This window comes from Myxine glutinosa, chromosome 5, assembly GCF_964187855.1.
Source record: "Myxine glutinosa chromosome 5, kmMyxGlut1.1, whole genome shotgun sequence".
Classification (NCBI taxonomy): domain Eukaryota; kingdom Metazoa; phylum Chordata; class Myxini; order Myxiniformes; family Myxinidae; genus Myxine; species Myxine glutinosa.
In genome coordinates, this window is record NC_136265.1 from 201693648 (window position 1) to 201837826 (window position 144179).

General features: G+C 42.4%; 1 protein-coding gene and 1 long non-coding RNA gene across 2 annotated transcripts; one reads left to right on the forward strand and one right to left on the reverse strand.

Moving 5' to 3' along the window:
- Positions 1-41827: 41827 nt before the first annotated feature.
- On the reverse strand, positions 41828-66926 carry LOC137426511 (uncharacterized). The gene is made up of 3 exons (XR_010984329.2): positions 66877-66926; positions 66516-66703; positions 41828-41931 (listed from the first exon to the last, which is right to left on the reverse strand). It is a non-coding gene; the product is annotated as an uncharacterized LOC137426511 (long non-coding RNA).
- On the forward strand, positions 66885-118667 carry LOC137426510 (adenosine receptor A2a). Its single transcript, XM_078779371.1, has 3 exons — positions 66885-67134; positions 89171-89452; positions 118277-118667. Exons 1-3 carry the CDS (start codon positions 67078-67080, stop codon positions 118559-118561), a joined length of 624 nt encoding a protein of 207 aa, XP_078635497.1. The 5' UTR covers positions 66885-67077; the 3' UTR covers positions 118562-118667.
- Positions 118668-144179: the final 25512 nt, after the last annotated feature.

Here is a 144179-nt window from a genome sequence, read left to right on the forward strand (position 1 = left end):
CGGGCTCCTCGCGCCTCACCACCCGTCGTTTCAGAGGTGTAGGCATATTTGACCATTTCGGTGTCTTTTGAGTCTCCAGGGCCATTTGGGTCTTCAGGGTCTTTTGGATCCTCTGGGCCTTTAATGGTATTTTGGGTCTTTGAGGTGTTTTGGGTCTTCAGGGTCTTTTGGGTCTAAAGGGTCTTTGGGTCTTCAGGGGCTTTTGGGTCTGAAGGGTCTTTTGGTTATTTTTGGTCTTTAAGGGTCTTTTTTTTTTTTTTGAGTCTTTGGGGTATTTTTGGTCTTTGGGGTTTTCAGGGTCTTTTTGGTCTTCAGGGTCTTCGGGGTGTTTTGGGTCTTCGGGGTGTTTTGGGTCTTCGGGTGTTTTGGGTCTTCGGGGTGTTTTGGGTCTTTGGGGTGTTTTGGGTCTTCGGGGTGTTTTGGGTCTTCGGGGTGTTTTGGGTCTTCGGGGTGTTTTGGGTCTTCGGGGTGTTTTGGGTCTTCGGGGTGTTTTGGGTCTTCGGGGTGTTTTGGGTCTTCGGGGTGTTTTGGGTCTTCGGGGTGTTTTGGGTCTTCGGGGTGTTTTGGGTCTTCGGGGTGTTTTGGGTCTTCGGGTGTTTTGGGTCTTCGGGGTGTTTTGGGTCTTCGGGGTGTTTTGGGTCTTCGGGGTGTTTTGGGTCTTCGGGGTGTTTTGGGTCTTCGGGGTGTTTTGGGTCTTCGGGGTGTTTTGGGTCTTCGGGGTGTTTTGGGTCTTCGGGGTGTTTTGGGTCTTCGGGGTGTTTTGGGTCTTCGGGGTGTTTTGGGTATTCGGGGTGTTTTGGGTATTCGGGGTGTTTTGGGTCTTCGGGGTGTTTTGGGTCTTCGGGGTGTTTTGGGTCTTCGGGTGTTTTGGGTCTGCGGGGGTCTTCGGGGTGTTTTGGGTCTTTGGGGTGTTTTGGGTCTTTGGGGTGTTTTGGGTCTTTGGGGTGTTTTGGGTCTTTGGGGTGTTTTGGGTCTTTGGGGTGTTTTGGGTCTTTGGGGTGTTTTGGGTCTTCGGGGTGTTTTGGGTCTTCGGGGTGTTTTGGGTCTTCGGGGTGTTTTGGGTATTCGGGGTGTTTTGGGTATTCGGGGTGTTTTGGGTCTTCGGGGTGTTTTGGGTCTTCAGGGTGTTTTGGGTCTTCGGGGTGTTTTGGGTCTTCGGGGTGTTTTGGGTCTTCGGGGTGTTTTGGGTATTCGGGGTGTTTTGGGTATTCGGGGTGTTTTGGGTCTTCGGGGTGTTTTGGGTCTTCAGGGTGTTTTGGGTCTTTGGGGTGTTTTGGGTCTTCGGGTGTTTTGGGTCTGCGGGGGTCTTCGGGGTGTTTTGGGTCTTTGGGGTGTTTTGGGTCTTTGGGGTGTTTTGTGTCTTTGGGGTGTTTTGGGTCTTTGGGGTGTTTTGGGTCTTTGGGGTGTTTTGGGTCTTTGGGGTGTTTTGGGTCTTTGGGGTGTTTTGGGTATTCGGGGTGTTTTAGGTCTTCAGGGTATTTTGGGTCTTCAGGGGTCTTGGTGGTCTGAAGGGTCTTGGGGGAATTAAAGGGTCGTCAAAGGTCTGACAGTACAGCGGGTAACAACAACAATTGTGCATTTTATGAGAAAAGCATGAAATTTCTAACATAGTTAGTGCATACCATAAGGTTTATTTTCAGATGTGGAGGGAAGTCAGATTTGACCTCTGAGGACCGTGAGAGGTCAAATCCAAAATGGCCGCCAGTCCACCGAGTCTAATGTTCAAACGCGCTTAATTTTGGAACCAAACAGTATAGAAAAACATTATAGGTGTCATTTCCAACTAAATTGGGGATGGTGATACTTTGGTATACATTCATTTGGTGATACTTTTGAGATCGCCAGAACTCAAGGACATGCATTTAGGTCAAGGTCAAGGTCAAATTACGTTAAATATCTATTTTTATGATACTGCCCCATCGAGTATCATGTTGACTAGAGACAAGAGGGATGGTGGCAGTTTGCCTGGAACGACCCATCAAAGGAGAAACTTGGGTCAAAGATCTCTTTGCGCACCACCTGTGCTGCTCGCATTAAGTGCATGGCATCACTGTCATGATAACAGGCCATCATGAGGGCTGGTCCAATGTCCTTCTCAAAACTCAGAAGTGTGTCTCTTCCCTGTGAATGTGCCCTCAGATCAGGAAGCGCAGAAAGCAGTCTGTTTTTCAGTCTGGTGGTGTGAATCCGTTTCTCTACAGTCAGACCAAGCTGCTCCAGTCTGACCTTGTACAACTGAGCGATGTCTATCAGTTTGAAGACAGGAGCACTTTCCTCATCAATATTCATGTCTTCCATGAATGCTACTAACTCAGCAAAGGCTATGCCATGCAGGCAAGAATCATCTCCATCAATGCCTTTGGGTGCAGCCTGCCTGGCTCTGTTGTACAGTGGACGCAGACAGTTGTGATGGTACTTGGCCTCAATGGCAATCATGTCTCCTGCTGCAAGCTTGGCCAACAGAGCAGTGTCCTCAACTTCAAGGGCACACCTCAGCACATTTGTGACAATGTTGTAGGTTGATGCTTTATGTAAGTCTGCAGAACCAGCAGGCTCATTGCAGAAGAAACACGTAGGCTCTGTGGACTGTTGATGGCTGTGAGCAGATCGTGTGTGCACAGTAGAGGCACTTGGTTGTTGTCCTGTAGTTAATTCTCCCTGACTTCACTCGTCAAACGCCTTTTTGTTGAATTTTAGCCGACATTTCTTGTGCCACTCAGCCCTGTGTGCCTTCAGAGTGGATTCTATGCCATCTCCGTCATCCAATCGCTCCAGGTTGAGGTCCATTGGCATGTGCTCAAGGGTCTGGAACCGGAGAAGGTCTTCTGCCAAGGATGCATAGCCACGATGAGCTGTTTCGTTTATCTGAGTGGACACTGTAAAGATTCATCTGTTGCTACTTGGCAGAGGACACAAATGTCCCAGTTAGTGCTTGGGGGTGGCTTGGATACCTTGGATGTAGAGGGCTGGGTTGGGTCCATCAGGATGTGACGCTTCAGCATGGTTGCGACAAAATCACCACGGCAGTAGAGGGGATTCTGAAACACACAAAACACAATGTTAGCACCAACCACCACATTTTACATCTCAGGTTTATATTCCGATCTGGCGATCTCAAAAGTATCACCAAATGAATGGGCATCCCCAATTTAGTTGGAAATGACACCTATAATGTTTTTCTATACTGTTTGGTTCCAAAATTAAGCGTGTTTGAACATTAGACCCGGTGGACTGGCGGCCATTTTGGATTTGACCTCTCACGGTCCTCAGAGGTAATCTGACTTCCCTCCACATCTGAAAATAAACCTTATGGTATGCACTAACGATGTTAGAAATTTCATGCTTTTCTCATAAAATGCACAATTGTTAATATGAGAGCCTATCCAACGTACTATGAGGGGTCTCAGCAGTCTTAACGCAATTAAGAAGGTTAAATAAGAGGGTGGTAATTTTATTTGGAGAAGAAGAAGAGGTTTTAGTCGCATATAAACATACATAACCATATACGTTTGCTCTATTATAATAAGATGTATTTTACTTGCAATACAAATTCACTTCTATAGTATAGATTGCACACTATGTTATAGGATGATGGGTTGCAGCCTCATATAAAACGGTTAAAACAAACATACTGTTACGGTTTTGCGTGACCCCGTTCCCTTACCAAGGGGAGATGAAGCCCCTTGTTCTCCTTGGGTATTCGCAACCGCGAGACTGAGTCACCACTTCCGGTCAGACGCGGGACAGGGTTTCGGGACAATTTTCGCACATACCTAAGTACCCACGCCGCCGCGTAAGTGGGGATCAAGTCTCGCACGAACCACGCGTAATTTGAGTACACCCGAGCGGATGGCGTACCACGTGGTCCGTGCTGTTACCTTGCTATTGGAACCCGATTAGAGCGGTATAATTCATACCATGCTAAGTCAATGAGGGAAAACACGAGACGGTCGAATCAAAGGAATAACAGGTTTAATTATTATTTACAATGATTGGTAGAAGAAGCAGAGACACAGGGCAGTCTTAAACAGTCTTACTTATCTACCCAGACAATGGGCCCACGCACACTCACAGCGAGATGAAGGAAGAATTGTTCATGCACTTGAACGCGCAGGCTTTGGTCGTCCAGGAACAGCTCACCCGGCGTGGCCATCTGGCGGTCGACGCACGTATCCCGACGAGGGCAGGCAGGCAGGCGGGAGAATCCTCGCAGCGCGTGTCTTGGCAAAGGCAGGCAGGCGGGAAAATATACGCGCGTCTCTGTAGCCCGGCACGGCTGTCTTTCACAGCGCGATTAATACAACTGTGCGCTTTCACTCTCGGAACTCAACGGAGGATCTGACTCAAGCTCAACCGAGAACTCCACTTGTAACTCATGCGCGTTTCACCCGAGCTCATAACTTGTAACACGTCTGCCTCCCTTCTCATAACTTGGCGCTCCGAACCGACTCTCATAACTTGTCACAGCGCGTCCCTCCTCATAACTCAACGAGCGCCTCTCTCCTCATAACTCAGGTGGGGGCTCCGGGCACAGGGTTATTATATTGGCCCCGCCCTAGACCGCATCGAATGTTCCAAACCACGCCTTTTGCCGCAGTGGTAAGCCACTCCCCTCGAGCCCTGATTGGCGGCTCGTGCTTACCGGTCACTCCCACTCTTCCTGTCCCGCCTTCCTTTGGCCTTGATCGACTTGTTCAGGCCGGCCTCGTGGGATTTGGCGCCAAATCCACAAACAATCAAGGCATCATAAGCATTGGAAGGAGACCTAATTCTCATTATTCTACTCAACGCAAACTAAACATAGGAAAGGTCTACGCTTACATTTACTATGAAATAACTGAGCTTAAACGAGGCTACCTGTTGTAGTGTAACTAAACTATGCGGGGAAATTAACCTTTTATTGTAAAAAACACAAAACTGCAACAATACATAATGAGAATCATGATTGCATGGTGATAAATTGATGTCTGTTCAAAAATTATTTCAAGTGTTGGTGCAATTGTTGACTTGTATTGTACAACCCTCAACTCTGGAAAAGAATACTTGGGGAAAATCACCAATAAGGATTTTTAAGGGAGGCCATAATTGTTGAGTTGAGGTCACTATCTTAATTTTTCTGAGAGCGTGAACTTTGGAGGGCAACGAATAGTTGGTTCACGAGTTATCAAGTGACCACTATATTCGTCATGTGTGTGCGTCTGTCTGTGTGTGTGTCTGTCTGTCCGCAGCATAACTACCCGATGATATCATCCGATCTTGATGAAACTTGGGTGGGAGGTTGATATCATGATCTAGTTGATCTAGTTGTGTCCTGCCTAGAGTGGGCGTATTGCGCCCATTGTGGGCGGAGCCACGCCCGAAAAAGATGTCTTTTTAGGGGGTAATCGAGTTCAAGCTACATCTTCTCCGAGGGGTTTGGTGGAATCTGACAGGGGTTTCATTATTTGGTTAGGCCAATGTCATGTGTCTAGCCCCATGGAGCTCGATTTTTTTTCTTTTCTTTTTTTTCTTCTTTTTAAATTTATTTATTTTTATTTCATTTTTCATCAAATTTTCGGTATTGTGTAGCTAACTGACCTCATAACTGATTATACATTATTTTCGATCTCATTTCAAGGTCAATAACCCTCGTTTTGACATTTCCGGGCCTGGCCTGTCCGGGCCTGTTTCGGTTATAGTCCGTCCTTTGTCATTGAATACCGCTCGATCGTGAACCATCGTCGTCACCTGACTTGTATTGTCTTTTTTTTTTCTTTTCTAAACGTGACTATTTGAGGAAAGCATACTATTTGATGAACCTGCCATTGTGAATGAGTCATTCAGTGAATAAGCACCTGCACCCTCAATAGATAGACAAGTGTCGGATGTCTACATTGGAAAAGTTTCAAACGCATGGTTAGATTGAAACACCGGACCGGGTCCTACAACACTGCAAAGTTAAACAGAACAAAGTACCGGGCAAGCTGCCTTGCCTGTAAAAAATGACCTCTGCTGCTAAAGGCACCAAATGACTCATTGTTACATCACTTCCGGTTTGTCCCTTATTTGTGAGGAAAATAGCTGCGATGTTATCCTTGATAATTTTGTCACAACGTTAATGAGGTTCAGTTTTCAGTTTGACCTTTAAATTTATGACCTCTGATGTGATCATCTTTACCATTTTCCATTGTACTAAATGTATTCATAGTACTTTTCATGGAAGACTTCCAACAATGAGGCATTGTCTCTCGTCCCACTGCCAACCTCCTTGACACAGGAAGAAGATCAATTACATCCCAGTAAGTGAATCATATGATGAAGATTTTTCACCCAAATACCACACTCACCTTCATGACTACACCCCGTACAATGTACTGAGACAGACTTACAGCAACACCACAAATTAATTAATCTCCTGTCCTAAAGTCAACTCGCTTCAGTTGAACTTCAGTTGTTCATATTTTATTCCAACTTGGTAGAAAAGAAAAAAACCCTTATTTGAAAATTTTACAAGGAACTTCCTTCTTGCAGCTTTGAAATTGCTGATTATGGTAAAGCGTTTGAAAGTTTTCTCACGAAATATTAAATTAACGGCAATGTCTCAAATCTCAAAACTTCCGTTTCTTGTATAAAGTAAGCAAAGTCGTTAGAATCGCTCCCACTACAGAAAAATGTCCGTTAAAAATGCACCTTCTAGATCGACAACGAGTTCATTAACCTTCTTGTATAACTCATGTTGATAAAACGTTTATTTTGAATTGAGTCAGAAGGCAGCAAGCATTTTGTACATTAGATTATCTTTACCGATTTGTTATCAGCACACTGCTGGAAATACACCTACAAATAGTAACCCTCACCAGGTGGAAGTTTAATTCATTTTCCAGGCACGATTTCCCACCGCATGGCCCAACGATGCTATCCCGAAGCCTGAATCACAGACCGCTGGTGATGCTTTAGCACCCTCACCGACAATGAGGTTTTCTTTACAGTAGCTCAGAGCAAGAAGGTATTTTCAACTCCTACTTCCATACAATGGGTTACGTTTATCAGCCGAGATGAGACGATTTGACAGCATACGCTAACTTAGCTCCTCTGGTTAAACATGTCTTGCATTACAGTGCCCTCAGAAAGTATTCACACCCCTTGACTTTTTCACATTGTGTTGTGACACAGCCTGAATTAAAAAAGCATTAACTTATTTTTTTAAATTGGCATCAATAAAATTGGTCCCGCCTGAGATTTCTCTTCTCTATCCATCTTGTCCACCCCATTCATCCTCTCCTGCCCCCCATTACTCCCCACACCCATTGTTTATCTGCATCTCCCTGTCTTGGCCTTAGGTTCTGCTGTTTCTTTTGTCCTATGGCAACTTCATCCATTCAGTGTACTAGTACCAGCTCTTCAACAAGCCTCGACTATGTATACAAAAACATAAAGGAAGTAGTATTTTGCTCATGTGTAAAATAGTAATAAAAATGCAACTATGTCATACAACTTATCCAGTGCTCAACGACGAACGAAACCCCCCCCCCCCCCAACTATATATATATATATATACACATAGTACATACATACATACATACATACATACAGTCGTGGCCAAAAATATTGGCACCCTTGCACTTTTTTCAAAAACTCACAATTTTCAAATTATTTCAAATTACTCAAAGACAAAAGTATTTGGTGTCCCCAATTCTTTATTTCACTCTTAATATAACAGAACCTTTGTTTTTGATTCAGAACTTAATATATCGTTTTAAATCTGAAAATAAAAATAAATGGCATTGACAAAATTAACACCCGAGACTTAATATTTGGTAGCACGGCTTTTGGACAAAATAACTGCAGTCAAGCGCTTCCTATAGGCATGAAAGAGCTTCCTACACCTCTCTACTGGTAGTCTGGCCTACTCTTCTTGTGCAAACTGCTCCAGTTCTCCCAGATTTGAAGGGTACCTTCTCCCAACTGCTGTTTTCAGACCCCCCCACATGTGTTCAATGGGATTTAGATCTGGACTCATTGCTGCCACTTCAGAACAGTCCAGCGTTTTGTCTTGAACCATTCCTGGGTGCTTTTTGAAGTTTGATTGGGGTCATTGTCCTGCTGCAAGACCCATGACCTTTGACGGAGACCCAGCTTTCTGACACTGGGTTGAATATTCCGCTCCAAAATATCTTGGTAATCTCCTTATTTAATGTTGTCATGCACACCTTCGAGGGACCCAGTGCCAGGGGCAGCACAGCAACCCTAAAACATCACTGAACCTCCTCCATGTTTCTTTGACTGTAGGGAAGGTGTTCTTTTCTCTGAAAGCTTCATTTTGTTTGCTGTAAATATAGAGATGATGTGCTTTACCAAAAAGCTCTAATTTGGGCTCATTTTTCCACAGGACATTCTCCCAGAAGGATTTTGGCTTTCTCAGGTGTGTTTTGGCAAACTCCAGTCGGGCTTTCTTTCTTATGTCTCTCTCTCAGAAGTGGGGTCCTCCTGGGTCTCCTACCATAGAACCCCCTTTCATTGAGTTGGCACCGGATGGTGCGAGTTGAAACTGCTGTACCTTGTGTCTGAAGGTCATCTTCAATCTGTTTGGCAGTTGGTCGAGGTGCTTTCTCCAGCAATCAAACAATCCTTTGCTGCAATCTTCGATCAAATTTTCTCTTGTGGCCACGTCCAGTGAGGTTAGCTACAGTGCCATGGGCCTTAAACGTCCTGATAACATTGCGTATGGTGGACACAGGAACATGAAGGTCTCTGGAGATGGACTTGTAGCCTTGAGATTGTCCATGCTTGGCTACAATCTTGTATCTGACCTCCTAAGACAATTCTCTGGTTTTATTTATTTTCTCAATGCTCATTGCGGTGCACACAGTGACACAAAACCGCAGAATGACTCCTTTGATCGATTCAAACTGGTTGAATGAGCTAAGATTTAGTGTTTTGTTTTGTTTTTAGCTTTTTTTGTTTTGTTCCACCGCAAACTAAAGAAATACATATGTGGATACCGAAAGATTTTTTAATTTCAACAATTTCCTGGAAGAAATGGTGCATTCTTTGAAAAAAGTGCAAGGGTGCCAATATTTTTGGCTACGACTGTATATGTAGGTTGGCATCATTAGGTGTTCAATGTTCATGCCAGTATCAATTCGAATAAAGTTCCTTAAGTTTAATCTTTATTCATAAATAAACTTGAGATGTGAAGAAAACACATTTAGCAGTCCAAACAACGGTGTCTAACACCTGACATCAATGGATAAAAAAAATAAAAAATAACCACCTTTAGAGGCCATTTTTCCCCGCAAAGCGGGGGTTGGCCTTTTTCGGGAACCATGGTTGTTGTTGTTTTTTTGGTCCCCTTTTGTTTGGTCCCCTGACATCAATGGATAATGTACCAAAAAGGATGTTGTTGTCAAAAATGATGTTTTGGCCAAATGAGGAAGAGGAAATGTATTTTTCATCCAAGTATTATATTCAAAGTATTTCAATGCTCGTTACACCTGGAGCAGCCCATAATCAACTTTGTGTTCATCACACTGTCTTCTGCAATGTTTCTGTCCACAACAAACTCTACCGGCCTCAAATTGGACAGAAGCTTTAGCTCTTCACAGACTATTTCAACACATGTTCTGGTGTCCACTTTGTCTCATGTTCATTTAAAGGTACCCTGCAGTTGTGCAAACGGTGTTCACATATGTCCAGAACAATTTACAGCAGGCCTCTTGGTTCTGTGGTTGCGACTGCAGAGTCGATTCCAGTGACCTTTGTTACAGCGACACCTAAATTATCATGGCAATTGCTTACCTTTCGAAATTCCAGTGACTGGAGACTGCCCAACTTGACAAATAAAACAGCATTCACAGACATGACAAACACCGTGTAAATAATTTATGAATGGTGAGGCGCTTATCGATGAACCACCCTCCTAAGTTGCAAATCCCTCATTCCCTGGCAAATTCTCAAAACACACCAAAACCGAAGTTCCATTTTCAACACAAACCAGAACACTTTGTGATGCAACAGCATGCCTGCGATCTGCGGAGCACCAATCCTACAGTTTGTAGTCTGGTCGGGAATTTAACCCAAACTGGAACGGCGCTCGGTAGAGCGCAAAACTCCGCCATGCTGAACACTTTAGTTTTGTATCCCACCGACAGGCCGGATCTGGATTCGGACCAGATCCAACATCGAATTGGCTTGTTCGTGTCAACTACCCAACTCATCCAGCAAGTTTTGTCATAATCCATCCGCAAATTTTTGAACTATCATCCTACATTTCCTTTTGGCCCCATCTTTCAATGGTGAAAAATCACTTGGAAAATTTTAAAAAATTCTCGGATCCAGATTCAGATCTTCACCAAAATTGAATAATTCCGTCCTTATCAGATACCCAATCTCTCCACAAAGTTTCGTTGGAATCCGTCCACAAGGTTTTTTTTTGTTGTTTGTTTGTTTTTGTATACAAGATCGAGGCTCGTGTAAGAGCTAACATTAATCACAAAAAAAAAAAAACGGACACATAAAACATATAATAAAGGGAGCGGGAGACAAGATGGGGAGAGAGAGGGAAGCACACAAGTACAACAGCAGAGAACAGGGACATCGGGAGATCTGTGGGAGGGAGAGGGGGGGGGGAGGTATAAAACACATGGACACTGCTAGAACTTTCCGGATAGAAGTCGGTATTTCAAAAAAGTGGATCTGGGGTGAATTAGCGGGGGTAAAAGAGATCAAGGTTTTGGATGGGGGAAGATAAGAGATGGTGGTGAACAGCTGTTTTAAAGACCTGGAGGGAGGACTGGGATTGAAGAGAGTGAGGGAGTTTGTTCCAGAGGCGGGATTAAAGAGGAATGAAGGAGTGAAGGTGGGCAGAGAGTCTTGATTTTGGCAATTTCACCAGGAGAGGGTTGCAGGCAGATCCTGTGCGACCTGTCTTATTGATATAAGATCATCACATGTCCACGTCATCCCATCATATCCAATGAGTTAAATACCACCAGCTCTGAAAGTTGTAGTTGCTCTATGATGAGCCATTCTCGAGGGTCTCTAATATCCATACTCTACTAAAACGTGCCACTTGGCTTGAGGATAACAAAGACATCACGGGGCTTTCCCCAAATAGTAAGCTATTGTGTGTGCGGATACCCTTGCCAAATTGCTATTCTGACTACACCAGGAAAGGTGATGGCAAACCATGGCGTATTCAGTAGCAAAAATAAATCCAGGACCGATGCTTCAGTCTCACAGTATGTTACAGGGTGGTCCACAAAATGACACATTCGGAAACTAGAACGGAATTTGGTAGAGAGCATACCTCCGCCAGGCTGAACAGTTTATGGTTTGTAACCCACTAATAGGCCGGATCTGGATCGGGACCTGGACAAATATCAGGACAGACAAACACACGGTGGTGAAAACACAATCTCCATCCACCTTTGGTGGCGGAGGTAACGAGACTGACGAGTTTTAATCCAGATAGAGCAATGTAGTCCATATCAAAAGTGCTGTTTGAAGAATTAATTTCCATGCACAAGAAGTTCTGTGTGACGACAATGTCATTCCTCCAACACATTAACTTGTTCACTCCTCTGCAACACAAGTCCCCATAAATTGAGTTGCACAATTCCTTAAACTCCACCGACAGCTCCACAAAGGTGTGTGCCCTTTGTGTATATAGACACTTGAATCCTCAAACAATCCCATAGGAAATAATGACGAGGATTTGATTCGGGGCTATTATCAGGGCATAGCCTGGTGTTGGCTTCGCGGTTAGGGTGCGGGCTTGGGATTCCTCGGATCCTGGGTTGGAATCCCGGTCGATCGCTGAATTAATGCCAGGGGGGTTGACTCAACCTGTCATCCTTCCGGGGTCGGCAAATTGAGTACCAGTTCACTGGTAATTCCCTGTGTGTCGCAAGAGGCGACTAACAGTGTTGGTGGCAGGAAGAGCCACAAAACTTTGCTTCAAAAAGGGGACCAGGGTGGCCGAAAAAGGCCAAACCCTGCTCTGCGGGGGGGAAATGGCCTCTAAAGGTGGTTCTTCTTCTTCTATTATCAGGCCATATATCATTCTACATTTGTGCTGAATAATAACACCGTCCAACTTATTTGCTCTGTTGTTGGAATGCCTTTTTTTTTTTTTTTTTTCTATACTGAAATCGAGGCTCGTGAAAGAGCTGACAATCGCGAGGGAAAGACAGCACAGGGGGATCACGAGGGAAAGACAAAGACAGCACATGGGGACCACGAGGGAAAGACAAAGACAGCACATGGGGACCGCGAGGGAAAGACAGTACTGGGGGACCACGAGGGAAAGACAGCACAGGGGGACCACGAGGGAAAGACAAAGACAGCACAGGGGGACCGCGAGGGAAAGACAGCACAGGGGGACCACGAGGGAAAGACAAAGACAGCACAGGGGGACCGCGAGGGAAAGACAAAGACAGCACATGGGGACCACGAGGGAAAGACAAAGACAGCACAGGGGGACCACGAGGGAAAGACAAAGACAGCACATGGGGACCACAAGGGAAAGACAAAGACAGCACAGGGGGACCACGAGGGAAAGACAAAGACAGCACATGGGGACCACGAGGGAAAGACAAAGACAGCACATGGGGACCACGAGGGAAAGACAAAGACAGCACATGGGGACCACGAGGGAAAGACAAAGACAGCACAGGGGGACCACGAGGGAAAGACAAAGACAGCACATGGGGACCACGAGGGAAAGACAAAGACAGCACATGGGGACCACGAGGGAAAGACAAAGACAGCACAGGGGGACCACGAGTGAAAGACAAAGACAGCACATGGGGACCACGAGGGAAAGACAAAGACAGCACAGGGGGGCCACGAGGGAAAGACAGCACATGGGACCACGAGGGAAAGACAAAGACAGCACAGGGGGACCACGAGGGAAAGACAAAGACAGCACATGGGGACCACGAGGGAAAGACAAAGACAGCACAGGGGGACCACGAGGGAAAGACAGCACAGGGGGACCACGAGGGAAAGACAGCACAGGGGACCACGAGGGAAAGACAGCACAGGGGACCACGAGGGAAAGACAAAGACAGCACATGGGGACCACGAGGGAAAGACAAAGACAGCACAGGGGACCACGAGGGAAAGACGAATACTCTGAATACGCCTTTAGGCACCATGTCGAAAAAATACATCTAAATATACTTCCACAAAATATTTCATGCGTTGTTCGGCGTTAGCAATCACTGCTCATCAACGTGCGAAGATTATAAACTGTCATCATTTCACAAACCACATCGTAATAACATCTTGTTATAACAATAACCACATCTTGTTATAACAAGATGACCTGTTTGTTTTATACTTTTCGGAAGTCTGTTTAACCCAACTCCAATTGACCCCATTAGGTTCAACATTAAAAATGGCGTCTTAAAATAGTTTCCTATGTACAGTACTTTCAAGTAGTTACACACAGTGCATTGCAAATAATGTTAAAAAATAACACCAACATGAAATAACCCTGAGAATTAGGTCAGAAGGCTAAAAAAAACAGTTTTTCCCTAATGGATTACCTTTGCCGATTTGTTATCAGCATTCTGTTGGAAACACACCTACATGTAGTAACCCTCAACAGGTGGGAGATTCATTCATTTTCCAGGCACGGTTTTCCACCACGAGGCCGTGCGATGCCATCCCAATCCCAAAGCCTGAATCGTTGACCGCCGGTGATGCTTCAGCGCCGCTCACCGGCAGCGACGGAATTTGCTCGTCGAATCGATCGTCGACGACTTCTCATGAGGTGGGACCCGGAGGAAATTGTTTGCGGTTTCACTGAAGCATAAACCCAAGTCTTGCTGAGGCAAACGCTATTATGACGAGAGTCGAAACCCGCAGCAACATTCTCAGTTTTGGGATACGTTTGCTACCGGATCGAACTCCAAAAGCGAATCTTGAAACGACAGCTGATTCGTGTCTCATTCAGTGACTGCTGGGCGAGATTCCTCACACTATGAATGCGTAAATAATGACAGAAGCCTTGGCTGGAATGGTCATGTGCTTATCAACTAAATGCTTCTTAAAAGTAAAACTCTCTGGAACATTATCATTCCACAGGGAAAGTTCAATGCAAACCAAAGACAAAACGTGACAAGTTTCTCATGGCTATAAAAGCTCCATCTTTACAAAGGTTCCTGTACTGTGCTACTTTTAGAAGAGAGATGAATACAAAAATTGCTTACTTTGCTTCTATATACGGCTTCAAAACAAAACAGAAAGTAGTAAGGAAGAATAAGAAGGTATTGAAAGAATAATTATAAAGTGTAACTATATCATAATAACCAGACACCACAATTGTAATCCTTTATTCCTTTTTTTAAACATCAAATTTCTATATGAAAAAATCCATTACTGTGATCAAAATATCCACTTCCTACATTAAAACATCCACTTCCTACATCAAAACATCCACGTCCTAGATCAAAACATCAAATTCCTAGTCACAACATCCACTTCCTTGATCACAACATCCACTTCCTAGATCAAAACATCCACTTCCTACATCAAAACATCCAATTCCTAGATCACAACAACCACTTCCTAGATCAAAACATTCACTTCCTAGATCAAAACATCCACTTCCTACATCAAAACATCAAATTCCTAGTCACAACATCCACTTCCTAGATCAAAACATTCACTTCCTAGATCAAAACATCCACTTCCTACATCAAAACATCAAATTCCTAGTCACAACATCCACTTCCTTGATCACAACATCCACTTCCTAGATCAAAACATCAAATTCCTAGTCACAACATCCACTTCCTTGATCACAACATCCACTTCCTACATCAAAACATCAAATTCCTACATCAAAACATCCAATTCCTAGATCACAACAACCACTTCCTAGATCAAAACATTCACTTCCTAGATCAAAACATCCACTTCCTACATCAAAACATCAAATTCCTAGATCACAACAACCACTTCCTAGATCAAAACATTCACTTCCTAGATCAAAACATCCACTTCCTACATCAAAACATCAAATTCCTAGTCACAACATCCACTTCCTAGATCAAAACATTCACTTCCTAGATCAAAACATCCACTTCCTACATCAAAACATCAAATTCCTAGTCACAACATCCACTTCCTTGATCACAACATCCACTTCCTAGATCAAAACATTCACTTCCTAGATCAAAACATCCAATTCCTACATCAAAACATCAAATTCCTAGTCACAACATCCACTTCCTTGATCACAACATCCACTTCCTAGATCAAAACATCCACTTCCTACATCAAAACATCCAATTCCTAGATCACAACAACCACTTCCTAGATCAAAACATTCACTTCCTAGATCAAAACATCCACTTCCTACATCAAAACATCAAATTCCTAGTCACAACATTCACTTCCTAGATCAAAACATCCACTTCCTACATCAAAACATCAAATTCCTAGTCACAACATCCACTTCCTTGATCACAACATCCACTTCCTAGATCAAAACATTCACTTCCTAGATCAAAACATCCAATTCCTACATCAAAACATCAAATTCCTAGTCACAACATCCACTTCCTTGATCACAACATCCACTTCCTAGATCAAAACATCCACTTCCTACATCAAAACATCCAATTCCTAGATCACAACAACCACTTCCTAGATCAAAACATTCACTTCCTAGATCAAAACATCCACTTCCTACATCAAAACATCAAATTCCTAGTCACAACAACCACTTCCTAGATCAAAACATCCACTTCCTACATCAAAACATCAAATTCCTAGTCACAACATCCACTTCCTTGATCACAACATCCACTTCCTAGATCAAAACATTCACTTCCTAGATCAAAACATCCACTTCCTACATCAAAACATCCAATTCCTAGATCACAACAACCACTTCCTAGATCAAAACATTCACTTCCTAGATCAAAACATCCACTTCCTACATCAAAACATCAAATTCCTACTCACAACATCCACTTCCTAGATCAAAACATTCACTTCCTAGATCAAAACATCCACTTCCTACATCAAAACATCAAATTCCTAGTCACAACATCCACTTCCTTGATCACAACATCCACTTCCTAGATCAAAACATTCACTTCCTAGATCAAAACATCCAATTCCTACATCAAAACATCAAATTCCTAGTCACAACATCCACTTCCTTGATCACAACATCCACTTCCTAGATCAAAACATCCACTTCCTACATCAAAACATCCAATTCCTAGATCACAACAACCACTTCCTAGATCAAAACATTCACTTCCTAGATCAAAACATCCACTTCCTACATCAAAACATCAAATTCCTAGTCACAACATCCACTTCCTTGATCACAACATCCACTTCCTAGATCAAAACATTCACTTCCTAGATCAAAACATCCACTTCCTACATCAAAACATCCAATTCCTAGATCACAACATCCACTTCCTAGATCAAAACATTCACTTCCTAGATCAAAACATCCACTTCCTACATCAAAACATCAAATTCCTAGTCACAACATCCACTTCCTTGATCACAACATCCACTTCCTAGATCAAAACATTCACTTCCTAGATCAAAACATCCAATTCCTACATCAAAACATCAAATTCCTAGTCACAACATCCACTTCCTTGATCACAACATCCACTTCCTAGATCACAACATCCACTTCCTAGATCAAAACATCAAATTCTAGATCACAACATCCACTTCCTAGATCAAAATATCCACTTCCAAGATTAAAACATCCACTTCCTACATCAAAACATCCACTTCCACTTCCACAAAACATCCACATCCACTTCCACAAACATCCACTTTAATCCGAGATTTTAAAAAACATCTTTTTTGTTTTCTTTTTTTTTTGTATACTGAATCGAGGCTCGTGAAAGAGCTAACATTTACTTCACAAACAAACCAACCAGACAAACAAAATATATAAAAAGAGGGAGCGGAAGACAAGATGGGGAGAGAAGGGGAAGCACACAAACACAACATTTGAGAGCAGGGAGATGTGTGGGACGGAGAGGGTTTGGGGGGAGGAGGCGTGGGAAGGGGGGGGGGGGGGGTGGGAGAAGTATAAAACACAAGGACACCAAGGACTTCCAGGACAGAAGTTGGTATTTCAAAAAAGTGGAATTGGGGTGAAATTAGCGGGGGTAGAAAAGATCAAGGTTTTGGATGGGGGAAGATAAGAGATGGTGGTGAACAGCTGTTTTAAAGACCTGGAGGGTGGTGTGGGATTGAAGAGAGTGAGGGAGTTTGTTCCAGAGGCGGCAGAAAAGAGGAATGAAGGAGTCAAGGTGAGCAGAGAGTCTTGATTTTGGCAGTTTAACCATAAGAGGGTTGCAGGTAGATCTTGTGCAACCTGTAGGAATATTTGCGGGACAGAGCCCAGAGAGAGCTGGGGGGGGGGGGGGGCAAGGCCAGAGAGGAGTCGGTAGAAGACGGAAAGACGACCATCTACTTCCTACATCAAAACATCAAATTCCTACATCAAAGCATCCACTTCCAAGATTAAAACATCCACTTCCTCAATCAAAACATCCACGTCCTACATTAAAACATCCACTTCCTACATCAAAACATCCACTTCCTACATCAAAACATCCACGTCCTAGATCAAAACATCAAATTCCTACATCAAAGCATCCACTTCCTCGATCACAACATCCACTTCCTAGATCACAGCATCCACTTCCTTGATCACAACATCCACTTCCTAGATCAAAATATCCACTTCCTAGATCAAAACATCTACTTCCTGGATCAAAACATCAAATTCCAAGATCAAACATCAAATTCCTACATCAAAGCATCCACTTCCTACATCAAAACATCCACTTCCTAGATAAAAACATCTACTTCCTACATCAAAACAGCAAATTCCTAGATCACAACATCAACTTCCTAGATAAAAAAATATCCACATCCTAGATCAAAACATCAAATTCCTAGATCAAACATCAAATTCCTACATCAAAACATCCACTCCCTTGATCAAAACAGCAAATTCCAAGATCAAAGCATCCACTTCCAAGATTAAAACATCCACTTCCAAGATTAAAACATCCACTTCCTCGATCAAAACATCCACTTCCAAGATTAAAACATATACTTCCTCGATCAAAACATCAAATTCCTACATTGAAACATCCACTTCCTACATCAAAACATGTACTTCCTATATCAAAACATCCACTTCCAAGATAAAAACATCTACTTCCTCCATCAAAACAGCAAATTCCTAGATCACAACATCAACTTCCTAGATCAAAATATCCACTTCCTACATCAAAACATCCACTTCCTAGATGAAAACATCCACTTCCTACATCAAAACAGCAAATTCCTAGATCACAACATGAACTTCCTAGATCAAAATATCCACTTCCTAGATCAAAACATCAAATTCCAAGATCAAACATGAAATTCCTACATCAAAGCATCCACTTCCAAGATTAAAACATCCACTTCCAAGATTAAAACATCCACTTCCAAGATTAAAACATCCACTTCCTCAATCAAAACATCCACTTCCTCAATAAAACATCCAATTCCTACATCAAAACATGTACTTCCTACATCAAAACAGCAAATTCCTAGATCACAACATCAACTTCCCAGATCAAAATATCCACTTCCTACATCAAAACATCCACTTCCTAGATAAAAACATCTACTTCCTCCATCAAAACAGCAAATTCCTAGATCACAACATGAACTTCCTAGATCAAAATATCCACTTCCTAGATCAAAACATCAAATTCCAAGATCAAACATGAAATTCCTACATCAAAACATCCACTTCCTAGATCAAAACAGCAAATTCCTAGATCAAAGCATCCACTTCCAAAATTAAAACATCCACTTCCAAGATTAAAACATCCACTTCCTCAATCAAAACATTCACTTCCTCAAGCAAAACATCCACTTCCTACATCAAAACATGTACTTCCTACATCAAAACATCCACTTCCGAGATAAAAACATCTACTTCCTACATCAAAACAGCAAATTCCTGGCTCACAACATCAACTTCCTAGATCAAAATATCCACTTCCTACATCAAAACATCCACTTCCTAGATAAAAACATCTACTTCTTACATCAAAACAGGAAATTCCTAGATCACAACATGAACTTCCTAGATCAAAATATCTACTTCGTAGATCAAAACATCAAATTCCAAGATCAAACATGAAATTCCTACATCAAAACATCCACTTCCTAGATCAAAACAGCAAATTCCTAGATCAAAGCATCCACTTCCAAGATTAAAACATCCATTTCCAAGATTAAAACATCCACTTCCAAGATTAAAACATCCACTTCCAAGATTAAAACATCCACTTCCAAGATTAAAACATCCACTTCCAAGATTAAAACATCTACTTCCTATATCAAAACATCCACTTCCTACATCAAAACATCCACTTCCTAGATAAAAACATCTACTTCCTACATCAAAACAGCAAATTCCTAGATCACAACATCAACTTCCTAGATAAAAAAATATCCACATCCTACATCAAAACATCAAATTCCTAGATCAAACATCAAATTCCTACATCAAAACATCCACTTCCTTAATCAAAACAGCAAATTCCAAGATCAAAACATCCACTTCCTTGATCAAAACAGCAAATTCCAAGATCAAAACATCCACTTCCTTGATCAAAACAGCAAATTCCAAGATCAAAGCATCCACTTCCAAGATTAAAACATCCACTTCCAAGATTAAAACATCCACTTCCAAGATTAAAACATCCACTTCCAAGATTAAAACATCTACTTCCTATATCAAAACATCCACTTCCGAGACCAAAACATCAAATTCCTAGATCAAAACATCCACTTTCTAGATTTCACTCCTTTCATCGTAGTTTTCATTCATCGTATCTTCGTTTTCGCTTCTTTTATCCCATAACACTCTTCACTCCGAAAAAAACCCCCAACAACAATCAAAAACATCAGAAAAACTCTCATCTCCTGTACTCTGTGCTTCGTCAATCATTTCCCTATACAGTAATTTCTTCTTTTCAATGTCCCCAAACACGATTGTTTTTTGGATACATAGTTGAGGCTCGTAGAAGAGTTAGTGAACAAAATGGCGGAGGGATTTGGGTGGGGTTAACGTGTGTAGAAAAGATCATGGTTTTGTATTGGGAATGAACTGAGATGGTGGTGAACAGTTGTATTGAAGACCTGGAGGGAAGAGCGAGATTGAAGAGGATGTGGAAGTCGATTCCACAGGTGGGAAAAAGAGGTATAAATGACTGAAGATGAGCAGTGATCCTGGATTTAGGTAGTTTAACCAGAAGGGGATTAATGGTGGACCATGTGATCCCTGAAGAAACATGGAGGAGGGGAGGGCACAAATTGCAGAAAGAGCAGAGGGTACAAGACCAGAAAGGAGGTGGTGGAAGACAGTAACCACCGACCTGTCTGCGATGGCAAAGTGATAGACCCATAGACTCAGATACATCATGAGAGATTCCAATAATCTAATTGCCATGGTAACAAGCTGAGAAAGATGCGAGGCAGGGGAGCCAGCAGAGTACAGTACTCCATCAAGCTGTGAATGACGGCCTTGTAGGTGGATAGGAGTTCAGATGTGTGAAGGAAGGACTTAGCATGACAGAGGATGCGCTGTCGGCGGCTGGCTTTGGAGGCCAAATTTGAAATATTTTTCCCAAACAAAGATCATGGCTGATTCTGAGAGTATGAAATTTGTCAGGATTGAAATAAATATTCCAAGTGTTTGACTAGCTTGTTCTAAAGGGAGGGAAGAGGCTGCAATGAGGAGTGAGTGCATACCTCTGAAGGATGAAGGTTGTCTGAAGGAGGAGGGATGTCATGGCAGAGGGTGGAGTCATCAGTAAATAGATAAAGAGGCTTTTCTGGACAGTCGGAGAGATCATTGATGAATATCAAGAATAGGACTGGGCCCGGGACGCTGCCTTGGGACACTCCACCTTTGATAGGGAGAGGAGATGAGAGGATTCAGTTTAGAGTCATGCGTTGGCTACGAGAGTAAAGTAAGTCAGAAAGTCATGTGTGGAGTTGGCCTTGGATGCCATAGGCAGATAGCTTGGAGAGTAAGGCAGGATGTCAGACTATATCAAAAGCACAAGATACAGTATGTCCAGAGAGACGTCCCCGATCATTACTGACATTGAGGGCCTCCATCCATTGTTGGGTGCATAGAAGCAGCATGTCCAAGGTGGAGTAACCTGGTCTGAATCCAAATTGGGGATCTGAGATGAGGTTGCTGGAGAAAAGAAAGGATTTCATAACAGCTGTGATGATGGATTGCATGGCCCTGCTGGTGATTGGAAGTAGGCTGGTAAGTCTAGAGTTGAGGGGATCAGTTTTTGCATCTTTTTTACTTCTGCCACCAGAGGTGGATGGAGGTTATGTTTCACCCCTGTCTGTATGTTTGTTTGTGAACAAGATATCTCCAAAAGTTGTCCGGATTCAGATGAAATTTGGTGGAGATGTTAGGTGTGTGACAAGCATGAAATGATTAGATGTTGGTGAATATCTGGATCCTGAAACTATAATTTTAAGTGATTCTTCACCATTGAGAGATGGGGCCAAAAACGATATATTTAAAGATTGGGCCAAAAACCATATATAGCATAATATTTCAAAAAATTATGGATGGGTTATGATAAAATGAGGTTGTTGAGTTGGTTGTCTTGGAGAATTATTAACAATTTCTGGTGTTATGTTACTAAAACTTCAAGAGACTCGGTTTAGCAAAATCAATGTTTTATTCACTTTTCAGAATTTGTTGTATACTTGAGAATTGTTGTATACTAAGCCGAGATCTTTAATGAGTCTTTGTTCGTCTTTGTTGAAGCTCGTTTGGTAGGTCTTGGTTGAAGCTCGGTCTGTAGGTCTTTTGAAGCTCGTTCAGTTGCTGACCAGTCTTCAGTTGTTCCCCGTCCACTCTCCTGCTGCTCACAACTTTCTCCTGGTTTTAAAGCCCCAAAACCCTTTGATGTTACAGAGCATGCAGGGTGTACCTTATCCAAAACCTTATTTGGCTCTCTCTTGGCCAGCTTGTACTTATTTCTGTTCAAGAGGTCAAATGCTCTGACCTGCTGAGGAAGAATTTGCAGCCTGTGTTCCATCTATGGAACACAGGCTAAATTGATAGACACAGATGGCAGTCCCAGTGCATTACACATTCTGTTTCCTTAAATTAACTCTCTTGTCCACCTGTTAGTTCTATGCACTTTACTCATTCGTAAAGTAAAACATATCCACTTTAAACAAGATTACATTGATATATATATATATTCTAGCAATATTGTCAATATGAATATTTATTCCCTGACAATCCCCAGTTTTTCTTTTATGTTTATATTAACCATTAATCTAAACATTACCACATTTAAATATTCATAACACTAATCTGGTAATTCAATTTCCTAAGGCATACACCGTCATTCTGGAAGAATTTTGATCACAATACATTTCCTTGTTCATTGACTCTTTCTATGTTGATAATTCAATTCAACTCATTTGCATAAAGATCACAAAACATTTCACCTTCACCAAAACGCAATAATTTCAGTTCATCAAAATAATAAAGCATCTGCAACATTTTGCAAAGTATTTGCCTTTAATCAAATATTGACTTTCTTTGTTTGAAAAAAGGGGCGGATCACTTGTGTTTGGAATTTCAGCATAAAACATTTTTTTCTCCTGTTGTCTTCATCCCACCTTCACTATTTGCATAGGATTTTCCGCTGTTGTGATAGCTGGGCAGAGTCAAAGACTGACCCTGCTCTCCATGCAGCATCCTTGCCACTCTTGCTGTGAGCCATAGTAGATTTGAACAAGGCCTCCATCCAGTTGTAGTCGACTTGCCTCCTCACTAACCGTGAGCATGGAGCAAGTATTGATGTGATGTTGATTTGTCAACAAGATGTGGAGCAGGGATGCCGGATGCATCCGCAATGATGATGTTGGGACCATGGTACTCAGTTGTCCATGGTCCATACCAGGAGCACACAGCAGAATCGTGCACAGCTGTTGTGAAGGAAAAAGCAGTCGTTCGCTTGCAGCTCCATGCTGGCTCCCCGGAAGTTGGTGAAGTAATGACACGCGTCACCGTATCCCGTAAACGTTGCAGGTAAAATATCGTCGTCCTGCAATTGCTGATGTGATGAATGTTCGAGGTATTTGAACACAAGTAAGTGATCGCCCTTTTCCATATGTTGCAGTGTGACCCAGACAAATGGTCACATAATTTTCCCTTGGTGAAGGTAAACATCCATCTTCCAAAGGAGTATTTCTTCATCATTCTTTGAGAAAGAGGGTGTATGCCAAGATTAACTTCATTTTCACAAATTTTCCTTTTTCAAACTTCTTCCCAGATGTCGTTATCACTCCATTTGGGATGTGGTCTTGTCTTTCCTTTACTTAGCCACATTTATATCTGCTCTCCACACAGATTGAATCAGATGGGGTACATTGTAACATGAAATCACTATATTTTATAACAACTTCACACGAATAATATTCAAATCAGACATGTGTTTTACACTACTAAAACTAAGAATAGCATCCACAATTGCTTTCAGGTTCATATAATTCAAAAAATTAAACACATGCAGGTGTTGTAACTCAACTCAAAGAAAATAAATGCATTAATAATGATTATATATGATTTAAATCACAAACAGGAATATCTAATTCCCAACAATTCTTGCAAACAAGCAAACTATGCCTAATGTGTTATTAGCATAGTCCTCCCCGCTTTTTTTTTTTTTTTTTCTTTAACAGCGTAACTCGTGGTGATATGAGTTCATCGATCGTGTAAAACAGACATAGTTCACAACAAGTTGTTATGCCCTCATTTATGTCAATGACATTCAACATTATATACCAAACTAACAACTTCTTAAAATGTGACTAAAGAAAATCCCTTAATATATAACATAAATCTGATTATTTCTCTTATTCTGATGCCCCTATCTCCCGGGGTCCATATTTATTTCTATTGTTATCAACTTCCTATGATCTGTGAATTCGTTCCAAAATACCACAACCATAGGTTTTAACAAAGCTCTACCAAACTATTTCCAATGTGAACTCAAAATACTAGTAAAACAATCAATTTCAAAGAATTAACTTCAAAGGGTCAGCAAATTCATTCTATAACCAGATCTAATTTTCCCATCCACTAGTGTGCCTTGACACATGTCATATTATAACATTTTAATAAACCTTCAGAAATGTTTCTCATCGCAACAACTTCCCTTTTACAAATAGCCATGTGTAAATTACGTATTGAACGACAATTTTCTCTCAATGTGTTTGGCCTAAATGGCCGCAAAAGTGGCTGCCAACATGCAGTACCATTTTTATCTACCAAGTAAGTGCTCATCGACATAAGACGTCTACCAAATGTTGTTTGTAAAAACAAATCTGGGATTTCTAATTACATGGATGCACACTCTCAGGACATTGCAGGCTGCTGTTATCAATCCATTACGATAAAATAATTTCTTTACCCACAATCAAATAAGTAACACAAATTGAGGATATTATCCCTATCACATTCATTTATAGATTCATTAGGTTCTAATTCACTCTTTTCCCACTGCTATAAGGAAGAACAGTAGCTCTTATAAGTCTTTGTAATATCTCATTAAATTTACCCAGCATTGAAGAATTTATTTACTATCCATTTCCCTTCTGTTTACCAGTAACTTTGTTTAAACTCCATAACTTAATTTGATAAATCCCATGTGTACAGCTACCACTCATTGAAACCCCTACTTTTGTAGAAAATATCCAAATACGTGGTTGTATACTCCCTTAAAAGTTGTTCCTCCATTTTCTATGCAACTTAGTGAATACTACTGACACCAGTATGCCAATATAGGTGTGGCAGAGTAACAAAATATGTTGCAGGTACACGTAACATCGTGTTCTGAGTGTAAAAAACATAACAGCGCGTTCACGTCTGCCCCTTGGTTTTAAGATTCACAATGCATTTCATTTTAAAACTCACAATAGTTCAATTCAACAAAATTGTCTTTACTATCTGCCCATATCATCTATGCCTAAGATACATCCATACATACAGCACAATTTATATGCTGATAAAGGTCAAGTTTATATATATGTGAAAATCCATGAGCAGAGTACTCTGGAAAGTCAGTGTAAGACCACTTCCAAATTTGGCTAATTTTGTACTCATTTTGTTTATGAAGCTCCTATTCATAAATAGCTGTTATTGTCATATAAATTCTATCAAAAATGGAATCCCAAAATTACTCACAATTTTACTATTAATTAATGGCTGCTCATAACCTAGCACATCAAATCCGTATATTCCATCGCCCTTGACAAAAGAGATAATGTACATAATCAAATTATATTCCTATTTTATTTTACGAATTTTCTGGATATTCTTGTAAGATTAACACACAAAACAAAAACATTGACACACAAACATACACAAACCCAAGCATTATGTATATTTGTTTGCATTTGAACCATCATTAACAGATCAAGATGGGTGTCAATTTTCATTTCAATTTCGTAAAATTTATCCTTTAATTTTAGACACGCTAATACACAAATAGACAAAAAGTTTATTTTTTTTTAGAAAACCCCTATAATGTCACATTGAAATTACCCTTTTTTTTTGTCCCACAATAATTTATCCCAATTTGACAATACATCTATTTACATGTCAGTCGACCACTGACCTATCAGCATGCAAAAAAATAGTCCAAAATGCCCACCTGCTGATCATGTGATGCTCATCACTTGGTTCCCAAAAAATTTTGCAAAGCAATGTTCCACACTTTGGTAATTGTTTTGTTGTAAAAAATTGTTTCGCCCATAATACTCCCTAAAACGACATTTATAATTGGCAAATATGAGGCTTCCAGAATGAACTCTAATTCTGGATCTTTTAATTCATGTTCCAAAAAATCCAATTTTGGCATTTAATCAACTAATTATTAATTCACTAATAAGCAAAAGTAAAATGCATTTCTTGCTCCGAAAAAATTTTGAGACAAGAAGCAGGAACAATTATTCATGTTGGTCTGTTGGCATTTGGGATCTGCAGCAATGAAGGCCTAATCGTTATCTGAGGTACCAGTAAGCACTGGTACCCTTGATCTTGGTTCGTCCTATGAACTAGTCTTCCTATTTGAATATGGACAACGTCGTTTCCCGTGTCCAATATTTCCACAATTAAAACATCGATGTCTGTCATTGGCTGGTTTGTCCACCTGTTCACTTGTATCGCTGGGCTGCCTTTCCAGATCCCTGAGTTGCCACCCCACTCCCTGGCTATCTCCTACTGCATTGTTGCGTTGTTGCCCAGAAAACCTATTGCGTTGATTCGTAGTCATCAGGGCTTGAGTCTGTAATTGCATCAATTTCTCGGCATTTACAGCACTATTTCTGGCTTGAATCCGCTGATGATGCAAGGCGTAATTCAATATTTCTTGCATTGGCTTGCCTTCCCAAGCAATACATTGTCTTTCCACTTCACTCTTCAATTTGGGCAATAGACCATTAATAAAAGGGGTTTTAAAGCATTGTCAATTTGTGCCCGGTCTATGCCTGAATAAAGTCGGAAAACATCTCGCAATCTGTCCAAATAATCGCTAGCATCTTCGCCTGTTTTCTGCTTGCATGTCACCACTTTGTTCCAATCCGTCACTGGTGGCAATTTTTTATGGCCTCTATCAATTTATTGATCTGTGCCGTTCTAGCCTCCGTGGGCATGTCTACCTGTCCATCTTCCGTATTTACCCAGTTGGCCTCACGCATTAAGTTCCTCAAAGTGGTGGTATGAGGAATTAACCATTTTAAAAGTATTTCCATGTCTCTTGCAGTGGGCAACTGAGTTTCCACAATTAACCGCAGTTCCTCCGCAAATTGAAGTGGATCTGTTTTGATAGATGGCATACTACTCTGCAATGCCTTCAATTGATGTACCTGCCATGGTCTATACATCAGATCTGGTTGTTGCTGATTTGCCCCTGGAAATTGCCGCTGAGGAAAATTCATAACACCACATTGCTCAAACCCTCCTTGTGAGAGAGTCAACTTTTGATCATTCATTAGCCAATCACATTGATCGTTAGATTGATTGGCATTTATCACCCGACCCTTACTCCTTGTATGGTGAAATGGAGAGCATGATAAAGGTATAGCAGCTGGTTGCATCGTTTGCCCACTTTGAGTCGGTTCCTGTGCCCCAATTGCACCCTCTTGGGTAGTTACCTCAAATGGGTCACGTCTTTCACCTGTCCTATGTTGACTAGAACCAATCGCTGCACTCTGTTCTGGTCTTTCGGCAGGTACAGGTACAGGCACTACCTGTGGCTGATATACAATATGTCTCCGATAAGGTGGAGGAGTTTCGTCTTCCAGTTCATTTGTCTCGTATGATCTCCCTGTGTGATCTCCCTGTCCCTAGATTCAGCGTCCCAGTAATAGAATGGTTGCCAATCCACTTTGAACTTCTGTCGCCCTCTTGCTTCCAATTCTTTTCTGAGTGTTGCCAATACGTTTCTATCAAAAGTGCCATCCTGTGGGAATTCCCTTATTCGTCCTTTTCTCCATTCATGCCAGGATTCCACATCTTTAAGTGATTCTGCCCCATATTTCTGATACACGGAGCTGATACAAGCACCTCTTTGACTCAAATCCAATTGACCTTGTTTAATCTTGCAGAATCCACTTCCCATTTTGCCTGTGTGTGAGTAACACTCTATACTTACTCAATGTACCAAATAACTACTAGGACTACACATCGGACTACACCTGTACCCACTATCAACTGTGTGTACTGCAAAAATCTCAGAAGTTTGTTCCACCTTATACAAAGTAGCGTTGAATGCGTTGTTGTCTAGCTTATTCCGATAAGCTCCACTCTGTGGTCTTCCAGGAAGTATCTCTCCACCTGTCCACTTGATGACTGCAGGTGATTTCCAGAGAGTCCCCCTGCCCTGTGGCTTTTCCCACACCCCAATCTCACTGATCAGTGTTGCAGATGAGTCTGGATCAGTAAGTCCTGTTAAGGGGGGTCAAACAAAAATAACCACATAATATAACAAATAACCACTAGACTCACCACCTCGCTCATCGTCCCAGGTTGTCTGCACATTGATGTTTTGCAAATGTCTCAAAGCGTCTTTCTTGAGACCGCACTTTTTATTCATCCATCAATTTACTTGTTTAAATTAAATTTAAATAAAATCAGATCAGATTAAATTAATCAGATCAAAATCAATCAGATCAATCGGATCAGAATCAGAATCAATTCAATTATGCAATTTCAATCAATTTATCAATATTCATCAATAAAATTCTAATAATAATATATAATAAAATATCATAAATGATAATATCAAATTCAAATTTATCAGTCTGATACCGAATTGAAACCCATGTCTGATACTGAACTATGATATGGGATCAACATTACTCTATACCTAAACCTTTTCCCAATGTTGCCAAACCAGTTCCGTCTACTGACGGGGAAATATGATCGTCGGTCCATGGTCACCGTTTGACCCATATCTGCCGTCAGTTGACAAATCACCGTTCTGCCTCTGGATCATATCTGACATATTTTTTCAATCCTGTGTGGTCATCATATCACAAATTAAAGTTTAACAACCACTGAAGGCAACTCAACCCTTCATTTGTGAGACAATCAACCAAATTGATCAGACAGATATGAACCAGTTCATTGGGCAATGTCGCACATGTCACACGTGTCACATGTCACACGTGTCACATGTCACACGTCATGTGATGTCACATGTCATGTCATGTGTCACCCACCATGTCTCACTTTGAAAGACACTCAAAGTTCTTGACAATTAAAATGGTGTAAGATACCTGAAATGTGTACCAATGAATGACAATTCATAATCATACCATAATCATCCATTGCAGAAGACAAGCATTACCTGTATCAATACATCCACGTGGTATAATCAACAACGAAACAGTTATCATTAACAAAATTTGAGAATGAACATCAATAATCAAAATATGACCAACATGAATCTCATCAACAATGAGAGAAAACAATGAGAACTATGAAAAGGGAAACAGGTAAAAGTGAAACAAAAGAGGAGGAAAGGAGGAGGAAAGAGGGGAGGAAAGAGGGGAGGAAAAGAGGAGGAAAGAGGGGAGGAAAGAGGGGAGGAAAAGGGTGGGGAAGGGAGGAGGAGAAGTGGCAGAATACTATGCGAAATACGACACTCATTGTATTTTTCTAAAAATAACTGTGTATGATTGGCTGCACTTATTCTCCCTTACAAGGCTGTGAAAGGTTATATGATGGATACTATTGTCCCTCTCGACCTTCGGTGCAAATCATACACTCATCTGTGTATTATTTTAACGATGTAAACTGTGTCGTACCATTTCACAAATTATTGTAGCAGTATTGGGGCCATGGTTGGAGGAGGGGGGGGAGAGGGGTGCAAAAACACATGCATACCCACACCCATACACACAAAAACACAGCAAGACCACATAATGAGGTGATATGCTAAATCAATATGGGATCCATATGGGATATGCAATCCCATTCAATCCCATACAATCAACGATCCTATACATGCCTCATACAATCAGTAATAGAACATGATTTGGAGGGGGTGGATAATGGTAGAATGAAGTTAGGGTTAGGATTGGGTTGGGGTCAACAAATTCATGTACATGTAAATTCATTCATGTATAAACAGATCACAATATATTTCATCATTGGTTTCCCTCCATTTAATTGCCTTGTCAAATGTCATAGTATCTTATATCAATAAATTCCCTTTTTAAAATCTTAAAAGACAGATGAAATATAAAATGATCAAAGGTACATTCGATGGTTCTATTTTTTTTTTTTTAGAGATTCCGGATCACAGTAGCATGGGATTGGCTCTCATTAAATTTCATCTTGATTGAAGGATTTTTAGCTGTGGTCCAAGATGGCCGCCGCCATAAAAAATCCTAAAAATATATATATTTTTCTCTAATCAGGATGTAAATATACAGGTAAAAAGTAAGTTTGGAGAGAAAAAAGGAAGGGGGGAAGGGATACAGAAGGGAAGAAAAAATGGGGGGTTTGGATAGGGGGGGGGACGGAAGGAGGGAGGGGGAAAGGGCAAGGGAAGGTTGGGGGGTGTAGGGCAAGAAAAGGTGAAAGAGGTTTTACATCTAAAAATCGCTTCTGATCCCATATGTAGAAGTGTGGGCTATGGCCCAGAACACAACACCAAACGGTTGCCATGGGCAACCTGCCTGCACGCATTCCACTGGCAGGATACAATTACTGGCATCAGTGTGTGCAAGTCTTACTTGGAGATGACATGGAAAACTTTATTTTATTTTTTTTTAAATTACGTTGCATTACAAACATTACATTAGAAATTAAAAATTACATTACTGTCCTACATGGGAAAAATGAATTGATGGTGCACTTCATCAAGTCATCCCTGTCAGAACATCATAATTAATAAGATTACAATTTCTTGTGTTCATAAGAGCACATTTGGCCAATCACACACATAAATGTGCATAAAATGCAGACGTGCGTCCAAACCGCTTTGAATTAACTCTTATGAAGGTACAAAAACCCATATTTGTGCCACAATGGAATTTTTTATGACTTAAAATCGAGCCAGTCGATTTTACCATTATTTGGCTTACTGTACAGATGCTGTATAAAATCGCTTTTTACTGTAAAATCGCTTTAAAAAATCGCTTTTAATCGCATTAAAAAATCGCTTGAAAAACGCTGTCCAACTCGTGCGAGAGCATATCGACTCGTCCCTCGTGACCACATCAAAAACGAGGCTCACCACAGGAAAAATATTATATAAGTCTCAACCGTAGGAACCCAGCAAATTTGAATCATCATACAAAAGGAATGGGGAGATATGTAACACAGACCATTGAACTGAAATAACGCATAAAATCAAATGAATACACAAAATATTTTCATGACTGGACGAATGCAGCACCCTTTTTCGCTAACGTCCCGGGATACGTTAGTGGCTCTTTGCACTCGTAGAATGTACCGAAAAAAAAAATTCAAATTACAGAGAAAAAAATTATTATTATTTATTTTTTAAAAATTTTTTTCGTCATGACTTCTGAAATTTAAAAAATCATACAATAATTATACAGTATATACGATATCAGTGGTTCTTCATGAAAGCACAGCACCTTTTCCAAAGACAAAAGGCTTTAGAGGATATTTGTGACGGTCCATGGCACCCTTCCTGAAAAATGCGTATACATAAATTTTGGAAGAAAAAGAGACAAAAAATTGTCATGATTTCTGAAACCTGTTAAAGGCCTCGTGTTTTTCCTTCCACACATCAACAAACACACAAAACTCAAACACTGAACTATTTGCGCAGATTAACATCAGACTACACAGATAACAAACAAAAGCTTACCTTGTTTACCTGGGCAGTTGAGTCCCTACGGGCCACCACTTCTTGGAGAATTATTAACAATTTCTGGTGTTATGTTACTAAAACTTCAAGAGACTCTGTTTAGCAAAATCAATGTTTTATTCACTTTTCAGAATTTGTTGTATACTTGAGAATTGTTGTATACTAAGCCGAGATCTTTAATGAGTCTTTGTTCGTCTTTGTTGAAGCTCGTTTGGTAGGTCTTGGTTGAAGCTCGGTCTGTAGGTCTTTTGAAGCTCGTTCAGTTGCTGACCAGTCTTCAGTTGTTCCCCGTCCACTCTGCCCTCTGCTCGCAACTTTCTCCTGGTTTTAAAGCCCCAAAACCCTTTGATGTTACAGAGCATGCAGGGTGTACCTTATCCAAAACCTTATTTGGCTCTCTCTTGGCCAGCTTGTACTTATTTCTGTTCAAGAGGTCAAATGCTCTGACCTGCTGAGGAAGAATTTGCAGCCTGTGTTCCATCTATGGAACACAGGCTAAATTGATAGACACAGATGGCAGTCCCAGTGCATTACACATTCTGTTTCCTTAAATTAACTCTCTTGTCCACCTGTTAGTTCTATGCACTTTACTCATTCGTAAAGTAAAACATATCCACTTTAAACAAGATTACATTGATATATATATATATTCTAGCAATATTGTCAATATGAATATTTATTCCCTGACAGTTGGATGACAAGAACAAGTCGATTAGATTTTACTTCATGTCCGGATCCAGATCCAGCCTATTCGTGGATTTCCCCTCCTCAAATAACCCCTCACTGTGCCTCATCCCATCAGCATCAAACCTTTCGTCCTCCTCATCCTTCCCTTTCTTGTAACTCTTCTGTAATCTCTGACACACTATCAACTGCTCTCCCTACCTCCCCCTCTCATCCTTCATCTTACCCTACTCCTCCCCTCCCCTGTCCTGTACCCGATGCTCCCCCTCTCTCTTCATTAACGGTATGCACCTCAAACATCCGGGGCCTTCGCTCAAACCTGACTGATCTCTCCATACAGGTTGCTTCTGACAATCCAGACTTGATCTGCTTAACAGAAACTTTACTCCTTCAAGATGTCTCTGATTCCTTAATATCTCTTCCTGGTTACTCCCTCCTCCGGTATGATATACCTGAGCCTCGTCCTGGTGGTGGGGTGGCTATCTTTATCAAAAACTCTCTTCCTCACTCTCCTTGTACTGCCCTCCCTCCACCCCACCCCCAGGAGTACCTCTGGCTTCCTCTCTGCTCCCACCTTTTGTTCATATGTGTTCTGTACCGTCCTCCAAACAGTGATGACTCCATTTACATTTCGCTGTCTGACAACATGGACCAACTTCTATCAAGTCATCCCAACTCTCTCTTCCTCATATGTGGCGACTTCAACTGTCATCATGCCAGCTGGCTGGGTGTGGGTTCCTCTCTCACCAGCCATGGCACCTCAGCAAAGGACTTCTGCGACTCATTGGGACTGACACAATCTGTCAATTTCCCGACCCGGATCTCAGTCAATGGGGTATCTTCTCTTCTGGACTTGGTTATGACTAACTTCCCTGCAAATGTCTGCTGCTCTTCTTCTGCTCCAATCGGTTCTTCTGATCATGTGCTTGTTAGAGTGGACATCTCTCTGGCCATTCTCGGAGAGCCTCCTCAGCGTTGATTAGTCTGGCATTTCACTCAGGCTGACTGGCACGGTGTGCAAGCAGCCATCAATCATCTGGACTGGTCTCCCATCTCCACTGTGTCTGACATCAACTCTTCATGGGAATTCTTCCAAAGCAAACTGCTCTCTCTCATGCACAGATTTATCCCATCTCGTCTTCAGTTGTCTTACCCTTCCTCCCGCCCATGGTACACTGAATCTTGTGGTGAGGCAGTTGCCCTGAAACAACTTGCCTTTGCCTCTTGGAAGGCAAATCCAACTGAAGGCAATCTCACAAATTCCTTCCACCAAGCTTGGAACAAGTGTGTGTCTACCCCCAGGAGTGCCAGGAAGCACTATCTCTCCACACTCAAGATTGAATTCTCAAACCTGTCTCCTTCCTCCAAATCCTGGTGGCGTCTGGCCAAATCCGTTTCTGGTGTTTGTTCCCCCTCCATACCCTCCCTTACCTCAAATGGCTACACAGTTGACACCACACGTGACAAAGCTGAATGCCTCAACTCTGTGTTTGCCTCAAAATCTTGTGTCCCAAACCCATCTATTTCTGTTCTCACCTCACCCAGTCGAACCCAACTGCTCCTGGACTCTGTGTCCTTCTCTCCTCACAAGGTGGAGAATTTTTTGTCAAACCTCGACCCTAATTCTGCAACTGGACCAGACGGTATCAGCCCACGGGTCCTAAAAGCCTGCTCTTCCGCTCTATCTCAACCTCTCTCTGTTCTTTTCACCCTCTCTTTTGCTCAAGGTCGTCTGCCAACATCTTGGATATCAGCAAACATTACCGCTTTACACAACAAATGTGCAAAAACAGATCCTTGCAACTACAGACCAATCAGCCTGCTCCCAATTATCAGCAAAGTCATGGAATCCATCATTGCTTCTGATATGAAATCTTTCCTCTTCTCCAATGGCTTGATCTCCGATCATCAATTTGGATTCAGACCCGGTCATTATACTCTGGACATGTTGCTTCTGCTGTCTCAACAATGGATGGAGGTCCTCAATGCCAAACAGGAAATCAGAGCTGTCTCCCTTGACATATCACGTGCCTTCGATACGGTCTGGCACCCAGCTCTGCTCACCAAACTCTTCTCCTATGGTATCCATGGAAATATCCACGCATGGCTTGCGGACTTCCTCTCTGGTCGTAGTCAACGTGTGGCCCTGAATGGATTTCTCTCATCTCCGCCAGTTCTGGCTGGAGTTCGCCAAGGTAGTGTTCTGGGCCCAGTGCTTTTTCTGGTCTTCATTAATGATCTCTCCGACTCTCTGGAAAATCCTCTCTATCTCTTTGCTGATGACTCCACTCTCTGCCGCTCCATTCCTCATCCCTCAGATCGGCAGTCTGCAGCCTCCTCACTCTCTGCAGACCTGGACAAAATCACAGACTGGTCAAACAAGTGGAACATGTCTTTCAATCCTGACAAATCTCACACTCTTACTATGTCTCTCCGAAAAGACCGACTGGAAAACCCTCCCACCTACTTTCTCAACAATCCTCTCCAAGAAGTTATTTTGCTCAAGCTTTTGGGTCTCACTATCTGCCATGATCTTTCTTGGGAAAACCACATTTCCAAGCTGGCTTCCAAGCCCAGTCGCCGACTGGGCATCCTCCGTCGTGCGAAGTCCTTCCTTGGCACACCTGAGCTCCTCAACACATACAAGGCTTTCATCCACAGCTCAATGGAATACTGTTCCCCCCTCTGGGCCGGTGCTCCTGCCTCACACCTCACTCGGCTTCACGCTGTTGAAACAAAAGCTTTCAGAATCATTGGAATCTCCTGCGATGAAGCTAACTCCGAGGGCCTTTCTCTCACTCACCGCAGGCAGGTTGGTGGTCTTTCTGTCTTCTACTGACTCCTCTCTGGCCTTTCTCCCCCAGCTCTCTCTGAGCTCTGTCCTCAAAATATTCCTTCAGGTCGCACAAGATCTGCCAGCAACCCTCTTATGGTTGAACTGCCAAAATCTAGGCTCTCTGCTCACCTTCACTCTTTCATTCCCCTTTTCTCCCGCCTCTGGAACAAACTCCCCCACTCCCTTCAATCCCACTCCTCCCTCCAGGTCTTTAAAACAGCTGTTCACCACCATCTCTTATCTTCCCCCATCGAAAACCTTGATCTTTTCTACCCCCACTAATTCACCCCAGATCAACTTTTTTGAAATTCCAACTTCTTTCCTGGAAGTCCTTGCAGTGTCCATATGTTTTGTACCTCTCACCTCCCCCCAAGCCCTCTAGCTCCCACAGTTCTCTCGATGTCCCTGCTCTCAAATGTTGTGTTTGTGTCCTTCCCCCTCTCCCCCCATCTTGTCTACCGCCCCCCTTATTTTGTGTTTTATGTGTCGGTTTGACTTTTTGTGTGATTAATGTTAGCTCTTTCACGAGCCTCGATCTTGTATACAAAAAAATAATAATACAAAAAGTAGACTGTTCAGCCTCGCGGAGGTATGCGTTCACCCGAGTGCCGTTCTAGTTATGTAGTGCAGTGATTTTGGTGGATTTCTAAGCAAAAGGAAGATGACCTCGTGCAGATGACAGGGTGAAAAGGGTTGAGAGGATGTGCAAGAGCAGCAGAATAGGTTTTTAGGACACGTGTACGATTCCGTTCAGTCCAGTAGCAGATGTCAAACCCCTTCATGTCAGTACCCTTCCCCCATTTGCTCTCCCCTTGTCCCACCACTTTTCTGCTCCCCTCCCACACCTCACCTTCCCGGTTTTGCCCCCTTCCCACACCCTCACGGGTTCCTCCTGCCCCACACCCTCTCCTTGCTCCTTTCCACATGCCTTTGCTCCATCAGCAGCTCCTCCCCGCTATCTCTCACTTTGTGGACATTAAACATCCAAGACCTCCATTCCAGACTGACATCTCTCAATCCAGGCCACTGCGATAAACCGGACATCATGGTTTAACAGAATCCTTCCTCATGCAGGACTTATTTGACTCCTTGGTGTTTCTCCTTAAGTGTTGTCTCCTCAGGTTTGATCGATGTAAGCCCCGTCCTGGCGGGTGAGTTGCAATGTACATCAATAATTCAATTTCTCACTCACCGTGTACTGCTCGTACACCTCCCATATTCCAGGAGAACCTCTGGATGCAACCTCCCCTCCGCTCCCACCTTTTGTTCGTCTGTGTGTTGTACCAGCCTCCCAACAGTGACAACTCCATCTACATCTCTCTCTCTCTCTCTCTCTCTCTCTCTCTCTCTCAGAAGACATGGACCAACTTTTAACCACTCATCCCAACTCTCTTTTCCTCATATGTGGTGATTTCAATTGTCACCATGCCAATTGGCTGGATATTGGTACCTCTCTCACTCGCCATGGCACTTCAACAAAGGACTTCCTTGACTATGAGAGTGACTCAAATTGTAAAACTTTCCAACTTGGATTTCTCCCAATAGCAAATCCTCCCTTCTGGACTTGGTGATGACTAACTTTCCCGCAAATGTCTCATACTCTTCCTCTGCTCCAATTGTTTCATCAGATAATGTGCTTATGAAAGTCAACATCTCTCTGGCCATTCTCAGAGAGATGCCTCAACGCCGGTGAGTATGTCGTTTCGCTCAAGCAGATGTGCAGGCAAACCACATTTCAAAGTTGGCCTCCAAAGCGAGTTGCCGACTGGGCATCCTCCTTCGTGCAAAGTCCTTCCTTGGCACACCTGAACTCATATCCACCAACACGGATTTCATCTGCAGCTTGATGGAGTACTGCTCTGCCCTCAAGGATAGTGCTCCTATCTCACACCTTGCTCAGCTTGTTGCCGTGGAAACGAAGGCCTTCAAGATAATTGAAATCACTCGCGATTAAGCAGAGTCTATTGGCCTATCACTTTGCCGTCACCAATAGGTCAATGGTCTCTCTGTCTTCTTCCGCCTCCTTTCTGGTCTTGCACCCTCTACCCTCTCCATTCTTTGTCTCTCCCCCCCCCCCCGCCCTTCTTCCCCCTCAGGTATCTGCAGCATGCACATAGTCCACCAGCAACCCCCTTCACTTGAAACTCTCAAAATCCAAAACCATTGCTCACCTCCACTCATTTGTTCCTTTTTCCTCACCTGTGGAACCAACTTCCACATTCTCTTCAATCTCACCCTTCTCTCCAAGTCTTGAAGAGAGCTGTTCACCACCATCTGTAATCATCCTCCATCCAAAACCATGATATTTTTTGCACCCATTAAACCACCTCCCCTCTCTCCAAATTCTGCTTCTGCATCCATCTTGTCCACCATTTGCATTTTCTCCTAACCCTCATCGTTACCTGCATCCCTTGTTTGTCGGTCTCTATATTCTATACGAGCAGAAGTACCCGGCGTTGCTGGGTGGGGGAGGGGGGATTAGGGAAAGGGGAGGGGGAAGGTGGGGAAGGGGGGAGGAGGGCAGGGGAGGAGAGGAGAGGGAGGAGGGGGGGTTGTCTGTCTGTCAGTCCGTAAACACTTGAAACTTCTTCTTCGAAACCGCTGATGGGATTGCGACCAAATGTGGCACAAATTATATTTGTTGTGTTGTGACTAAAGTTTGTTCACGGCATTAAAAAAATCTGGGTCTAAGGGGGTCTACTGGGGGTCAAAGTGGATCTAGGTTTGACCCCCCAAAATGGGAATTTGCTTTTTCCTCTGAAACTACACACACTATTTCGATGAAACTTGACCACAACCTTCATCACCCATGATGTACAAATGTTTGTTCACGGCATTAAGAAAAATCTGCCCCTTTGGGGGTCTACGGAGGGTCAAAGTGGGTCCAGGTTTGACCCCCCAAAATAGATATTTGCTTTCTTCTCTGAAACTACACACACTATTTCAATGAAACTTGACCACAACCTTCACCACCCGTGATGTACCAAAGTTTGTTCACGGCATTAAAAGAATCTGCCCCTTTGGGGGATCTACGGGGGGGGGGGGGTGCCTCCCGAAAATAGGTATTTGCTTTCTTCTCAAACTACACATGCAATTCTGATGAAACTTGACCACAACCTTAATCACCCGTGTTGTACCAAAGTTTGTTCCTAGCATTTAAAAAATCGGGGTATAAGGTGGTCTATGGGGAGGCTTGCCCCCCAAAATCGGTGCTTGCTTTCTTCTCAGAAACTACACATGCAATTCCGATGAAACTTCACCACAACCTTCATCACCTATGGTGTAGCAACGTTTGTTCACGGCATTAAAAAAATCAGAGTCTAAGGAGGTACACGTGGTGGGAGGGGGGAGGGGGGTTTGCCCCCCCCCCCCAAGTAGTTTTTTTGTTTGTTTGTTTAAAGTCTTATGATCATGTTAGTATGATTCTACACGCTGCCCTGCCTTCTAGCAAGCATTGAAATTGGCTTAAAATACCTTTAGTCAGTGCAGTACACTGTTTATACTACCAAGTGAGCGCCAGGGGTATTGCCCCTATGTTTTTGTATACAAAGTCGAGACTCGTTGAAGAGCTATCTTACCTTACTCCCCACCCCAAACCTCCATCCTCCCTCAATCTGTCTTGTGACTGACATCTTTGGAATGGCTGGAGGTCGAGTCACCTTTGGGATTCCTTGGTGTCTTTCATAAAGGGTATGTGAATGTAGCCAGGGCTGGCAGTAGGCTATAGCATGGAGGTACCCACACTCACCTCTATATGTTACACCAGCACTTCCTCACCCACTATGGACCAGTGGTGCACAGCAGAGCCAGCAACATGGCTGGGAGAAGCAATAGCAACAACAACAACAAGCCCGACTTCATTCTTGTTCAGCTCTTCCCTTTTAGACCTTTAAACTGTGACCCCTGGCTATCACTCCTCATTGAACCCTTGTCTTTAACATTTTGATAAAATACCCACGCAATGTTTACTAATGTGAACATTCCTGACCAATCTAATCTCCCTTCATAGCTAAGTGCCCTAAACTCTGGGGTCACCCTTGTTTCCACATGCCGAACATCCTACTGCATTATCTCTCTTACAGGACAGTGACCAAAATTAATGCAATATTAGAAGTGAGGCCAAACTAAATTGTTAATGCAAACACAATGTTGTACCTTTCAACCTGTACACCATCTCCCTGCTTATGAAGTCAAAACATCTACTTGCTTTTTCATTTGTGCTTGGCACTAGATATACTGCTTTAGTTTCCCAACTTAAATCACTTGCAATAGCTATCCTGATTACGAAGAGCAATGGTCGGTCCGCGCACCGCTCGCTCTAGTATACTACTCGTCGCCTCTTGCCAATCCACAGATGTACCACTTACCGCAATTCTTTAGAATCGGATTAGAAGGTAAATGTATTATCAATTATTCAGCATGATATACACTTGTTACTGTTTTTGACATTTGACAACCTCGACTATTAACTGCTTCCTGTGGACCTTATTAAATGGCTCCTGAAAATACAAATATATCATACCAATGCTAAAAAAACAAAAAACATTCCGAATTAGTTGAGATCCCACACTTTATAAATCGATGCCATCTCTAACAAGAGGGAGAATTGCTTTGCAATGCATGTCCCCGACCGGTCCCAATGAATGTTCTTGCTCTAAGCAAAAAGGGCATAACTCCGTGAAGAATTGGTGAAACGCCCAAAAACTCAAACTTGTTATGTAACTCATCATAACAAAGGCATGCACCAAGTTTCAGTTGAATATGTTAAAGGGTATGGGGGAAAAAAAGCCTGGATAACCACATGTGGGACAGACAGACTGACGGAGGGACACACGGAGAGCAAACCTACAGTCCCCTCCAGGTAGGGGACTAATAAGGGTTACCTGCATCCCTTGTTTGTCCGTCTCTATATTCTATATTCTCCCTCTGCCCCGCTGTTGGTATTTCCCCCTTCTCCTGCTGCTTTTCCTTTTGTAATGTTGCGTTCTGATCTGTTCTGTGTTCTCGGTTCTTCCTGGTAGGTTCCTGAGTCTTCCAGGTCTTCCTGAGTCTATCTGGTTCCTGAGTCTATCTGGTTCCTGAGTCTATCTGGTTCCTGAGTCTATCTGCTTCCTGAGTCTATCTGGTTCCTGAGTCTATCTGGTTCCTGAGTCTATCTGCTTCCTGAGTCTATCTGGTTCCTGAGTCTTCCAGGTCTTCCTGAGTCTATCTGGTTCCTGAGTCTATCTAGTTCCTGAGTCTATCTGGTTCCTGAGTCTATCTGGTTACTGAGTCTATCTGGTTCCTGAGTCTATCTGCTTTTTCTCTCCTATGCACCTATGCCACTGACTGTCCTCTCTTTCCTGCTTGTAGTCTTCAATTTTTTTTACCATCTGTTTCATATTCTTGGCAACCATTTCCTGTTTATACAAGAGTTAGCTGCGGTTCAAATAATTTTGCGATTCGCATACTGCATATCGGATGGTTTATATGCGTTATCGAAAGCCGCATAATATTCATATAATTTATGTCTAATTTCTTCTCTGTATTAGCATCTGCAGATGACTTGTGCTGTTTTCTCATTTCAGAGTCTTTGAATGATGGAATTCTCAAAGCTTGAGCAATGCATGATCATTACATTTTTGTATAAGGAACTATGCATGACAAAGCAAATGCATGGATGCTTTGTTCGGAGAGGTTGGCCTTCATTTTACCAGTGACAAGATGGGGGAAAAAGTTTCAAAGCATCAGAAAATCGATTGAAGATGACCCCGGGTCTGGAAGATCCTTGAATACAACCAATGCAGAAAAGATCTCTGTTACAAAAAGATGCTAATGTTTGATTACCAAATCAATGTTGCGGGACATGGAAAAGTTTTGGTTTTTCTATTGGAAGCATCGAAAACATTATCCATGAACATATTGGCAGATCAAAAGTTTCTGAAAGATGGGTGCCTCGAGAAGTTCAGCATCCAACTTCGCTACCAGAGAGTTTAGTCCAGTAAAGAGTTGTTGTTCTTCAACACGGATCCATCGGAGTTGTCACATCTGGTAACTAGTAATGCGACATGGGTTTATATCAATGGGACCTTTTGGAGATCAAGATTGAATAAATCCAGTGTAAGCAATGGGCATCTCCATTTTAAAGACTTTCGCACCCAATCGTCAGTTGGCAAGATTAAGGTCTGCATTTTCCGGGATTCCAAAGGGAGCGCAGTTAATCAATTACAAGCCACACAAAGCTACCATCGCTGGTCAATATAACGCCGACTTGCAGGTCCGGCTGCATGAAGCCATCCACGAAAAATGCCGGGGGATGTTGACGCGTGTTGTTCTGCTGTTGCACAACAATATGCCAGTTCACAAGGCCAGGGTCGCACAGGCCGTCAATTGGCAGTGTAGGTCCAAACAATTGAATCAACCACCCAACAGCTCAGATTTGGCCCCAAGTAACTATAATTTGTTCAGACATTTGAAGACAGTTGCGCGCTAAATAATTTCAAAACAGTGAATCCTTCAAGTGCACAATTGACCTTTGTTTACAGGAAGTCAGAAGATGCCTCTTATCAGGGCATTTCTGGTTCGAAGAACAAAATGGGCCAAGTGTTTTGAGATGATGTTATTACTGATTACATTGTGAAATGCAGTTGAAAACTTTTCTTGATTCTATATACCTGAGTTGCAAAAAATTTTCAACACCCCTCGTATCTTTTCTTAATTCTTTCAACCTCGCTTTCTTACCAGTTTCTTCCTGTCTCAGCTTTGGAACTCCCAATGTCTGCAAAGCCATCAAGACAATTCTCTTCCATGCTGCCTTTTCTTCAGCCATCTTAACATTCTTGTAAAAAATTCAAAAAAACATTCCATCTGTGCAAAAAGCAAATAGTTTTATTATTTGTCATTATGACATGTTGAGAAGTACAAACTGGTATTCCGCTTCACTTTCCATCCTTCTCGGCATGTCTCCCGTCGCTACGGTCGGTGATGGGATTAATGAAAAGACCACATGTTGTACTTCACAAACATATTGCATCATTTGCATGTGTATCTGTGAGTATCAATGAGGATGTGAAATTAAGTTTAAAAAACACACTAAAAAGGATCTTTTATAACAGGTAATTGTTGTTGTCATGCCTGTGATTGTTGTTGTTTGTGTGCTCCTACTGTCTGCTTATACGTATACGTATATATTTTTTCTATTTCTTCGAGAAGTATTACTATATTTCCTTTTGTGTGCTCCTGCCGTGTCCTTGTAAAGCATTACTGCTGTCCAAGAATAATAAATTTTGCCGTTGGAACCAATACATTAAAGGATGAGGTCCTTCTTCTTCTTCAAGTGGAAGTTGCTGTTTTGTTGGCTGATATCTCCACACGTGTGTGTGTGTGTGTGTGTGTGTGTGTGTGTGTGTGTGTGTGTGTGTGTGTGTGTGTGTCGGGTTCAGGCCTTTTCAAAAAACCTTTATTATGAGAATATGGAGAAAATAATTACGAATTGGATCAAAATTTGTGAAAGGATAGTAATAGTAACTATATTAAGCCTGTATTATCCCCACCTTATGGGGTCAAGCTTGAGACGCCGTGTTTTTAAAAATCGATGATGTGTTTCTTAATTTATTTACCTTTGGGCTTCAGTGTGTCTGTCCAGGCAATAACATTTTTACAAATTGCGTTTTTGTCATCAAATCTTCTCCATATTATATCATAACTAGGGCATGCCCGTACTATATATATATCTAAAATTATATCCCCCCCCTCTATTTACATGAAATGGTTTGGTCCAAAGCGAACGGCTTGCGAGTACGGTGACAATCCCCCCCCTCTATTTACATGAAATGGTTTGGTCCAAAGCGAACGGCTTGCGAGTACGGTGACAATCCCCCCCTCTATTTACATGAAATGGTTTGGTCCAAAGTGAACGGCTTGCGGAGTTTGGTAAAGAAATCGCCATAGCGTGCACAAACGCGCAGGAAAGCGAAAGAATCGCAAAGTAGTTTTAAAACATAGTTTAACGCCAACATAGTTTGCCAACGTGAAATAAATGAATACGCTCTCAAATGTGCCGTCCGAGGCAGAGTCTGTTCGCCACGTTCGGCACACGTGATAGCTCGCTGCTCTCTGATTGGTTGAATCGTTTTTTGGACATAGCTCGCTAACTACTTGTCCGATTAATATGAAACCTTGAAAAGGCACATCCTCGGGTCCCCAGCAATATACCTGGCAAGTTTAAAGTATATCGGACCCGTGGTTGTCGAGAAACAGCGGTCACAGACATACATACATACATACATACATACATACACACAGAGATTACTGGAATTATAGATAGATAAAGGTTTGTTGAACACAAATTAATAAAGTGTAAAAAAAATGTTTAACTGTCGTTTTCATCAAGTTTAGTTTGAGTACAAAGCAGATATGGATAGGCTTTGCATTTTAGATGTTTTTTAGTTCGCTTTGCAACCAAGTAAAGGGATTAATACCTTTCCAATGGTACCATTTGTATTATTGTACGACAGTATAAACTTTTGAATAAAGCATTACGGATGGAGAAACTGGGCTCCAGAGAAAACATATACCGTCACGTGAAAAAGTAAGTGCACCCCATGTAAAGTTTTGACTTTTTCAACATATTTCAACATACAGCTATTTGATCTTCATTTCAACAATATTGATAGATAAAGGTGATATAATGTAACAAATATCATGAAACATTTACATTTTGTAGTCCATTGTATAATTTAAATAAACATGAATGCAAATTTCGCATGTGGAAAAAGTAAGTCCGACAGAGGAAGAGGAACGACAGATGCGCTTTTTATTGTGAGGCAGTTGCAGGAGAAGTACATGGAGAAGAGGAAGAAGTTGTTTCTTGGGTTTGTTGATCTGGAGAAAGCATTCGATAGGGTTCCACGTGAAGTAGTGACATGGGCATTGAGGAAGTTAAGAGTGGAGGAATGGTTGATCAGAGTAGTGATGGCAATGTACAAAAGAGCACGCACAGCTGTAAGGACGAAGGACGGGAACAGTGGAGAGTTTGAGGTGAAGGTGGGAGTGCATCAGGGGTCGGTACGAAGTCCACTACTATTTGTAGCTGTGATGGAGGTGCTGGCTCGGAACGTAAAGGAGGGTTTACCGTGGGAGTTGTTGTATGCAGATGATCTGGTGTTGATTGCAGAAAGTATGGATGGACTGAAGGAGAAGATGAACAAGTGGAAGGAATGTATGGAGACAAAAGGTCTGAAGGTGAATATCGGAAAAACGAAGGTGATGGCAAGTGGTAAAGCATGTGGTGAGGTGGAAAGAACTGGGAAGTGGCCGTGTGCTGTGTGCAGGAAGGGTGCCGGAGTGAATTCCATTCAATGTAAAATGTGCGCTGAGTGGGTTCATCAAAAATGTAGTGGTTTGAGAGGGTCATTAACCAGTGTGGCGGCTACATTCAAGTGTAAGGTGTGCACAGAGGGAGCTGCAGATGGAGGAAATGTTGAGTTGGATCTTGGAGACGGCGTGAAGCACGATGGTGTGAAAACATTTTGTTACCTAGGAGACATGCTGAATGGAGAAGGTGGATCAGACTCGGCAACATTTGCGAGAGTGAGATGTGCATGGAACAGTTTCGGGAACTGAGTGGCGTGCTGATGAGGAGGGGAGTGTCGTTGAAGCTGAAGGGAAAGGTGTTTGCTGCATGTGTGAGAAGCGTTGTGATTTATGGGAGCGAGACATGGGTAATGAACGTAGAGCAGCAACGAAGGCTGGAAAGGGTGGAAATGCGAATGGTTTGGTGGACGTGTGGAGTATCGTTGAGAGAGAGGAAGACAAATGATGAATTGCGAAAGATGATGGGAATAGAGCCTGTGATGGATGCTGTGAAGAGAAACAGTTTGAGATGGTTTGGTCATGTGTTGAGGAAGGATGAAAGTGACTGGTTGAGAAGAGTGATGGAAATGAATGTAGAAGGAAGTAGAGGACGGGGAAGACCGAGAAAGACTGAGAAAGACTTGGCTAAAGATGGTCGAAGAAGAAATGCGGGCAAGGGGGTTAACAAGGGGAGATGCAGAAAATAGGGCAAAATGGAGAAGATTGTCATGGGGACCGCAAGGCTAACCCCCACTCTTGCAGGTAAAATGGCCTTAAAATGACTGTTGTTGTTGTTGTTGGTGTTGTATATAGTTGTGGTTTTGCGATAAAGGGAAACCCCCTATAGTTAATTGCATGACAACATGTAGCGTGCAGTCGTTGGTTATTTCTTAGCAAATGTAAAGATTAGCTCCCCTCCCAATGTTTAGTAATTCACACCAATATGCATTGAGTTAGGCAGGATTCCAACCCCCTCGTACTGGTGAACAAAGACGTTGGTTCGTGTGCAGGGAGGCGTGGCGAAAAATACAGTCCACGTGATCAACTGCGGCTGTGGTGGGCGTGGCTAACAGAAAAGCCCACATCACCAGCAGGCGACCAATCAGGTCGAGCCTATGTCACCAGCAACTGACCAATGAGGGGTCGTGGACACGTCACTGGCAGGCGACCAATGGCGGGTTGTAAAACCTCCCCTCTTCCGAGAGGGAGGCAGGGCTGAATGACCGCACGTGACCAACCTCGGCCAATGGGAGGCTGTGGGACCTTCTAGAAGGACATTCCACCCAATAAAGGTCCATGCCCATCGTCATTCGAGCTCTCTCTCGTCGTTTGGCTGGAAGCTGGCTGTCCGACGTGCTGGTTCGTCCTTCCTGTGCTGAAATTCATCCGTCCTGGATCATCGTTGGTGCGGACTTCGAAGCGGCGGTTCGTCCTGCGGTCCTCCTTCAAGCTGCGTGTCCAGATCGATCCGTGCGCTGCGCACGGGGGCTGGCGGACCCAAGTCAGCGTCGGCACGTCCATCGGTATGAGTCTAACCGGTGTGATTCATTCCCGTCTGTGTGTGAAGGTGCCTGTTGGGATTCGTTTAGGTAAGAATTGCTAAGTTAAGCCTGCCTCTCGTCTCTTTTTCTGTGCCTTGTCAATAAAAGGCGTGTACATTTTGTTGTTCTCAACCTGTTCATATCGTCTTTTCTTTATTGGCCTAGCATCGTCCGAACTGAGTTGACTTTAATCAGGCCCATAAATCACGCAAGATAACGCCGCGACCCACACCGTGTGATCTGCTCAGCACACCATAAGGTGTGGGAACGCAAGGGTTCAATACCCAATCTCTCTGGCCGCGTGTCTTTGAAGGTATTTGGGTTTAGTGGCCAGCAACCCTTCGGCGCGTGGCTGGGAGATTGGCGATTGAAGTTGCTTCACAACTCGTCGGGCGTGAACCTAGTCGCGGCCGACGACCCTGTGAACTCGGGGTCTGAGGGGAAACGGGGTCATAAACCCACCCTTAATACGTCGACAGACCCGAGATCCGCAACAATATGTATATTATATGTAAAAAGGAATATTGAATTAAACCAGAAAAGCACACTGCCCCATGACATGATACTGACGTCATGTATATAAATTATACTAACAATAACTAAATTATACTTAAGTTTATCACCTCCAAACTAAGAAGTATCAGTGTAGCACTCAAGCCTTTTCAGACTGAGATTCAAAGCTCTCTGGTCATGAATAGATGAAAGCAGATATGTCGATCTAGATTTCGGTGTGCAGCAATAGCTGTGATTGGGACTCGATATGTGCCCTGCTGCCTCGTCAAGACTTTGGGTATTTGTGTTGGATTCCTTAAGTTTATTTTGTTTAAAAAGGTGTTTCTCAAAAGAGAAACAGCAAATGTAACATGTAAAACGATTCATTTGTGGCATTAGGGCTCGAGCAAAAAGTATACATTTCGGGTTTCGGCCCAGGATGCATAACATGCATTGTTTGGAGAAGCTTTACCATGTACTTTGTACTTTGGCTAAAGTCAGAGTTTAGCTTTGTCATGTTTTTTAAAATAATAACTTCCACCCACAAAAAATGGTTTCTTGACAGCGAAGCAGATGTCCAAGCTGCATGATGCTAAAATCACAGGCTTGCAGCCTTAGACTTAAGGGTTGTTGTCTTTGGTAATATATGAAGATAACTCTCCTTTCGTATACAGCATGTGCAACTGCAAGTTTTGCATCGTTTTCTTTAATAGGGATCACATGACCCCTGTCGGTTAGAGCAGGAATTTGGTAAACAGAGTCCTTATGTATGTCAGGCTGACCTTTTTCTTGAGTCTCTCCAAACTTCCTGGGACTCCAGAAAAGAAAAGCAGAAACTCACTGGCATGGAATAACCTCTGCTGTGGCAAAACTCCCAATATATCTTAGCAAGGATTATGCTGGGCGGTTTGCCTTCCATTGAAATTCATAACAACCTTCCCAGAATATTGCTGCAGTTTTGAGATTGGCACATTGAAGTCATTAAAGGTTAAAGGGTTGCCCCCCATAGTTAGTCACACGAGCAACATATAGGCCCATTTGTAGTATAGTTATGTCTTAGTATGTGTAAGAATAGGCCATTTCCCCTCTTAGTACCTGCGTTGTGTAAAGACCAGAGAATAGGCCAATACATTCATTTTGCCTCCACCCTCCAATTCTACCTCTATGGGCGTAATTGATCCCGCGCCCCATTCGGCTGACCACTAGTCGAGTAACACGAGGTAGGCCTGAAAAGGAGGGACGCGGGGTTGGGGTGAGTGGCGTGGGGGAGACGGTAAGAGCCACCAGCCAATCAGAGCTCTAGCGGCATGGCGTGAGAGGGCATGGTAAGGCGCGTCTGGTGAGTTCGAGAAGGTTTGCGGGGCGTGCCTATATAAGCCGCTGCGCAAAGCCCTCGACAGGACTTGAAGGCTTGGTTGAAGGACTCGTGAGTGGAGAGCACTAAAGCACTTGTCGGGAGAAGGACTTGTCGGGAGAAGGACTTGTTGAGAAGGACTTGTTGAGAAGGACTTGTTTGGAGAGGACTTGATGCGTGGACTAGCACGGGAACACTTGATTGAGAAGGACTTGCAGAGGATACGCGCGTTGTTTGAGGACTTGCGCAGAGAGAGAGAAGAAGAGGCGTTGAACCGTACAAGTACGCGGGCGCAGCCAGACGCGCCGGTAAACGCATATAGCGCATTTCTAGCCACACGAGTAAGCGCGGCCATAGCCGCAAGTGAATAACCGCCAGCCGCACCAAAGTCCGCTCCCTACCATTGCACCCCGTGATAACCCGCTCCGTTCAGACGACACGCGGCGAGCTCCTGCTTTCACCAACTTCCATCTCCAAAGGACGTGCCGGGGACCGGAGAGAACTGCACGAGAGCCATCCTTGGGCGAGCTGGTGAACATCATCCTGCTCATCAGCAATCCCCGTGTGAGTGTGTGTGTGAGACGGGCCCGTGTCCTTGGGATTAAGAATAAGACTGTATAAGCTGCTCTGTGTCTCTGCATCCTGTACTGTAAATATGTGCAATAGTAATTAAACCATTTGTTCTTCCTGTCTTTCCTGATTCGATCGTACCTGTGATTTCTCCATTGACTAAGCATGGTACGAATCCGATCGCTCCAATCGGGTCTAGTAAGTGATAATAGCGCGAACCACGTGTACGCAACCGCTCAGCATATCACCAACACACGTGGTTTGTGCGGGGCTTATTTCCTCACTTCCAGGGCAGCGCGAGTACTTAGGTAACAGCGAATTTGGTCCTGAAACCCTATTTCGCGCTGTCCGGAAGGGACGTAATAGGTCCCGGGTCGCGCCAGGTCAGTCAAAGACAAGGGGTCTAATCCCCTCTTGGTAAGGGGAGAAGGCCGGCGGCGTATCCGCAACAATATAATCCCAGAAATTCATAAAATCAAAAGTACTTAAGTTATTTTGCAACCCAATCAATCCCGCACAAAATCAACAACACAGCTATTGTACTCGATTTATTACATCTGCCACCGAAGGTGGTTGGAGGTTAGGTTTTCACCACTGTCTGTTTGTTTATCTATGAACAGGATATCTGAAAAAGTTGTAGATGAATTCGAAAAACTTTGGTGGACAGGTTGGGTATGTGACAAGGACGAAGTGATTAGATTTTGGTGAAGATCCGAATCCATATATGGATCTGAGAATGATCCAGTAATTCTTCACCATTGAGAGATAGAACCAAAAACTATAATAACATGATATTTCCAAAACTTATGGATGGATTTGGACAAAACTTGGTGGACAGGTTGGGTGTGTGACAAGGATGAATTGATCCAATTTTGGTGAAGATTTGAATCTGGATCCGGTTACTAGAGTTTACATTTTTAAAGTGATTCTTCCACATTGATTGATAGGGCCAAAAAAATTAATAACGACATTTCAAAAAGTCCTGGACAAAACTTGGTGGTTGAGTTGGTTAGGTGACAGGAACAAGCTGATTCGATTTTGATTCATGTCCGAATCCAGATCTGGCCTGTTAGTGGGATACAAAACGTAAACTGTTCACCTGGTGGAGGTATGTTCTCTACCGAGTGCCATTGTAGTTTACTCTGGTTTTCTTTGAGAGCTGAAATAATAAACAAACTGGAATATAACCCACTGCAGTCGTAATGATGAAACAGAAACATCATACAAAAGGAAAATAAGTTTGTCATGAAAATTGAGGTGGACTTTTGGGTGCTTTTGGTGGAATGGACTTAAATTCAGGTGGACTGCCTTTTGATTAGTTGCTTTTACTGCCCACAAGGAAGTTGCCTCTTTTTAACTCTTTATTTTCGTTTCTGAGCACGATCTGTATTTCCTTTGAGCTGTGGTTTTGGCTGAATCTCGACATTCCCCAATACTGAGAGCGGCAAATTTGATTGGTCGAGATGGCATAAAAGGGCATAATATTATGTCCAAATACTGCTAACCTAAATGTTTTTGAAAGTGTCAACAAGGTGATTTCTTCTACAGTGTTCAAGTATGTTGTTACGGATGGTCGGATAACTCCGTCCTTGAACGGTGTCATCAAAAGACCACGGACGGTGTCATCTACATCACTCACCTCTGGTCAGATCTTCATGCCCAGGGTCAGTTTACCGTATCTGTGAGATGAATGAAGCAGATGGGGAACGATGCCTACAATTGCGAAATGGCTATTCACCCAGTGTTATGCGCCGCGCTCTATCGTCCATTAGACCAATTATTCACTTGGGCCAATTGCCCCAGGAGCGCTATGGCAGAACAAACTCGAGCAGGATAGGTCAAGACATGGTATCAACTCTTTCATTAATTTATTACACAAGCAGGAAATTGGCGGTAGAAGTGGAGGCTGGGGAATTCAAATGGGGAAATGGTGGGATAATTCAGGAAAGACAAAGCAAGCGATATTCATAAATTTACAGACACATATACATTCCCTCTTATCCACTATGCGATATTACCCGCCCTCAGATACCTTACAACAATTATTCAGCACCTTTACATTAAATGGATACAGACACCAGAATAAAAGAAGGAGAATGTGGGGAAAGGGGTGAGCAATGGTGGTGAGAAATAACTGGTGTGGGTTCTTTTACGCGCCCTAACACACCTTTCGCAACCCCATTTGAAGCTACGGTCACTCACTGCTTGGCGATTCGGGCTCAGTTCCCACACACTACCTCTTGGTCTCCTTCCTCCGCTTCGTCAGCGCCCCAGTCATACGGGGGTTACGGGATGTTCTCTGACCCAACGCGATGGACTGCATGGCTGGCGGGAATCTCATGCTGTGATACGAGGTGAGGCGGTGGTTCCGCCGCAACAACCGGGTTATGTGAAGGCACACCAGGCCTGTAGGTGTGCGTCCGTATGGAAAAAAAAGAAGAAAAGTCAGAAAGTTGGGAAGAACGTTAAGAAATGTAAGTCGGAAAAATCGAAAGATGATGAAGAAGAGGAAGCATCAGGGAATGGTTTGTATGAGCTTCCTCCTTTATTCCTTCCCCTCTCCCATACCTGTCGGCTTCGCTGTTCCTCATTGGTGCAAGACTTGTGGGGGCAGTCAAAACCCTGTGTTATGGTCATTGGTCGAGTCCTGTCTTTTGACCCAGAAACTGTGCCTGATTGGTGGGTCGGCCTCTGCAGGCAATCTTTTCCGGCAGGGTGCTCGGAGATTAGTGCTCACCCATCAGAATTGATGGATGGCTAACATTTGGGGGGAACTGGCGCATAGTCTTTGGATCCCCACCCTTACTCGAGCCGGTTGTGCTGGATTCTCCACTAAAGGAAGGACGTGGGGACGTTGTGATGCGAGTTTGTGTGCATTTTGCGGGAAATGGTTCAAGATGAGAGTGTCAAAGAAGGAAAGAACATGAACTTGGTCTAACTCACGTTCACAACACACATCACATTCGCCCCATAACCATGATATAACTTAATTGCAAAACAGAATACTACGGCATAACGAGCTTTAATCTTACATGAATGCGCTTGAACCTCTCAGGGGGTTGACAACTGTCCTCCCCGGACTCAGAACCGTTAAAATAGAGTTCAATTGAAACAAAAGAAAGATTTTAAAGGTCGTATAAAACCACCTTATTTAACACGTTACATTAATTCTTCTTCTTCATGCCTGTTGTTTGTGTCATTTATGACATCCTTAGAAATAATCAAATGAAATTTACTGTTTCAAATGAATTTCAATTTTGTTTGGCTGTGAGATTGGCAGACAGAATTAAATAATTACCATACTCCTCTTTGCGCATGTGCGATCAGGACTAATTCAGAACCAAAGTACTCTTAAATAGCAGGTTTGTTTTCCGATTCATGTTCAAAATATAACATTCAATTGAAATTAAGTTGTTCCTCCATCATAAACTGATGTTTGTAGATGGACGGACGGACGGACAAAAGGAAAAAAAGAAAAGAAAAAAGGAACCACCTTTAGAGGCCATTTTTCCCCGTGGAGCAGGGGTTGGCCTTTTTTGGGCACCTTGGTCCCCTTTTTGAAGCAATCTTTTATGGCTGGATGCCCTTCCTGCTGCCAATCTTTCACGAGCCTCGATTCAGTATACAAAAAACAAAACAAAAAAAACCCTGTTGGTCGCCTCTTGCGACACACAGGGAATTACCAGTGAACTGTTACTCCATTTGCCGACCTCGGAAGGATGACAGGCTGAGTCAACCCTCCTGGTGTTAATTCAGCCATTGCCCGGGATTCGAACCCAGGATCCTAGGATCCCAAGCCGGCACCCGAACCGCTAGGCCAACACCAGGCTTGGACGGACGGACAGACAGATGGAAATGAACCAACTGCTTAACCCCGTTTTTGCTTTGCATGCACGGGGTAAATAAATCGCTGATAAAACACTTTATTTGAGCATTATCTTCAATAATAGAATCACTTGTAGAGCACAAGCTTAACAATGACCTATGGGCTTTGTAGTTTTCCTAAAACAAACAAAAAAGCATCTTTGCAACAAGTTTCCGAAGAAGCGGGACCTCAACTCACAGCCATACCCGAGCTGTATAATAACGCACGTTTCTCATACAACAATTGGCATCGCTCAGCCTCATCAATATTGCTTTGTAAATGAAGGATCTCCTTCTTTAAAATGTATATACCATAGCCTGTCTATAATTCGAGAAACGTTTCCTACATTGCTGGCGAAAAGACACACATTTGTGATTTTACATCAGGTTACCATAGGCCCAGGTGTGCGGGGTCATTCTGATTCTAAAATACAAAGACAGAATTCTTCAAAATGCAATTTTACCATCTTGGGGGACCAGGAAATGAAAGGTGCATTTTTTTTTCACCAAGAACAACATGCGCTCAAAGAGGAACATACGTTTGAACATTAATAACGCTTGCGGCCACAAGGGGGTGCTGTTGTAAAGAGTCGTGGTTAACAGTTGGGCCTGGGATCTTTTTAGGACAAGATTTTTTTTCTTAAAGAAATGTCCAAATTCACTAATCTCAAAACACACCAGAGTCTCCGTCTGATGTGGCATACCCCGTCCGAGTAAGTATGTATGCACACTCTATTTTAAAGGAAAGCACTGCGTTAAAAGATGCAATGCCATGTGACAAGATCATCATATAAATAAATATATTAAACAATATAATATGCTTCAATTTGACTTTTTTCATGAATTACTCTGACATGTGTGCACTGTGTTGAGTTTGGATGTACATCTTACTATACTGTAATGATTATCAGGCCAACAGGCAGATAATTTGGGTGTTTGTGTGTTCGCTTGTGTTTGTTAGAGGTTGGGATGAGAGGGGGTGTAAGAGATGTTGGAGAGGGTACTGACCAGGACAGGGTTGACACTGTTCAAGGATATGATGGCGAATTGACTGTTGTGAGCAGAGATTCTCCGCTACGTGGATTTGTCAAGATTCATAATCTGGATATATGGAGACATATAATGGGAGGGGTGGAAAGAATGTTTGTTGAACACACAGAGGAATGTGGTGCTGTAGCAAGTACTGGAGGGAATTTAGGAATGAGACATGTTTGGAAAATTATCCTTGTGAAGAAGAATAAGTAGAGGCAGAAGAAGATGATTAGATCATGATGAAGAAGAACAACACTGAGTGTTCCTGATGGAGAAATTGGGGAATTGAAGCATTTTCAAATGTATTGTTACGGATCCCGGATTTAGAGGAGTTACTATTCATGTCATTGCTTATTAATGTTTATTCTATTAAAGGTTGTTGTGGTTAAAGGGTTAGAGAGGCTCCGGATAACAGGAGACCGGAAACGGGATAGTGAACCGGAAGAAGAAAAAGACACAAGGTCCGGGAGAAGCGGCGATCTTCTTCTTCCTCGCCCAGCTCCGACGCGAGCGGTGTCGATATTGAGCAGCGTGGGGAACGCTGCGTTTGAAAGCCCGTCTGGCGAGAGGAGTTACCTGCGCGGGGTAATTACCGATTACACGTCAAGTTGCCGTGGGTTCGTGCACGGAACCAAGCGTCCGGCACAGTTCGCCTCAACGTCTACAAGGACGCGTACGGGTCGCACCTTGGGCCTCGCGCGCTTTGCAAGCCGCGCTTTGCTTTGCCCGCTTTGCTTTGCAAGGAGGTGTGCGCTGCAGCAGCTGTTCCCGGTACGCGACGTGCACGTTTGGAACACGTCAGCCAGGGGTTCGTTCAACCGCCCGTGTGCGGAGAAGTCGACCTTCACCTTGGTCTGGAGGGGCCCAGAGACATTGTGAGGGACAGTGACCATTGAGGGGTCGTGAGTGGGGAAAGGGGGGAAATTTATGAGATGGCCATCTTAGTAAGATTGTTGATGGATTGTTGATTGCTGATGATGGATGGAGAATATATTATTAAGTAATCCGGATCCTTGGTGTGGGGTTTCTTATTGACTTGAATTATTGTGTCTTTCATATTGATTGCGCTACGAAAGCGTATAAATCAGATATCTTTCTGGTGGGGTCCTCCCACGGTCCGGGGGTCACCAAGACCAGGTAGTTACCGGGAGGACCACGTAACAGTATTTAAAACCTTTTAAAGCGTTTCATTCAATGGAAATTCAGTTTGGAGATATGGAGAAAGAGAAGGGATAAGGAATGAGATACTGGAAGCACAGGCACAAGGAAGTACAGGTAGATTGAGGAGGGAAAAGTTTTTTTTTGAAGTGAGGAGGGTGAATAGGATGAAGGTGACGAGGCTGAAAGGACAAGACCTGGGAGAAATGAGGTGGATGAGGCACGCAGCGTCAGAGCAACGACAGAATTTTCACGCCGTCGAGTCGAGGACAAGGCCCGACCTCAACGGACACAAATTCAATTAGAACGGCACTCAGTAGAGAGCATACCTCCACCTGGTTGGCCATATCACTCAATGGTGAAGAATCACTAAGAAAAATTATACGAGCTGGATCCAGAGCCGAATCTTCACCAAAATTGAATCATTCTCCCTCGTCACACACACAACCCGTCCAACAGGTTTCGTGCAAATCCATCCATAACTTTTTGAGATATCCTGCTATTTATCTTTTTTGGCCCAATCTTCCAATGGGGGAGAATCACTTAAAAAATTATACGAGCTGGATCCGGATCCAGATCTTCACCAAAATAGAATCATTCTCCCACGTCACACACACAACCCGTCCAACAGGTTTCGTCCAAATCCATCCATAACTTTTTGAGATATCCTGCTATGTATCGTTTTTGGTCCTATCTCCCAATGGTGAAGAATCACTTAATATATTCAACTGGCTGGATCCGGATCCGGATCTTCACCAAAATTGAATCGGTTCTTCCATGTCACACACACAACCCGTCCAACAGATTTCGTCCAAATCCATCCATAACTTTTTGAGATATCCTGCTATGTATCGTTTTTGGTCCTATCTCCCAATGGTGAAGAATCACTTAATATATTCAACTGGCTGGATCCGGATCCGGATCTTCACCAAAATTGAATCGGTTCTTCCACGTCACACACACAACCCGTCCAACAGATTTCGTCCAAATCCATCCATAACTTTTTGAGATATCCTGCTATGTATCGTTTTTGGTCCTATCTCCCAATGGTGAAGAATCACTTAATATATTCAACTGGCTGGATCCGGATCCGGATCTTCACCAAAATTGAATCGGTTCTCCCACGTCACACACACAACCTCTCCAACAGATTTCGTCCAAATCCATCCATAACTTTTTGAGATATCTTGCTATGTATCGTTTTTGGAATATATCACTCAACGGTGAAGAACCACTTACAAAATTAAATTATTCTCATATCCGAATCCATATTCAGATCTTCACCAAAATCTAATCTATTTGTCCTTGTCACACACTCAACCGGTCGAACAAATTTCGTCCAAATCTGTCCATAACTTTTTGAGATATCCCACTATGTGTCGTTTTTGGCCCAATCTCCCAATGGTGAAGAATCACTTTAAAATTCTAGTAGCCGGATCCGAATCCGGATATTCACCAAAATCTAATTATTTCGTCCTTGTGACATACGCTACATCCCTGCCAAATTTCGTCCGAATCCGTCCACAACTTTTACAGATATTTTGTTCACAAACAAACAAAGAAAACAGACAGTGGTGAAAACATAACCTCCATCCACCTTTGGTGGTGGAGGTAATTGGTTTGGGGAAGTTGTCACAAGAGGAAGTCAAACTGAAAATGACGGTCCAGACAGAATTTCTCCCCAAACAGCATTGTTTCCATGAAGACGGCCATGTTGTTAACCTGTGCCGAGCACTCCGTTCCGTTGGTGTGCTTGCTTGAGTGGTTAGAAACAAGTAAGCCGCTTGCTAACGGAACACGGCCCTGCTTCCTATGTGAACAGCCAGGTGGAGTCATTTATTATTGCCAATGACTATTATTGTTGTTAATATTATATTATCATTATTGTTGTTGTTATCACTTTTTTATTGGAAGCAACCTTGGAAAAAATACCACGTGTTACGTGTTCCTCCCCGACCTCCTGGTCTCGGTATACCTCTGAACCCCAGGAGGAGCCACGGCAGAAAAATATGTTATTCCGTGTCGAAATCAATATGAAAACCACACCAAGAGTTATCCACAAACAAAGAATATATTAAAAAGCACACAGGAATAACGATACAACAATGATAGCAATCAACCATACAATCAATATCTTAAGATGGTGCCATCTTCTCTAGTAACCCAACTCAAACTCACTGCGCTCCCAGTGAATGAAACAGCACACTCCTCAATGTCTCTATAACTCAGAGGGGATCCCGGCGAAGAGGCGATGAGGCGAGTAAGGAGGTGTAGGCAAGGCGTGGACCGTCACGTGTTCCAAACCAACACAAACTGGCGGTGAAAAGGGAATCCCAAATACGTGATCCAGACGTGCACAATCACCGTTCAACCAACGAACCGCAGTGCAATCTTCAGACGCCGCTTTAGTGCACACCCATCCCCGGCAAACCACCGGAGGGCGAGACCAGCGGACGCGGCAAAACCTTTTTCCGCGATCGACGCGCGAGGTTCCAAAATGGCGGACGGCTCTTACTCGAGCCGCAGCCTCTAGGCGAGGATTCTCCGGAACCTCACGCCTGTATCTGACTACGCAGGCTTTTTCATTACTCCAGCGATAACACCGATCGCACGATTATTTTCACGGACTCAATGTTCCCTCGACGCCGTTCGCTTGACCACGCTCGCAACGGAGCTTCAAGACACGTCTTTCTCCTCACGCCCTCTTCTTCCTCCTCTCTCTGTCGTTGTCTTCCGGCTTCCTGTCTCTTTTTCATGAGCGCTTTTAACCTTTTAACCACAATAACCATTTCCCTTAAACAACAATAACCATAATAGTTAGAACCAACAATAATAATAATAACAACAATAATAATTAGTGCCGAATCCGTAACACTTTATGTAATGGTGTTGTACGTATCGTGTGTCCTGAGGAAGATTTTCGGTGCAAATCTTTCATACCTGTATAGAAAATCGTGTTAAATCGTGTCGTGTCTTTTGAGGCCTTGTACAGTGTCCAACCTTGAGGCTTCCTTTTCCTCTCAGCGGTCTGTCGTTTGTGCTCCAATAACTTTCGTTCTCTGCTTTTCCCAGTCTTTTCACCCCATAGCCTACTTCCTTGTTTAAAATCACCAAAAAAAAACAACATTTCCTTCTCTGTTCTTATTCTTTGTTCTCATTCGTTTATTCATTCTTATTCGTTCGTTCATTCTTCGGACGACGTTCACTGTTATTACTGTTGCTGTAATAACAGTTATTACTGTTATTACTGTTCACTGTTAACGTTCACTGTTATTAACCTTAAAATGTTAACACTTTCCCCTCAAGTTCTGTATTCCGTCGTATATTATAACACCTTTTTCTTCTTCTTCTTTAAAAGGCTGCTTTGGACTTGCTCACCAAATCGATTCATCCCCCAAAAAAATTCCATCTCTCTCAGTGCCTCTTTTCTACATTCCCTAAACTCTCCTGCACTCCATCCTCCCTCCAGCGTCCTTAAACGTATTTTTGACTCGAAGGTCACAAGAAACTCATTTTGCAATAAATGTTCGTTTCCCATTAATCGTACACTTTCTAAAATCCAATCTCACCCCTCCCCTCCAAATCTTCCCCATAACCCCTCCCATCCAAATCTTCCCCATCACCCCTCCCCTCCAAATCTTCCCCCTTGCCACTCCCCCCCTAATCCTCCCCATCACCCATCCCTTTCAAATCTCCCCCCTTGCCCCTTCTCTCCTAAACTCCCCCCACACCACTCCCCTCCAAGACTCCCCCTCGCCCCTCCCCTCCCAGACTCCCCCCTCTCCCCTCCCCTCCAAATCTCCCCCATATCCCATCCTTTTCAAATTCCTACCCTTGTCCCTTCCCTCCTAAACTCCCCCCTCGCCCCTCCCCTTCAAATCTCCCCACCCTCATTTCTTCTCAATTTCCCCCCTCTCACTCCCCCTCCTCAAAGCATCCTCCCCGCTTCTTCCTCCTTCCAACTCTCACCTTCATCTCCCCCAACCTTCTGCCTCGCTCTTCCCACTCCTCAAATAACACCTCATTGTGCCTCACCCAATCACCATCAAACCTTTTGTCCGCCCCATCCTTCCCTTTCTCCGAGCTATTCTGAAATCTCTGACACACCTTCAACAGCTCTCCCTACCTCTTCCACCTCTTACCCTACCCTCCTCCCCCCTGTTCTGTATCCGATGCGCCCCCTTCCTCTTCATTAACGGTATGGACCTCAAACATCTGGGGCCTTCGTTCAAACTCAACTGATCTCTCCATACAGGTTGCTTCTGTCAAACCAGACGTGATCTGTTTAACAGAAACTTTCCTCCTTCATGATGTCTCTGATTCCTTAGTATCTCTCCTGGGTTACTCCCTCCTCCGGTATGATAGACCTGAGCCTTGTCCTGGAGGTGGGGTTGCTATCTTTATCAAAAACTCTCTTCCTCACTCACCCTGCACTGCACTCTCTCCACCTCACCCCAAGGAATACCTCTGGCTACGGCTTCCCCTTCGCTCCCACCTCTTGTTCATATGTGTGTTGTACCGTCCACCAAACAGCGATGACTCCATCTACATCTCGCTCTCTGATAATATGGACCAACTTCTGTCTTCTCATCCTAACTCTCTCTTCCTCATATGTGGTGATTTCAATTGTCACCATGCCAGTTGGCTGGGTGTGGGTACCTCTCTCACCAGCCATGGCTCCTCAGCAAAGGACTTCTGAGACTCACTGGGACTGACACAATCTGTCAATTTCCCGACCCGGATCTCAGTCAACGGAGCATCTTCTCTACTGGACATGGTTATGACCAACTTCCCTGAAAATGTCTGCTGCTCTTCTTCTGCTCCAATCGGCTCATCTGATCATGTGCTTGTTAAAGTGGACATCTCTCTGACCATTCTCAGGGAGCCTCCTCAGCGTCGACGAGTCTGGCATTTCACTCAGGCCAACTGGCACGGTCTTCAAGCAGCCATCAATCATCTGGACTGGTCTCCCATCTCTACCACCTCTGACATCAACTCATCCTTGGAATTCTTCCAAAGTAAATTGCTCTCTCTCATGCACAGATTTATCCCATCTTGTCTTCAGTTGTCATACCCTTCCTCCCGTCCATGGTACACGGAATCTTGTGGGGAGGCTGTTGCCCAGAAACAACTTGCCTTCGTCTCCTGGAAAGCAAATCCAACGGAAGGAAATCTCATTTCCTTTCACAAAGCCCGAAGCAAGTGTGTGTCCACCCTCAGGAGAGCCAGGAAACAATATCTCTCCGTTCTCAAGACCGAACTCTCTTATCTGTCTCCCTCTTCCAAATCCTGGTGGCGTCTGGTCAAATCTGTTTCTGGTGTTTGTTCCCCCTCCATCCCCTCCCTTACCTCAAACGGCTACACAGCTGACTCCGCACGTGAAAAAGCTGAATGCCTCAACTCTGTGTTTGCCTCTAAATCTTGTGTCCCAAACCCATCCCTCTCTGTACCCACCGTACCCAGTCGTACCCAGCTGCTCCTGGACTCCGTGTCCTTTCTTCCTGACAAGGTGGAAAAGTTTCTGTCAACCCTCGACTCTGATTCTGCAACTGACCTGACGGCATCAGCCCACGGGTTCTAAAATCCTGTTCTTCCGCTCTTTCACTCCCTCTCTCTGTTCTCTTCACCCTCTCTTTTGCTCAAGGTCAACTGCCATCTGCTTGGAAATCAGCCAACATCACCGCTTTGCACAAAAAGGTGCAAAAACAGATCCTAGCAACTACAGACCAATCAGCATTCTCCCAATTATCAGCAAAGTCATGGAATCCATCATTGCTTCAGATATTAAATCTTTCCTCTTCTCCAATGGCTTGATCTCTGATCATCAATTTGGTTTCAGACCAGGTCACTCTACTCTGGACATGCTGCTTCTGCTGTCTCAACAATGGATGGAGGTCCTCAATGCCAAACAGGAAATTAGAGCTGTCCCCCTCGACATATCACGTGCCTTCGATACGGTCTGGCACCCTGCTCTGCTCACCAAACTCTCCTCCTTTGGTATCCATGGAAATCTCCACGCATGGCTGGCGGACTTCCTCTCTCGTCGTAGTCAACGTGTGGCCCTGAATGCGTTTCTCTCATCTCCTCTCCCTCTTCAGGCTGGAGTTCCCCAAGGCAGTGTTCTGGGCCCTGTGCTTTTTCTTGTCTTCATCAATGATCTCTCTGACTCTCTTGAAAATCCTCTCTATCTCTTTGCTGATGTCTCCACTCTCTGCCGCTCCATTCTTCATCCCTCAGATCGGCAGTCTGCAGCCTCCTCACTCTCTGCAGACCTGGACAAAATCACAGACTGGGCAAACAAGTGGAACATGTCTTTCAATCCTGACAAATCTCACACTCTTACGATGTCTCTCCGAAAAGACCGACTGGACAACCCTCCCATCTACTTTCTGAATAATCCTCTCCAAGAAGTTCTGTCACTCAAGCTTTTGGGTCTCACTATCTGCCATGATCTTTCCTGGGAAAACCACATTTCCAAGCTGGCCTCCAAAGCCAGTCGCCGACTGGGCATCCTCCATCGTGCGAAGTCCTTCCTTGGCACACCTGAGCTCCTCACCACATACAAGGCTTTCATCTGCAGCTCAATGGAATACTGCTCTCTCCTCTGGGCTGGTGCTCCTGCCTCACACCTAGCTCGTCTTCACGCTGTTGAAACCAAAGCGTTCAGAATCATTGGAATCTCCCGCGATGACGCTATCTCCGAGGGCCTTTCACTTACTCACCGCAGGCAGGTTGGTGGTCTTTCCGTCTCCTACCGACTTCTCTCCGGCCTTGCTCCCCCAGCTCTCTCTGGGCTCTGTCCCCCAAATATTCCTGCAGGTCGCACAAGATCTGCCTGCAACCCTCTTATGGTTAAACTGCCAAAATCAAGACTCTCTGCTCACCTTCACTCCTTCATTCCTCTTTTCTCCCGCCTCTGGAACAAACTCCCTCACTCTGTTCAATCCCACTCCTCCCTCCAGGTCTTTAAAACGGCTGTTCACCACCATCTCTTATCTTCCCCAATCCAAAACCTTGATCTTTTCTACCCCCGCTAATTTCACCCCAAATCCACTTTTTTGAGGTGACTTTTGTCTTCTTTCCTGGAAGTCCTTGGTGTCCTCGCGTTTTATACCTATCCTGCCTCCCCCCAGGCTCTCTGCCTCCCACACATCTCCCGATGTCCCTGCCCTCAAATGTTGTGTTTGTGTGCTTCCTCCCCTTCTTTCCCCATCTTGTCGACCGCTCTCCTTTTTATATACTTTGTTTGCTTGTTTGTTTGATATGTTTGTTTGATAAATGTTAGCTCTTTCACGAGCCTCGACTCTGTATCCCCCCCAAAAAAAAAAAAACTTCCCCCCCTCAAGAAAGAAAGTTTGAACACAGCGAAAACTTTCTTTGCAGGCAAATTCTTGAAACCAACAAAAGTAAACTCACCACCCAAATCATCAATTCCCATGAGCAACAATACTCAATGTTCCCCAAAAATAAAGCAACAAAACTTCGAACAACCTCCAGAGATTTCCAAATTTAATTCACTCTGGACAAACATCAGCAACGACATTGTCCCTGCTCTTTACATGTTCAATTTCCCAGTTAGACTCCTGCAAAGCCAAACTCCATCTCATCACCCTCTGATTTTTTACTTTTAGTTTCTTTTGAATGAAGGTTAAGGGGTAGTGATCACAGTCCAAAGTCAAGCAAATCTACAGCACTTTTCCCCGGGAGGCCGAGCTGAAATCCAGGTTCCATGGTGGTTGGGTGGTGAGGCCTGGAAGTATTCACTACATGGACGCCTTTAGGAACGTGGAGTTCACGGTTAATCCGTGTAGGAAGGTTCACTACATGAACGCCTTTAGGAACGTGGCATTCACGGTTAATCCGTGTAGGAATTTTTTTTTTGCTCGGCTGCTCCACAGTATTCAGTCCTTCCACTCTTTCGAACTTTCGTAATAATCATGGTTGAACCGCTTGTCACTGTAGTCACGTAAATAGCGGTCTCCTTCTCGGCCACTACTCTGATAATCATTCCTTCGGGAGCTGCCGTAACTCTGGGAGCCTCCACAACAATATCAACTGTGGCCACCACCAAAACTACCACCACGTTTTCCTCTTCTGTAGCCCCCTCGAAGCCTACGGCCTGCCTTCTCTACGGCTATGGTCCGACCCTCCAAATCCTTACCATTCCAATCCGTCTCTGCCTCTTTGGCGTCCTTTGTGTTTTCAAACGTGACAAAGCCAAACCCTCTTGACTTTTGCGTTTCCCTGTCTTTTACCAGCCGCATTTCCAGAAGCGGTCCATATTTGCTAAAGACAGAGGTCAGAACTTCTTCCTTTGTTTTGAAGTTCAGTCCACCTACAAATAACTTGCCAAATTTGCCGCCATCCCTAACTGGTGTGGTTATTTTCCCTACTGGGCTTTCTAACAACCATCGGGTTACCAGAAACCTGACCACCGGCCAAATCATTCCCGATAACAAAAGATACGCCCTCTACAGGAAGAGTGGCTTGTAAACCTACGGTGACCGGTCCTGACACCAAATCGGACTCCAAATGGATGACATGAAGTGGAGCTCTAACACAGCCACCAATCCCCTGTAAACGAACACTATCACCAGTTGCCGTCTCCTCTGACAATGGCAAAATGCCTTCAAGCATTAAAGATTGATGTACTCCTGTGTCCCTCAATACCCTAACCGGTTTCTGGTTAGTCGAGTCTCCATCCAGTGACACAAACCCCTCTGAAATAAATGGTTGGTAACCCTTTTGAGGGCGATTTCTCACATTTGCCATTGCATTCGGAGTTGTACTAGTCGAACTCCGCTCCTGATTTCCCTTTTCCAGAGAATAACAGTGGGACATCAAGTGTCCAGGTTTATGGCAAAAAGCGCAAGTAGGCCTGGAGGAGAACCTTGTGGTCTGCCTCGAGCTCCCCCCTCCCCCCGGAAGACAAGTCTGCCTTGGAACTGTTGTCTTCTGATTTCTAGAAGTCGTGGTATCTTAGTGGTCCTCATAGTCATCTCGAGGCCGCCCCCATGAATTATCGTTCTCCACCCCTGACGTACCATAGTTCCCCTGGCTAGGTCTAGGCAAGAAGTTAGGTTTGTGGAACCCCATCCTGTGTGTTAAGGCATAGTCATCTGCCATGGTTGCTGCCTCAAACAGCTTTGGTACTTTCCTTTCCTCCAGATGTACTTTAATGTCCTCGTGGACACACTGTTGGAATTCCTCCACCAGGATCAATTGTCGCAATAGTTCGAAGTCTTTCCCAACCCCTTTTGAATCACACCACCGATCAAACATGGTTTCTTTCATTCTGGCAAACTCCACATGGGTCTCACTCTCCTTCTTCCTGGCATTCTGGAATTTTTGCCGGTAAGCTTCAGGGACCAATTCATAGGCTTTCAGAATGTTTTTCTTCACTATCTCATAATCTGCACGTTGGTCAATCGGTAAAGCCGAATAAATATCTTGAGCTTTACCCACCAGAACACTTTGCACTAACATGGTCCAGGACTCCTCAGGCCATTTTAGCAGTTGAGCCACTTTCTCAAAGTGTGAAAAAAATTTGGCTACCTCCTTTTCATTGAAGGGTGGAACCAGCCTCACATGTCTGCCAACATCCCAGGTGTTCTGACTAGGTGTCGAACCAGTCGGCATGGATGGTACCTCTCCCCGTTCTTTCATTAAATCCAGCTCCTTGAGTTTAAGTTCCTGCTGAAGCGCCATTTCACGGTCCTTTAACTCCCTTTCGGCTTTTCTCTCCTCTGCTTCGAGTTCCCTTGCAGCTCTCCTTTCCTCTGCTTGTTCCTTTTCTCTTCTCTCTTCGAGTTCCCTTGCAGCTCTCCTTTCCTCTGCTTGTTCCTTTTCTCTTCTCTCTTCGAGTTCTCGTTCCTGTGCGGCTCTTCTTTCCTCGAGTTCTCTTTCAACTCTCCTTTTTCCTTTTCTCTTCTCTCTTCGAGTTCTCTCTCAACTCTCCTTTCCTCTGCTTTTCTTTCCTCGAGTTCTCTTGCAACTCTCCTTTCCTCTGCTTTTAACCTTTCCTGGCTCTGCAATTGCATCTCCAGTTTCCGGAGCTCCACATTTTCTTGTTCCTCGGGTAACCAATCCAAGGCTCCCTCTTCGCATGTTCCTTGTCCCACCAGAGATTCTATCACCAATCTCTGCATCTCTGCTTTCCTCATATTCGTTCGGACCTCCAAGCTAAAATGTCTGGCCAATACCAACACTTCCGATTTTAGTAACGCTTTTAGTAATTTCTGTTACGTGTTCCTCCCCGACCTCCTGGTCTCCAGGAGCCTCCGAACCCCGGGAGGAGCCACGGCAGAAAAATATGTTATTCCGTGTCGAAATCAATATGGAAACCACACCAAGAGTTTTCCACAAACAAAAAATATATTAAAAAGCACACAGGAATAACGATACAACAATGATAGAAATCAACCATACAATCAATATCTTAAGATGGTACCATCTTCTCTAGTAACCTAACTCAAACTCACTGCGCTCCCAGTGAATGAAACAGCACACTCCTCAATGTCTCTATAACTCAGAGGGGATCCCGGCGAAGAGGTGATGAGGCGAGTAAGGAGGTGTAGGCAAGGCGTGGACCGCCACGTGTTCCAAACCAACAACAAACTGGCGGTGAAAAGGGAATCCCAAATACGCGATCCAGACGTGCACATTCACCATTCAACCAACGAACTGCAGTGCAATCTTCAGACGCCGCTTTAGTGCACACCCATCCCCAGCAAACCACCAGAGGGCGGGACCAGCGGACGCGGCAAAACCTTTTTCCGCGAACGACGCGCGAGGTTCCAAAATGGCGACGGCTCTTACTCGAGCCGCAGCCTCTAGGCGAGGATTCTCCGGAACCTCACGCCTGTATCTGACTACGCAGGCTTTTTCATTACTCCAGCGATAACACCGATCGCACGATTCTTTTCACGGACACAACGTTCCCTCGACGCCGTTCGCTCGACCACGCTCGCAACGGAGCTTCAAGACATGTCTTTCTCCTCACGCCCTCTTCTTCCTCCTCCCTCTGTCGTCGTCTTCTGGCTTCCTGTCTCTTTTTCATGAGCGCATTTAACCTTTTAACCACAATAACCATTTCCCTTAAACAACAATAGCCATAATACTTAGAACCAACAATAATAATAATAACAACAATAATAATAATTAGTGCCGAATCTGTAACACACGATAAGGTGGAACGACGCTCAAGCTATGTATACACCTTAACATGGCACTTCCCAAGGCGGAAAATGGCAATAATTCATTTGAATTCCTCCGGATTTTTTGCAGTCGAGTCTAAAGCGACATAGGCTAAGCAAGTGTGAAAATAACACGTAGACCTGTTACTCATGCTACATTTAAGGATGCTGAAGCGTTACTCATAATACCCTCTCCTACCAGCCCCAGAGCGGCAGGAACTACACGGATCACAGTTACACAGATGGGATTGTGACCAGACTTGGCACAACTGACTTACGTTGTGACTACGTTGTCGGCATTAAAAAGTCGAGGCTAAGAGTCTAAGGAGGTCTACGGGGGGGGGGGGGGGGGGCGTGGGGGGGGGGGGGGGGGGGGAGGGGGATTGGTTTGATGGATCCAGGTTTGACCCCCCCCCCCCCCCCCCCCAAAATAGATATTTGCTTTCTTCTCTGAAACTACACAAACTATTTCGATGAAACTTCACCACAACCTTCATCACCCGTGATGTACCAGTGTTTGTTCAGGGAATTAAAAATATCTGCCCCTATGGTGATATACGGGAAGGGGGGCCTTGCCCCCCAATATAGGTATTTTTTTGTTTGTTTAAAGTCGTATGATTATGTTAGCATGATTCTACATGCTGCCCTGTCTTCTAGCAACCATTGAAATTGGTTTAGAATACCTTTAGTCAGTGCAGTATACTGTTTATTCTACCAGGTGAGCGACAGGGGTATTGCCCCTATGTTTTTATTTCTGGGGATAGTAGAAAAGATTTCTCTTTCGAATTATTAATTATCCTTCAGCAATAATACATATAATCTGTTTCTTACAATAGTACAGTATGTACACGTATAGTCAGTATACAGTGGTCCAGTTAGGCCATTTGAGTATGGTGCCATATTGTGCCAATGAAGTTTATCAATACGATAATGTGGAACAAAGTTATTGACATTTTTATCCTGATTTGTAAAAGGTGTACCCAGAATGTTTCCCACCTATCAAATGTGCCCTGGGTGTGAATTGCTTGCTTTGTCTATTTAAAATCCGAGCTGAGAAATGGAATGGAGACCTCCATACAAAAGCTTGTTGCTGCCCTGGAACTCCGTAAGGATGAAGTATATGAACGTTTCCTGCCAGATCCTGACACTTTGTCCAAGTATTGACGTGCATTGCATTCCAGGATCTGCGTCATGGGCACAACCAGAAAAAGCAGCATCATCACTAACACCATCAAATATTAGCACTGATAAAAATCCGACAGAGGCATCCAGGGAGCCCATTTGACATGTCAATGTTACTGATAAGATACAAAACGTTATTGCAAACAATGCGAGTGGCAGCAAAAAAGTTACTCACTCGCCAAAGGCTAAAACTGCGACCGAAGAACTTCGGAGAGGACATTGTGTTCTATCAGCCACGTGATCATACAGGATCGGAGCCCTTGTCCTCAAGCTCAATATCTCTTCAAGATGTCATAAACTCCGCCAAGAAAGACAAAACTTCTGCTGCCAAAGAAGTCCCTGGAACTAGCGAACAACAACAACTCCACTGCGATGGATGCCTGACAAAATAAAACTGTGCTTTGGGGGAATGGCGGATGCCAGTGGGTATTGGGTAAGGAGGTTGTTCGTTTGTTACTTGGCCCAAATTTATTTATTTATTTTTGCAAGTATGTTGATCACTCCGGTTTGTGTGTGTGTGTGTGTTTGTGTGTGTGTGTGTGTGTTTGTGTGTGTGTTTGTGTGTGTGTGTGCGTGTGTGTCTGTGTGTGTCCGCTCACTTATACTTGCCTACAGGTCACAATTTTAAACCGATCTTCACGAAACTTTACTAAATCGGTAGAGTTCGTGGTTCGACAAAATCCTATATATTTTTGGGGTCGAAAGGTCCACATAGGCCAAAGGTCAACCACTTTTTCCCAAATTTCTAAAATCCTCAATTTTTAATCCAATTCACTTGAAATTTGAATGGGATTTACATATCGGCTAACTGAATTCAACCACCAATTATTTTTGAGATCAAAAGGATGCTCTACTGAGGGCCATTCTGCTTCGTTCTCTTTTGCCAAGTGTCGCTCTATGAGTGCTTTTTCATTTGTTTGTCTGTTTGTTTGTTTGTCTGTTTGTTTGTTTGTCTGTTTGTTTGTCTGTTTGTTTGTTTGTCTGTCTGTTTGTTTGTCTGTTTGTTTGTTTGTCTGTCGGTTTGTTTGTCTGTTTGTTTGTTTGTTTGTCTGTCTGTTTGTCTGTTTGTTTGTTTGTCTGTCTGTTTGTTTGTCTGTTTGTTTGCCGCACAGAATAAATATGATTTTCTCTGCAACCGTTGGTCCGATTGACAGGAAATTTTCACCATAGGTGCACCGCCTCCTGTAGAATTTTTAGCCGTGTCGCAGACGCTGCTAATAGAGTGCCCTCTGCTGTTGTTGTTGTTCTTCTTGGTCTTCTTCTTCTTCTTCTTCTTGTTCTTGCAGAGAAGACAAAACCTCAAAGCTCCACCCATTCTGGGAACCATAGCTGCACCCATTGTGGGAGAGGCTTCATATAAACAAATATCCACCATTTTATTAACTCGCATAGCTTTGAGGCCTGTTTTGTAGGCCCGTGGTGTCTTCCTCTCTCACACAGTTTTATTTCAAATCAAATTCGATATATCATTTCATTTTTCACAGTCGCTAACATAGTTTTAGACTCGGTTGAAAAAAAACGGGAAGAAAATCCGATGAAAGTTGCCCTTTATAGAACGAAATGAATTCTCAAAGGCCTGTAACTTCAAGTCCATTGAGATATATTTTTTTACAATCGCGGCATGGTCAGTCATACACCGCCTGAAGTAACAGACGGGAAAATGCCGAGATATATTAAAAATTCGTCCATTTGATGACAATCGTCACGATGAAATATTTAATTTATACGTCGTCACAAAAATGTGGAGAGAGGAGCATAGCTTCGTTCACGTGTCGCCACACACAGGAAATTGCCGAGATATATTTTTTTTAAATCGCGGCATGGTCAGTCATACACCGCCTGAAATAACAGACGGGAATATGCCGAGATATATATATTTTGTTTAAATCGCGGCATGGTCAGTCATACACCGCCTGAAATAACAGACGGGAAAATGCCGAGATATATTAAAAATTCGTCGCCACACACGGGAAATTGCCGAGATATATTTTCACTTTGCACAAAAATAACATCAAGTAATCGAATCAATAGGAATGTCCTGTGCCTATAACATCGACGTTATAGGCACAGCTGCATCTAGGCATTGTGTAACATCGACGCGGCTTTTGTTTTAATTAAAACTTTTTGTACTTGTTAAATTATAGTTTTGACGTCATAGGTCACGTGGTATAGCCGCCATCTTGGAAAAACCGAAATACCTTGCACCTCTATATCTCAGAAAGCGCTGAATAGAAAAAATTGAAACATGGCTCATTGTAAAGAACTCTGCATGTGTAATAACATCTGTTAATGATGATGTCATAGGTGCCTCCATTATGACGTCATAATTCGACAAGGAGAAAACGTCATCCGATCAAGATGAAATTTCTTGAGCATCATCTAGGGATAAATTGGTGGAGAAAAAAAAATAACGATGACGTCATTGGTCACGTGGTTCGGCCGCCATATTTGTTTTAACACAAAAGCTTTAAAAACCCCTGAAAATACGTCCTGGTGAGGGTCTGCAAACTCTGATTGCTCTTTCTTGTTTAAATTGTTTTGGGTTCCTCGGCAATGCTAAATGCCGAAGTTTATGATTCAAAGTCGAAGACTATTAATGTAGCTGTATCTACGTCAGAGCCAATTTGTTACCATCATGGGAAGTTAGTATCTTTCCTTTCTTGATTTAATTTTGATTAGTGACGATTGTGTAACAGGATTCTCGAGACATAGTCACTCTACCATTAAGCTGTGTGGTCCAGATTCAATTACCGACCGGATGATAAACTTTCAAATTGCAGACGATAGGCAGGCCGTTGGTTGCCTTTGCCACGTGACGCCCTGTGACCTGGAGAGAGGCTACACCGGCCAACCTTTTCTCCCAGATATTTCAATTTTGCGGACAGTTGGGGACAGTTTTGTAACCTTTTAGGAATCGTGGCTTTGAGTTGCATCAGCAGTCAAATTTCAACTTTCTAGTGCACCTGGGAAGTACTAAACATTGTTTGTGAGTGAGTGAGCTGGAAACAGCTTTATTTATTTAATAATTCCCTTTCATGAGACAAAAATATTCTGCATTTATTTCAGAAAAAAACACCATTAAGGGACTGTTTGCATGGCTTATGACTACCACAGTAGTAACACCACTTGGGGATCATTAGTTATGGTAATTGTCCTGCGTATTATTAGCATGACTGATGAGGTAGCCTGTGGGATCTTGCTGACGCGGTTATAGGTCTGATGTTCCTAAATATAACCTTGAAATGTCCAAATCGCTTATCTCTTCCCCAACTACAGAAGCTGCGGAGATCATTAATAAACCAACTTGTAATGTTGTTCATCCATGAATAAAGAGAGTTACTTTTAATGTTGTGCTCTGGGAGTGAATATATCCATCAATGAAGAATGCACAGGGTGATGGAGAGTCAATCAAATGCCACGATCGTTTATGGGTCCAAAGAATACCCTCGGCCACAAGTGAAGATTCAGTGCACCCTTGGAGAGGTCGTTGCTGTTACTGTGAGTCTGTGAGTGAGTGGTTAGAGGCGGGAATGGCTTGGTGTGTTTGGCCTTGCTCAAGAACAGGCACTTTAGGACAGTCACAAACCTCTTCTTGGTGTCCCTTAAGGTGGCAGCCATTTGCGTCGGTCTCAGAGCTATTCATTCTGTGATTGTGACAGAAGATAGACTTTCCAAAGATCGTTTTCTGTCCCGTGTGCCTATGGTTCGTTTGGTCTCAGTTTTCACCGAAAGCTCCATATTCGGTCTCCCAGAAGTTTCCATTGATCACTACATCGCCATCTTGAACTCCTCCCGTTACCAGGGGCAACCATTCCCAACAAATGTAAAAAAGCAAGATGGCCACCAAAATACATCGTTTTAGTTATAAATGTGCTTTTCCACAAACTTGCTGTTGTTATCTATCGTCTCTCAGCTGAAACAAGGACCCCATTGCACTTGAATTGAAAATTTGCATTTAACAAGGTCAAGGAGCCAACAGGGCAAAGGTCAAGGTCACAGGTGACTTGGTACAAATTTGCACTTTCAACATAGCTGGTCATATCATGCCCCCCCCCCCCTCTCCCCTCATAGCATACCATCGTTTTCTGGACTTTTCCAGTCAAGAAGAATGATGCTGATCCTTGGATTTGGCTGAATCCAAGGAGCAGCTTGGTCCTGTTGATGGAAGGATGGACAAGATGAACCCAATCTTCGCCAAGCAAGTGGAGATACAATGGTTTGACACATCTGAGAAAGAAAAGGTGTGATCTACAGTATTCACATGGGAGAAAGTATTCACATCCCTTGACTTTTTTCACATTTTGTTGTGTTACAGCCTGAATTTACACAAAATACCTCATAATGTCAAAGTGAAAACATGTTTTTAGAAATTTTCACAAATTAATTGAAGACTAGTGCGTGCCCGTACGTTTGTTCTCATCCGTTCATCCGTTTGTTCTGCACGACGCCTTGTGACGCGCGGAGCGTCGCGTGTCAAGCGAGCATCTCGTTCTTCATCCGTTTCTTCTGCACGACGCCTTGCCTCGCGTTCAGTGTTGTCTGCCAAGCGAGCAGCTCGTTCTTCATCCGTTTCTTCTGCACGACACCTTGTCACGCGTCCAGTGTTGTCTGCCAAGCGAGCAGCTCGTTCTTCATCCGTTTCGTCTGCACGACGCCTTGTCACGCATCCAGTGTTGTCTGCCAAGCGAGCAGCTCGTTCTTCATCCGTTTCGTCTGCACGACGCCTTTTCACTCGTCCAGTGTTGTCTGCCAAGCGAGCAGCTCGTTCTTCATCTGTTTCTTCTGCACGACGCCTTGCCTCGCGTTCAGTGTTGTCTGCCAAGCGAGCAGCTCGTTCTTCATCTGTTTCTTCTGCACGACGCCTTGCCTCGCGTTCAGTGTTGTCTGCCAAGCGAGCAGCTCGTTCTTCATCCGTTTCTTCTGCACGACGCCTTGCTTCGCGTTCAGTGTTGTCTGCCAAGCGAGCAGCTCGTTCTTCATCTGTTTCTTCTGCACGACGCCTTGCCTCGCGTTCAGTGTTGTCTGCCAAGCGAGCAGCTCGTTCTTCATCCGTTTCAGCTGCACGACGCCTTGCCTCGCGTTCAGTGTTGTCTGCCAAGCGAGCAGCTCGTGCTTCGTCAGATTCCATTGCGCATGCACGACGCGCAATTTCGTTCCGTCGCTGTCGTAAATGACGAATGGATTGGGGCATTGTGTTTAACTACAATCAATCTATAATATAGACTAAGTATATAGACAGTAAGTATAAGATAGATAAGATAGTATCGATATATAAGATAGTAGTAAGATACAATCGAGACAGTAAGTCGTCACTATCCCTAAGTCCGGAAGTTAAGTCCTCACTGTCCGGAAGTTCGCATATCACAGTTACGATTAATCGCAAATTAGTTTTAATGGCCAATTATTCAATTTTTCAAACCGCGAGGCAGAAACAACAAACACACGCGGTTCCTTCGCTGTAGCTTGACCATACGTGCAAAGAAAAATTAAAACTTTCATCGTTCCTTCAGTCTTCACTCTCGTCCTTCGCTGTTCCTTTGTTCACATACAAAACGTATGTGTTTGCTAAATAAATGGCCATAACTTGGTAACCACTTGTCCGATTAATAGCAAACCTTGAAAAGGCACATCCTCAGGTCCCCAGCAATATACATGGCAAGTTTCACTTCTATCGGACCAGTGGTTGTCGAAAAACAGCGGTCACAGACATACACACAGACAGACACACAGACACACAGAGATTGCTTGCATTATAGGGAGATGAAATACAGAAATATATAATTTACATAAGTATTCAGTCTCCTGCGCCAATACTTTGTGGAAGCCCTGACTGTAGTGATTACAGCTTCCAGTCTTCTTGGGTATGTCTGTATCAGCTTTGCACATCTGGATTTAGAGACTTTCTCCCATTCCTCCTTGCAGATTTGCTCAAGGTTTGTCAAGTTGGATGGGAAGTATCGGTGAACCACAATCTTTAAGTCTTTCCACAGATTCCCAATGGGATTCAATTCTGGGCTTTGGCTGGGCTAAACGAGCACTTTCACGTTCATGTTCTGAAGTCATTCCAGTGTTGCTTTGGCTGTATGATTGGGGTCATTCGCTCTTTCACGAGCCTCGATCTTGTATACAAAAAAAATAAAAAATAAAATTGTCCTATTGGAACGTAAATCTTCGCCACAGTCTGAGGTCCTTTGCACTCTGAAGCAGGTTCTCCTCAAGGATTTGTCTGTATTTGACTCCATTCATTGTTCCCTCTATCCTTACAAGTCTCCCAGTCCCTGCTGCTGAAAAGCATCCCCATAGCATGATGCTGCCACTACCATGCTTCATGATAGGAATGATGGTAGATGGGTGATGAGCTGTGCTCGGTTTCCGTCAGATGTAGCGCTTTGCATTCAGCCCAAAGAGTTCAATTTTTGTCTCATCAGACCACAGAATCTTTAGCCTTATGCTCTCAGGGTCTTTCACGTGCCTTTTTGCAAACTACAGGTGTGCTGATATGTGCCTTTTTCTCAGGAGTGGCTTCTGTGGCTGTCTGACCACTCTCCCATGAAGCCTCGATTTGTGAAGTTCTGCAGAGACTGTTGTCCTTCTGGCAGGTTCTCCCATCTCAGCCAAGGAGGTCCGTAGTTCTGTCAGAGTGGTCATTGGGTTCTTGGTCATCTCCCTGACCAAGGTTCTTCTCCGGTTGATCAGTTTGATGGATGGCCACCTCTAGGAAGAGTCTGGGTAGTTCCATATTATTTCAATTTCCTAATGATGGAGCTCACTGTGTTCTTGGAAACTTTCAACACTATGAATTGTTTTATACCCTTCCCCAGATCTATGCTTCCTCACAATTATATCTCAGGGATCTACAAACAGTTCCTTTGACTTCATGGTCGAGTTTCTGCTCTGACATGCACCGTCAACTGTGGGACCTTATGTAGAAAGGTGTATTTCTTTCTGAATCATGTCCAATCAATTGAATTGGCCACATGTGAACTCCAATCAAGTTGTAGAGACATCTCAAGGATGATCAAAGGAAATTGGATGCACCTGAGCTCAATATGGAATGTCATAGCAAAGGGGTTGAATACTTATTGACTCACGACATTCCAGCTTTTCGTTTTGAATGAATTTGTAAAAGATTCTTTTAAAAATTTCCACTTTGACATTATGGGATATTATGGGATATACGGGATACAAAAAAAATCTCAATTTAATCCATTTTAAAAACAGGCTGTAAGAACAAAATATAAAAAAGTCAAGGGGTTTGAATACCTTCTGAAAGTGCTGTACTCATAATGCACTAGACCCTGCATTTGTGGGACTATCTGCAGAGGCACCTAAGACAGCAGTTTCTGCCTCCATCAAATCGAAATGAATTGGAGGACTTCCTTGTGAAGGAATGGTGCCATGTGACGTCATATCCATACCATCCTTGAGGCACGTACCAGCAGCCCAACACCCGACCTACTAAGTGATATTCTGTTGGTGTTTCCACTTTTTTTGTCCAATACCTGTATATTTGGGGTTTAGGGAAAAGTTAGGAACACTTGCAATGTGTTTTAAGAGAGGGCGGGGGTGGCGGAGGCCATTTTTTAACCCTTCCATAATATTAAATATATTAATACATCAATACGCATCGACACGCTCGTGGGACATCCCACAGGAATGTTTGTCTCACCGTTTGATTTTCAAATTTCTAACGCCAGATGTTTCTCCATCCCCTTGACAACGTTCTGGAATTGCACAGCTCGTTAAGGAAAATATTCGTCGTGCTGCTCATCCAGTCTGAAGGATGGATATAAAGATGTCTACTTGTACACACATACGCAGCACATTTGGAGCAGCGTCTCGTTTGTCCTTCAACCACTGAACGACAATAGCAAAGAAACAGTTCAATGACCATAGCTCAGGAAAAGGAGTCCACTGGTTATCAGGTAGATGTTGGTTACATTATAGCGGAGGTGTTTGTAGCTGTGATGGCAATTGCTGGGAACAGCCTGGTGTGTGTGGCCGTGTTCAATTCCAGGCGGCTCAGGACGGTCACAAACTTGTTCCTGGTGTCTCTAGCAGTGGCGGACATATTCGTTGGTTTAATAGTCATTCCCTCCTCCATTCTGTCTGAATTTGGGATTCCAAGGCACAGCTTTCTTCCCTGTGTGCTGATGCTCAGCTCCATTTTCGTTTTCACCCAAAGCTCCGTAATTAGTCTCCTGGCCGTTTCAATCGAACGGTACATTGCCATCTTCAACCCCTTACGATACCAGGTGAGCTTCACACACGCGACCTGGTTACCTGTGCCACCGGAGGTGGATGGAGCTTATGTGTTTCACCCCTGGCTGTCTGTCTGTTTGTGAACTGAATATCTCAAAAAGTTATGGACGGATTTGGACGAAACCTGGTGGACGGGTTGGGTGTGTAACAATGACAAAATGATTAAATATTGATGAAGATCCTGATCCAGATCCGGAACTAAGAATTTTAAAAGTGGTTTTCACCATTGATAGATCGGGCAAAAATCGATATATAGCAGGATATTTCAAAAATTTGTGGACGGATTCGGACGAAACTTGGTGGATATGTTGGTTTCGTGACAAGGAAAAATTGATTTGATTTTGATGAAGATCCAAATTCAGATCCGGATACGAGAATTTTTTAAAAGTGATTTTCACCATTGATAGATCGGGCAAAAATCGATATATAGCAGGATATTTCAAAAATTTGTGGACGGATTCGGACGAAACTTGGTGGATATGTTGGTTTCGTGAAAAGGAAAAATTGATTTGATTTTGATGAAGATCCAAATTCAGATCCGGATACGAGAATTTTTTAAACTGATTCCTCACCATTGAGAGATGGGGTCAAAAACGATATATAGCAGGGTATTTCAAAAATTATGGACGTATTCGGACAAAACTTGGTGGGTATGTTGGTTTTGTGAAAAGGAAGAATTGATTCGGTTTTGGTGAAGATCCAAATTCAGATCCGGATACGATAATTTTTTAAAAGTGATTTTCACCATTGATAGATAGGGCAAAAATCGATATATAGCAGGATATTTCAAAAATTTGTGGACGGATTCGGACGAAACTTGGTGGATATGTTGGTTTCGTGACAAGGAAAAATTGATTTGATTTTGATGAAGATCCAAATTCAGATCCGGATACGAGAATTTTTTTAAAGTGATTTTCACCATTGATAGATAGGGCAAAAATCGATATATAGCAGGATATTTCAAAAATTTGTGGACGGATTCGGACGAAACTTGGTGGATAGGTTGGTTTTGTGAAAAGGAAAAATTGATTTGATTTTGGTGAAGATCCAAATTCAGATCCGGATACGAGAATTTTTTAAACTGATTCCTCACCATTGAGAGATGGGGCCAAAAACGATATATAGCAGGATATTTCAAAAATTTGTGGACGGATTCGGACGAAACTTGGTGGATAGGTTGGTTTTGTGAAAAGGAAAAATTGATTTGATTTTGGTGAAGATCCAAATTCAGATCCGGATACGAGAATTTTTTAAACTGATTCCTCACCATTGAGAGATCGGGCCAAAAACGATATATAGCAGGGTATTTCAAAAATTATGGACGTATTCGGACAAAACTTGGTGGGTATGTTGGTTTTGTGAAAAGGAAGAATTGATTCGGTTTTGGTGAAGATCCAAATTCATATCCGGATACGATAATTTTTTTAAGTGATTCCTCACCATTGAGAGATCGGGCCAAAAACGATGTATAGCAGGATATCTCAATAATTTGTGGACGGATTCGGATGAAACTTGGTGGATAGGTTGGTTTTGTGAAAAGGAAAAATTGATTTGATTTTGGTGAAGATCCAAATTCAGATCCGGATACGAGAATTTTTTAAAGTGATTTTTCACCATTGAGAGATTGGGTGGAAAAAGGATATCTGGCAGGATATTTCAAAACATTGTGGACGGATTCGGACAAAACTTGGTGCAGAGGTTAGATATGTGGCAAGGACAAAATTATCAAATTTTGATGAAGATCCTGATCCAGATCTGGATCGGAGAATATTAAAGTGATTTTTGCATCATTTTGAGAGATGTTACGAAAAATGATACATAGCACGATATCTCAATAAGTTGTGGACGGATTCGGATGAAACTTGGTGCACAGGTTAGATATGTGGCAAGGACAAAATTATCAAATTTTGATGAAGATCCTGATCCAGATCTGGATCGGAGAATATTAAAGTGATTTTTGCATCATTTTGAGAGATGTTACGAAAAATGATACATAGCACGATATCTCAATAAGTTGTGAACGGATTCGGATGAAACTTGGTGCACAGGTTAGATATGTAGCAAGCACAAACGTATCAAATTTTGATGAAGATCCTCATCCAGATCTGGATCGGAGAATATTAAAGTGATTTTTGCATCATTTTGAGAGATGTTACGAAAAATGATACATAGCACGATATCTCAATAAGTTGTGAACGGATTCGGATGAAACTTGGTGCAGAGGTTAGATATGTGGCAAGCACAAACGTATCAAATTTTGATGAAGATCCTCATCCAGATCTGGATCGGAGAATATTAAAGTGATTTTTGCATCATTTTGAGAGATGTTACGAAAAATGATACATAGCACGATATCTCAATACGTTGTGGACGGATTCGGATGAAACTTGGTGCACAGGTTAGATATGTGGCAAGCACAAACGTATCAAATTTTGATGAAGATCCTCATCCAGATCTGGATCGGAGAATTTTTAAAAGTGATTTTTGCATCATTTTGAGAGATGTTACGAAAAATGATACATAGCACGATATCTCAATAAGTTGTGGACGGATACGGATGAAACTTGGTGCAGAGGTTAGATATGTAGCAAGCACAAACGCATCAAATTTTGATGAAGATCCTCATCCAGATCTGGATCGGAGAATTTTTAAAAGTGATTTTTGCATCATTTTGAGAGATGTTACGAAAAATGATACATAGCACGATATCTCAATAAGTTGTGAACGGATTCGGATGAAACCTGGTGCACAGGTTAGATATGTAGCAAGCACAAACGTATCAAATTTTGATGAAGATCCTGATCCAGATTTGGATCGGCGAATTTTTAAAAGTGATTTTTGCATCATTTTGAGAGATGTTACCAAAAATGATACATAGCAGGATATCTCAATAATTTGTGGACAGATTCGGATGAAATTTGGTGCAGAGGTTAGATATGTGGCAAGGACAAACTTATCAAATTTTGATGAAGATCCTGATCCAATCGGCGAATTTTTTAAAGTTATTTTTGCACCATTTTGAGAGAAGTTACCAAAAATGATACATCGCACGATATCTCAATAAGTTGTGGACGGATTCGGACGAAACCTGGTGCAGAGGTCAGATATGTGGTAAGGAAGAATTGCTTCGGTTTTGGTGAAGATCCAAATTCAGATCCGAATACGAGAATTTTTTTAAAGTGATTTTTCACCATTGAGAGATTGGGTGGAAAAAGGATATCTGGCAGGATATTTCAAAAAATTGTGGACGGATTCGGACAAAACTTGGTGGACGAGTCGGTTTGGCGACGAGAGGAAGCAGATTCGATTTTGGTTCAGGTTCGAATCCAGATCCAGCCTATCAGTGGGTTACACAGCGTGAACTGTTCAGCATGGCGGGGGTATGCTCTCTACCGAGTGCCATTTCAGTTTTATTATTTGTACATAAAATTTTAATTTTGTAAAAGGACACAATATTATGATAACAATGTAATTTTAAAAAATGGGATACAAATAATATTTTTGTATTTCAAGGTTTTGTTGATTTAATTGTTACGCGACCGAGTGCGGCTGGACAGATATCTTAGATAGATGCCCGGGTTCGAATCCTGACCCAGCTATAAACTGACATCCTGGTGTTTTCCCCAATGTATGGCGAGGCATCAATATGTGCTATATTGCAAAGAGTCGGCGAATTGTCGCCGACACCCTGAACAAATTATAAATTCCTTTGACTTCAGTCAAACGTCAAGTCCGACTACTGTCGGTTCGTGAAAGATTTGAGCTAAAAACGTCCCTCCATCACTCCCACAAGATGGTGGGAATAATTGGGACTGCCAAAAGTAATAGTAGTCGATTTGTTACCTTAACATTATGTTGTGGTGTTGTCATTTTAACCTGGTGCTGGCTTAACAGTTAAGGTGGCTGGCTTAAGATGTTAGGATCTTGAGTTTGAGCCCCCTGTCATGCTGTTGAAATAACACCAGGTGGGTTGACTCAGTCTGTCATCCTTCCGAGGTTGGCAAAATGAGTACCAGCTTATGGGTAAGGGGGGCACTGCATTATTGGCACAGCTGCTGCGCCCCCAGAAAATGTTGCAGCCAATCAGTCACTGGCTGCATACAAATAAATATACCTGGCTTCTTCACGAAGACCTCGCAATTAATACATTCTTTCTTTCATTTGTTGCAACATGTGCAGGTGTCATAAATCTCACACCCGGTTTAATATGGCAGCTGTTTCCTTACTTTTCATTGGTGGTGTCAATGGATAATTACTCTTACAGGATGATGCTTTAATTACCTCCGCCATCAAAGGTGGATGGAGGTTATCTTTTCACTCCTGTCTGTTTGTTTGTGAACAAGATCATTCATCATTCATATCATTGTCCCCCAAATATTCCTACAGGTCGCACAAGATCTGCCAGCAACCCTCTGATGGTTAAACTGCCGAAATCTCGGCTCTCTGCTCACCTTCACTCTTTCATTCCTCTTTTCTCCCGCCTCTGGAACAAACTCCCTCACTCCCTTCAATCCCACTCCTCCCTCCAGGTCTTTAAAACAGCTGTTCACCACCATCTCTTATCTTCCCCCATCCAAAACCTTGATCTTTTCTACCCCCACTAATTCACCCCAGATCCACCTTGTTTGAAATTCCAACTTCTTTCCTGGAAGTCCTGGCAGTGTCCATATGTTTTATACCTCTCCCACCGCCCCCTTCCCATGCCCCCCCCCCAAAGCCCTCTCCCTCCCACAGATCTCTCGATGTCTCCATGTCTCTCGGTCCCTGCTCTCAAATGTTGTGTTTGTGTCCTTCCCCCTCTCTCCCCATCTTGTCTACCGCTCCCGATGTTATATGTTTTATGTGTCGGTTTGTCTTTCTGTGTGATTAATGTTCGCTCTTTCACGAGCCTCGATCTTGTATTGATTGATTAGTTTTTGGTGAAGCTCAGGATATTATTCCGGATCCAGGAATTTTTTTGGGGGAAAGATTTTTTCTGTTTTACTGCATTAAAGCTTTTATTCTTATTCTTAAATGATGTTTTTCTCCTCCAATTCCAAGATATATCAAAATCAATTCTCTGACAGTTAGGGCTTACTTTCTTTTGCATTTATTGTTTTGGGGAGAGGGGATGTTAAACAAAACGTGTTATTCCAACTAAACCCACGGCGGGAGTATGCGCTCTACTCAGTGGCGTGCTAGTTATGTCTGTGATTGGTGGACGGGAGGTTATGTATTCACCTTTCGTCTGTTATTACCTCCACCACCGAAGGTGAATGGAGGTATTGTTTTCATCTCTTGTCTGTCTGTTTGTGAACAGGATATCTCAAAAAGTTGTGGACGGATTCGGACGAAACTTGGTGGACACGTTGGGTGTTTGACAAAGACGAAATGATTCGATTTTGGTGAAGATTCCAATCCAGATCCGAGGACTTCTAAGTGATTCTTCACAATTGAGAGATGCGGCCAAAACGATATATAGCAGGATATTTCAGGAAGATGTGGACGGATTCGGACGAAACTTGGTGGACATGTTTCGTGTGTGACAAGGACGAAATGATTAGATTTTGGTGAAGATTCGAATCCAGATCTGAGGGTTTCTAAGTGATTCTTCACACTTGAGAGATGCGGCCAAAACGATATATAGCAGGATATTTCAAAAATTTGTGGACGGATTCGGACGAAACTTGGTGGATATGTTGGTTTCGTGACAAGGAAAAATTGATTTGATTTTGATGAATATCCAAATTCAGATCCGGATACGAGAATTTTTTAAAAGTGATTTTCACCATTGATAGATCGGGCAAAAATCGATATATAGCAGGATATTTCAAAAATTTGTGGACGGATTCGGACGAAACTTGGTGGATATGTTGGTTTCGTGAAAAGGAAAAATTGATTTGATTTTGATGAAGATCCAAATTCAGATCCGGATACGAGAATTTTTTAAACTGATTCCTCACCATTGAGAGATGGGGTCAAAAACGATATATAGCAGGGTATTTCAAAAATTATGGACGTATTCGGACAAAACTTGGTGGGTATGTTGGTTTTGTGAAAAGGAAGAATTGATTCGGTTTTGGTGAAGATCCAAATTCAGATCCGGATACGATAATTTTTTAAAAGTGATTTTCACCATTGATAGATAGGGCAAAAATCGATATATAGCAGGATATTTCAAAAATTTGTGGACGGATTCGGACGAAACTTGGTGGATATGTTGGTTTCGTGACAAGGAAAAATTGATTTGATTTTGATGAAGATCCAAATTCAGATCCGGATACGAGAATTTTTTTAAAGTGATTTTCACCATTGATAGATAGGGCAAAAATCGATATATAGCAGGATATTTCAAATATTTGTGGACGGATTCGGACGAAACTTGGTGGATATGTTGGTTTCGTGACAAGGAAAAATTGATTTGATTTTGATGAATATCCAAATTCAGATCCGGATACGAGAATTTTTTAAAAGTGATTTTCACCATTGATAGATAGGGCAAAAATCGATATATAGCAGGATATTTCAAAAATTTGTGGACGGATTCGGACGAAACTTGGTGGATAGGTTGGTTTTGTGAAAAGGAAAAATTGATTTGATTTTGGTGAAGATCCAAATTCAGATCCGGATACGAGAATTTTTTAAACTGATTCCTCACCATTGAGAGATCGGGCCAAAAACGATATATAGCAGGGTATTTCAAAAATTATGGACGTATTCGGACAAAACTTGGTGGGTATGTTGGTTTTGTGAAAAGGAAGAATTGATTCGGTTTTGGTGAAGATCCAAATTCATATCCGGATACGATAATTTTTTTAAGTGATTCCTCACCATTGAGAGATCGGGCCAAAAACGATGTATAGCAGGATATCTCAATAATTTGTGGACGGATTCGGATGAAACTTGGTGGATAGGTTGGTTTTGTGAAAAGGAAAAATTGATTTGATTTTGGTGAAGATCCAAATTCAGATCCGGATACGAGAATTTTTTAAAGTGATTTTTCACCATTGAGAGATTGGGTGGAAAAAGGATATCTGGCAGGATATTTCAAAACATTGTGGACGGATTCGGACAAAACTTGGTGCAGAGGTTAGATATGTGGCAAGGACAAAATTATCAAATTTTGATGAAGATCCTGATCCAGATCTGGATCGGAGAATATTAAAGTGATTTTTGCATCATTTTGAGAGATGTTACGAAAAATGATACATAGCACGATATCTCAATAAGTTGTGGACGGATTCGGATGAAACTTGGTGCACAGGTTAGATATGTGGCAAGGACAAAATTATCAAATTTTGATGAAGATCCTGATCCAGATCTGGATCGGAGAATATTAAAGTGATTTTTGCATCATTTTGAGAGATGTTACGAAAAATGATACATAGCACGATATCTCAATAAGTTGTGAACGGATTCGGATGAAACTTGGTGCACAGGTTAGATATGTAGCAAGCACAAACGTATCAAATTTTGATGAAGATCCTCATCCAGATCTGGATCGGAGAATATTAAAGTGATTTTTGCATCATTTTGAGAGATGTTACGAAAAATGATACATAGCACGATATCTCAATAAGTTGTGAACGGATTCGGATGAAACTTGGTGCAGAGGTTAGATATGTGGCAAGCACAAACGTATCAAATTTTGATGAAGATCCTCATCCAGATCTGGATCGGAGAATATTAAAGTGATTTTTGCATCATTTTGAGAGATGTTACGAAAAATGATACATAGCACGATATCTCAATAAGTTGTGGACGGATTCGGATGAAACTTGGTGCACAGGTTAGATATGTGGCAAGCACAAACGTATCAAATTTTGATGAAGATCCTCATCCAGATCTGGATCGGAGAATTTTTAAAAGTGATTTTTGCATCATTTTGAGAGATGTTACGAAAAATGATACATAGCACGATATCTCAATAAGTTGTGGACGGATACGGATGAAACTTGGTGCAGAGGTTAGATATGTAGCAAGCACAAACGTATCAAATTTTGATGAAGATCCTCATCCAGATCTGGATCGGAGAATTTTTAAAAGTGATTTTTGCATCATTTTGAGAGATGTTACGAAAAATGATACATAGCACGATATCTCAATAAGTTGTGAACGGATTCGGATGAAACCTGGTGCACAGGTTAGATATGTAGCAAGCACAAACGTATCAAATTTTGATGAAGATCCTGATCCAGATTTGGATCGGCGAATTTTTAAAAGTGATTTTTGCATCATTTTGAGAGATGTTACCAAAAATGATACAGAGCAGGATATCTCAATAATTTGTGGACAGATTCGGATGAAATTTGGTGCAGAGGTTAGATATGTGGCAAGGACAAACTTATCAAATTTTGATGAAGATCCTGATCCAGATTTGGATCGGCGAATTTTTTAAAGTTATTTTTGCACCATTTTGAGAGATGTTACCAAAAATGATACATCGCACGATATCTCAATAAGTTGTGGACGGATTCGGACGAAACCTGGTGCAGAGGTCAGATATGTGGTAAGGAAGAATTGCTTCGGTTTTGGTGAAGATCCAAATTCAGATCCGAATACGAGAATTTTTTAAAAGTGATTTTTCACCATTGAGAGATTGGGTGGAAAAAGGATATCTGGCAGGATATTTCAAAAAATTGTGGACGGATTCGGACAAAACTTGGTGGACGAGTCGGTTTGGCGACGAGAGGAAGCAGATTCGATTTTGGTTCAGGTTCGAATCCAGATCCAGCCTATCAGTGGGTTACACAGCGTGAACTGTTCAGCATGGCGGGGGTATGCTCTCTACCGAGTGCCATTTCAGTTTTATTATTTGTACATAAAATTTTAATTTTGTAAAAGGACACAATATTATGATAACAATGTAATTTTAAAAAATGGGATACAAATAATATTTTTGTATTTCAAGGTTTTGTTGATTTAATTGTTACGCGACCGAGTGCGGCTGGACAGATATCTTAGATAGATGCCCGGGTTCGAATCCTGACCCAGCTATAAACTGACATCCTGGTGTTTTCCCCAATGTATGGCGAGGCATCAATATGTGCTATATTGCAAAGAGTCGGCGAATTGTCGCCGACACCCTGAACAAATTATAAATTCCTTTGACTTCAGTCAAACGTCAAGTCCGACTACTGTCGGTTCGTGAAAGATTTGAGCTAAAAACGTCCCTCCATCACTCCCACAAGATGGTGGGAATAATTGGGACTGCCAAAAGTAATAGTAGTCGATTTGTTACCTTAACATTATGTTGTGGTGTTGTCATTTTAACCTGGTGCTGGCTTAACAGTTAAGGTGGCTGGCTTAAGATGTTAGGATCTTGAGTTTGAGCCCCCTGTCATGCTGTTGAAATAACACCAGGTGGGTTGACTCAGTCTGTCATCCTTCCGAGGTTGGCAAAATGAGTACCAGCTTATGGGTAAGGGGGGCACTGCATTATTGGCACAGCTGCTGCGCCCCCAGAAAATGTTGCAGCCAATCAGTCACTGGCTGCATACAAATAAATATACCTGGCTTCTTCACGAAGACCTCGCAATTAATACATTCTTTCTTTCATTTGTTGCAACATGTGCAGGTGTCATAAATCTCACACCCGGTTTAATATGGCAGCTGTTTCCTTACTTTTCATTGGTGGTGTCAATGGATAATTACTCTTACAGGATGATGCTTTAATTACCTCCGCCATCAAAGGTGGATGGAGGTTATCTTTTCACTCCTGTCTGTTTGTTTGTGAACAAGATCATTCATCATTCATATCATTGTCCCCCAAATATTCCTACAGGTCGCACAAGATCTGCCAGCAACCCTCTGATGGTTAAACTGCCGAAATCTCGGCTCTCTGCTCACCTTCACTCTTTCATTCCTCTTTTCTCCCGCCTCTGGAACAAACTCCCTCACTCCCTTCAATCCCACTCCTCCCTCCAGGTCTTTAAAACAGCTGTTCACCACCATCTCTTATCTTCCCCCATCCAAAACCTTGATCTTTTCTACCCCCACTAATTCACCCCAGATCCACCTTGTTTGAAATTCCAACTTCTTTCCTGGAAGTCCTGGCAGTGTCCATATGTTTTATACCTCTCCCACCGCCCCCTTCCCATGCCCTCCCCCCCAAAGCCCTCTCCCTCCCACAGATCTCTCGATGTCTCCATGTCTCTCGGTCCCTGCTCTCAAATGTTGTGTTTGTGTCCTTCCCCCTCTCTCCCCATCTTGTCTACCGCTCCCGATGTTATATGTTTTATGTGTCGGTTTGTCTTTCTGTGTGATTAATGTTCGCTCTTTCACGAGCCTCGATCTTGTATTGATTGATTAGTTTTTGGTGAAGCTCAGGATATTATTCCGGATCCAGGAATTTTTTTGGGGGAAAGATTTTTTCTGTTTTACTGCATTAAAGCTTTTATTCTTATTCTTAAATGATGTTTTTCTCCTCCAATTCCAAGATATATCAAAATCAATTCTCTGACAGTTAGGGCTTACTTTCTTTTGCATTTATTGTTTTGGGGAGAGGGGATGTTAAACAAAACGTGTTATTCCAACTAAACCCACGGCGGGAGTATGCGCTCTACTCAGTGGCGTGCTAGTTATGTCTGTGATTGGTGGACGGGAGGTTATGTATTCACCTTTCGTCTGTTATTACCTCCACCACCGAAGGTGAATGGAGGTATTGTTTTCATCTCTTGTCTGTCTGTTTGTGAACAGGATATCTCAAAAAGTTGTGGACGGATTCGGACGAAACTTGGTGGACACGTTGGGTGTTTGACAAAGACGAAATGATTCGATTTTGGTGAAGATTCCAATCCAGATCCGAGGACTTCTAAGTGATTCTTCACAATTGAGAGATGCGGCCAAAACGATATATAGCAGGATATTTCAGGAAGATGTGGACGGATTCGGACGAAACTTGGTGGACATGTTTCGTGTGTGACAAGGACGAAATGATTAGATTTTGGTGAAGATTCGAATCCAGATCTGAGGGTTTCTAAGTGATTCTTCACACTTGAGAGATGCGGCCAAAACGATATATAGCAGGGTATTTCAGAAAGTTGTGGACCGATTAAGACAACATTTGGTGGATGAGTTGGTTTGGTGACAAGAAGAAGCTGATTAGATTTTGGTTCAGGTCCGAATCCAGATCCGGCCCATTAGTGGGATAGAAATCGTAAACTCTTCAGCCTGGCGCAGGTATGTGCTCTGCCGAGTGCTGTTCTCGTTTTTAGTTTAGTCTACTGCATATATATATTGTTGCGGATTTGAGAATCCTGCACGTTGGTAATTGTTGTAAATATCACCCTCTGTAAATAGTAATTCTTTGTAAATACCTCCATCAATTGGTAAAGGTCAAAGGTCGTCCCTTTAGCTAGTCCATCGCATACACGTATCAAATCATAGGCTTCCCGCAATAGTTAGCTCTTTATTCTATGTCAGTTTAAGGCTCTGTTTTCCATTAGTTGACTCTGCATTGCACCAAATGAAATAAGATAGATCCCCCTTTTAATTCCCCAACTGCATCATTGCCAACCGCAATTGCCAACTGCATCCGCCGCCATGCCATGTGCTCTAACTCGGGGGAGAAGGGCGTGCCCGCCCATCGTCATCGGGAGGAGGAGTCAGCCAAGCGCCAGGAACAAGGCGTGGCTTTGCCAACGCCTCATCAAGGGGCGGGATTGGTGAGCCCTCGCGACCAATCAAGGCCGAGGCGAGCTCACCGATGGGCGTTTCCAAAAGGCCGGCGGATTGTTCGCGACGCGCCTCATAAAAGGAGGTAGAGAGAGACTGCTTCAGGAGAGGTGGGAAGGACGATAGAGTTGAAGGAGCCAGAACCGAGAGTCCTGTCAAGAGAGACGCGCAACCTGCGGGAGAACGAGGTCAAGGGAGACGCTGTTCCAACCAGCCTTGCCACGACAAGCTCCGACGCGTTGCGGCGAGCATCCCGGCAGTGTGGACCCGAGGGTGGAGAGCCAACGGCTGCTCGCTCCCAGCCCGGCCGTTCTGCAGTCCCACCTGAACCTTCCTCCCCTTCCAGCCATTCGTTCCTGCCTTCATTCCCCATTCGTGTAAGTCTGACTGTCGTCTGTCTGTCTGTGTTGTCTGGGGTATAAGTTAAGCTTGTTTTAAGAATTGCACTGTGTCTTCTTCTTCTTCTAAAAATTGCTTTCGTTTCTTTCCTTCTCCCTTGGTTTCTTTGGTTTTGTACAATAGTTAGTAATAAATACCTGTGTTCTTCCTACCTTTGCCTTCTTTCCTTCACATCCGTTCGTTTTAGAGGTTTCCACATTGAGTCCCTGTGGTGCGATTTCGGCCAATGCTCAGAATCGGGTTTAGTCTTTGTTAATGGCTCGAACCGCGGGCTGCTAAAACCGCTCGGCAACGAGAACATCTAAAACCGGGGTTCGAGCGGTACTTGTCTCCCTGTTTTGCGGAGGGATTGGTGAAGGTATTCGGGAGAACACCTTGACCAATAACCCTGATCAATCCCACCTCGCAAAGGAGCGTTACAAGTACCAGGACCGGTGGAGACGGCCAGCTTAACAGGACAGGGGATTAACCCCCCCTTGCTAACGGGAGAGCCGTCCCCCGTTTCCGTAACAATATTGTCTCTTTTATGGTATTTTGTACTTTTTTTTGCGATCATATTAATTTTTTGATGAGGCATTATTACCCTCGCCAAAGTCCGTTTGTTTTCCTTGCCAGAGGAGAGGGTATTGCATTTGGGTCAGTTTGTCCTTTTTTTTTGTCTGTCTGTTTGTTTGTCCACATAGAATATCAGTATGTTTTTCTCTGCAACCGTTGGTCCGAACAACACATAATTTTCACCATAGGAATGCCTCCACCTGTAGACTTTTTAAAAATAAGAATTATGACGTCATAAGTCACGTGGTATATCGGGAAATATACCACGTGACTTTTCCAGGGCACCATCTTGGAAAAAAAAAACGAAAACTTTGCACCTCTACATCTCCGAAACAGCTACACGGAAAAAATTGAAACACGGCTCATTGTCCGGTACTCCCCATGGCGAACAACATATAAAAGCAACGTAACCTCCATGATGACCTAATACTTAGACAAGTACAACGCTTGATCTGACCAGTTTGAAATTTCTTGAGCGTGATCTACATAAAAAAAAATATATGGGAGAATTAAATTGATGACGTCTTCGGTCACGTGGTTCGGCAGCCACATTGGATTGAACGTACATCTAAGTCATCAATAAATCACAAACACAGCAGCTAATAAGTACCAAACAAACACATCCTGGTGAGGTTCTGCAATCCCTGATTGCTCTTTCTGTTTGGGAATTGTAATCCACCTTGATGATTGATATCGTTTTTCCATGCATAATTATTCATTGCCATCACTTTCAATTCCATATTCTTAATGTTTATTCCGATTTAAATTTCGATAACTTATGCTTTATTATGAATTCGTGTAATTTTGGGGCATTTATTGTACTTTTTACAATATTCACATTTTACAATTACAATTTTGTTCTTTGAAACAATAGTATTTATTTTCGGTGTTGATTCATATTAATGTATTTGTATTCACATCCCTCGTAACCAAAATAATCTTTATCATTGGACTTCTTCTTTGGTGTTTCTTAATAAAACGTTCTTTTGTAAATTGTCCCTGTTCAATTGTGGAAAATTCATGTTGGACAATTCATGTGGACAATTGTGGACAATTCATGTTCAATTGTGGACATTGTGTTCAATCCCCTGGATAATTCCGATGTCCCTGTTCTCTGCTGTTGCACTTGTATACTTCCCTCTCTCTCCCCATCTTGTCTCCCGCTCCCTTTATTGTATGTTTTGTGTGTCCGTCTATTTTTTTTTGTGATTAATGTTAGCTCTTACACGAGCCTCGATCTTGTATACAAAAAAGAAAACAAAAACCAAAAAAACAAATTATTATTGTTATTATTATAAATTCCTGACTGATTTACTTTGTCTCATTCTGTACACCCTTCGATAAGTTGATGAGGACGATCATTCATCCTTCAGATCATCGACCAACCCTTCCACTGTTGTAGGTTTCTTGCTATTAAGATCATGCATTACGAGATGTTTTACCCAGAACACCCCAGAATTCCCCTTTAAAAAATGTATTGCGTTGATTTTTCTTTCTCACGTATATTTTACTTGGTGAATGTTTTACTCTGGTGCACTGCAGGTAAAAGTCTGAATACATGTCTGCATGGTATTGATATTTATTTACTGTGTACGCAGGTTGTGATTACGCAGCGCAATGCCCTAATCATCATCTTCATCACTTGGACATTGTCTTTGATCATCGGACTCATACCCGTCATGGGCTGGAACAACGGACCATCCAACGATGGCTCCTGTGTCTACGTTCTGATAATCGACTTGAAATTTAAAGTGTATTTTATATTCTTGGGTTGCATTCTTACGCCGCTCCTCATCATGTTCGTGATCAATGCTCGAATCTTCATGGAGGTTCGGAGGCAGCTCCGGCAGATTGCTGCTGATGGGAAAAGACTTACAGAGGTAATAGGTAGTCCTTTGTTTGTACTAGCGTGACACGGCGCGCTGCACACGCCTCAGCACACATCATTTCAGAGCGATAGACATCTTTGACCATTTCGGTGTCTTTTGGGTCTTCAGGTTCTTTTGGGTCTTCGGGGTCTTTTGGGTCTTCAGGGGCTTTTGGGTCTTCAGGGTCTTTTGGTTCCTCTGGGTCTTTAAGTGTCTTTAGGGGTCTTCAGGGTGTTTTGGGTCTTCAGGGTGTTTTGGGTCTTCAGGGTGTTTTGGGTCTTCAGGGTATTTTGGGTCTTTGGGGTCTTTAAGGGTCTTTGTGGTCTTCAGGGTGTTTTGGGTCTTCAGGGTGTTTTGGGTCTTTGGAGTCTTTTGGGTATTCAGGGTCTTTTGGGTCTTCCTGGTCTTTTGGATCTTCAGGGTGTTTTGGGTCTTCGGGGTGTTTTGTGTCTTCAGGGTGTTTTGTGTTTTGGGTCTTTTGGGTCTTTTGGGTCTTTGGGGTCTCCAGGGTATTTTGGGTCTTTAAGGGTATTTTGGGTCTTTAGGAGTCTTGGTGATCTTAAGGGTCTTGGGGGAATTAAAGGGTCGTCAAAGGTCTGAGGGGTCTCAGCAGTTTAAACGTAATTAAGAGGGTGTTAATTTTATATTGATGAAGAAGAAGAAGAAGACGTTTTGGTCGCATATAAACATACATACAAAATGACAAACTTACATAACCATATACATTTGTTCCATTATAATAAATATACAGAGTCAAAGCTCATGGAAGAGCTACAACACTGAATGGATCAGGACACAACAGAACAAAAGGAAGAGCAGAGGGAGAGGGGGGAGAGGGGAAACACCAACAACAGGGTTGACGGACAAAATAGAGGGAGACTTGGACAAATAAATTGATGTGGGAAGGAAAGAGGAGTAGGGGAGGACGCAAGCGGTGGTCAAAATGATTACAGAAGAAAACTCTCCGGTAGGAAAAACTGGAATGAACAGATGTTTGGTACTACAGAACTTTAATATACAAGAAAACAAACACGACATAATAAGAATAACCGAATCTTTTTGTGCTGTAATCAAGGTAAACCACAGCAAGAGAAAGAAGGAAGTGAAAGAGCGTGCATATATAAGCATGTACATGTAAGATTGACACCGATAGGTTCATCAGTCATGACGTGTTTTGAAGACCTGGAGGGAAGAATGAGATTGAAGTATGAATTTATAAATCCTGTTACTTGCAGAAGAAAAGACTTTGCAAAAAAGTCCTTGTGATATAATAAAGTGTGTGAAGGTGAAATAATTATTTATTTTCCCTGGAAGTTTATACTCTGTTGTAACAGGAATGTAGTTCAATTCGAAATTATGATAAAGATCGAGACAGAAACTATGAGTAGTTAATCGAGCACTGGTTTGTCACGTATAAGACCTTTTGGAAAATACCTAAATATAGGCCTTTATCTATCTATAATTCCAGTAATCTCTGTGTGTATGTTTGTATGTTTGTATGTCTGTGACCGCTGTTTCTCGACAACCACGGGTCCGATATACTTGAAACTTGCCAGGTATATTGCTGGGGACCCGAGGATGTGCCTTTTCAAGGTTTTAAATTAATCGGACAAGTAGTTACCGAGCTATGGCGATTTAGCCGTTCGCCGTTCGCTTTGGCGTTGCGAATGGACCAAACCATTTCATGTAAATAGAGGGGGGGGGGGGGGTTCTGTGGTCGTTGCGAATGGACCAAACCATTTCATGTAAATAGAGGGGGGGGGGATTGTCACTGTACTCGCAAGCCGTTCGCTTTGGCGTTGCGAATGGACCAAAACATTTCATGGACCAAACCATTTCATGTAAATAGAGGGGGGGGGGGGATTGTCACCGTACTCGCACCCACGTACCCACGTACCCACGTACGGGCATTGCACCCACGTACGGGCATGCCCTAGTTTGATAAATTTGATTAAAAAAATTATTTGATGAATTTGATATAGGCCTTTATTTGATAAATTTGATTTAAAAAATTATTTGATGAATTTGATATAGGCCTTTATTTGATAAATTTGATGTTAAAAAATATTTGATGAATTTGATATAGGCCTTTATTTGATAAATTTGATTAAAAAAATTATTTGATGAATTTGATATAGGCCTTTATTTGATAAATTTGATGAAAAAATTATTTGCTGAATTTGATTTTGGCCTTTATTTGATAAATTTGATGTTAAAAAATATTTGATGAATTTGATAAATTTGATTTAAAAAAATTATTTGATGAATTTGATATAGGCCTTTATTTGATAAATTTGATTTAAAGATTATTTGATGAATTTGATTTCGGCCTTTATTTGATAAATTTGATTTAAAGATTATTTGATGAATTTGATATAGGCCTTTATTTGATAAATTTGATGAAAAAATTATTTGCTGAATTTGATTTTGGCCTTTATTTGATAAATTTGATGTTAAAAAATATTTGATGAATTTGATAAATTTGATTTTAAAAAATTATTTGATGAATTTGATATAGGCCTTTATTTGATAAATTTGATTTAAAAGATTATTTGATGAATTTGATATAGGCCTTTATTTGATAAATTTGATTTAAAGATTATTTGATGAATTTGATTTCGGCCTTTATTTGATAAATTTGATTTAAAAAATTATTTGATGAATTTGATATAGGCCTTTATTTGATGAATTTGATTTTGGCCTTTATTTGATAAATTTGATGTTAAAAAATATTTGATGAATTTGATAAATTTGATTAAAAAAATTATTTGATGAATTTTATATAGGCCTTTATTTGATTAAAACAATATCACTTTATTTGAGGGAATTTTGTATAACTGATGAATTTGTTTTCATATTAATGTATAGATACATCAATTAGCTCTTTGTGGATTCCCAACTGAGCAATAATGTGATCCATGAATATGACACACGCATCTCCAGTTTCAAATACCATGTTTTATATTGTTTTGGTATGTCCATTGTCTGTTAATACCTTTTCAAAGAACCTGAAAACACACGATTAATTTATCAATGTAAGATTTGTTATCGCTCCTCGTAACAAAGTTGGAGATCTCGCGAGATCTTGGAGACGGCGGCAGGGATTTTCGAAGCTCCACACGGTCTCCACGTTTTTCGAAGTTAAGTCTGTTCACAATTGTATTTTGTCGAAACTGTATTTATCTTTCGGTGTGTGAAGTTATTGTGTGCAACTTTGGTTGTTTCTCGGTGTTTATCTTTCATAAATTGATCGTCTGTTTGCCGTGTCGTGTCTTGAGGCCTTGTACAGTGTGCACTGTACAACCTTGAGGCTTTGTTTTTCTCTCAGCGGTCCGTCTTTTGTGATCCAATAACTTTCGTTCTCTGTATTCCCAGTCTTTTCACCCATAGCCTACTTCCTTGTGTAAATCTCAACTCAAAAAAAAAAAAAAAAAAAAAAAAAAAAAAACATTTTCCTTCTCTGTTCTCATTCGTTTATTCATTCTTATTCGTTCGTTCGTTCTTCGACCACGTGTTTCTCCCCCATTTCCCCAGATAGTTTTCACTCATTAACCTTCAATGTTTACACTTTCCCCTCAAGTTATGTATTCCGTCATATTTTATAACACCTTTTTCTTCTTCTTCTTTAAAAGGCTGCTTTCGACTTGCTCACCAAATCAATTCATCCCAAAAAAAATATCCATCTCCTATAGTGCCTTTTTTCTACATTCCCTAAACTCTCCTGCACTCCATCCTCCATCCAGCGTCCTTAAACGTATTTTTAACTCGAAGGTCACAAGAAACTCATTTTGCAATAAATGTTCGTTTCCCATAAATCGTACACTTTCAAAAATCCAATCTCACCCCTCCCCTCCAAATCTTCCCCATAACCCCTCCCCTCCAAATCTTCCCCATCACCCCTCCCCTCCAAATCTTCCCCATCACCCATCCCTTTCAAATCTCCCCCCTTGCCCCCTCCCTCCTAAACTACCCCCTCACCCCTCCCCGCCAAGACGCCCCCTCGCCCCTCCCCTCCTAGACTCCTGCCTCACCCCTCCCCTCCAAATCTCCCCCATATCCCATCCCTTTCAAATCCCTCCCCTTGCCCCTTCCCTCCCAAACTCCCCCCTCACCCCTCCCCTTCAAATCTCCCCACCCTCATTGCTTCTCAATTTCCCCCCTCTCACTGCCCCTCCTCAAAGCGTCCTCCCCGCTTCTTCCCCCTTCAAACTCTCACCTCCATCTCCCCCAACCTTCTGCCTCGCTCTTCCCCCTCCTCAAATAACACCTCATTGTGGCTCACCCAATCACCATCAAACCTTTTGTCCGCCCCATCCTTCCCTTTCTCCGAGCTATTCTGAAATCTCTGACACACCTTCAACAGCTCTCCCTACCTCTTCCACCTCTTCCACATCTTACCCTGCCCCTCCTCCCCCCTGTTCTGTATCTGATGCTCCCCCTTCCTCTTCATTAACGGTATGGACCTCAAACATCCGGGGCCTTCGTTCAAACTTAACTGATCTCTCCATACAGGTTGCTTCTGTCAAACCAGACGTGATCTGCTTAACAGAAACTTTCCTCCTTTATGATGTCTCTGATTCCATAGTATCTCTCCCGGGCTACTCCCTCCTCCGGTATGATAGACCTGAGCCTCGTCCTGGAGGCGGGGTTGCTATCTTTATCAAAAACTCTCTTCCTCACTCGCCCTGCACTGCACTCTCTCCACCTCACCCCCAGGAATACCTCTGGCTACGGCTTCCCCTTCGCTCCCACCTCTTGTTCATATGTGTGTTGTACCGTCCACCAAACAGTGATGACTCAATCTACATCTCGCTGTCTGATGATATGGACCAACTTCTATCTACTCATCCCAACTCTCTCTTCCTCATATGTGGTGATTTCAACTGTCATCATGCCAGTTGGCTGGGTGTGGGTACCTCTCTCACCAGCCATGGCTCCTCAGCAAAGGACTTCTGCGACTCACTGGGACTGACACAATCTGTCAATTTCCCGACCCGGATCTCAGTCAACGGAACATCTTCTCTTCTGGACTTGGTTATGACTAACTTCCCTGAAAATGTCTGCTGCTCTTCTTCTGCTCCGATCGGATCATCTGATCATGTCCTTGTTAAAGTGGACATCTCTCTGACCATCCTCAGGGAGCCTGCTCAGCGTCGACGAGTCTGGCATTTCACTCAGGCCAACTGGCACGGTCTTTAAGCAGCCATCAATCATCTGGACTGGTCTCCCATCTCTACCACCTCTGACATCAACTCATCCTGGGAATTCTTCCAAAGTAAATTGCTCTCTCTCATGCACAGATTTATCCCATCTCGTCTTCAGTTGTCATACCCTTCCTCCCGTCCATGGTACACGGAATCTTGTGGTGAGGCTGTTGCCCAGAAACAACTTGCCTTCGTCTCCTGGAAAGCAAATCCAACGGAAGGAAATCTCATTTCCTTTCACAAAGCCCGAAACAAGTGTGTGTCCACCCTCAGGAGAGCCAGGAAACAATATCTCTCCGTTCTCAAGACCGAACTCTCTTATCTGTCTCCCTCTTCCAAATCCTGGTGGCGTCTGGTCAAATCCGTTTCTGGTGTTTGTTCCCCCTCCATCCCCTCCCTTACCTCAAACGGCTACACAGCTGACTCCGCACGTGAAAAAGCTGAATGCCTCAACTCTGTGTTTGCCTCTAAATCTTGTGTCCCAAACCCATCCCTCTCTGTACCCACCATACCCAGTCGTACCCTGCTGCTCCTGGACTCCGTGTCCTTTCCTCCTGACAAGGTGGAAAAGTTTCTGTCAACCCTCGACTCTGATTCTGCAACTGGACCCGACGGCATCAGCCCACGGGTCCTAAAATCCTGCTCTGCTGCTCTGTCTCACCCTCTCTCTGTTCTCTTCACCCTCTCTTTTGCTCAAGGTCATCTGCTTGGAAATCAGCCAACATCACCGCTTTGCACAAAAAAGGTGCAAAAACAGATCCTAGCAACTACAGACCAATCAGCCTTCTCCCAATTATCAGCAAAGTCATGGAATCCATCATTGCTTCGGATATGAAATCTTTCCTCTTCTCCAATGGCTTGATCTCTGATCATCAATTTGGTTTCAGACCAGGTCACTCTACTCTGGACATGCTGCTTCTGCTGTCTCAACAATGGATGGAGGTCCTCAATGCCAAACAGGAAATTAGAGCTGTCTCCCTCGACATATCACGTGCCTTCGACACGGTCTGGCACCCCGCTCTGCTCACCAAACTCTCCTCCTTTGGTATCCATAGAAATCTCCACGCATGGCTGGCGGACTTCCTCTCTAGTCGTCGTCAACGTGTGGCCCTGAATGGGTTTCTCTCATCTCCTCTTCCTGTTCAGGCTGGAGTTCCCCAAGGCAGTGTTCTGGGCCCCGTGCTTTTTCTGGTCTTCATCAATGATCTCTCTGACTCTCTCGAAAATCCTCTCTATCTCTTTGCTGATGACTCCACTCTCTGCCGCTCCATTCCTCTTCCCTCAGATCGGCAGTCTGCTGCCTCCTCACTCTCTGAAGACCTGGACAAAATCACAGACTGGTCAAACAAGTGGAACATGTCTTTCAATCCTGACAAATCTCACACTCTTACTATGTCTCTCCGAAAAGATCGACTGGACAACCCTCCCATCTACTTTCTCAACAATCCTCTCCAAGAAGTTCTGTCGCTCAAGATTTTGGGTCTCACTATCTGCCATGATCTTTCTTGGGAAAACCACATTTCCAAGCTGGCCTCCAAAGCCAGTCGCCGACTGGGCATCCTCCGTCGTGCGAAGTCCTTCCTCGGCACACCTGAGCTCCTCACCACATACAAGGCTTTCATCCGCAGCTCAATGGAATACTGTTCTCCCCTATGGGCCGGTGCTCCTGCCTCACACCTAGCTCGGCTTCACGCTGTTGAAACCAAAGCTTTCAGAATTATTGGAATCTCCCGCGATGAAGCTATCTCTGAGGGCCTTTCACTCACTCACCGCAGGCAGGTAGGTGGTCTTTCTGTCTTCTACCGACTCCTCTCCGGCCTTGCACCCCCAGCTCTCTCTGTGCTCTGTCCCCCAAATATTCCTACAGGTCGCACAAGATCTGCCAGCAACCCTCTGATGGTTAAACTGCCGAAATCTCGGCTCTCTGCTCACCTTCACTCTTTCATTCCTCTTTTCTCCCGCCTCTGGAACAAACTCCCTCACTCCCTTCAATCCCACTCCTCCCTCCAGGTCTTTAAAACAGCTGTTCACCACCATCTCTTATCTTCCCCCATCCAAAACCTTGATCTTTTCTACCCCCGCTAATTCACCCCAGATCCACCTTGTTTGAAATTCCAACTTCTTTCCTGGAAGTCCTGGCAGTGTCCATATGTTTTATACCTCTCCCACCGCCCCCTTCCCACGCCCCCCCCCCCCCCAAGCCCTCGCCCTCTCTCAGATCTCTCGATGTCTCCATGTCTCTCAGTCACTGCTCTCAAATGTTGTGTTTGTGTCCTTCCCCCTCTCTCCCCATCTTGTCTACCGCTCCCTATGTTATATGTTTTATGTGTCGGTTTGTCTTTCTGGGTGATTAATATTCGCTCTTTCACGAGCCTCGACCTTGTATACAAAAAAAAAAAAAAAAAAAAAAAAAAAAAAGTTGCATTATTCTATTGCTCAATTTTTTTTCAAAAGGATTTTTTAAGGAGCTCTCCAGGTAGATTGTCAAACTTCATGAAATTATGTGAATTAGTAACACAACTAGAGTATATAATGTGTATTTAATTAGTCCCAAATACCCATGCTGATAAAAGAAAACCACATACTGTCATGGCCAAAAATATTGTAACCCTTGCCCCTTTTTCAAATAATGCACCATTTCTTCCAGAAAATTGTTGAAATTAAAAAAATATTTTGGTATCCACATATGCACAGTCACGTGAAAAAGTAAGTACACCCCAAGTAGTGTAATAATGTTGCTTCTGGGACACCTCCGTTTAACATGGGAAATCCCTATCTAATGTCATTTACCCCCTTGTCTTTTTCAAAAATCATAAACACCTCTATTTCTCCCACCCTCATCTTTATGAACCTTTTGTCTGTAGTACCTATCCTTAATGTTGTTCATTAGACCACTCAAACACTACAAATATTTGTTTTCTCTTATAGACCTATCATCCTTCTTCTACATATCATCTGGCAGATTAATCTTTGACCCACTCAAACATTGACCCATTCACTTCCATATTAATTCTTTCCCTCCCTCATTGCCCCTAAACACCTATATTTCTCTCACCCTGTTCTTTACGAACCTTCTAACCTTTTGACATGTTATCCTTATTCATTAGACCACTTAAACACCTGTGATCCTTCTGACCTCATGGACCTTTTAACCTTTTACTCTTAATATCATCTGGTGAATATAACCCACTCAAACAACGACCCTACAAATATTTGTTTATGCGTGGGAAATAATTTAATTCTCCTACAACTCTCTTCACCATCTAATATATTAACAAAAAATATGTTTGAGTTCGGTTCTTTATTAAGATATTTTAACTGAGCTAAGATAAAATGGTAAACCTCCCTCAATGTTCTTGCTTGAGCGCCTCCAGTGCCACATACCATTTTTTGGTAAGCTCCGCCCACTTTTTGGTAAACCACGCCCATTTTATACTAAGCCCCGCCCACTTTTTGTTAAGCCACGCCCACTTTTTACTAAGCCCCGCCCACTTTTGCTGAGCTCCTCCCACTTTTGCTAAGTCCCACCCACTTTATAAACTCTTCAGCATTGTATCATTTCCAGGTAATACATTACATCATTTTCAGGGAATTTCCATCACATCATTTCCAGTTAAGACACGCCCAGGGAATTTCCACAGGAAGACACACCCAGTCCTTATAAAAGGCACCGACCACACAGGCTTTTTCAAACACGCTTTCTGCTTCACTTGAGAATGGACTACTATGCCGAAATGGAATGGGATAACTTTGCTATTCCATGGAGTCCTACTACCTGTGTAGAACTCAACCTTCAGATTGATGAACTGGACTCGAACCTCTTATCAATGGAGGTAAGTTTGTTTATTTATTTATTTATTTATTAAATTTTTTTTTTTTTTTTTTTTTTTTTTTTTTTTAAGATGAGACTCGTGTAAGAGTTAACAAAGTTTATTTTAATATTCATAAAGCTTGATTTATACAAATAAAAAATATTGTATTAAATTAATACATTGTTATTTTCTTTCACAGGAAATTGTATCTGAGATACGAAATGAAAATTCTGCTTTTAACACAACTTGGGATGAAGTTATTTTTTTGTTTGAAGACATTTTGAACAACCAAGACCCCCAGAACGAGTTCTACCTTGATGACCCAGCCAAAGAGTTATACCTTGGAGATCCACAAAATCCTGAAAAAGAGTTTTACCATGATGATACTTGTTGTGAGTTATCAAAACAAAACCCACTGAACAAGTTCTACCTTGATGAGCCAGAATACAAGTCATACATTGGAGACCCACAAATTTCTGAAAATTGGGAAAGGAGAGTTCTCCCTGATGGTCCGCAGTTATACTATGTGAGACACATCATAGAAACCCTAAAAAATTGGGCAAGGAGAGTTCTCCCTGATGGTCCGCAGTTATACTATGTGAGACACATCATAGAAACCCTAAAAAATTGGGCAAGGAGAGTTCTCCCTGATGGTCCGCAGTTATACTATGTGAGACACATCATAGAAACCCTAAAAAATTGGGCAAGGAGAGTTCTCCCTGATGGTCCGCAGTTATACTATGTGAGACACATCATAGAAACCCTAAAAAATTGGGCAAGGAGAGTTCTCCCTGATGGTCCGCAGTTATACTATGTGAGACACATCATAGAAACCCTAAAAAATTGTGAAATGGGAATTCTCCCTGATGGTCCGCAGTTATACTATGTGAGACACATCATAGAAACCCTAAAAATTGGGAAAGGGAAGTTTTCCCTGATGGTCCGCAGTTATACTATGTGAGACTTATCACGGAAACCCCCAATATTTCTGAAAATTGTGGTTTGACCTTGGGGACTTGGAAAGATGGTTATATTTTTGGAGACTCGGAATGGGGGTTTTGTTTTGATGACTCGGAATGTGATACCTATCTTGGAGGCTCAACAGGAATGTGGTTATACCTTGGGAACTTGGAAAGTTGGTTTTATTTTGGAGACTCTACCTGTGGGGTTCCTCTTGGAGACTCTTTGGATTCTAAAGCAATGAACAATGTTCTTTATTTAATGACGCTTGATTTAAGCAATATCAAGAAAGTTCGAGGAAGAAAATGCTGGAAAATTCTTTCTTCCCATTTCTACTTCTTCAAACTTAAAAGCCTTGAAAGACAGAATTGGAGGAAGAGGAAAAAAAAAAAGAAATACGTATTTAAAAAAGAAGAAAAGAAAGATTATGTTAGGGTTTGGGTGGGATTTTGAATGTGAGGGTTAGGGATGGGGTTGGGTTAGGGTTGGGATTTTGAATGTGAGGGTTAGGGTTGGGGTTGGGTTAGGGATGGGGTTGGGTTAGGGATGGAGTTGGGTTAGGGATGGGTTGGGTTAGGGTTGGGATTTTGAATGTGAGGGTTAGGGTTGGGGTTGGGTTAGGGATGGGATTGGGTTAGGGTTGGGATTTTGAATGTGAGGGTTAGGGATGGGTTGGGTTAGGGATGGGGTTGGGTTAGGGATGGGGTTGGGTTAGGGTTGGGGTTGGGTTAGGGATGGGGTTGGGTTAGGGATGGGGTTGGGTTAGGGATGGGGTTGGGTTAGGGATGGGGTTGGGTTAGGGATGGGGTTGGGTTAGGGATGGGTTGGGTTAGGGATGGGTTTGGGTTAGGGATGGGGTTGGGTTAGGGCTTGGGTTGGGTTAGGGTTTGTATATTATTATGACTCACTCGCACATACACACACACACAAAAGTTAAGCCCCAACTAAAAAGTTGTGGGATTCTGTGTTTGGGGTTCACAGATTTAAAAACGTATCCCCATTATACACACACAAAAGTTAAGCCCCAACTAAAAAGTTGTGGGATTCTGTGTTTGGGGTTCACAGATTTAAAAACGTATCCCCATTATACACACACAAAAGTTAAGCCCCAACTAAAAAGTTGTGGGATTCTGTGTTTGGGGTTCACAGATTTAAAAACGTATCCCCATTATACACACACAAAAGTTAAGCCCCAACTAAAAAGTTGTGGGATTCTGTGTTTGGGGTTCACAGATTTAAAAACGTATCCCCATTATACACACACAAAAGTTAAGCCCCAACTAAAAAGTTGTGGGATTCTGTGTTTGGGGTTCACAGATTTAAAAACGTATCCCCATTATACACACACAAAAGTTAAGCCCCAACTAAAAAGTTGTGGGATTCTGTGTTTGGGGTTCACAGATTTAAAAACGTATCCCCATTATACACACACAAAAGTTAAGCCCCAACTAAAAAGTTGTGGGATTCTGTGTTTGGGGTTCACAGATTTAAAAACGTATCCCCATTATACACACACAAAAGTTAAGCCCCAACTAAAAAGTTGTGGGATTCTGTGTTTGGGGTTCACAGATTTAAAAACGTATCCCCATTACATTTTATTTATTTATTTATTATTTTCAAGGGTATTATCTGCTTACTTGTGTTTTTTGTAATTCTTGTGAGTAAAATGAACCCAAGATTTCTTCTCCATTTAAATCATATAATTTGTAGGTCCAAGGGACTGTATCCATTACATCAATGATTTTAAATAATTCACGAGTCCATTTTTGTGTATAACCTTTCTCAAAATGACTTTTCCATTTGTATATTCTTACAATATCACCAACTTTAAACTTGGGCTTTCTCAAATTAATCTCCTTTTCATATTCTAATTTTGTAAATGTTTCTGATGGTTTTGATTGTGTTGATGAATGAACTGTATTATTGTAATTATCTACAATATCCTGAATTAAATACACCCATTTTTGAGAACCGAGTTGTGTGAATTTTTTATATAATTTCTCTTTTAAAGTACGATTAAAACGCTCAATAACAACTGCCTTTCCTTCATTAAAGGTGCTGTATAATTTAATACCCTTCCCCTTAAGAAATTTCATGAATATTTTGTTATAGAACTCTGTTCCCTCATCAGTCCATAACTTCTTTGGTTTCCTTTTATCCCGATCAAATATTAGCTTAAAGGCTAACATTAAAGTATCACCCCTTTTATTTTTTAAAGGGACAACCCAGGCAAATCTACTCCTCAAATCAATAACGGTTAAAGCATACCTGTATCCCCTGTCATTATTCAATTCAATTAAATCAGCGGACCATATGTGGTCAGTGTATTTAGAATAAACCTTCCTTCTTTTAAACTTTGTGATTATAGGTTTGTGTAATTCTTCAGCCAAAAGCTCCTCAGTCTTGATGGCATCATTAGAGCCTAATAGTTTTTTGAGGAATAACCAAGACCAAGTTTCAATTTAGCATTTATCAAATTTCTCACAATAAACCTATCAACTTTCTCTCTCAACGTTGGATTTTGTATCAAAGACAAATTATACAACATTTCGCTGTCGGCTTTATGTTTTTCAGTCAACGTAGTGGTATCCCCATAAGCAATATCATGCTTCATACACACTTCATCAACCCTATTTGTAGGTTTAGACCAAGGTTTAGGATTGTTAGCCTCATCTAATCTTTTATCCAAGTTTGTTCCTGGACCACAGAAAGAATACCCTGGAAGGTGTAATTCCCCTGGAATTCCAGTTGTTGTAAATTTACTTCCTGACAGAAACTTTTGTATGTCTCCTCCTCTTTTAGGAGAGATGAATTGGCACTTTTTAGAGCCACACACTTGACATATTCCTTTTTGACAAACTCTATTATTTTTAGCTTTAACATAAGAGATATTTTTAGATTTAGTTTTCTTTTTACATTTGAGACAATAACTCATATTTATTTATCAGAAAAATTCCGACAGAGTATCAAAACCTTTTTGGTTTTCAACATATACATTTCAATCTTGATTTTTAAAACATAAAGAATCCTAAGGAATGCCTTCACTCTCTCCTCCATTTATTTACAAATAAAAACTAACTAAAGTCAATGACACCAACATCATCAATCACATAATCTTTTCCTTCTTCTTCTTCTTCTTCTTCACCACTTTCTCGTTTAAATCTCCTCCCTGAAATTGGAGACATTGACGTTCTTATTTTTGAAACCATTATCTTCATAAGAGTTGTTAATTCTTTAATTTCCTCTTCGGTGCGTTGAGATTGATTTATTTGCTTTAATACACTCAATCTTTTATGAATCTCACTGATTTCCATCTCCCTTTCCTCCTTCTCCCTTTTCTCCCTTTCCTCCTTCTCCCTTTTCTCCCTTTCCTCCTTCTCCTTTTTCTCCCTCTCCTCCTTCTCCTCCTTTTTCTCCCTCTCCTCCTTCTCCTCCCTCTCCCTTTCCTCCTTCTCCTTTTTCTCTCTTTCCTCCTTCTCTTCTTCAACTCCTTCCTCATCCCTTGCTACCCTTGAGTTTGAACCCCAAAGAATATTATACATATACTCATCTGGATTTTGAGATATTCTTGTATCTATAATTATTTTTCTCATAATAGGATACCAATAAGATTTGTTGACGATTTCTAAAAGAGTTTTATATTTCATAACTTTGAGAAGTTCATTTTTATTTAATATTTTAAACAAGTCTCTATTTGTGGGTTTAACAATATCAGTATAAGGCCAGTTTTTAATGACAAAATTCCCATGTATATGCTCCAAATCATAAGGTATGTAATACCGAGCACCCTTTTCTTGTAGGTATCCTTGAATACAAAAATTATAATTCTCTTGTAGTCTTCTTCCTGCCATTTATGTATCAGAAATATATGTGAGATTAATATTATGACAGGTAATACCACCCCATCTTCCCACTACCAAATCGGTTTGTATTCCTCGGCTTTCTATCCTTATCTCATTACCTTCCTTCTTTGTCATGCGAACCATCGCTATACTATCATATATTTTTATTTTCTTAAAATCACGTATTTGTTGTTTACTAATTGTACTTCCACATAAATCCTTATCTTCACCAAGTGGATAATATTCTTCTTTACGAGACTGATTTAAATCATGTAGGTCTTCTATGTTTATTGAAAAAGACCAATTATACCCTAAATCAGGCATATCATACCCCCATTTATTAATTCGCATATTAACTAAATGTCCTTCTTTATAAAATTTAATTGTAAGCAGGTAGTTAAATTCAATGAGGAAAGGTGTATGGTCAGTATAACCAGGTGTTGTGGTTGTAAATTTTACTTGTTTCACAAAACGTGCTGTTTTCTTTAAAGATATATATTGTGATAAATCACTGAATCTAATCAAGTCATTCGCATCTGTAGGGTTTGGATAATTGATTAATTTATAAGTATTCTTCATATTAATATTTTTACTTACACTATATTTTTGTCGTTCAGCCTGTGCCTTTGTATAATAATTTGATAAATCAATATCCTGAGAGGATTTTCCAAAGATAGAACCATCTTTTCCAACATAGGTCATTTATATTAGATAAAAAATGATATCATAAAAATTTTCATTATTGTTGAGTTGAAATAATACATATAAACATAATTGGCCACAACATTTAGAATTAATTTCTTGAACTTGGAATGTTTGATAAACACCATTCTGTAAGAATTGTATTACTTCAACAGGTGGTGGCATACCATAACTATCAAAATAATATTTATCCTGACTATTATGAATACAAACCCAATGAGAACCATTCTGTGTGTCTAAATTCATAATAATATTCTTTGTATTCTTATTTATATGTATTAATTCATCTCTCATACAAATAACCACATTATCAATTTTTAGTGTTTTACAATACTTAGCTAGTTCTATATTTGACGTTGTATTCTTTCCAAATTGTTTAAACCATTTATCCATTTATTTATGAGAAAGATACAATCCATTACCCCGTTTAGTTAGTTTAACACCCGCTTGAGCGATAGAGGAAAGCATATCTCCAACCAACAATCTAGCTTTATCAGGTAGACTTTCAAGTTTTTGAGCAAAATCTACAATTACACCACTTCCACTAATTTGTTTCTCCAACTCCTTGTTATGTCTTTCCAATTCTTTTTGAGCTTTTAGTTGTGCCTTCCTTTCGTTAGCAGTTTTTACCGCTGCTGAAATACCACCAGTCAATGCTCCCGCCGCACTTAAACCAGCAAATAAAGGAATTAGAAACGGGAGAAATCCTCCTCTTGACTCGTCTATTGAATATTTCTTTAACATAGGTTTCGTCATTTTAATTTTAAGTGATCCAACATCATTTAGTGTTTTTACTTGTGTGTGTGTGAGTAAAACATCAATTCTTACAGCTCCTTTTCTTTGAATTGTATTAACATTAATAATACAAGGCTTTTGATTTTGAATACAAGATGTTAATTTATTAAGATTGATTTGATTAACATATACCCCAACCATTTATTTATGAGAAAAAACCTATGTGATATTAATCATAACACCATTATCTGTATTAATCTGTAATTCTGTTTCCTCCAAAAGCAAACAATATGCATTAACCTCTTCACTCTCCCCTCTTTCAATGTATAGAGAAGTATCCACTCGATTAGACTTTATAGTTTCCTTTTGAGAACTCAGGTCAATTGCGTAGATTGTATAAAGTTTTTGAAACGCAACCATATCCAAAATAGGATCATTATTACCATTACTTTCACACACCTTTTGGTAGGACTTGTAGGCTTCCGCATAATCATTTTTTTCCCAATCAATTTCCAATCTATCTCGCGGATAAAATGTGCCATCAAGAGAAACCCGAAGTTGTTTCACCTTTTTGCATTATCACTCAGGGCATTATTCTTATTAGTACCGTCCTCTCCATCTGGTTTTTTAAAAATGAGCCAGAGGTATCGTGGCTTTCCTTGAAGAACACCTAAATTCCAAGTGTAGGTAGTGTGTTCCAGTTTAACGTGTTGACATCTTCTTTTAAGGTATGATACATTTAGCGGTTTCTTTGAGTTAAGTCTTCTATTTAACATCTCTTCCGTTTAAGATTAGGAGTATATTCACTGATATACCAACACAAATCATTAATAACAAATTTATTATTTTCTCCAAAGCATTTTCATCCCCAAAAAGCAATCTATTTACATTATCATTCCTTTGTAGTTGAAATCTAATTTTAAGCCCATACAAAACTTTATCATAATCACAAAATCCAAATATACCTTTCAGAGGTACTGCTACGGTAAAACTATTCTCAGCTTTTGCGTCATCATTATACATTGACTTCCTTTGACTATAACCAGGGTCTGCGTTTGTACCCGTTGACATATCAGGAATAAAACCCTCAACAGCTCCCTTACCCATTCTATCACTAAACGAATATAGTGTAAATTTCATCATTTCAGATGTAGCAGAGACATAATCAACCGCTTCAACCTCTTGTGTTCCAATATACAGGCGGACACTGTCAAACATTTTCCAGAAGAAATCATTTACGAGTGTAGCATTAGTATTATTCGCAGCCTTAGTGAATTTAAATTTACACAGCAAGAAACTATCAGCTATATTCAAGTAAGTTTGTTGATTATTTATTTCAAAACTTTTTGTTCCGTTTGAATTCCAGTCTGTTCCTGTTATAGCATTTACCTTAAAATAGTCTTCCTTTTTAGTGGAGTTTGAAATGATAATCGTATCATCCAAATCATAGATACTATCAATCGCTTCCATACTTGTATTTATATAGCATTAAAATTGTTGAAACCCTGACCCAAGTATTTTAATGATTTTTTGTCGTTCTTGTGAAGATAGTTGAGTTTTACCTTTTTTTATTTCTTTGATTGCTTGTAATTTATGAGACTCCTTTTGAGCATCTTTTATACTCTTTATAGCACCCGCAACGGAGCCCACGGCAGAAGCAGTTGAACCAATTAGGTCTTTATGTTTAAGGATGGTTGAACCAATACCCATTAGAGTATCAATTATCCCATCTCCTTTATTTCGAAATTGATGACCTACACCTCGTTGTCTCTTAGGTTTATAGTATCCTCTACCCACATACCTTGTATAGTCTGGTGAAAGGAACATGCCCTCCCCTGTAATTATTTTATATTTTCCCAACTCGTGTTTTCTCACAATAACCATTATTTATTTATTGAAAAACTTCACGTAGGTGAATTCTGATGGATATAATTTCATCATTAAAGGATATCATACGATTATCTTGGTCGGTTATCCTAAAATTTACTCTGTATATGGTTTTTCCTGACACAGGTAAATAGACAAGATTTTTTGGTTCCATATTAAATTTATAACCAATCGGGGTTGAGTATGCACTGAATGAAAATATTGTATTTGTTCTTATTCCATCGTTATAAGCACCATCAATCAAATCACAATGAATTAATACTGAATTTATACCGGAGGATATTTGGATAACATTATCACTGTAAAACGTCCCGTTATTTTCAATCTTTTTTGAAGAGAAACCCAATAGCTCTCTAAACGAATTTTCAATCGTGAAATCAACTTTATAATTATTTTTAAGTTTAATAGTTGATTTTGAAGTGTGTTTTTGAATATCTATTACAATATTTTTTGGTTCATCACCTTTTTCTTTCATAAGGCGAGAGACTTCTGAAGATATTTGAGAAATCTCGTAAGCTCCAGGTGAAACGGTTATAGTTTTATATCCACTTCCTGGATTATAACTAAACTTGTTGTTTTTCTCTGTGATATTAAAAAGGGTATTGTAAGTTTCCATTGACAACAAAGATGCCTCATATGAGGTAAGGGGGTCAAGTTGTAGTGGGTAAGGGAATGAAGCTGTGTAATCGCTCGTTGTGAAATTAAAACTAAGAATTGTGCTTCTCATCTTATTTAATATCTAATAAAATATCTTTGTATTGACATTTATTAATTATTTTCATGTTCATCAACTGATCTAAAATGGCTGAGGATTCATTAAAACAATTGTTGTTTCCAGCCTTCTTACTACCTAACAACAATAATAGCCTATTAACTAATTGTGATGGGTCATTTGGAAGAAAACTAACACCCGAACCAAGCTTACTTAAAGCATCAATAATATGTTTCTCCTTCTCATTCTTCTTACTTTTACCAGCAACAGAAACTCCATAATCAAGTGCATTTAGCAACTCAATATATACCCTATCTTCCTCTCTTTCCATATCAAGTGGTTCCTCAAAATATTTTGAACCGCTGAATCCGGGGTTTGTTAGAAGAAACATTAATCTTGGAGTTAATTTAACATTTGGTTGAGTAGAACTCAAGAACATCAATTCATCATTAAATATCAATACCTTTTCTTCCACAAGATGAAACACTGCTGGTTCTTCTGTTGGAATGAGACCTGCTCTGGTTTTTGAACCCGCCGAATATTCATTGTTTTGAAGAGCTTCCACAACATAATTAGGGGGTTGATTTACCTCCTCAAGTTTCCGAAATAATCCCTCGTCATCATATTCTAATTCACCAAGTTCTTGTTTTGTTATCTGACTAAAATCTTTGAGCATTTGAAGTTTTTTCGGAGTAAATTCTACCGTGGGAACTGTAGGGTGTTGAGTTTTCAAAAGTGGTTTAAAGAATTTCTCTTGTTTTCTTTCAAAGGCTTCTTCACCAGTTAGTTTCTGTCTCCGTTTCTTCTTTATCTCTTCCTGTTGTTTAACAACTTTTGAAACTAATTGTTGATGTTCCTTAAACTTTCTTTCTCTTTCTTCAGTATTCATTTTCTGTATTTATTTATTGAAAAATATCATTTAGTATCTCATCTTGTTTCACAACAATATATTTATATTTTCCAATCGTGTGTTTCATATAATTTTCAAATTCTTTTTTACTACATAACGTAGAGCAATTATCTCTCCAAAAATTATTTACATCTATTGAATTTAACTTAAATAAAATAAAAGTATTGGCATTGTTTCTTATTGAGCGTCGAGGGAGTTGAAAATATGATTGACTAAGATATATACAATTACAAGAAGAATGTCTCCCTCTTGTATAGTAGCTATCCATTACTGTTTGGTTTCTCTCATTAACACAATCATCAAAGATGACAAGGTTCTTTTTTGATTTATCTAAATCTTGAGGTGAAGGTATATCATCCGTATTATCACTGAGAATACAAGTTATGGGTTTCGATTTTGATTTCTGTGTATCACAAAATAATTGTATTATATCATCAATATTATAATCATTTAGTTTGTTTTGAAGTTTAAATAAACCGATAATGTCTTCCTTTTTAAGACCCGCATTAAAACCCTGTGAGAGTAGTTGATACTCGGGTTGAAAACTTGACTTTGTAAAAATTATTAAATTATCATAATCTAAAAAATTAGAACCAAGGAGCATCTTTAAAAGTAAACAGGTTTTTCCACATCCGCTTGAACCAACTATTAGACATCTCAATGAATTTGGAATGTTTTTATGGTTATTAAATTTTATCTTATTTTCCCAAACGGGTAAAAAATCATTCATTTATATATTTGGAAAACAAGTTATCCAACTTTTTTTGAGCTATTTGAGAAACTCTATATTTTATCCTGAGTTCGGGTTTAATTTCAAAATAATCCATTATTTTATTTATATAGTATCTTGTATTAACATTTCCATTAAAATTATTTTGAATAATAAATATCATTAAACCCTTATACATTTCCTCAATACAATTAGTCTCTTCCCTTGAAAGAAATGGTGTATTATCATCACAATACTTAACATTCATCTCTCTTATTAATCTTGTAAAGTAATTCATTTTTGGTTCTAATTTAAAAGAGTTATATATTTTTTTATATTTCTTATTATCATTAATTAAAATTAAATCACAGAAAATACATTGTTTATATGAATCCTCATCATTAAGCCCCACTCTATCACAAGCCGGACAATTCTCTAATTTATCATATGGAGAGTCTGGAAATTCTAAATATCCTTCAGAACTTATCATATTTATGTGGTAAATTTTTACTTAAACTAAACGCAAGTTTATTCATTAATAAATACAATGTTTCAAAGCACAAAAGACAAATTTCAATCAATCTCTACTTCGGTGGAAGATATAGAAAAATATGTCAAAGATGTTAAATTGAACAAAGATAAATATGGAAATTTTTGGGTAAAACCAGTTATGGAAAATAACATGAGCCCCTCTATTTCATTTAAAGGAAGAGCTCTAACTATACCTGGAAAGACATCCATTAAAGTAAATCTAACAAAAGTTTCTCCTCTACTCCTGGCAATTTATTCAAAGCTTGAAAAAGTGATTGACCACGATACTTTGAAAAAGAATGATAAGACCATTAATAATTCTAGAGGAGACATTTGTATTTTCTTTAATAATCCAAAGGGTGTAGATCTAAGTAAAATGAATGATGTTAATATTTCTGGTGAAATGTCATTTCGTTCTATGATAGTTAGAGATTATTTAAAGATAACTTTTGATATAAAAATTGTAGAGATTGAATCTGTTAATGAAAGAAAGTATATAGATATTGATGGGAATATTTTTCTTGCTAATTAAATATGAGTCAATACAGCAGTGAAGATTTTACTATTTCATTGAACTCAGACGATAGTGATGATAGTATTTCATTGAACTTGGACGATGGTGATGATAGTATTTCATTGAACACAGATGATAGTTATGATACTAATAGTTTGTGCTCAAATGATAGTTATGAGAGTAGCTTTATTGATGACTCTGAGTATGATTCTGAGTATTCATGTGATAGTTATGACTTAGATGATTCTGAGTGAAAAAGTGTTTTAGTTTAAGCACAGCGATATATATAAAACGGAGCTGTAAAGCTCAAAAGTGTTTTATTTTAAGCACAGTGATATATATAAAACACCACGTTTTCTCACGCTATAAATATGGTTTATTGTGATACTTGCGAGAAGGAAGTAAAATATTATAAACAACATATTCTCACCGCAAAACATACATACAACATTTTAAACAAACTTTCCCCTCTTCCACCTGAAACAAAACACTGTTCTACATGTAATAAAAATATCCTCAAGAAAGGCTTCAAAATACATCTTAAAACAAATCTACATTTATCAAATTTTATCACAACTAAAAACTCTGATGGAGCATTCAAAGGACATATTAAAATAAGAGTCTTTAACTTCAAACCTCCTGAACCAGAGTCTATAGTTGATGCTGTAGAAATAGTTAAACCTGCTGTTCAAACGTTGATTGAAAAAACACTAAAGGAAATGAAACCACTTAAATTTTATATGGGAGTAAAATTAGAAATGACAAAGGATGAAGGAGTTATAGATGCACCATACATGAGAACTGAGCCACACTTTATATCTTCATATCAAGATTTTAAAACATCAGGAGTCTATGATGAACTTATTAAACAAGAGCAAGATGTGGATAATTCAATCGTAGGAAGTGGATTCAATATAGGAAAAATTATTTACATAGACATTCATATTCTTAAATCAGATCCTCTAAAAGCTTCTTCTTACATTGATTTACCCAGTGTTATCAAAAATAGAAAAGCAGTTATCAATATCAAAAATAAAGACAATAAATGTTTTCTCTGGTCTATTTTAGCACACTTACATCCTCCACATTTTCATGATGAAAGAGTATCTCATTATAAAAAATATGAGAATACATTAAATACGAAAGATCTAAAGTTTCCGATGACTTTAAATGATATTCCTAAATTTGAAAAGATGAATAATTTATCAGTTAATGTTTATGGTCTAACAGAAACAAACAACATTCAGGTTTTAAAGCTTTCTGACAATTGTAAACAAACTCATATTAATCTTCTATATTTTAATTCAGACGAAAATTCACATTATACATACATCAAAGATATTGCTAAATTAATAAAACCACAAGTCTGTAAGAGAACAAATAAAATATATATTTGTTTGCGTTGTCTTAACTTCTTCAATTCACAAGAAAGATTAGATAAACATTCAAATTATTGTGGCGAACATAAATCAACGGTAATCAATATGCCTAAAGAAGGCTCAAAGATCACATTCAAAGATGAAAATAAAAAAATCAAACATCCATTTGTTATATATGCTGATTTTGAAAGTATTTTAGAAAAAATTGATACTGCTTCTCAAGATCCAAAAGAATCATACACAAATAAATATCAAAAACATACTCCTTGTGGTTTTTGTTATTATATCAAATCATCCGTTGGTGATAAATATAACAAGTTAGAGATGTATAGAGGCTCAAATACCCCAGAGGAGTTTGTGAAACGACTAGAAAAAGACTGTGTTCGATTAACCAAGATAATGAGAGAAACCAATAAACCAATGTCCTTAACAAGTAAAGAAAAAAGGGAATTTATAAAAAACAATGTCTGTCATATTTGTGAGGAGAAAATTGGTAAAGGTCTAAAGGTTAGAGACCATTGTCATCTCACTGGTAAATATAGAGGTCCGGCTCATCAAAGTTGTAATATTAATTATCAACTCCCCTCTTTCATTCCTGTCTTTCTTCATAACAACGCTCATTATGATACACATCTATTTATCAAGGAACTCTCAAAGACTTCTGGAAGTATCTCAGCAATTCCAAACACGGATCAGAAATACATTTCATTCACAAAAACAATTCACACATCTCCTATTACTCATATCAGATTTCTTGATGCATTTAAATTCATGGCAAGTCCATTGGTTAACTTGGTTCAAAATCTAAAAGAGTTTCCATGTCTTTCAGAGTATTTTTTAGATAAAGATTTTCTAACACAAAAGGGAATTTACCCCTATGACTATATGGACTCATTTGAGAGATTCAATGAAACACAACTTCCTTCAAAAGAAAATTTCTATAACAAATTAAATAATAGTCATATATCTGATAAAGATTATGTACACGCACAAAATGTTTGGGAAAAATATAACATCAAGAATCTTGGCGAGTATCACGATTTGTATCTCAAAACTGATGTGCTTTTATTGGCCGATGTATTTGAAGCCTTTAGATCTGTTTGTCGCACTGGATATGGATTGGATCCTGCTCACTACTACACAGCACCTGGATTGGCCTGGAGTGCGATGTTGAAAATGACAAAACAAGATTTGGATTTGATAACCGATGTTGATATGCTTTTGATGATTGAAAAGGCAAAAAGAGGTGGAATTTCACAAGTCTGCTCGAGTAGATACGCAAAAGCAAATAACAAATATCTTCCAAATTATGATCCAACGAAAGAGAGTTCTTACTTGATGTACTATGACGCGAACAACCTGTATGGCTGGGCAATGTCTCAGGCTCTTCCTTATGGAAAACTTAGATGGGTAAAGGAAAAAGACTACAAAAACGTTTTACAAGATGTATGTATCTCTACACAAAAAGAATTGGATGAAGAAAAAGTTGGTTATTATTTTGAAATTGATTTAAAATATCCAGAGGAACTCCATAACCTACACAAAGATCTCCCATTTGCTTGTGAGAAAGCAAGTCCAAAGAAAGAATGGTTGAGTGATTATCAACGATCGTTTGATATAGGTGAATCAACAGAAAAATTACTTACTACATTATATAACAAGAAAAATTATGTTCTACACCAAAGAAATTTGCGACAATATTTATCAAAAGGTCTAAGAGTAGAGAAGATCCATAGGGTTCTAAAGTTCAATCAAAGTCATTGGTTAAAGGGGTACATTGATTTTAATACACAAAGAAGAACAGAGTCAAAAACAGATTTTGAGAAAGACTTTTATAAATTGATGAATAATGCGGTCTTTGGTAAGACTATGGAGAATGTGAGGAAAAGACAAAATATCAGACTATCAACATCTTGGGAACAAGCATCAAAATTAATTAATAGACCGAGTTTTACTCGAGCTGAGGTCTTTACTGAGAACTTTTGTGCGATCCATTTGATTAAAGAGAGTATTGAAATGAACAAACCTATTTATATTGGAACAACAATTCTTGATTTATCAAAGTCATTAATGTATGATTACTTTTATAATAACTTGAGGAAGAAATATCAAAATGATGTTAATCTACTTTATATGGATACAGATAGTTTTATTTTGAAAATTAATACCAACGATGTTTATTCAGACATGAAAAGAGACATTAATATCTATGACACGAGTAATTACAGTCCAGAGAGTGAGTTGTTCTCTTCTAAAAATAAAAAGGTGATTGGAAAGTTCAAGGATGAATTAGGAGGAAATGTTATGAGTGAATTTGTGGGATTGAGGTCAAAGGCTTATGCTTATAAATACATTGTGAATAACGTTGAAAAGACTGATAAGAAGTTAAAAGGTGTAAAGAAAAATGTTATTAAAGAAACAATAAACTTTAAGGATTATTATAACTGTTTAACAACAAAGAAAGAAGAGTTTAGAAAGATTAATGGAATAAGAAGTTATAAACATCAATTATATTCAGAAGAGATAAATAAGAAAGCATTGGGGGCTTTTGATGATAAGAGGTTTATTTTAGAAAATGGAATTGATAGTCTCCCTTATGGTTATATAAGTATATAAGTGATAAGATATATATATAAGTGATAAGATATATATAAGTGATAAGATATATATAAGTGATAAGTTAAAAAGGGGGGGGGGGGGGTTGGGGATTTTAACGGGCTACCGCCGCCTTTTTTACTATTATATAAATGATAGAACCAAGTATCAACCAGACTAAAGAGTGGAGGTGTAATCAACCTTGGTATATAAATGGAAAACATAATGAATGTGAAAAATATCAAATAGGTATAATTGAAAAGGCAACTGGTAAAAAAGTTCACAAAACAAATAAGAGAATTAATTTAAATACCGGTGAATTGGGTAAAAAAGATGGAAATATTTTTGAGTGGACGGAAAACTTTGATGGTTGTCAGGAAAATATATACTTTAATTTAAAAATGGTATGTGGCACTGGAGGCGCTCAAGCAAGAACATTGAGGGAGGTTTACCATTTTATCTTAGCTCAGTTAAAATATCTTAATAAAGAACCGAACTCAAACATATTTTTTGTTAATATATTAGATGGTGAAGAGAGTTGTAGGAGAATTAAATTATTTCCCACGCATAAACAAATATTTGTAGGGTCGTTGTTTGAGTGGGTTATATTCACCAGATGATATTAAGAGTAAAAGGTTAAAAGGTCCATGAGGTCAGAAGGATCACAGGTGTTTAAGTGGTCTAATGAATAAGGATAACATGTCAAAAGGTTAGAAGGTTCGTAAAGAACAGGGTGAGAGAAATATAGGTGTTTAGGGGCAATGAGGGAGGGAAAGAATTAATATGGAAGTGAATGGGTCAATGTTTGAGTGGGTCAAAGATTAATCTGCCAGATGATATGTAGAAGAAGGATGATAGGTCTATAAGAGAAAACAAATATTTGTAGTGTTTGAGTGGTCTAATGAACAACATTAAGGATAGGTACTACAGACAAAAGGTTCATAAAGATGAGGGTGGGAGAAATAGAGGTGTTTATGATTTTTGAAAAAGACAAGGGGGTAAATGACATTAGATAGGGATTTCCCATGTTAAACGGAGGTGTCCCAGAAGCAACATTATTACACTACTACCCCATGTAAAGTTTTGACTTTTTCAACATATTTCAACATACAGCTATTTGATCTTCATTTCAACAATATTGATAGATAAAGGTGATATAATATAACAAATATCATGAAACATTTACATTTTGTAGTCCATTGTATAATTTAAATAAACATAAATGCAAATTTCGCATGTGGAAAAAGTAAGTACACCCTTGGCTCTAATGGGTGGTATTGCCCCCTTTGGCAGAAACAACCTCAAGTAGGCGTTTCTTATAACTGTCTACCAGTCTCTGACATCAACTGGGAAATTTTTTTGCCCACTCCTCCATGCAGAATTCTTTCAGCTGTGCGATGTTTGAGGGGTTTCTTGCATGCACAGCTCGTTTCAAATCCCCCCCACAACATCTCGAGGGGATTTAGATCCGGGCTTTGAATTGGCCATTCCAGAACCCACCATTTCTTTATTTTCAGGCATTCCTTGGTGGATTTACTGGTATGTTTAGGGTCATTGTCATGTTGCAAGGTCTATCTTTGGTTGAGCTTCAACTTTCCGACAGATGGCCTCACATTATCCTCAAGCACCCTCTGGTACAATGAAGAATTCATCGTGGATTCTATGATGGAGAGTTGCCCAGGCCCTGATGCAGCAAAGCTGCCCCAAACCATAATATTTCCACCACCATGCTTTACAGTTGGTATCAGGTTCTTGTGGTCAAATGCTGTCTTTTGTTTTTGCCAAACATGTCTTCTGGTACTGTGGCCAAATAGCTCTACCTTTGACTCATCTGTCCAGAGCACATTGTTCCAGAAGTGCTGGTCTTTGCCTAGGTGTTCATTGGCAAACTTTAGTCTTGCCTTGACGTTCTTTCTGGACAGCAAAGGTTTCCTCCTGGCACACCTCCCATGTAGATCAAATTTGTGCAGCCTCTTTCTAATGGTAGACTCGTGCACTTTGACATCAACAGTGGCAAGAGCTCCCCGTAGGTCCCGTGATGACATTCTGGTGTTCTTTGAGACTTCTTTCAGCATCTTGCGATCTGCTCTCGGGCTGAACTTGCTGGGGCGGCCTGTCCTGAACAAGTTGGCAGATGTTTGGAATCTTCTCCACTTGTAGATGATCTTCCGGACAGTCGAATGATTGATTTCAAATTGTTTGGAGATATTTTTAAATCACTTCCCAGACTCGTAGGCATCTATAACCTTCTTTCTGAAGGCCTCAGAGAGCTCTTTTGATCTAGGCATGGTGACGCCGCACACTTCAACAACAAAGAGCAAACCAAACTAAATGTCTGAGGTTTAAATAAGACTGGTTCCTCCAAGATCCTCTCTAACGATGTTCTAATCATTTGCACCTGAGCTGGTGCACCTGATTCTAATTTTAGGTATTTGAAGTAGTGATAAATGTAGGGGTGTACTTACTTTTTCCACATGTGAAATTTGCATTTATGTTTATTTAAATTATACAATGGACTACAAAATGAAAAATGTTTCATAATATTTGTTATATTATATCACCTTTATCTATCAATATTGTTGAAATGAAGATCAAATAGCTGTATGTTGAAATATGTTGAAAAAGTCAAAACTTTACATGGGGTGTACTTACGTTTTCACGTGACTGTATTTCTTTGGTTTGCAGTGGAACAAAACAAAACAAGCTGAAAAAAATTACCAAATCTTAGCTTATTCCACACAGAAATCCTAAAGCCCAGACAATAATATTGGCACCTTTTAGAACTTGTTAGAAATAATTAGATTTCAAGCAGGTGATTCTCCTTTACTTGGGAATTTAACTCACCTGTGTTGAGTTACAGGTGCCTGCAATATAAAAATCACTCATTCAACCAGTTTGAATGGAGAAAAGGAGTCATTCTGCTGTTTTGTGTCACTGTGTGTACCACAATGAACATGGAGAAAAGAAAGAAAACCAGATAATTGTCTGAGGAGGTCAGACAGAAGATTGTAGCCAAGCATTTACAATCTCAAGGCTACAAGTCCGTCTCCAGAGATATTGATCTTCCTGTGTCCACCGTACACAATGTTGTCAGGAAGTCTAAGGCCCATGGCACTGTATCCAACCTCCCTGGGCATGGCAGCAAGAGAAAACTTGATTGAAGATTGCCGCGAATAATTTTTCGAATGGTGGAGAAAGCACCTCGATCAACTGCCAAACACATTCAAGGTGACCTTCAGACACAAGGTACGACAGTTTCAACTCACACCATCCGTCGCCAATTTGACGAGAGGAGGTTCTATGGTAGGAGACCCAGGAAGACCCCACTGCTGACACAGGGACATAAGAAAGCCCGACTGGAATTTGGCAAACACACCTGAACAAGCCAAAATTCTTCTGGGAGAATGTCTTGTGGACAGATGAGACCAAGTTAGAGCTTTTTGGTAAAGCACATCATCTCTATGTTTACAGAAAACAAAATGAAGCCTTCAAAGAAAAGAACACCTTCCCTACAGTCAAACATGGAGGAGGTTCAGTGATGTTTTGGGGGTGATGTGCTGCCTCTGGCACTGGGTGCAGTGAATATGTGCATAGCATCATTAAATCAGGAGATTACCAAGGCATTTTGGAGCGCAATGTTCAACCCAGTGTCAGAAAGCTGTGTCTTCGCTGAAGGTCATGGGTCTTCCAGCAGGACAATGACCCCAAACCCAGTGTCAGAAAGCTGTGTCTTCGCTGAAGGTCATGGGTCTTCCAGCAGGACAATGACCCCAAACACACTTCAAAAAGCACCCAGGAATGGTTCAAGACAAAACGCTGGACTGTTCTGAAGTGGCCAGCAATGAGTCCAGATCTAAATCCCATTGAACACCTGTGGGGAGATCTGAAAACAGCAGTTGGGAGAAGGCACCCTTCAAATCTGGGAGAACTGGAGCAGTTTTCACAAGAAGAGTGGGCCAAACTACCAGTAGAGAGGTGGAGGAAGCTCATTCATGGCTAGAGGAAGCACTTGACTGCAGTTATTTTGGCCAAAGGTTGTGCTACCAAATCTCACGTCTGGGATGTCAATAATTTTGTCAATGCCATTTATTTTTATTTTTGGATTTAAAAGGATATATTAAGTTCTGAATCAAAATCAAATTTTCTGTATTATTAACAGTGAAATGAAGAATTGTGGAGACCAAATACTTTCGTCAATTTCAACTTATTTTTCGAGAAAATTGTGAGTTATTTGAAAAAAGTGCAAGGGTGACAATATTTATGTCCACGACTGCATGTGAAACAGTTATGTAAGTTTGATCTCCTTATTCTCAAAAGTTTTTTTTTGCTTCTTCGCTCTCCCAGGACATCCAGGCTCAAGCTGTAATGAAGGAGATGAGGAGTGCGGCCTCCCTCTTCCTCGTTTTATTCCTCTTCATGTTGTGCTGGTTTCCCATTCAAGCGATAGATTGTGTTTTTCACTTTTGTCCGACGTGTCCTGTTCCTATGCCTTTATTAACAGCTGCCATCACCCTGTATCATGCCAACTCCATGATTAACCCTTTCCTGTACGCACTCAGCATGCGTCCCTTCCGACGAGCTTTCATCAACCTTCTCTTGTGTCGAAGACATACAACTGGGATCAGTTGAAGCATGAATGTTTCACAGAAAGCTTATTGCATATTTTAAAAATGCTTGTTGATATTAAATGGAAAATAAAACATATTTTTGGAATAAACTATACTCCATAAGTTTACACACTATTGTGATGTTTTATGTGCATGGGAAAGATTGGGACCCCATGATGGAAAAAGGTGTTGTGGAAAATGCCAGAGTTCGTATTGTCGGCCTTTCATTGACGGGGCGAGTCTTTGTGATAATACTTGGAGCCGCATGCCATTCAAAGAGTTGCACAAGCCTTGGTTTGCCCACCTCAACCCATACTTTTTATAATTGGCCCTTACCTATTGTCATGACAATTGCTGTCCAATTGGGATCTGGTGATGACGACGCTGAAATTGTACAGTCGTGATTTTTTTTTACAGCTTTTTATTTTTTTTTGTATATAGGATCGAGGCTCGTGTAAGAGCTAACATCAATCACAAAAAAAACAAACGGACACAAAAAACATATAATAAAGGGAGCGGGAGACAAGATTTGGAGAGAGAGGGAAGCACACAAGTACAACAGCAGAGAACAGGGACATCGGGAGATCTGTGGGAGGGAGAGGGCTTGGGGGGAGGAGGCATGGTAAGGGGAGGGGGGGGTGGGAGAGGTATAAAACACATGGACACTGCTAGGACTTCCAGGAAAGAAGTCGGTATTTCAAAAAAAGTGGATCTGGGGTGAATTAACAGGGGTAGAAAACATCAAGGTTTTGGATGGGGGAAGATAAGAGATGGTGGTGAACAGCTGTTTTAAAGACCTGGAGGGAGGAGTGGGATTGAAGAGAGTGAGGGAGTTTGTTCCAGAGGCGGGAGAAAAGAGGAATGAAAGAGTGAAGGTGAGCAGAGAGTCTTGATTTTGGTAGTTTAACCATAAGAGGGTTGCTGGCAGATCTTGTGCGTCTTGTAGGAATATTTGGGGGACAGAGCCCAGAGAGAGCTGGGGGAGCAAGGCCGGAGAGGAGTCGGTAGAAGACAGAAAGGCTTAGAGGTAATGGAACTACACAACAAAGACTCATCAAAATAAACTTGTCAAAAAGTTTAAAAGTGATTAATTATGTGGGTTTCATCAGAATATTTGTCAAAGCTCAGAACTCAGACAATTATAGTAAATAATTTGTTTGCATGTGGAAAACAGACGCAGACATAAAAAGATGGTGAGAAGCTGGATCACTTTGGTTTTTTTAAAAGAAGCTGAGGACTGAATTTTTTTTAAGAAGGTACAAGTTTGAAAAATGGGTCCTCGATCATAAATAAGCAAATACATGAAAACTGAAACCATTCCATGGAAAAAACTGAAGCATGTCTCATTGTAAAGAACTCCGAATGGGGAATAAGTGTTAACGATGACGTCATTGGTGCCTTGATTATGACGTCGTAATTAGACAGGAACAACGCTTGCTTCGTCTGATCAATTTGAAATTTCTTGAGCGTGATCCACACAACAATTATAATAGAGAATATAAATTTAGGATGTCATCTTTCGCGTGGGTGGACTGGCAGCCATAGTGGATCAAAGAAAAAAAAACCTTTAAAAACAAGAGTTGGCGCACAACAAGTTGACTGTGCAGGGTAAGTATTCTATGAATAGCATATATAATATATATATATACAGACTTGGCATTTAATATGGATTTTTTTTTTTGTGGGGGTGAACTTACTTTTCAAGATGTCTTAGAACCAAAAGTTCATTGGAATTTTGTTGAAATTATTCTAGATTTTGTTAATGTGACCTTTAAAAGAAACAAAAACCACATTTGAAACAAATAAATTGATCCTTGAAAGTGATGTAAACTGATATCGAACTCAATTCATGGACAGTACTGTGTTAAACTTCTGTACGTTTTCCAGAAGTATCTCTTTATTTTGCACATCAGCCAAATTTTTTTTAACAAAAACAAAAGTTAAATTACGACTGGGATTACGGACAGTAAATTACAGTTCAGTACTTCGTGTAACCCCCACGAGCATTCAGGAGAGCACGTACACGTTGAGGCATGCTGTTCACGAGATTTGCCAAGGTTTGGACAGGAATCGCTTGCCATGCAGTGACAATAGCCTGCTGCAATTCACGCACAGAGGTCGGCTGCTGGTCCAAGTGGTCGATTTGATGCGTTAATTCTGCCCACAAGTTCTCTATCGGATTCATATCCGGGGACATGGCAGGCCACTCCATATGCTCTACACCACGGTCAGCAAGAAAGTGTTGGATCATGTGGGCACGATGAGGCCGTGCGTTGTCATCTTTGAAGACAAAGTTTCCTCGAAAGGCTGCACGAGCAAATGGAAGCAATGTTTCTTCCAGAATGGCCCTGTACTTGAACTGGTTCAGGTTTCCATTCAGAACAACCACGTCAGTTTTCCCCCCTGCATGAAAAGCAGCCCAAACAGTCACCCCACCACCTCCAGCTTGGACTCTTGGCACTATACAATCCTTGTTGTAGGCTTCATGCACTTGTCTGCGCACTCGGACGTGGCCATCTTGACGATAGACCAGAAATCTAGACTCGTCACTGAAGATCATGTGATTCCAGTGTCCTGGCTGCCATTGACGGTGCTCTCTGGCCCACTGCAATCGGCGCTGGCGGTGTTGTCTGGTCAGGCATGGCTTTCTCAGGGGACGCCTGGCACGATAGCCTGCTTGAACCAGTTGTTGGTTGACTAGCCTTCTGGATACAGGCACATTTGTCAGTTGCTGCCACTCAGCCCTAAGCCGATTAGCTGACTTGGTACGGCCATTGCGGACTAACCGGTGCAGCTGGCCATCATCCCTCCTTGTGGTTCTGCGGGGACGTCCTGGCCTCGGTATTGGAGTAGGGACACCCCTCTGAGCATTTCGTTTCAGGATCTTTGACACCTGACCTTGAGTGATGCCATACTGCCGAGCAATAGCACGCTGTTTCATGCCGTAATTTCGTAAAGCCACCACTCCATGACAAACAGCATTGTCGAGTTGATGGACCATCTCCAGAGGAAGCGGCAATAACTTTTGGAGATGTGCAGCAGTTGTTTTCCACTAATACAGAACGCAACAACCCTTGTATACCTGACTGTGAAGCCAATCATCAAATGCACCTGTCCGTACATTTTGCCACACCACCTGTGATACAATCCTGTTGTTGACTTCTTGCTGCGACAGACAATCAGTGACATGGTTCTTTTAACAAATAAATCACCAAAGTGTAAAAGAAACTCACCAGATTGATATACTGAGTTAAGAAAGTAAACCCAAGTCAAGAAAAAATATATATATTCCATATTAAATGCCAAGTCTGTATGTATATATATTGTTGCGGAGATGAGGACTGTATTTTTTGTTGATTGTGTGCTGTATTATTATTATTATTGTTTATTCTGCGCCCCCCTACCTCCGGAGCTGTGTAAAGGTGAAAGGGCATCCCATAATTAGTCCACAAGCATACACATCAGCCAAGTAATAGAATACCCCTGTTGATAGTTATCTCTTATTATGTGTTTTTAGAGTAAGGCTGTGTCTCCCATTAATTGAAATACTCCATTGCACCAGTGAAAGAGATAGATTCCCTTCATTCCCACTCCCAACACTTCCATTCCCCCCTTTCCGTCAATTGCAATTCGCATTGCCAACTGCATGTTGGGCGGTTTTCCCTTCATCCGCCATTGACCATGAGGCAGGGTTGGGGAAGAAAGGTGGGTCCCCACCTCGTCAGAGAGGGGAGGAGTGAGCCAGCCCACTCGACCAACCATGAACAAGGGGTTTGGCTTGAGAGGGCGGGGAGAGAACGTTTGGGGGAGGTTCGCAAAGGTTGAGGGGCGGGGCCTATATAACCCACGGCGGGGGTGTTCCCAAAAGAGATGCACTTTGAGTTGGTCACAAAGAGTTGGTCGTCAAGAGAGAGTCGTGAAGAGTCAGTCAGTGGAGTCGGTGGTCAGTTGGTTGCAGTGAGGAGTCGGTGGTGGGGTCAGTGGTTGCGTTTTTTGCGGTGAGGAGTCGAGGAGGGAGGAGATCAGAAGACAGGAAGGCCTTGAGTTGGACTAAGCAAGAGAGGAAGTTGTTGGACTGGGTGGGACTAAGAAAGAGAGAGAAAGAGTCCTGAAGCTTGTGAGGGAAGGAGAGCAAACCCGTCACACCAATCCACCAAGCTCCGCGTTGGCTCCACCAAGCGTTCAGCTCCACCAAGCTCTGCGTTGGCTCCACCAAGCGTTCACCTCCACCAAAGCTCCACCAAGCTCCGCGTTGGCTCCACCAAGCGTTCACCTCCAGCCATCCACCTCCTGCCATTCCTGTCATTCCCCGCGTGAGTCTGTCTTTTGTTTGTTCTGTCCTGGGTTAATTAAGACTGTAGGTAAGCTAGTATTTTCCCTGTGTCACCTGCGTCTTATGTGCTTGTAAATAAACGTGACTGCTTTCTTTTTGCTTATGTGTGTAAATAGTAAATAAATTTAGTAGTATTTCCAACCTTTTTGTCTTCGTTTTCCTCTTTGCATTGCGTCGTTTTCGTCTTTTCCCTCATTGACTAGCTGCGGTGCGATCCGGCCAACGTTTGGGTGGAATCGGGTGAGTCGGGGATCCTGTTAGGTCGCGGTTAAATACACCACCGCTCGGTCATCATAACATCTAAACCGCGATCTGTAACAATTGGTGTCAGGAGTGGGATTCGGACCTGGGACTAAATTTGTTAGGCCCAAATTTTGGAACACCAATTGTACTATTAGAGTAACAATTGGTGTCTGGGAGTGAGATTCGGGGCCCGAACCAAATTTTTAAAACATCTAGAAAAAATTTGGTCAAAATTTGGAGCGGCCGAAATTTGTTTTGTTTTAGAAAACCCGAATTTTGAAATCGCGACATGGCTGGTCAAGGCGACGGGATGCCGGTGGGAGAGATAGAGGGGTTAGGAGTAACCCAGGATCAAATGGAGGGGAGCAATGAGGAGGCGGTTGAGGGAGTATCAGACGCACAAAATGGCGTCCTCGCGCACGTGGTTGTAGCGGCACCAAATTTTGCCGCGCCCGTGACCGAAGCAGCACCAAATTGTGCTGCGCACGTGGTCGCGGCAGCCGAGCCAGAGATGCCAGAGTACATGCGAGTCTTTATGATTCAAATGATGGCAAAAATGGATGCCCAAAATGATAAGTCCACCCGAGAGCGAAGAGAAATGGGTGAGCGGTTGGGAAACCAAATTGTGGGAATGAGGGCTGATAGTGAGCGATTGGAAGGCCAAATGGGGGTAATGGGAAACCAAATGGGGGTAATGGGAAACCAAATGGGGGTAATGAGGGACGAAGCGAGGGGTACCGGTGAGGGATTAGACAAGAAATTTGAGGGGTTAGACAATGGGATAAAAGAGGTGCAAAATGGGTTAATGGGGTTAGAAAATAGGATGGAAGGCAAATTGCGGGAGATAGGGGAGCAATCCGCCCGAGAAATTAAACAAATGGGAGAGCAGATAGAGGAGGTAAAAATCGGGGTAGAAACCAAACTGGATGCTCAGAGGGATGAATTGGGACAGATGAGGGCGGCATCTACAAAAGAAAGGGAGGAGATGAAGGAGGAGGTCTCGGGGCTACGCGAGGAGGTAAAGCGAGGTGAGAAGCGTATGGAGAAAGAAGTGAGGAATAATACGGCAAAGTTACAAGGGGGAATAGAAGATCTGACGGAGGATGTGGAACAGCTGACGGAGGGACAAAAAGAACTAGTGGAGCAGGTTCAAAAGAACACTGCGGTACTAGGAGGGTTAAAGGCGACACAAAAAGAAATTAAAAACGAATTAATAGCGACGCAGAGGCAATGTCAGATGGTACGGGAGGAACTGACAATGAGGGTGGACGAGGTGACAGAGGTAATGGAGACAAAGGACCGGCAGGTGAGGATGCACATAGAGACGGTCACGGTAGCCTTAGAGGACGAACTTGAAGAGACGCACCGAGAAATAAAAGAGGTTAAACAAAAATTAGAGGAAGTGGAAGAAGAGGTGAGTGAAATTAAGAAGGGACGGACAGAAACTAAAAGAGAAATCCAGGAGGAGGTGATGGAATATGTGCAAGGTCGGTGCTCAACTCATGATGTGATGCTCACTAACCGAATAAAGAGTTTGCAGGTGGCAAAGGAGGTGCGACGACGAGGTACGGAGGTGAGTGGCAATGTATATGATGTGAGGAAAGCTTCAGTCGGCTTGGGGATTGGTTTGGATCCGGGTGTTCGTGAAAGGCCGTTGGTGAAGTGTGCGACAGGTCTGGTGTGCGAAAAAAGAGGTGTGCGAGAATGTCCGACCATGGGGTGTGTGAGGAAAAAGTGCACGCCAAGGAGTGAGTGTGCCGTCAAGAGTGAGTTGGTCGAAGCGCGTGTGCGAGGGGGTACATGGAAGCGCGGTGTGGTGAGTGTTACGGAGGAAGTAACGAGAGAGTGTACACCTGTGGTGAGTGTTACAGAGGATGTAACGAGGAAGTGTACACCTGTGGTGAGTGTTACAGAGGATGTAACGAAAGAGTGTGCGCGAGAGGAGGCGTGAGAAAGGTGTGTAACGGACAGGTGCATGAGGAAAGAGTGCGCTGTCGAGAGTAAGGGTGAGTGCGCCGTCAAGAATGGAGGTGAGAGTAGTGAGAGTGACACGTAGCATGAGTTGGTTGTGACAGGTGAGCGAGGATGTACACCTGGAATGGAAGGATGCACACCTGGAATGGTAGAGCGTGAGTGGGAATGCACGCTGGAATTGGTAGTGAGGCACGTGGTTGGGTGTGCGGGTGAGAGCACACCTGTGATTGTCACAAAGGAGGTGACCGAGAAAGGGGCGTGAAGAGGTGTGTTGGTGAGGTGTGCGAGCGACGAATGTGTGCCAAGGTGTTCGGTGGTCAGGTGTGTGACCAAGTCGGTGAGCGGAATGAGTGTACCGAGGTGTGTAAGAAGAGGTACGACGAGGAGCATGGAAACGGCTGCATGTATGAGCAAGAAAGGGGTAGCGTATGCATGTAAGCATCCAGGTGAAGCATCGACGGTAACCGGGTTAAAGGCTAGAACGACTTATAGCCGAATCGGGCCCTCGGTGCGTGTCGGGCAGCTTCGCGTGCCGCGAGGACCAGCGGGGATCCGAACCACGGCGGTTTCGAAAGAACCGCCGTACGCGATCCACGCTGTGCCTCGCTTGGAACGGCTGCGTCCGGGCTCCACTGGGCGGAGCGGGCAGCCCGATAGGAAGGGTCCTCATGGCGACCACTTTCTATTGAGACGTGCCGGCAGGTCGAGATCGGGACATTGGATGGCTCCACGCCGAGGTGGTGCGTGGGATCTCGGCCCGGGTAAGCCCCCGTCCCTGCCACGAATGCGGGACGTATCCAGCCGCTGGCACAAAACAACCCGTATTCATTGCTCGGCTGTACGAAGCCGAGCTTTAAAAGGGAATTGGCGCATCGAGAGGATGTAATAAGAAGACGGGTGATAGTGATCGTGATTTGATACGAAATTTATAATAGTGGGTAGAATTGGCAGTAAATGGAAAATTTTTGAATTGGTTGGAATTTGGACGAGCAAAATTTATAGTGAGAGACCCCCGATGTGGTGGGATGGCAAATCCACCATCCCTCACAGGTGGGGCAAATGCGCTATAGTTTATGGGGTGTATGGCAGTGAAAACTAGCCCGGGTGGGTTAGGTTATATTGTGTGTAGGGATCTAGAAGAGATGACATTAGGTAACGTTAAGTTTAGTTAGTGACTGATACCTGTAGTGGGGACGCAGGTAGATGAGTGTGGATGATAATGACGTGGGAGCGCAATAGTTTAAAGGGACGACTGGGAAGCGCAAGTTTCAGAGGGGAGTAGTTAGCTGAGATGATGCCCTGTGTGTGAGGATTGAACAGGTGTGATCGAACAGGTGTGATTGCACAGGTGTGCAACTGAACAGGTGTGTGGAGCAGTGTATGAGTGAGTGATGGTGATGTGTGTTGTGTTGACCAACTGGTCCAGGAAGAGGAGGAGGGTGCAGGTGGCACCAGGTATGATTGCACAGGTGTGCAACGACAGGTGAATGGAGGACAGGTGTATGGAATAAATGGTATGGAGTATTGGAATGGATGGTCGTGGAGTGAGTATGGTGGATAATTGTGGAGTGGAGTGGATGGTGCGAAGGTGTGAATGGGGGAAGAGTGGACCCCCATCACGGATACCCGGGGCGGGTAGTGTAAGTGTTAGGTAGAGGGTATAGGTAAATTGTGGTTGGATATTGGCATCTGTGGTGCGGGTGAAAGAATGGTCTTTGGATGGGTGCATTAGTGTTGTGGAAATGGCTGGGCGTGTAGCCTGTTAGTGTGTGTAGTTGGTTTGGGCACTCCACCACTGTGAGGATGTCGGCCAGGTGAGGCCGCAGGTGGGCTCTGGGAGCCGGTAGTAGTTGTTGTGGATGGGGCCCGAGGATCCGGAGGACGGACCCGGGTAGCCCAGTGCCAGAGGGCACCATGGGGTGACAGAGCCAGGAGGGGCTGTCCCCAGTTAGTTAGGTTAGGGTGAGGAGCTAGGTAAGCTCGGGTGGCAACTACAGTGGTGGAGGTGTGCAGGTGGGTAGACCTGCTGGGAGAGCTACACGTCGCAGCCCAGAAATTGTGCGAGAGCACCGGGAGATGAATCGGGGGAGTGAGACCCCAAATTGAGAAGCACCACAGTTTGGTCAGGGGGAATTGGTTTTTAGAACCCATAGTGTAAGTTGGCCAATGGATTGGCAGGGAGAGACCCCGGGTAGTGTAAAGTGTGTTAAAGTCATTTAGAGGATAGTTAGGAAGAAGGATCTCCTCGCACCATCTGCATCCACTCACCTGAGGTGACAGGTACTCCGCACCATGCCATGTTTAATTATTTTTACTGTGCAAATGTTTGGATGGTGAGACGCATCATGACGTGGGTGTGACATTGTGCTTTGATGTTCCATCTCTGCCTCCTTATGAGGATTGAAGATGAATTTGGTGATGGCAAATTTTGAAGTAGAGGGATTGTGGAGACGAATTTGGTATAGGGGAACTATGGGGAAGACGTGACAGTAGTGACGAATTTGTAAATGTGTAGATTTTTGTACATATGGGGTAAGGGCAAGGGTAGGGTAGGTGACAGGGGGGTGACGTACGGTAGGGACGAGCTTTCTCACTTCGCCCTCCGTACGCATTTAGCCTTGCATTGCCTTATTGATGTGTACCCTTGTGACCTTACCCCTCGCTCAATTGTCTTTCCCCTTTTGTCTCCCACATGACCTGTGCGCCATTGGGTGCCGAGGGGAGCGTGCGTGGGTCGGCCATTGTGCGCCCGAAATTCCCAGAACCAGCTGTCTGCATCGATGCACCACATTATGGACCACATGTCGGTGGCCGAGCACCATTTATGGACCCCATGGGTTGGGGCATGGCCCCTCTGCTGGAACCGGCCATGAGGGCCCGAAATCTTGCTGGCGGACCTTGGCCACAGGGCACCGATGCCCCACAGGTGAACCACACTAGTCGGCCCTGTGGGCCATAAATAAAATAAATAAGAAGGACACATTGGGTGCAAGTTTTAATACAAATAGGCCGCCAGTAAGCAAAGCAAAGGAATGACAACATCTGGAAGAACAAATAATGATAACCAGCAGAGGGAGCCGAAGAGCAAGAGACACCTGCAGGGTTTGGGTTTGTTGGCTTAATTTTATTGATGAACAATGATGACTGCACCGATTGGTGCTTGGGTGTGTATTGGTGCGTTTTTGGGTGCTTTCATGGTGCGTCGATGCAGAGCAGACTGTCTCCCCCCCAGAAAGAACAATCACAGGTCCTGGGTTAGTTTTGTAAATAAAAATAGCGTCAGTGTGTCATTGAATGTCATTGATGTCAATTGTCATTCAATGACAATAAAAAATGTCATTGAAGACCATTCCGCAATTCGGTTAACTGTGGGCGTAAGTCTGTTAGGCAGGGTGCAATGGAGCAGCGGGACACATTTATTTATGTTTTAAAACTGTCGCACTCAGGGTCAGGTTAAAAGTAGAGGGAACTACACCTACGTGTCACACTAAAAGTAAAAGTTGTAGGCCCGGGACGTGACTAAGAGGAGGAGGGTGCAGTGTTGCGGAGATGAGGACTGTATTTTTTGTTGATTGTGTGCTGTATTATTATTATTATTGTTTATTCTGCGCCCCCCTACCTCCGGAGCTGTGTAAAGGTGAAAGGGCATCCCATAATTAGTCCACAAGCATACACATCAGCCAAGTAATAGAATACCCCTGTTGATAGTTATCTCTTATTATGTGTTTTTAGAGTAAGGCTGTGTCTCCCATTAATTGAAATACTCCATTGCACCAGTGAAAGAGATAGATTCCCTTCATTCCCACTCCCAACACTTCCATTCCCCCCTTTCCGTCAATTGCAATTCGCATTGCCAACTGCATGTTGGGCGGTTTTCCCTTCATCCGCCATTGACCACGAGGCAGGGTTGGGGAAGAAAGGCGGGTCCCCACCTCGTCAGAGAGGGGAGGAGTGAGCCAGCCCACTCGACCAACCATGAACAAGGGGTTTGGCTTGAGAGGGCGGGGAGAGAACGTTTGGGGGAGGTTCGCAAAGGTTGAGGGGCGGGGCCTATATAACCCACGGCGGGGGTGTTCCCAAAAGAGATGCACTTTGAGTTGGTCACAAAGAGTTGGTCGTCAAGAGAGAGTCGTGAAGAGTCAGTCAGTGGAGTCGGTGGTCAGTTGGTTGCGGTGAGGAGTCGGTGGTGGCGGTCAGTGGTTGCGTTGGTTGCGGTGAGGAGTCGAGGAGGGAGGCGATCAGAAGACAGGAAGGCCTTGAGTTGGACTAAGCAAGAGAGGAAGTTGTTGGACTGGGTGGGACTAAGAAAGAGAGAGAAAGAGTCCTGAAGCTTGTGAGGGAAGGAGAGCAAACCCGTCACACCAATCCACCAAGCTCCGCGTTGGCTCCACCAAGCGTTCAGCTCCACCAAGCACCGCGTTGGCTCCACCAAGCGTTCAGCTCCACCAAGCTACGCGTTGCTCCACCAAGCGTTCACCTCCACCAAAGCTCCACCAAGCTCCGCGTTGGCTCCACCAAGCGTTCACCTCCAGCCATCCACCTCCTGCCATTCCTGTCATTCCCCGCGTGAGTCTGTCTTTTGTTTGTTCTGTCCTGGGTTAATTAAGACTGTAGGTAAGCTAGTATTTTCCCTGTGTCACCTGCGTCTTATGTGCTTGTAAATAAACGTGACTGCTTTCTTTTTGCTTATGTGTGTAAATAGTAAATAAATTTAGTAGTATTTCCAACCTTTTTGTCTTCGTTTTCCTCTTTGCATTGCGTCGTTTTCGTCTTTTCCCTCATTGACTAGCTGCGGTGCGATCCGGCCAACGTTTGGGTGGAATCGGGTGAGTCGGGGATCCTGTTAGGTCGCGGTTAAATACACCACCGCTCGGTCATCATAACATCTAAACCGCGATCTGTAACAATATATATATATATATATATATATATATATATATATATATGTACATATATAGGATAGTGGCTCGTCATAAATTTCGTTACTTTGGACATACCTGCCGTGCCTCGTCATAAATTTGGTTACTTTGGACTTGCCTGCTGCTCCTCGTCCAAAATTGGGCTACTTTGGACTTGCCTGCCACACCTTGTCATAAATTGGGCTACTTTGGACTTGCCTGCCACACCTCGACATAAATTGGGCTACTTTGGACTTGCCTGCTGCTCCTCGTCATAAATTGGGCTACTTTGGACTTGCCTGCTGCTCCTTGTCAAAAATTGAGCTACTTTAGACTTGCCTGCTGCTCCTCATCAAAAATTGGGCTACGTTGCATTTGCCTGTTGCTCCTCGTCAAAAATTGGGCTACCTTGGACTTGCCTGCTGCTCCTCGTTATAAATTTGGCTACTTTGGACTTACCTGCCATGCCTCGTCAAAAATTGGGCTACTTTGGTCTTGCCTGCTGCTCTTCGTCAAAAATTGGGCTACTTTAGACTTGTCTGCTGCTCCTCATCAAAAATTGGGCTACTTTGGACTTGCCTGCTGCTCCTCATCAAAAATTGGTCTACTTTGGACTTGCCTGCTGCTCCTCATCAAAAATTGGGCTACTTTGGACTTGACTGCTATGCCTCATCATAAATTGGGCTACTTTGGACTTGCCTGCTGCTCCTCGTCAAAAATTGGGCTACTTTGGACTTGCCTGTGGCTCCTCGTCAAAAATTGGGCTACTTTGAACTTGCCTGCTGCTCGACATCATAAATTGGGCTACTTTGGACTTGCCTGCTGCTCCTCCTCAAAAATTAGGCTACTTTGGACTTGCCTGCCACGCATCGTCATAAATTTAGTTACTTTGGACTTGCCTGCTGCTCCTCGTCATAAATTGGGCTACTTTGGACTTGCTTGCTGCTCCTCGTCAAAAATTGGGCTACTTTGGACTTGCCTGCTGCTCCTCGTCAAAAATTGGGCTACTTTGGACTTGCCTGCCATGCCTCGTCATAAATTGGGCTATTTTGGACATGCCTGCTGCTCCTCGTCAAAAATAGGGCTACTTTGGACTTGCCTGCCATGCCTCGTCATAAATTGGGCTACTTTGGACTTGCCTGCTGCTCCTCGTCATAAATTGGGCTACTTTGGACTTGCCTGCTGCTCCTCGTCATAAATAGGGCTACTTTGGACTTGCCTGCTGCTCCTCGTCATAAATTGGGCTACTTTGGACATGCCTGCCACACCTCGTCATAAATTGGACTACTTTGGACTTGCCTGCCGAGCCTCATCAAAAATTGGGCTACTTTGGACATGCCTGCCACGCCTCGTCAAAAATTGGGCTACTTTGTTCTCCATCAAGGTGCGGCACTCTTTTTCAAGATGCTTTGCAGTGCACTCACTCATACACTCACACACTCATCACTTGGTGAAAACAACCGGAGCATATTTTCGAAGTCGCACTTCGAAGCACGATGACATCACGATGATTGGATCATGTGATTTGGCCAGGGCGGGCACGGCCGCACGGAAGTCGGGGTTGGGACTTGGGGGGAGGGTTAAGAGGTTATACGTTCCCGTTCGTTATTATTGTTGCCAAATTATGCAACTATTGTACACCGCTCCTTTCCTATGCCATCTCCAGGCACTGCATAACGTCATTTCCGGGCACCGAAGGGGGCTCGGCAGTGACGCACACTGAAAGGGAGCACTCGGTTTTCACTCTGGTTGTTTTCTTTCTTTCTTTCTTTCTTGTTTGTTTGTTGTACACCGCTCCTTTCCTATGCCATCTCCAGGCATTGCAAATCGTCATTGCCGGGCACCGAAGGGAGCTCGGCAGTGACGCACGCTGAAAGGGAGTACGCAATTTTCACTCTGGTTGTTTTCTTGTTTTCTTTCTTTCTTGTTTGTTTGTCTGGGCGATTTCTCAGCCATCCTTTGAGCTAGGAAGCTGAAATTTCCTAGGATGCTGTTGGATATTTAATTATTTGGCATGGGGGCAGTGTATTTTGAATGTATCTGTACTTGTTATTTAATTTTTTTTATTGACTTATTTAATTAAATTTCTAAAAGATACATCTTCGGATGAAGCACTTGTGGTTTAGTTATGCTATTAGCCAATTGATTAAGAAAATATTTTATGATAATCTTTCATTGATTTTAATTATGCAATTAATCAATCAATTAGCATATACCTCTCCCTCCCAGTGCAGCCTCTATGAGGTGCACTGCGGTATTGCCGGGCACCTGAGGCACCCCGGCAATGCCTTGCTGTAGGATATTTAATTATTTGTCATGGGGGCGGTGTACTTTCAATATATCTGTACTTATTGTACAGTGTACACCGCACCTTTCCTATGCCATCTCCAGGCATTGCAAATCGTCATTGCCGGGCACCGAAGGGGGCACGGCAGTGACGCACACGGAAAGGGAGTACTCAGTTTTCACTCTGGTTGATGTGCACCGCTCCTTTCCTATGGCATCTCCAGGCATTGCAAATCGTCATTGCCGGGCACCGAATGGGGCTCGGCAGTGACGCACGCTGAAAGGGAGTACTCAGTTTTCACTCTGGTTGTTTTCTTGTTTGTTTGTTTGTTTGTCCGGGCGATATCTCAGCCATCCTTTGAGCTAGGAAGCTGAAATTTCGGCACAATAGTGAGCAAGTCCTTTGTCAAAAACGGTATTTTTTTGTTTTTTGATTAATCAATTAATTGAGGAGTTATTTAATTATTAGCGATTAATTAAGTACTTATTTAATTAATCAAATTTCCTTTCTCTTCTGACCATTAACTCAGGCACCTTTTGAGTTAAAAAAAAACAAAAAAAAACAAACACCTTTAGAGGCCATTTTTCACCACAAGCGGGGGTTGGCCTTTTTCGGGCACCGTGGTTGTTGTTGTTTTTCGGTCCCCTTTTGGAAGCAATGTTTTACGGCTGGATGCCCTTCCTGCCGCCAACCCTGTTTGTCGCCTTTTACGACAAGCAGGGAATTACCAGTGAACTGGTACTCAAATTAGCCGACCTCGGAACTCGGAAGGATGACAGGCTGAGTCAACCCCCCTGGTCGTTAATTCAGCGATCGACCGGGATTCAAACCCAGGATCCGAGGATCCTAAGCTGGCACCCTAGCCGCTAAGCCAACGCCAGGCTCCTTTCTCTTCTGACCATTAACTCGGGCACCTTTTGAGTTAGGAAGCTGATATTTGGACATGCCAATGACCAGGTGATTTGGCTGCAAAGGCTATTTTTGATTTATTAATTAATCAATTTAGCAATTAATCGATTAATTATTTAATTATTCGATTAATGACTAAATTTTTTTTTTTTTTTAGTTACAGATTCGGATGAAATGGTGGTGGTTTATGTGTTCTGTGATCGAATTGATTAATAATTTTATTTTTTAATGATTATTATTTATTTATTTTCATTATTGATCATTTATTTATTTTCTTTCTCATTTGGCCAATATCTCAGGCACCTTTTTAGCTGGGAAGCTAATATTTGGACATGAGTGACCAGGTGATGAGGCTATCAAGGATATTTTTGATTTATTGATTAATCATTTAATCGATTAATTATTTATTGATTAATTGATTAATGATTGATTAATCAATTAGTTATTTAATATTTTATTAATGACATTTAATTAAATTTCTAAAAGATACATCTTCGGATGAAGCACTTGTGGTTTAGTTATGCGATTAGCCAATTGATTAAGAAAATATTTTGTGATAATCTTTTATTGATTTTAATTATACAATTAATCAATCAATTAGCGTACACCTCTCCCTCCCAATGCAGCCTCTATGAGGTGCACTGCGGTATTGCCGGGCACCGGAGGCGCCCCGGCAATGCCGCGCTGTAGGATATTTAATTATTTGGCATGGGGCGGTGTACTTTGAATGTATCTGTACTTGTTTTCTTTCTTGTTTGTTTGTTTGTCCGGGTGATATCTCAGGCATCCTTTGAGCTAGGAAGCTGAAATTTCGGCACAATAGTGAAGGGATAGTTTTTCATGGCCGGAAATATCCGAAGTTGAGACGGAATTCACCGAATTAATCAAGAAGTAAATTTTATTAATTTTAATCTCATCCAGAATGCAAATGGTGTCATTTTAGGTGTGAATTTGCGAAATTTTGTGAGCTGACCAATCAGCGATCAGCTTAGGTCAGCCAATCAGCGCCATCGGCACGGTTTGATTAACGACAGTCACACATTGCCGTTGAAACGGCGCTATCGTCTGACCTGTTGGCACTAATCTTACTGCAAGCTAACTTCTTCTGGTGGAGGAAGCCGCAGTGCCCAGAGAGAACCAGTCCTGACAGCGACTGAAGTTATAAGACTACACACATACTGTGAAAACGTATGTTAAGCCCAGTTAAAATTTCTTAAAATAGGCCTTAAGCTAGCACATCGTATAGTCACTTCTTTAAGCTTCTTGTGACATTTATTGTATGTAGGTATTGGGGAGGACTGTCTGCTCTTCTCTTTTACCAAGTCTTACCAGGTACGGTACCTACTACACCTACCTACTACCAACTACCTAACCCACTGATGCCATCGTGATGGGTAAAATAGTGGCAAGAGACTTTGGCTCCGCCGGCTCATTGCGGCTTTGCAGTCGGGTACTCGTACATATGCTAATGAGGGACTGATTACGCGTTGCTGTGACGTATGTATAATAAAGTAGTTCCATCATGGCCGCTCATCGTACGAGTGTATCTCGATCATTCCTGGGCTTCTGTTACATCATGTTTGGTTTATTTAATAAATATTGCTTCACTTAACACTTAATCCTTGTTCTTTTTTCTAATAAATATCTCGGAAGGAAGATATTAATATTTTTTGTGTGTCCTTTTATGCTCGATTGGCCCCACCCCGCTCCCCCAAAACGGTGATTTGATCCCACGTGACCCGCTACGTCATCTCGTGAATGTTTTTTTTTTACTGTGCGTAGTTTTTAATAACGATTTTGACTATTAGTGGGGCGGCTTAGCCCAAATATTCAAAAGAATTGTGCATTTTGTGATACAAGCACCAAATTTGGCACAAATGCACATTAATATGTTGCGAACATTTTCAGATATTGGGCCACTTGAAATTCTCTCTTTATGTCCGCCATATTGGATTTCAAAATGGCCGCCACTTGAAATCTACATTTGCTATTATCTCTGGACGTAATGCAGCTATTGACTTGATTCTGGTATCTAAATGTATGTTTTTGGGGGCAAGGAATCCAATGGTACCAATTTCAACTTAATATTATCTATCACAGTCTGTTATATAATTTTATTTGGAAATTATCTCGGCAAATATTGGATTCAACACAATACTTTGAAAAGAATGTCTTAGTTCTGTAAATATAAATAAATAAATAAACTATACTAAATCACTAGTAACAACTCAGACAAGCTCATATATACTGGCAGTCTAAAATATAAATTCATATCCCATTAGGAAACAAAGTGACCCATTCATTTGTGTTTTTCATATGCATATTTTATGTAACATTACATTCATATTGTCAATAAATACCAAACATGCATAATCCCCTTTTCCTAGACCCTTTAAGGTTTAAGCCATCTTTTGTGTTTCTAGAGTACAGAAATTTCTTGTATAGGCTTCCATCTGTCTTGTTTCCTTAACAATGCACTGTAGCATGTCTTTAACAATGTTTACAAACATGACTCCACTACATGTCTTTAATCACAGCCCTGACCCAAATAAAAGAGTGGAGAGGCTGCATGTGTGTTGACCCACATCAACTGTGTTCTTTGTGTGTGGCTGTGTTTAAATCACCTTGTGACTCCACATAAATGAGTTAATTACATACAATCTGGGCTCAGCTAGACAACATTGTGTGGTCAGCAATGAAGACGAGAGTCTGAATTACATGTATGCAAATCAGATCAAATCAGATCTCGCGAGATCTTGGAGACGGCGGCAGGGATTTTCGAAGCTCCACACGGTCTCCACGTTTTTCGAAGTTAAGTCTGTTCACAATTGTATTTTGTCGAAACTGTATTTATCTTTCGGTGTGTGAAGTTATTGTGTGCAACTTTGGTTGTTTCTCGGTGTTTATCTTTCATAAATTGATCGTCTGTTTGCCGTGTCGCGAGCAAGGCCTTGTACAGTGTGCACTGTACAACCTTGAGGCTTTGTTTTTCTCTCAGTGGTCCGTCGTTTGTGATCCAATAACTTTCGTTCTCTGTATTCCCAGGCTTTTCACCCATAGCCTACTTCCTTGTGTAAATCTCAACTCAAAAAAAAAAAAAAAAAAAAAAAAAAAAAAACATTTTTCCTTCTCTGTTATCATTCGTTTATTAATTCTTATTCGTTCGTTCGTTCTTCGACCACGTGTTTCTCCCCCATTTCCCCAGATAGTTTTCACTCATTAACCTTCAATGTTTACACTTTCCCCTCAAGTTATGTATTCCGTCATATTTTATAACACCTTTTTCTTCTTCTTCTTTAAAAGGCTGCTTTCGACTTGCTCACCAAATCAATTCATCCCAAAAAAAATATCCATCTCCTATAGTGCCTTTTTTCTACATTCCCTAAACTCTCCTGCACTCCATCCTCCATCCAGCGTCCTTAAACGTATTTTTAACTCGAAGGTCACAAGCAACTCATTTTGCAATAAATGTTCGTTTCCCATAAATCGTACACTTTCAAAAATCCAATCTCACCCCTCCCCTCCAAATCTTCCCCATAACCCCTCCCCTCCAAATCTTCCCCATCACCCCTCCCCTCCAAATCTTCCCCATCACCCATCCCTTTCAAATCTCCCCCCTTGCCCCCTCCCTCCTAAACTACCCCCTCACCCCTCCCCGCCAAGACGCCCCCTCGCCCCTCCCCTCCTAGAATCCTGCCTCACCCCTCCCCTCCAAATCTCCCCCATATCCCATCCCTTTCAAATCCCTCCCCTTGTCCCTTCCCTCCCAAACTCCCCCCTCACCCCTCCCCTTCAAATCTCCCCACCCTCATTACTTCTCAATTTCCCCCCGCTCACTCCCCCTCCTCAAAGCGTCCTCCCCGCTTCTTCCCCCTTCAAACTCTCACCTCCATCTCCCCCAACCTTCTGCCTCGCTCTTCCCCCTCCTCAAATAACACCTCATTGTGGCTCACCCAATCACCATCAAACCTTTTGTCCGCCCCATCCTTCCCTTTCTCCGAGCTATTCTGAAATCTCTGACACACCTTCAACAGCTCTCCCTACCTCTTCCACCTCTTCCACATCTTACCCTACCCCTCCTCCCCCCTGTTCTGTATCTGATGCTCCCCCTTCCTCTTCATTAACGGTATGGACCTCAAACATCCGGGGCCTTCGTTCAAACTTAACCGATCTCTCCATACAGGTTGCTTCTGTCAAACCAGACGTGATCTGCTTAACAGAAACTTTCCTCCTTTATGATGTCTCTGATTCCATAGTATCTCTCCCTGGCTACTCCCTCCTCCGGTATGATAGACCTGAGCCTCGTCCTGGAGGCGGGGTTGCTATCTTTATCAAAAACTCTCTTCCTCACTCGCCCTGCACTGCACTCTCTCCACCTCACCCCCAGGAATACCTCTGGCTACGGCTTCCCCTTCGCTCCCACCTCTTGTTCATATGTGTGTTGTACCGTCCACCAAACAGTGATGACTCCATCTACATCTCGCTGTCTGATGATATGGACCAACTTCTATCTACTCATCCCAACTCTCTCTTCCTCATATGTGGTGATTTCAACTGTCATCATGCCAGTTGGCTGGGTGTGGGTACCTCTCTCACCAGCCATGGCTCCTCAGCAAAGGACTTCTGCGACTCACTGGGACTGACACAATCTGTCAATTTCCCGACCCGGATCTCAGTCAACGGAACATCTTCTCTTCTGGACTTGGTTATGACTAACTTCCCTGAAAATGTCTGCTGCTCTTCTTCTGCTCCGATCGGATCATCTGATCATGTCCTTGTTAAAGTGGACATCTCTCTGACCATCCTCAGGGAGCCTGCTCAGCGTCGACGAGTCTGGCATTTCACTCAGGCCAACTGGCACGGTCTTCAAGCAGCCATCAATCATCTGGACTGGTCTCCCATCTCTACCACCTCTGACATCAACTCATCCTGGGAATTCTTCCAAAGTAAATTGCTCTCTCTCATGCACAGATTTATCCCATCTCGTCTTCAGTTGTCATACCCTTCCTCCCGTCCATGGTACACGGAATCTTGTGGTGAGGCTGTTGCCCAGAAACAACTTGCCTTCGTCTCCTGGAAAGCAAATCCAACGGAAGGAAATCTCATTTCCTTTCACAAAGCCCGAAACAAGTGTGTGTCCACCCTCAGGAGAGCCAGGAAACAATATCTCTCCGTTCTCAAGACCGAACTCTCTTATCTGTCTCCCTCTTCCAAATCCTGGTGGCGTCTGGTCAAATCCGTTTCTGGTGTTTGTTCCCCCTCCATCCCCTCCCTTACCTCAAACGGCTACACAGCTGACTCCGCACGTGAAAAAGCTGAATGCCTCAACTCTGTGTTTGCCTCTAAATCTTGTGTCCCAAACCCATCCCTCTCTGTACCCACCATACCCAGTCGTACCCTGCTGCTCCTGGACTCCGTGTCCTTCCCTCCTGACAAGGTGGAAAAGTTTCTGTCAACCCTCGACTCTGATTCTGCAACTGGACCCGACGGCATCAGCCCACGGGTCCTAAAATCCTGCTCTGCTGCTCTATCTCACCCTCTCTCTGTTCTCTTCACCCTCTCTTTTGCTCAAGGTCAACTGCCATCTGCTTGGAAATCAGCCAACATCACCGCTTTGCACAAAAAAGGTGCAAAAACAGATCCTAGCAACTACAGACCAATCAGCCTTCTCCCAATTATCAGCAAAGTCATGGAATCCATCATTGCTTCGGATATGAAATCTTTCCTCTTCTCCAATGGCTTGATCTCTGATCATCAATTTGGTTTCAGACCAGGTCACTCTACTCTGGACATGCTGCTTCTGCTGTCTCAACAATGGATGGAGGTCCTCAATGCCAAACAGGAAATTAGAGCTGTCTCCCTCGACATATCACGTGCCTTCGACACGGTCTGGCACCCCGCTCTGCTCACCAAACTCTCCTCCTTTGGTATCCATGGAAATCTCCACGCATGGCTGGCGGACTTCCTCTCTAGTCGTCGTCAACGTGTGGCCCTGAATGGGTTTCTCTCATCTCCTCTTCCTGTTCAGGCTGGAGTTCCCCAAGGCAGTGTTCTGGGCCCCGTGCTTTTTCTGGTCTTCATCAATGATCTCTCTGACTCTCTCGAAAATCCTCTCTATCTCTTTGCTGATGACTCCACTCTCTGCCGCTCCATTCCTCTTCCCTCAGATCGGCAGTCTGCTGCCTCCTCACTCTCTGAAGACCTGGACAAAATCACAGACTGGTCAAACAAGTGGAACATGTCTTTCAATCCTGACAAATCTCACACTCTTACTATGTCTCTCCGAAAAGATCGACTGGACAACCCTCCCATCTACTTTCTCAACAATCCTCTCCAAGAAGTTCTGTCGCTCAAGATTTTGGGTCTCACTATCTGCCATGATCTTTCTTGGGAAAACCACATTTCCAAGCTGGCCTCCAAAGCCAGTCGCCGACTGGGCATCCTCCGTCGTGCGAAGTCCTTCCTCGGCACACCTGAGCTCCTCACCACATACAAGGCTTTCATCCGCAGCTCAATGGAATACTGTTCTCCCCTATGGGCCGGTGCTCCTGCCTCACACCTAGCTCGGCTTCACGCTGTTGAAACCAAAGCTTTCAGAATTATTGGAATCTCCCGCGATGAAGCTATCTCTGAGGGCCTTTCACTCACTCACCGCAGGCAGGTAGGTGGTCTTTCTGTCTTCTACCGACTCCTCTCCGGCCTTGCACCCCCAGCTCTCTCTGTGCTCTGTCCCCCAAATATTCCTACAGGTCGCACAAGATCTGCCAGCAACCCTCTGATGGTTAAACTGCCGAAATCTCGGCTCTCCGCTCACCTTCACTCTTTCATTCCTCTTTTCTCCCGCCTCTGGAACAAACTCCCTCACTCCCTTCAATCCCACTCCTCCCTCCAGGTCTTTAAAACAGCTGTTCACCACCATCTCTTATCTTCCCCCATCCAAAACCTTGATCTTTTCTACCCCCGCTAATTCACCCCAGATCCACCTTGTTTGAAATTCCAACTTCTTTCCTGGAAGTCCTGGCAGTGTCCATATGTTTTATACCTCTCCCACTGCCCCCTTCCCACGCCCCCCCCCCCAAAGCCCTCGCCCTCTCTCAGATCTCTCGATGTCTCCATGTCTCTCGGTCCCTGCTCTCAAATGTTGTGTTTGTGTCCTTCCCCCTCTCTCCCCATCTTGTCTACCGCTCCCTATGTTATATGTTTTATGTGTCGGTTTGTCTTTCTGTGTGATTAATGTTCGCTCTTTCACGAGCCTCGATATTGTATACAAAAAAAAAAAAAAAAAAAAAAAAAAAAAAAAAAAAAATGAAATCTTTCCTCTTCTCCAATGGCTTGATCTCTGATCATCAATTTGGTTTCAGACCAGGTCACTCTACTCTGGACATGCTGCTTCTGCTGTCTCAACAATGGATGGAGGTCCTCAATGCCAAACAGGAAATTAGAGCTGTCTCCCTCGACATATCACGTGCCTTCGACACGGTCTGGCACCCCGCTCTGCTCACCAAACTCTCCTCCTTTGGTATCCATGGAAATCTCCACGCATGGCTGGCGGACTTCCTCTCTAGTCGTCGTCAACGTGTGGCCCTGAATGGGTTTCTCTCATCTCCTCTTCCTGTTCAGGCTGGAGTTCCCCAAGGCAGTGTTCTGGGCCCCGTGCTTTTTCTGGTCTTCATCAATGATCTCTCTGACTCTCTCGAAAATCCTCTCTATCTCTTTGCTGATGACTCCACTCTCTGCCGCTCCATTCCTCTTCCCTCAGATCGGCAGTCTGCTGCCTCCTCACTCTCTGAAGACCTGGACAAAATCACAGACTGGTCAAACAAGTGGAACATGTCTTTCAATCCTGACAAATCTCACACTCTTACTATGTCTCTCCGAAAAGATCGACTGGACAACCCTCCCATCTACTTTCTCAACAATCCTCTCCAAGAAGTTCTGTCGCTCAAGATTTTGGGTCTCACTATCTGCCATGATCTTTCTTGGGAAAACCACATTTCCAAGCTGGCCTCCAAAGCCAGTCGCCGACTGGGCATCCTCCGTCGTGCAAAGTCCTTCCTCGGCACACCTGAGCTCCTCACCACATACAAGGCTTTCATCCGCAGCTCAATGGAATACTGTTCTCCCCTATGGGCCGATGCTCCTGCCTCACACCTAGCTCGGCTTCACGCTGTTGAAACCAAAGCTTTCAGAATTATTGGAATCTCCCGCGATGAAGCTATCTCTGAGGGCCTTTCACTCACTCACCGCAGGCAGGTAGGTGGTCTTTCTGTCTTCTACCGACTCCTCTCCGGCCTTGCACCCCCAGCTCTCTCTGTGCTCTGTCCCCCAAATATTCCTACAGGTCGCACAAGATCTGCCAGCAACCCTCTGATGGTTAAACTGCCGAAATCTCGGCTCTCTGCTCACCTTCACTCTTTCATTCCTCTTTTCTCCCGCCTCTGGAACAAACTCCCTCACTCCCTTCAATCCCACTCCTCCCTCCAGGTCTTTAAAACAGCTGTTCACCACCATCTCTTATCTTCCCCCATCCAAAACCTTGATCTTTTCTACCCCCGCTAATTCACCCCAGATCCACCTTGTTTGAAATTCCAACTTCTTTCCTGGAAGTCCTGGCAGTGTCCATATGTTTTATACCTCTCCCACCGCCCCCTTCCCACGCCCCCCCCCCCCCAAAGCCCTCGCCCTCTCTCAGATCTCTCGATGTCTCCATGTCTCTCGGTCCCTGCTCTCAAATGTTGTGTTTGTGCCCTTCCCCCTCTCTCCCCATCTTGTCTACCGCTCCCTATGTTATATGTTTTATGTGTCGGTTTGTCTTTCTGTGTGATTAATGTTCGCTCTTTCACGAGCCTCGACCTTGTATACAAAAAAAAAAAAAAAAAAAAAAGACCTTGTGAACCAGTGAAGCAAATACACGGGTAAGCATGAATTAAATCTAGGGCATGATATAATTTCCATGATGTTTACCTCTACACTCAATGGTGGAAGGAGGTAATGTTTTGATCCCAGCTTGTCTGTATGTCTGTTTGTCTGTTAGTCCACAAAATTCCAGACAAAGCTTGTAGTAGTGGTAGTTGTAGTGGTAGTGGTGATAACAGAAATTGTTATATAGAACTGAACTTATATTATTATTATATGCAGAAAATAACTTCATTTCTATATGCCCTGCAGTGGACAGGTTAATTGGTTTATGCACTGAAGGGGTCACCCTGGTGTGCACTGCTGTGTTCTGCCTCACTGAGTTGTTCAGGTATGATGTACTCAGCACAAGCTTACCTGATACACATGTGTGCTGGCTAAAACCACTTGTCTGGTGGGCACGACAGAGGCAGGTTGTCTAATAGCCAACCTGGTCTTACTTTTTTGGGGTTTATCTGAAATTCTTACTATAAGGCTTTAAATTAGAAATGTTTTATATAAAGTAGTATTTTGAGTGAAGTGTGTATTCCACACTGACAGTTTTGACATGTTCTGAATTTAACACGAAGGCTGTAATTAACAGAACGGGGTATGTCTGGAAAATGTACTGTCCAACCTAATAAGAGTTTAGACTGATTTATATTTAAATCTTGGCTGTGTAAATATTGTAAGAATTTATGAATTCAAATGTTTTGTAAATATTCAATAAATTTGGGAATATTTTTTAACTAAAGAATCTCATGTGATTTTATTTCTCTTCTTGCCTCCGGTATGGGTGAAAATTTAATTCCGGCATAATCTCACAAAACGAATTCCCTAAGTGTGCCAAGCTAAATGCTCTACGATATAGAGGAATTGTCCTCCTCTCCATTAGTATGGCGGAGGAAACCCCTCTATTATATATATAACAAAATGTTAACATTATATCATTGTATCGTTGCAGATTCAGAAGACAGTTCCACCATGTCCAAGAGCTTCAGACTAGCTGATGTTGAGCGAACTTCACCATCAACATCACAGCACCTCACCACAACTGACTGGAAGTTATGCCTTATATGTCAAGAGGACAAGACGGAGACACTGACCAAACCTGACCAATCAAAGAGAAAAGACATTGGGAGTGGGTACAGTTCACTCGCAGAGAACTTGGTCAAATTCAGTGAACTTGGAGAGCTTCCAGGATCATTTCACCTGGAAAGACTCGATGGTGGTCATGGCATTGAAGCTGCGATGGTTGCACACGGTGCAAAATATCATCAGACATGCAGGCTCCAGTACAACAACACCAAACTGCAGAGAGCACAAAAGAGAGCACTCAAGAAAGAATGTGAGAGCGATGAGGAACAAGCTGCATGCAAACGCACCAGGTTACATTCACGCTCATCGAGTACAGAGAAGAAGGTCCCAGAAAATTGTTTCTTCTGTGAACAACCTGCTGGGGCTGACAGTCTTCGGAAAGCTGCAACATTCCAAATGGACAAACGGGTGCGTGCCTGTGCAACCCTTCTTGGTGATACAGAACTGCTGGGCCGTCTCAGTGGTGGGGACATGATAGCGTTGGACGCCCAGTATCACCCACGGTGCTTGATAGGACTTTACAATCGCACAAGAAAGGCCCAGTCAACAGGATCACAGGACACAAAACAAGAGCGAGCAATGTCGGCAGTTGTCTTCGCTGAACTCGTCCTCTACATTGAAGAAACCAGACAAGATGAGGAGACGGCACCAGTATTCAGATTGGCTGACCTTGTCCAGCTCTATCAGTCCAGAATGGAACAGCTAGGAGTCCAGCTCGACACGAGAGTCCACTCCACACGACTGAAACAGAGACTGTTGGCTCAGTTTCCTGACATGCGGGCACACACCAAGGGGAGAGACATCCTGATGGCATTTGAAAAAGATGTCGGTGCTGCTCTTGCCAAAGCCTGCGAGCTGGACAGTGATAGTGATGCAGTCCATCTTGCCCATGCTGCACAGATTGTTCGCCGTCACATGTTTGGAGAAGCCAAGCCCTTCACAGGATTCCCTGAAGTATGTCAAGAAGAATCTGTGCCACCGTTGCTGCTTGCCCTAGTCAGTA

Coding starts and splice junctions, on each gene's coding strand:
- LOC137426510 (XM_078779371.1), top strand. CDS start 67,078: ATGCCTGACAAAATAAAACTGTGCTTTGGGGGAATGGCGGATGCCAGT. Junction 67,135..89,170: donor CGGATGCCAGTGGGTATTGG/GTAAGGAGGTTG, acceptor CTGTGTACGCAG/GTTGTGATTACGCAGCGCAA. Junction 89,453..118,276: donor ATGGGAAAAGACTTACAGAG/GTAATAGGTAGT, acceptor TCGCTCTCCCAG/GACATCCAGGCTCAAGCTGT.